Source organism: Thunnus albacares, chromosome 4 (genome assembly GCF_914725855.1).
Source record: "Thunnus albacares chromosome 4, fThuAlb1.1, whole genome shotgun sequence".
Classification (NCBI taxonomy): Eukaryota; Metazoa; Chordata; class Actinopteri; order Scombriformes; family Scombridae; genus Thunnus; species Thunnus albacares.
The window spans coordinates 19,902,443-20,027,420 of NC_058109.1; the positions used below are offsets into that span (position 1 = coordinate 19,902,443).

At 40.5% G+C, this 124,978-nt stretch overlaps 5 protein-coding genes across 7 annotated transcripts; 2 read left to right on the forward strand and 3 right to left on the reverse strand.

Moving 5' to 3' along the window:
• Window positions 1-10,852: 10,852 nt before the first annotated feature.
• Window positions 10,853-18,735, reverse strand: LOC122980213 (transmembrane protein 88). The gene is made up of 3 exons (XM_044347989.1): window positions 18,360-18,735; window positions 17,150-17,443; window positions 10,853-12,906 (listed from the first exon to the last, which is right to left on the reverse strand). Exons 2-3 carry the CDS (start codon window positions 17,441-17,443, stop codon window positions 12,679-12,681), a joined length of 522 nt encoding a protein of 173 aa, XP_044203924.1. The 5' UTR covers window positions 18,360-18,735; the 3' UTR covers window positions 10,853-12,678.
• A 4,008-nt stretch (window positions 18,736-22,743) lies between these two features.
• nbl1 (NBL1, DAN family BMP antagonist) lies at window positions 22,744-28,633 on the reverse strand. The gene is made up of 4 exons (XM_044347987.1): window positions 28,159-28,633; window positions 26,568-26,748; window positions 24,814-24,925; window positions 22,744-23,413 (listed from the first exon to the last, which is right to left on the reverse strand). The coding sequence occupies exons 2-4, from the start codon at window positions 26,738-26,740 to the stop codon at window positions 23,135-23,137; spliced, it is 564 nt and encodes a 187-aa protein (XP_044203922.1). The 5' UTR covers window positions 26,741-26,748; window positions 28,159-28,633; the 3' UTR covers window positions 22,744-23,134.
• A 2,385-nt stretch (window positions 28,634-31,018) lies between these two features.
• On the reverse strand, window positions 31,019-36,940 carry LOC122980220 (MICOS complex subunit Mic10-like). Its single transcript, XM_044347998.1, has 4 exons — window positions 36,833-36,940; window positions 31,497-31,544; window positions 31,296-31,405; window positions 31,019-31,199 (listed from the first exon to the last, which is right to left on the reverse strand). The coding sequence occupies exons 1-4, from the start codon at window positions 36,891-36,893 to the stop codon at window positions 31,191-31,193; spliced, it is 228 nt and encodes a 75-aa protein (XP_044203933.1). The 5' UTR covers window positions 36,894-36,940; the 3' UTR covers window positions 31,019-31,190.
• A 3,648-nt stretch (window positions 36,941-40,588) lies between these two features.
• capzb (capping actin protein of muscle Z-line subunit beta) lies at window positions 40,589-56,264 on the forward strand. 2 transcript variants are annotated; one of them, XM_044347974.1, is made up of 10 exons: window positions 40,589-40,864; window positions 46,593-46,682; window positions 48,936-49,057; window positions 50,485-50,598; window positions 50,687-50,828; window positions 51,693-51,809; window positions 51,893-51,958; window positions 52,121-52,197; window positions 52,609-52,703; window positions 55,115-56,264. In XM_044347974.1, the coding sequence occupies exons 1-9, from the start codon at window positions 40,862-40,864 to the stop codon at window positions 52,700-52,702; spliced, it is 825 nt and encodes a 274-aa protein (XP_044203909.1). In that variant the 5' UTR covers window positions 40,589-40,861; the 3' UTR covers window position 52,703; window positions 55,115-56,264. The 2 variants fall into 2 exon arrangements, with proteins under 2 accessions (XP_044203909.1, XP_044203910.1); XM_044347975.1 differs by lacking the exon at window positions 52,609-52,703.
• Window positions 56,265-59,257: 2,993 nt separating this feature from the next.
• Window positions 59,258-120,833, forward strand: celsr2 (cadherin, EGF LAG seven-pass G-type receptor 2). 2 transcript variants are annotated; one of them, XM_044347893.1, is made up of 34 exons: window positions 59,258-63,181; window positions 81,336-82,049; window positions 91,785-92,007; window positions 98,515-98,630; window positions 98,754-98,842; window positions 103,342-103,499; window positions 103,914-104,077; window positions 104,386-104,511; window positions 106,115-106,290; window positions 107,019-107,198; window positions 107,294-107,407; window positions 108,206-108,362; window positions 108,620-108,761; window positions 108,873-108,993; window positions 110,162-110,345; window positions 110,484-110,585; window positions 110,723-110,817; window positions 111,311-111,520; window positions 111,677-111,860; window positions 112,851-113,169; window positions 113,743-113,910; window positions 114,012-114,135; window positions 114,221-114,421; window positions 114,519-114,693; window positions 115,364-115,476; window positions 115,783-115,865; window positions 116,480-116,606; window positions 116,701-116,811; window positions 117,044-117,174; window positions 117,268-117,353; window positions 117,443-117,607; window positions 118,385-118,585; window positions 118,836-119,058; window positions 120,693-120,833. In XM_044347893.1, exons 1-34 carry the CDS (start codon window positions 59,626-59,628, stop codon window positions 120,715-120,717), a joined length of 9,063 nt encoding a protein of 3,020 aa, XP_044203828.1. In that variant the 5' UTR covers window positions 59,258-59,625; the 3' UTR covers window positions 120,718-120,833. The 2 variants fall into 2 exon arrangements, with proteins under 2 accessions (XP_044203828.1, XP_044203829.1); XM_044347894.1 differs by having other exon boundaries at window positions 59,259-63,181; window positions 120,696-120,833.
• The last annotated feature ends 4,145 nt before the right edge of the window (window positions 120,834-124,978 follow it).

Here is a 124,978-nt window from a genome sequence, read left to right on the forward strand (position 1 = left end):
GTACAAAAGTAGATATATACCATAGACTGTATATGAAGATAGACAAGGTGTGACGTCACCTGTTGGTTTGCATTGGAGCCGACTTGAAGCCCAGAGTATGGTCGGTGCCATCTTTTCTGTTTGGAGCCAGGACCATCTAAAGTGCAAAGTGTTGCCTTTCACGCTCTGGAAACACGCCCCGCTACCTAAAACCAAAGTGAACACTAGCTTACTGGGAACATCGAGCGGTGCACACTTGGGCTAACGTTAGCTACTTTAGCTAATTGTGCTAACAGAGCAATTATTGTAATCAAATAACATTTAACTCAGTGAAATATTGTGACAATAGTCCAACTCAGTTCAAGTCCCGGAGCTGGGGAGAGCAGCAGGGGAACCAACTGTCAATCACAGCTGTCAATCATCATCTACATGGCAGACATCAAAGCTACTATATGTCTTCGAAGCTTATTAACAGAGCAATAATTTCCAAAATCACCACCAGCACACTTATTAGAGGGCCTGAATTTAGTGATTGAGACCATAATAACTTGTGGAAAAGAAGTGACTAGTTTAAATCAGACACAGACGTTAATACGCCCCTCCAGCCAGCTGGGCAGAAAAGGAGCATTTCTGATATTTCCCAAAAGACTTTTTTTCCTCTTTCTTTTAATAATACCAAACTATTAACAATACATTTAAAAAACACACTGACATTATTTTTGTCTGCAAAAAGGGATGACTGAATGTGACTGCAGTTGGACTTAAAAGCAAGAGTCTACAGCCCTGTGAGGTGGTGCTATGAGCTACAGAGTACAGTCTAGACCTGCTCTATGTGAAAAGTGCCCTGAGATAACTTCTGATGCTCTCAGTATACTAATATTCACAGTGACAATGCAAACATGCAGATGTTTAGCAGATATAATATTTACCATGTTGAGATGAAAAGTCAGGGAATCACCTGTATCAAATATGGTAATCCATCCAATAGTTGTTGAGATATTTAACTAAAAAACAAAAATGTGAATCTTGTGGTGGTGCAGGACAAAGGGTCAGGGGATCACCAGAGTCATTAGGCTTCATGGGGACCATGATGAGATATTCTTGAGATATTTCAGCTTGGACCAAAGTGGTGGACCAACCAACAGATCGACATTTGCCATCCCTAGAAGATCGCTAACATGGCTAAAAAACCTGCAGATGTTTAAAAAGGAAAGGACAGACAGGAATTTGGAAAGAGCGAGATTAGTGAATGAAATAAACAAATCTGCACAGGTGACAACAATCAACATTTCTTCTACTTATGCCCCTTTTCCACAAGTTAACAAGTTTCCTGGGGTCTGAATAAAATGTATCTGACATGCTTTGGTCAAAAGCAACGGCTGTGTCCCCCGGTCCAGCCCTGAGATACGGGCAAATTTTTCACCCTTACTTTAGCTTACTATAGCTTAGCCTAGCTTTGCCCCATGTGACGTAAGAAGGGGCATCAAATCTGAATGGCTTGTTGAATCACATGAGTACAGAGCAAGCCAGCCCACACCAAACTGACTGGGTGGTCTTATTTCACAGTTTGTGTGTTAGTAGGCAAATCAGAGACCCAAATACATACACACAAGCACTGAAAAAGTGGGTTTTTCATAATATGGCCCCTTTAAAGGTACGAGGGGAGATTATGAGGCAGGAAAACACCATATGTGCAGGGCAGGGAGGTATAGGAAGAGATTATAGAAATGGTAGATGGGATGGTAAATACCTGGAGAGCTGTAATTTTCTGTTGCAGGAAAGTGCGAGGAAAGGCTGAGTGTGTGCACTCGTGGATGTGTGTGTGTGTGTGTGTGTGAGAGAGAGAGAGACAGAGATGGGAGGAGTACAAGAGTGGAAAATGGATTGAGAGAGTCTGATGTAAATGGCTCATAGGACAGATTCATTTTTACAAGAGTGCTTCAGAAAGCAGAAAGCAGAGACAAAGAGTGAGAGAGGATAGATGAGAGAAAAATAATCATGTTGGCAGAAAATCACATTTAATTGTGTTTTTTCTGTTATCTTTGATTGTGTTATTCTATGATAGCAGTGATTGAACAGGTTAAAGCCTCTGCTGTTTGTAAAAAAAAAAAGTTGTCTTTTTGCAGCCAGTTTGTGCTTTACACTGCAGACAGAGCTCCAGAAGGAAACGACGAGGAATATTACACCAACCGGCGCTGTGAATACTCACTCATGATTGCCTGTGATTGTGAGCACAATTTGTGACAGAGAATACACTGATTTCAAGCACTGAGCATGATTATCTCTGTAACCTAAAAATGGCTCCGTCATTATAACCAGCACGAGAAAAACAACTTGTATTCTACTTCTCTCCTCTGAAATCACACAGGATCAGTATCAGACAACCAGTCGTCAACAGAAAGTCTGAGATGTAATTGTCTTTGACTTATTCTATCAGGTTCTGCTGTCATCTGTGGATTTTACTTATCAACCTGCATCACGAATGCAGATCCCAAAAAACAGTAGAAAAAACAACAATAAATGTAAAAGGGGGATATTCCAGAGGGCTATAATTAATAGATCTGTTTTGTATACTGGTATAGATCATAGAACAAGACTGCAGCCATACTAGCAGCTCTGTGAGGCCGTACTCAGCACAGTGTGGATATTTAGCATGTGCGCCATCTTAGTTTAGTGTGTTAACATGCTATCATTTGTAGATAGCATTAAAGACAATGTACAGCTGAGTCTGATAGTATATGTCAATAATTTTGGTTATTTAAAGGATAGATTCACAAAGTTTGTCTTAAAATAACCGTCACTTTTACAAATAAACAGTGAAATAGTTTGTTCTTGCTGTAATCTTTCCTTCTGTTCATCCTGATCATTAGAAAATCTCTTCATAATGCACTTACAATGTAAGTGATGGGGGACAAAATCCACAGTCCTTGTTTTGAGCAAAAAAAGAGTGTTTATGTGGAGATAATATGAGGCTTCAGCGATCTGAGTTAGTCAAATGAAGTGGATATCTTCCATAGTTACAGTATTTTTGTTAAAAATGTCCCTGTTTGTGTCTCCTCTGACAGTGTTTCCCTGTTGAGTTGCAGTGGACAGATCATAACAGAAAGAGGAAATTTGGAACTAAAGAGACAGTAACTATGAAAAATATTGACTGGATTTGACTCATTTGGACGGCTGAAGCTTCATATTAGCTTCAAATAAACTTTTATTTTGCATGAAAGGAGGCTTGTGGATTTTGTCCTCCATCTCTTACACTGAACTTGCATTATGAAGGGATCCTCCAGTGGTCAGTATGAACAGGAGGAATGATTACAGCAAGAAAAACCTATTTCAATGTTCATTTGAGCATCTAACTCTTGTTTTAGGACATGCAGTCATGAACCAAAGAGCTGGACAAATTGAAATTTAGACGAGATGAGCACAATAACTACCATTCATTCTGAGGGGAGCATGAATGTCTGCACCAAATGTCAAGGTAATCTGTCCAATAATTATTGCAATATTTCACTCAAAACCACAAATGTCACTGGAGGAAAAGTCAGGAGATCTCCAAAGTCATTGGATTTCTCCGCTGGACACCAAGGATATCAGTTTTAAAACCACAATATAATTTAATGTAATGTAATATAATTCTGTAGTATGATTTATGTGTAGTGAGGTCTGTTTTGTTGTTTCGCTCCATCTTGGTGTGAGTGTTGTTTGGAACGCGAGTCATGGTTGACAAGAAATATTTTTATTAAAGCATGTTAGAGGATCTAGAAGTTAGTTTACATGTTAGCTAACATAGTACATACCTTGGTAATCAAAAATTAATTTCTCAAAAAAGAATTTGTACCCCTTGTCCAATTTTGACCTTTTTACATCCCTTTGAAATTTGTCTACAGAACGGACAATATCTGAAATTGTTACTTTTGGCGAGGAAAGTGGTTCACATCCATAGTTGCAGCTACAGAAGAGCGTAGTGCCGCGACCGGTCCAGAAGTGCTGTTTCCCTACTTCCGGTTCCAGTCACCATATCGTGAAATAGGCCTATTGTTCTGCTTCATTATGTTACATAGCTCACATAGCTGTAACACTGTTGGAAGGACAGCTGCCTGAAACGTCCACACAATGCATGAATAAAGAATTTGAGGGGAGTACTTTCCTACATTTTTACCTTTGAAGATTCAGCATCTATCTATACAAACTGGGTTTGAGCGTGTTGTGTCTCTGATCTAAACTAACATCATGGAGTTAGTTTAGATCAACATGATAAAACAAAGTCTGCCTCCTGGCACATTTAAAGCCCACAAGTTAACAGTCTCATATTTGTTTAATCCAAACGAAAAACTTTAGAGATGCTGGTAGGCAGATTTATTTTTCAAGCTTTGGAGAGTCAGGCTAGCTGTTTCCCTCTGTTTCCAGTCTTTATGCTAAGCTAAGATAACCATCTCCTGACTCCAACTTCATATAAGTGGTATCAATCTTTTCATCTCACTCTTGGCTAGAAAGTGAATAAGGGTATTTTCCAAAATGTCAAACTATTCCTTTAAACTCCTACATCATCTACACACTGAAATACTGCAAAAACTCCAAAGCTGTGAAAACTAGAACTTGTATTATGTAAATTTCTTTTTACAATTTTTTTTTAAAATTGTCTTAATCTTATTATTTGTGTACTAGCAGGAACATACACACCTTGACCCTCTAGGTCCTATTTCTCCTAGAAACCTGGTTATCTACTTGGTGATGCGGCTGGCTGGTCAGTTCAGGTTCGTTGCTGCCGCCTCCAGCTCTTGACACCACCTCCTACTTCTTCTCCAGAGCCTGAGAGGATTTCTATTCCTCCTTCATGGCAACAGCTAATTGGATGAGTTTGTATAAATGACGCCTATACAGCAAAAGGTTCATTACAATTAAAAGCCTTCACCTCTTCACGCCCCTGCCCCGCCCTGGAAGTGTTGTCTCATCTGACAGCCTGCTGTAAGTGCCACACCTCGCTGCCTGCCGGTAATTATCCTTCTGTATTCCAGAGCTTTATCACCAGCAGTTGGCCGCCACAGGATGTGCAGAGAAAATGAGGAATCTGAATTTGTTTGCTCGTTTGTGCCGGCGAACATCTGTGTACGAACACAGTGGTTATTGGCTTGGCCACTCGTGCCCATAACAGAGGCACACAGGGTGGGTACAGTTCCAACACATGTAATTGTATTATAGTGCATACACAGCACAAGCACAAAAACTTCACACACACACGCACATGCAGCACACTGACACACTCAGCCCGCTATAAACAAGGACACCACTTATTAATTCACATTAAACACAGATACCACAAACACTTGCTGCCATAGAGACAGATTTAATGAAGTGTACAGCTCCAATCTGCACCAACTTGCAATATATTTTAATCTTTAGCCATTTAATCCAGAAAAAAATTGTTTTTTTATTTTTATTTTAGCCCACTTTAAATAGAGGAGATGATATTTTATTAAGTCGTGTTTATGCAGAAGGATAATTAAGAAGAAAATTGCGGGACGAGGGGCTGCAAAGAGAAGACGGTCACAAAGACTTATTCACCTGCTGCTGCATTTACCTAAATATATATAATATAATGCCGCTGCCCACACCACCACAGGCAGCCAACCTCATCTTCAGCTAATCCTGTTGCGTGCTGAGCGTTTTTAGGATGAAGCTATAATGTTTAGTCTGTGTGGTTGTTGATGATAAAACAAAATCAGTGTTTAAACTTCCGTAATCCTGCAGATTAATTTGTTGACAGTGTATAATTGCCAGTTTCCCTTTGTTTGTGTTGGACTGAATTCAGAAACCCACTTTTCTTGTTGACATGTTTAGTAATTAAGTAGTCTTGATAAAATGTTCCAAAGGTTTTTCATCTGGTTACGTTAATCTGTGTACTGATACAAAGTGGAGAGTGCAGACAGGATGTATTTGGACAGTGATGTGTTTTTCATTGTTTTCAGTCTGTAATCCAGCACATTGAAATGTAGAAATGATATGTCGCAATCTCTATTAGGGCATAGTCCTGACCCGTAGCATTAAAGAGGAAATATCATACACATTTCCAAGCCTATATTTTTATTTTGGGGCTCTACAGGAATATTTTTGCAAGATTTACACTTCAAAAAACTCCTTATTTATCTTTTACTGGTCCTTTATGTAGCCCCTCAGTTCAGCCTCTGTCTGAAACAGGCCGTTTTTGCTCCTGTCTCTTTAAGGCCTCCCTCTCAATGAGCCCGCTCTGTTCTGATTGGTTAGCTTCCAGAAGCTGCGTCTCAACAGACTTCAGATGGCTCGGGAGGCTACATAAACAGTAGCAGTAAGATTTCACTTCTTTTTCTTGTTCTTTAAACCAAATGGAAACTTCTCAAATACATCCGTACATGTTTGAGCCCAAATCCGATCCGAAATATGAGAGTAGACAACATGAACAACCTAAGCAACAAAGGCTATGGAATGCACAGCCATTTGTGGGTATACGCAAACAACTTGACGTCATCAAGTGGAGGAAGTAGAAGTAACATTAAAAATGAAGCGTTCAGAGTAGGTTGAAGCCCTGTTGACTTGCAATGGACAGATCATAACAAAAAGAGGAAATTTGGCACTAAAGAGACAGTAACTCTGAAAAATATTGACATGATTGATGACTAGTTTGGACGGCTAAAGCTTCATAGGAGCATTTTTAAATACAATCTTTCCTTAAAGTTTTTGACCATGTTTAACATAAACATCTGACATTATCATAAGTATAAAAATAATAGAAAATAACAAACTGCATGACATGTCTCTTTTAAAGGAATAGTTCAACATTTTGGGAAATACACTTATTTGCTTTCTTGCCAATAGTTAGATGAGAAGATTGATCACATTTATTTTCACTGTGCAACAAAAAAAGAAAATAATAATAATTAAATCAAACTTCATTTAAGAAACGAAGAAAAACTCAAAAACTAAAGGCATGATCTCATGCTATCCAAATGAACTGTTCATAGAAAGGGGCTAGATTACTGAACTTAAACAATATTTGTTTGTCTTGATTCAACCAGAAAGATGTTGATGTAACTTTAACAAAATATGATGCTGAACACAAACAAACCAGGGATAATATGCGCTGGCAATGCCACAGATAAAGATATCGTACTGGCAAAACAGACAAATGAGCAGCACGGTAGGAAGTGCATGAGGAGCACATGGGACAAATGCTGTGATACTGTCCAACTGTAATACTTAATGACATGGGGAACAAAAAGTAACGAATATTAACATTTATATTGTCACATTGTGTTTCAACACATTTATTATGGGCTGAAATTGTTTATACAAGGTGTTACAGTCTTTCAGCAGGCACTTCACTGCAGCATCTTTATACTAAAAGCCTGCTTCGTCTTGTTAAATAGTTTGACACAAAGAGCACAAACGAGCGCCACACACTCCCAGAGATATAAGTTATAATCAGTATTACCTCTTATATAAATTGGTTGCCATGGAAAAAACCTGAAAAGTCCAAGTCGTCATGGAGACAAATTGTTGTGGATCTGTGCGAAAGTTGCATCAAAATACACATTAAAGTAATAATCATAACCCAGAGGGTGTTAGTCACCGTGACTGAGATGACAGCAATAAAATATATTGTGAAAAATGTCCTTAAGAGACTTAAAGGTGCTGATGCATGTAGGCTGACTTTCTTCACAGTATAATATTCACTGTGCATTATGGGAGTTATCAGTTTGTAGTCTCTGAGCTCAAATATTCGAGTTACTGTAATATTGATTCCTGATTTTCCAACTAACTGAAAATCATTCCAGTCAGTACTTTACATTCACTCTCCTCACTGACTCGACTGCTTTGAATTATCGTCTGATAGACTCTCCCCGTACTGTAAAAGTGGCACTCAGGCAGACAGAAACATCCATTACAGAGTCCACTTTAAAACAAAACAGTTAAAAACGCACATATTCAGTGCTCCTGTGAAAATGTGTGGGACTGTTGAGAGCAGTTGGAAGAACCCTCACACTAATGGATTCAACTTTAAAGAGTTGGTGAGTTACTAAAAGAAAACCTTTATATTTGGAATTTAGACAAGATCAGCTGCTTTTGTTACTCACTTAAAAGTCTCTACACCTCTGGGATGTGATTATATTTAACTATGCTAGTAGTGTGGCTCTAGAGAGGGCAATGTGGGTCGGTTGGTCCACCATTTTGGTCCAGACTGTCACTGAAACTATTGGATGGAAGTTTGTACAGACATTAATTTGCTTATCCAGATATTCCACATATATATATATATTATTAGATGAATGGCCTTGAAAATTTGGTTTCCCAGAGGATAAACTATGATAAGCTTGGTGATTTCTGACTTTTCATTTAAACCCATCATCTGGTCATGATTCTGTTTGTCCAATACGACCAAATATCTGAACTTGTAGTTCAAGTTGTACTTTGTGTTTAGTGCTAATTAGCAAATGTTGGCATGCTAATATACTAAAATGGTACACATGGTAAACATTATACCTGCTTAACATCAGCATCTTAGCATTTAGCTCAAACCACGCAACAAGCATGGATGTAAAATATTGTTTATTTGCAAAAATGTTATTTTAGCAGTTCATTTAGTATTACTGGTGGCCGTTATTTTCCTAAATGATAGCAAATCTAGCAATGGCTTGACACACATGGCTTCAATAAGATGCAATATATTTTAAAATTTTGTAGAATCAAATATAATTCTATGATCTTTTTCTTGTTTCAGGCTTTATTTGCTCTTCTCTTTAGACTGAGCTAAGAAAAAACTGCAATGATAACAAATAGAAATATTCCAAGGTTCAAATGCTGAAAATGAGACTTAATGACTAAATGACTTTTTTAGTTTTGTTTTTGTGATGATGATGAACTGGCGACATTAATTAAAAGTGATTTTGGATTTTCAAGTGGTGAAACAGGGATTTTGTGATCTGTAATTATAGTTTAAAGGGGCTTTGTTATAATACAGTTCCAAAGGGCATCCTTATCAATGACCCAGTGCTAACTCTGCCATTGTCTGGTCCACCTATTATAATTTCCTCCCTCATACTCAATATCTACTCTAATTGTCAACCACTTAACAACAGAGAACAATGCAACAAGTGACTGACCCACATTATAAGACAATTTCCCTTTTTAACTAAAAAATAAAACAGTTTGGTTTTCCTCTCTCTGACTCAGGGGAGCACACCGAGCCAAGACAGTCGCTCAGTTCACAGTATACATGCAGAGGATGACTTTAATACATACTTGTATGAGTTACCCAATGAGGAGGTACGATAAAGTGAGGTTTTGCTGAGCAGTAGCACTTCATGCCTGGATGGTAAAGACTGAGTCGGGTTGGCAGAATTTCTGCTCCAGCTGCTCAGTTTCACTGAGCTGACCTTGTTTGACCTCGGCAGATGTAGTGCTGCTGTGTGTGACGACAAGAGGCTTCAAACCTTGCAGAACTGATGTACATTGTTTCACCTGCAACGTGCCAAAACATCACAAATCATGTTTTCAGGGGAGCTCATGTTTATTAAGAGACGCCAAGCTCCCCTTGCCTCCCCTGTAGATTGCATCTTGTTTATAATAACTTTGATGATTGCTTAACTTCTCATCTTGGGCCATTATCAAGTCAAAATTTCAAATTTGATTTTTCCAAACTTTGATTTTAAGACTAACCTGATAAACTAATGGCATTCCCATTAACCTCAACTGTACTTTGTGTTTAGTGCTAATTATCAAATGTTAGCATGCTAACAAGCTGATATAAGATGAAGAACATGTTAAACATTAGCATTGTCATTGGAAGCATGTTAGCATGCTGAAATTAGCATTTAGCTCAAAGCACTGCTGTGCCTAATGCCGCATTCATGTCATATGGGATTGATAGTGAAGGAAAGATTCCCTTGTTTACAACTTGCAAGTGACGGTTGTATGATCACAGAGTTGGTCGAGTAATGGTTAAAAATACTGTGTGCTGGCAGCATTACACTATATCCCTATTTGCTACACTTTCAACCACTTGTGTATTATGAAACACCAAGTCGGCTACATCAGCGACTACAGAAAAGTCTGAATTTCCCAGTTGTAATTATGAGCTGGAAATTGGCGTGAACACTAGGCTATTTACAAGTCAGACAACTCTTACAACTTTTGGTCTTATTTTAACAAACAAAGACAGGCTTCTCACATGTTAAATGTCTAAATACAAGAACTTTGCTTCAATAAAAGTCAAATTTTCAGCACTACAGATCCATTTTTTGTGTGCTCCAAAAGGGCTTAGATTTGATTAAGTTCTAACCTGACGTTTCTGTATATTTGTCAGAGAGACAGATCCACATCCAGTAAGCAGAGCTAACACAGACAACTAAGTAAACACAACCATCCTACTGTGGGTTGATCTGAGGGCTCAGATTTGAAATCGTAATGCACAACACGTGCAGTCACATGTCAACACTGCAGGCTCTCTAAACAGGAGAATGATGATGCAGCTGTCCATTGAACAGTGCTGAATAATTCAAAGGACTACATACATCATCAGGACACACTACATGACCATGTAATCAGTGACAACAATTTCCTTTAATTAGCTAAATTAGTCAATTGTACTGCACATGTGTGGATGTATTACTAGTATTGATTATTGTCCAGACTGTAACAGAAGGTAAATGGAGGGTGAGAAGGGTGAAGGATTAGGGTTGTGACAGAGACTTTCTCATATTGTTTTGTTCAGACATTGGGGTCATAATGCCCCTTTTAGTGCCCTTTTTCTGTGTGTATTGTGCGTGTGCAAGAGTCAGAATCAATCATTACTCAAAAAACCTTTATAAACAGATCACATCACAAAAGAGACACTCTGGGGGGAAAAGGTTCTCTTTTTATTTATCTGAACATGACAAATGTGTGTCTGTTTTGGAAATGAAAAACAAAAATCAGACCTGATTATCCACCGTAATCTTTCCAATAAATTATTCCAGCTGTGATATTTACCAGCACACAACATGGCCAAATAAAAAGATATAGATTTCACCCCTTTTCCTGTACAGTTTGCTACAATACTGGAACCAACAGGGCTTCATTATTGTAAACAAACAATTTACATACAATGGATCAATAACAGCACAGACATGAACAGACACAGACAAGCCACACAAATGAATACGTTTAAATGAAAATCAATATATTTTAATATGATAAGAACCACAAAGGACAAGTAATAACTGCTCCTCATAAAATATGATTCAAGGCTTTCCTCTGAGAAATGAAAGCTCAAATCTGAACACTTAATTAGCGAGCAGGGACACACAGATAAAAAGGATGTGCGGCACATGTGTCACCGATGAATTTAAATGACCAGAAAGCAAAGAGGCAGCAGAACGAGCTCCTATTCTGATGATTCAAACCCCACTTTAACATCTGGATCCCACTAAACAGCCATTTCTTTGTCGTTCTGTCAACTTCTGTTGTTTTTATAATGGTGTTTTGTTTTTGGTTTTTTTAATAGCACGATGTCATCTAGAAGACCCACTAAAATGAAATATGTTTCCAATACACCCTCGTACAAGACATGACTGCTAATGATGCTACATTTGTCCAAGAAGTACAAACATCATTGTCCTTTTACAGTAATTCCCATCACAGATGATATTAAAGTACTTATATGCTGCTTTTTTTTTTTTTTTTTTTACATTTTTCACCCTGTTTTTGAGGGTGTTTGAAGGGAATTGAGCCCCAACATACTGGACCAAATTTACTTCTTGCTCAAGTTCTGATGAAACTACAAATAACCTCACAGCAATACATTTCTGAGAAAGTCTCATATGTAACCATGTCAACATAGTTAGCAAACAGGCAATACAAAACCACAAAAATATTCATTTTATACACAAATTAAAACTGAATACTGTCATCATACACCAGTTTGTGATCAAACTACTACCTTGTCAAGATAAAATGAAAGTTCTTTGAGTCGTCGTGAGTTGAAAGTTGTCTGAAAATCCTACATTTCTCCTTTACTCTTCAAAAAGATTAAAATAGTTATGTTCCTCCTGTACGTTCCTCTATGCTGTCCCAAAATGTTTGTTCACTTAAATAAAATGAGTGCAGAATATGTTCTATGTGATCTTTGTATGTGAGGTTAAAGTATAAAGATGCCACTCATTGTATCTCAGAATATCATTAACTTTCTAAAGTGAAGCCGAATAAGACTGAGGTGGAGATTGCTACAATGAACTTAAGCACAATCTTATTTTTTGGACTCAGCAAATCACAAAATGACCTGAAATGTACAAGGGGGGTAGACAAAATAACAGAGACAGCTTCCAATATGCAATCCAATACAAACACATCATAAAACTTGGCCTTGAGTGAAAAGTTTGACATTTTGGGAAATATTTCAATGAGAAGATCAATTGATTGTGGTATCAATCCTCTCAGCTGACTCTCAGCTAGAAAGCAAAGCGTATTTCTCTGTTAAAACCAACCATCTAGTTGAGTCTTGACAAAAACTGATCATAAGCTTCAGAAATAAAGGATTTATTGTTGGACTTATTGTATTGAATTGCATATATTACAATGTCCTCCTGATAATGTGTCTACCTCCTGTCTCTCTCTAGTTTAAACTGATTTAACTTTCTGATCCATCCTGACTGTTAACATGTCCGACCCTCAGAGCCTCCCATTTGGTCCTGATCAGACCCAGGCGTGGATGCTGCCCGCCCAGTCCAGCAGCCGCCCTCGGTACCAGGCACGTGTGATGGGCTGAATGAGAAGCAGGAGTCGAAACCTTCGGAGCAGCCCACAGAAGATTGCGGCCGCCACGACCACAAGCGGCGACATCATCACAAAGCCCAGGATGATGAGGGCGGAGCAGCTGTTGTCGTCAAGGTAACGGCAGATGGCAGAACGGGCGTCAAGGACCTATGAGGACAAACACAGGGGGGATCATAACAGTAGACAGAAGGACTCCGGATGACATGATGGACATTTACGAGCAGGAGCTGTTCCTCCTCTGTCACAAAGCACAGAGGTAGGATTTGTCATTCACTAGGTGTGATTAGTGTGTGCACGTGTGTGTTTGCATATGCTCAGGGTGCAGAAGTGAGACCGTGTGGGTAGCGGGGTGTGACAGAGTCTCTCCCAGCCTCCCTCTACAGTTCAGATAAGAACTGGCTCAGAGCTGTCGGTAACCCTCTGAGCTGTCAATCACCTGCGACAGCCAGCGGGAGGGAGAAGATGAAAAAGATGAAAAAGGGCAGAAAGAGGGCAAAAACAATGAACAGATGAGGAGAGAAAAAGCGAGAGGTGAGATCAGGGTGCACATGAGGTCAGCAGCTGAAAGTCACAGCTGCAGAAATGCACACTGGCATCCCTACAAGAGCAAACACCAGGGTTATACACACACACACACACACACACACACACACACACACACACACATACATACATACATACATACATAGAGTACAAGCACATTATCTCCTTTTTTCTGTAAAACTCACAAACACACTCAGACACATACTCAAAATGATTTGATTATGTCTGAAGCCTTTTCGGGTTAAACAATTTCCTATTGTAAGCTTTTTTCAAAAGGAAGTTCACCTCTTACAGTGTACCCTAGCAACAGTAGTGTTTACCACTCACACACACACACACACACACACGCACACACACACACACACATACAAACACACACACACATGTCTGTCAAGTGCACACTGTTTTCACTGAGTGCATTTTCCAAGTGTTGTCAGTGAGTCTGTGCACAGCTGGTGCTGGCATCAAACCAGACAGCCTTGTCTTCTCAGTGGGCCCCTCTCTCCATGTTCAGTCTGTCGTCACAATGAGGAGAATTCTTTGATTGACATTGTCTGTAATTGTTTGCTCTGAACTGACATTTGCTCTGCCCTAATCATGATTATTGTCTCATTGCACGCACACACTTTGCATGTTCTTAATTTGTCTGCTCTGTCATATGCTTCTCTGCCTCCGGAAACCAAATCATTCATAACCGAGACAACCAAGGCCACCAGCAGAAGGACCAATTGTATCAGAGATGGCCTGTCAGAAGGTGGGGTGAGGTGAGCCAAGGAAAGAGCTGTAGATCTTCACAGGATGATTTGGCATGATGCCTCTACTGGTGATCTGTCAGCTCACCGTGTAACACAAAAAATGAGCCGCACCCGTCTCCTCACCTCTTAACCAAAAACACTGTCAGACAGGCTCCAACATCTAAGTTTGGACTTAATGTCCTTTGGATGGACATCTTGTTCACAATAAACAGCAATAAGAACATCATAAAGAATAAGCCTAAATACCTTTGTTGAGAGGATTTTAGGTGTAGGCGTATAACTTATGTTGCCAAGACTTTCCCTTAAGGCTCTGCTTATCTGTTTATTTCCAACAGAGGCTCCAGGCATCCGTGCCACTTTTATTAAGAGATTAACCTGCCATTCTCCACAAATTACATTGCCTAAACTTCCAGTAAAGTTAAAGGAGACGGAGTGGGCAGGAGTAGTGCAATTCCTCCTTGTCAAAGATTGGTAATATACATCATGTTGGAGCAGAGCACTGTCCTCTTAAACCTACATTAGGTCATTTTTTGGCCATTTGGAGGCAACAGAAACAAGTTGTAAACACAACATTGACACAATCATTTTTAAAGCTGATACAGTAAAAATGTTAGCAGATGGTTGCTTATTTCTGGCCACCTTTTGAACGTAAGTCCAATATTCACTCTCCTTTAGCACTGTTTTGTTCTTCCGAAATTCCTGTGGGAAATATGTGGTTCTTTAGCTGCTAAATGCTAGACAATTTTCACCAGCTAATCACTAACTTTGTCTGTCTGCTGTCATGCTGAAAACAGCTTCCTGCTGTGAAGGAAAATGGCGCTGATGAGAGCGGTGAGAGTGAACCATAACAACAAAGTTGAGGGCTGTAAAAGCAAAACAAAGAGCTGAAAAACGAAGCAACACTCCATAGAGCTCAGGGTAACTGCAGAGTTTGGTGATATTCTCTTTGGGTTTGTCACTAAAAGCAACACCTTTCACTTCAAGTAGTTATTTGATCTACTGTTATTATGAAATATTGATAAAGCTGCTATTGGTATAATTGCTTTAATGGCCCTCAACACAGGCACAAAAGTTTTTCTCGTTTCTTCATATTCTCATTCCTTAAGACTGACTGTTTTAACTTTGACTTATTTGTTGCAAATGATGACAACATCTCCAAAACCTTTATATTAACCTGTGGGGTTCCTCAAGGATCAATTTTAGGACCACTTCTTTTTAATCTGTTACCCTTGGGTGAGATGTCATCAGGAGACACAGCATCTCTGTCCATAGTTGTGGTGATGACACACAGTTTTATGTCTCCTGATGACACAGGACTAATTGATTCTCTTTATAGACCTTATTTAGATATGAATGTCTGGATGTCACAAAACTTTTTACAGCTCAACCAGGATAAAACTGAAATTTTAGTCATAGGTTCTAAGGCTCAGAGAGAGAAATTGGTCATAAAATTAAATTCCCTTTGACTTACCCTGAGCAAACAAGCAAGTAACCTTGGTGTGGTCTTTGACTCAGAACTGAATTTTAAGGCTCATGTGGGGTTTGTCACCAAATCTTCTTTTTATCACCTCAAAAATATTGCTAAAGTGCAACCATTTCTCTCTCTGAGTGACACAGAAAGACCAATGGACACTTTTAAATCGAGCAGGCTGGACTATTGTAATGCTCTCCTATCTGGTCTACAGAAAAAAGTTATAAATCAACTACAGCTGATTCGGAACTTTACAGCACGAGTGCTGACTGGGACCAGTAGAAGACAAAACATTACACCTGTTTCAGAGTCTTGACATTGGTTCCCTGTCAGTTTCCATATTGATTTTAATTTTTTTTTACTTGTTTTTAAAACACATCATGGTCTTGCACCAGCCTACATGTCTCAGATGCCTACAGTGTATGAACCAGTACGGCCCCTCAGGTCCTCGGACACAAATCTTTTAGTTGTTCCAAAGTGAAGGACTGAAACCTTTGATGACGCAGCTTTTAGCTCTTATACTCTGAGCTGCATGGGGGACTTTACATGGGGGAAGAAAAGTAGGAAAGTTTCCTGCCAGAGACCACTTAGACCACTTTTGATTGGGACGCAGCAGGGACATTGCGTAGCATATGTCTCAGACGACTAGGTCGGGGGGGTGCCCCAATTACATGGTTTTAAGGACACATCCAGCATAGTGATTAGTAGTGCAGGGTTGCCATGGGTGACCAAATCAAAATTTGATACTTATAAGGTTATTGGTGGATAAACAGTAGCATTGATGGAAAGTATTGTGATATTTTGGAGAACAAAATTGTACCGTGATGAGGAAGCCAAGTATCAATATTTTATTATATTTATTTTATTAGCATATTAACATTTTAAAATGCATTGAATCTTGTTCTAAATACATATAGTAGTGTAGTTACCCAAACACTATACTCTGTATGTTTGTTTCCAGTAAATCTGTAATGTTAATAAATGTTTTGTAGTTTGACAAGGTTATTCAATCTTGTCTACTTTTGTTTTTCACATTTGTTACCTTTATTAGACAGTGACAGTAAAGATACAGAGAGGAAACATGGGGAGAGAGAGAGGGTTTGACATGCAAGTACTTCCTGATCAGAATAAAAGTTTGTGTTTAAATGACATGCCTCTTAACCTCTAGGCCACTGGATGTGCCCACTCCTTTCCATATGACAAACCCATTTGTTGAGAGGCAAGTGAGTGAAAAATCTTTGAGGGCATAATTTGCAGCAAAAAATCTGATAAATTGTAAAACATCACATATCTTTTTGGACAACTCAACTATCAGAAATCATTAAAAAAAATCACAATATTTCACTGGTGCTTAATTGAAAGACGCTGTACCATGATTCTTCCCACCAGTAAACAGTATCCTGTAATAGCATAGTCTTGATTCTTTGCTAGTGTCTACATCAGCTCAGTATCTTGCAGCTAAGCATGCAGAGGCAGGATTATCTGAGATGCAGCTATAACTTTACAACCTGCATTTCGGAGACCTATATCCCGTCAACTCTCCTGTCAAGTCTCCTGCTACAAAGACAATAAACAACAGAATAATATCCACAGTATAACCACAGTGCTGCTGACAACTCACCCTGGAGTGGCAGAGGAAACCAACATAGAGCAGCAGCATCGCAGGCAGCAGCACCACGCAGAAGACCACAGCCAGGAGCAGAGCACTGGCTAAGATGACGCATAGGTTCCAGAGAATGAGACCTGCCCCACAGGCCACGCAGCCGCACCTGCCCCTGCGGCTGCCCCATGCGCTGCCTCCACTGTGGGCCACGGGAGGGGGCAGCATCTTCACTCCTTCCCCGATCCAGAGCTGCTCCTCTTTTTCCTCCTCACCTGAACCCCCGTCATCCAGGTCTACGTCCATACCACACATCTGAGAGACAAAGAGATGTTTTCAGGAAAGGTTTGAAGCTTGAGGGTGACGTCTGGTTACTTAACTGGCACATTCTTGATCTGTAAGCCTCATTACTTTATTGAATGCAAAAGAGATGTGACAACCACAAAATGATAAGATGCTGTGTTGTTTCCTGTGGACTGTGAGCCCATGTTGTCCCCATTTAAGTGGTGTGAGTAGTGAAAAGAACTGATGAAAAACAAGTCTTTAAAATATCTGCATTTGATTTTTCTTAGTTTGTCATCACTCTCATGTTTAATCACACCCCCAAAACACCTTAAGTGTGCCCTTATTCTCCAGACTGGCTGCCGATTGCTTCAGCTGAATCTGATTTTTGCATGCATGTTGAATTTTAAAACCTTAAATAAGAATAGTAACCCCTGTCCGCTCTCTGCCCTCTGATTTTTTCCGATAACTCATTAGACAATGTAAATGAGGAACCTATAGCTTGACTTTACACACACACACACAGACCCACTTAACTGTCTTCCCATCGCTCCTCTGATCAATCTCATCGATCAGGGCTTTGTCACTAAAGCCCGGACTGTCTGTCAATACGATTGAATCAGTCCAAAACCTGAACAACCTGCTGCTAAGCTGCAGAGACAAACCAGGACAGATGAGCATCATACTGGATTCAAAACATGCTCTGGTCCTCAGTGCAGCCTCAGCAAAGCTTTTTTTTAATCCTTTGCTTTTCGTCAGATACCCAGCTGTTCTTTTATCTTTGATAGTTAGAATAATGTGTATTTTGGGTTCATATTTTATTTTAGACTTTGCTACTCTGCTTTTTCTCTCAAGAAACAGTTAAACCACGAACATTAACTACATGCATATGATGGAGTTGCCCAATGTAAGGATATAACAGAGCGTTAAATCAATAATTATTGCCTACCTTGAAGTGTAAATCCCGTTAATCCCTCGAGCGTTCTTGTTGAAATCGTCTCTCAGAGATCGTCCCGGAGCTCCTAGATTCCGTGCAAAATCAAATAAATACTTATAGTGCCAGGTTTTGTTTTTTGTTTTTGTTTTTTTGCAGCAGCAGCAGCAGCGGAGAGAAGCACCTGTGAGTTGAACCCTGCGCTGCCGGAGTGATGCTGATGCGAGGACCGAGCGACCCCGGGCCGCGCGCACCACTGCCCCGTGCGCGCTCACGCGGCCGCAGAGCAGTTAAACACACAAAAAAACAACTATTGTATAAGAAATTAAAATGTATTTTTGTTTTCAGTTTTGTAACAGGACACACGCGGACACATCTCCACACCGCCTCACTGTTGTTGCTCCAATATACCTGCAAAAATTTTAATGACAAAATGATGAGAAAAGATTGAGGAGCACAAAGGGGTGGGGTATCAGACACCCACGTCATTGTTCTACATTTTCTGGCATATATATCTGTTATAGACATGTAGGCCTACATAAATATATAGGCCTACAACTTTGGGTCCCCAGAACCACACTTTTTTGTCCTTTTGATAGATCTTTCATTCATAAATGGGCAGGTGCACCTCTTACCTTCAGGTGATTGGCTGCAGAGAATCAGTTCCAAAATCAGTTTATTAACAACTGTACACTTCATGGAGTGTTGTTAAAAGCATGGTTTATCACAAAATGAGTAACTAAATACCATTTATTAATGGAATACAATACAATAGTATAATAACATTATCATCAAATAGAAATGATAAACAACCAACCAAATGGATTTTCACAGCCTGGCAACCAAAGACTTGTTCTTGTTAATGGCTTTTAGCTGATACATAAACCATTAGCAAATGCCATTAAGTAAGCCATTAGTTACAACTCAAAGGATAGGTTCACAGTTTTTCAAGTCTGTCTTTAAACAACCATCAAGTGCTCATATGAACATTGAAAGTTTAGGCATGAGGCTGCTGCAATCATCCTCATGCTTAAACCATCAAGCGCTTTCAATGTAAGTGGTGGGCAACAAAATCCACAAGTCCTCATTTTGAGAAAAAAAAAAATATTTAAAAGTTTATCTGAGGCTAATGTGAGGCTTAAGCCATCCAAATTTACCTCTTTTTTTGTTACTATCCTTCCACTGCAGCTGAACAGCCCCAAAGAGAGAGCTTGTGCCAAACCTGGAAGATATCCAATTGATTTGACTAATTTGGATGGGCCGCACTTTTACATTAGCTTCATATAAACTTTTAAATACATTTGCATAAAAAGAGAACTGTGGATTTTGTCCCCCATCACTACTACTTTCTCTCTTAATTTGGACACCTGCCGACTTTTAAGACAGATTTGAAAAATTGTGACCATATCCTTTAAAAACCCTCTATAAAGTGTTCCTTATTAGAAAATGGTGCTATTTCTGTAAGCTTAAATATGTACTAAATGGTTGTGAAATTTCATAAAGGGCAAAGTTCTGGATCCAGTGCATACTTTCTAGATAAGCTGGTTGGCAATGGACAGCATATTAGTTCTTCTAACCTTTAACAGTTCATTCTATAGAGCCAATACAGAACATTTCTTACAACTAAATTAAAATTAAAAGCTGCTCGTAGACTAGACCTGTTCATCTTCTTATCTGTCTGGTCAAGTGATCTCTGGTTTACACAAGTAAATGTACGTCAGTGTTGTCAGATAATCAGATAACAGCCCAAGAAAATGGGATTAAGATGTGCTCATTGCTAGAGGTCACACATACAGTAAAGAGTAAGCACCGGGTCTCACTCTTTGCACTCTGCTGCATGGAGAGAAATTATGAGTTTATTTTAAACTTGTTGAAAGATGATAATATCCATCGAGGCCGGTCTGTGTGTCTGTAAGTGTTAAAAGGGAAAAAACTACATCAAAGGTTGATAAACAAGTTGATAAATGACAATAAGCCGTGACATGTTCAGAAATGTTCCTCTGAGTTCTCCCCTCTGCAGTCTGCCTCTCACTAACCTCGGAGCATCGTCAGCTGTGTGGCAGTGAGATAAGGAGATGATCGATTTGTTTTGCAGCGCAGACAGACAGTCAACCTTTCGCTGTTCTAATTTAATTACTCAGAACTCAGAAGAGAGAAAAGATGGGAGGATATGTGACACGCAGTTGACGAGAAATGGAAGGAAAGATCTCGTCTGGACGTAGCGAGATGGAGAAGAGTGAATGATTGATGAGGCAGAGGAGGAGGAGAGTCTGGGGGCGGGGTGGTGGTGGTGTTTCCGCTCGATTTACTGTCTGGTTTTTGAGAAGTTGAAAAGTTGGATTGTGTTCAGTAAATATAACCTCTGTGGATTCTACCTGCAACCTCTGCTGACATCTGCTGGACTGTCTGTGAACTTTTTGAACAAAGTGTAGCACACACACACACACACACACACACACAAACACACACACACACACGCACACAAACACACACACACAAACACACACACACATTTTTTGGCAGGCACTTGAAACAATGTTCTTCAGTAATGTCCTCCTGCTTTCCATTATTGACTGGTTTTGTTGTGTAAAAGGTTCAGTTGACTTTAACACGACCGCGACCACAAACTGAACATCGTCTTTGTTTCCCTTCAGGACCATCAAGCTCTTTGTGTGAATCTCTGGTTTATCCATTTACTGAACAGCATTCTGCGGGTTGCTATGGTAATTTATTTTACTGCAGTGACTTTTCAGGTCAACAAGTAGCACATAAAAACCAACAGTTTTAGGTGATTATCCATCTATCTATCTATCTATCAGCCTTATCTTTGGTACTAACTACTTTCCTCGGTTACAACACTAAGCAATTATGTGATTATATTAATGTTATTTTGTTCATATTATTTCTGATGTATTGTTACTGTAGTGACTTACATCATGTCAGCATCCACAATAACATTATTAGAGCCAATTTTGCAATAATAATGTAATACTAAGACCACAGCGGTTAGCGGTGTGTTAAAAGCAAGATAAACTGGGAATACATGGTAATGCTTCATTTGACGTGTCTGAATCTTTCCAAAAAGGTTTCTAGGACATTCAGAATGTTTCTGGAAATGTAATTAGGTACTAATTATAGGGGAAATAGGGGTTTAATTAGGCTATTCACTTATTATTGGAAACATTATTATTCATATTGTTCAATTGTGCTTGTCTGTGGACAAATTTTCATATTTTTGCATATTCAGCTGACCTGCTGTGTTCTGACTAAAAGACTCAAGGTTTGATTAGCTATTAGAAATTAACTTATTATGTACCAATTGAACAGTGTCTCTATGTTCCCTAATATTAGTGGGTCATAGTAAGAAGGTCAAGAAAACCTTTTAAGTTATTAAGAAATAATTGGACATGAGAGACCAATAAAATAGAGTAAATGTACTGAAATAAGATCATTATTTCATTGTGGGAATTATATTATCGTTGTTTAATAATTTATGTTTAATTCATAACACAAAACTAAAGGAATCTTGCTACTTTTAATGAGTTTTGAAATGACTTCAACTGAAAATTAATATTTTTATATTATCTTGCTTTAAAAATAACTATACATTGCCCACATTCAACTGAATGTCCATTATTATAAAACAAGGCCCATTTTTGAACCCCAACTAACAGAACTGAATCCCTTAAATTCCTTTGTAGTGTACTTTTTCCTCTCTGACTCTGGGGTTTGACTTCAATTGACAGGTTTACTCTTCTAGCTTAATACTTTTTATGTGTCTATTCTAATACAATGCTCACATGCATCTACTTGTACTTATAAATAATTATTGATTGCTGTAATCACTCTCCCTCTCCATGTTGGCCATGAAGAGAAATCTTCCAAACGTGACTCTAATTTTAGAGTTGGGTGTCAAAATCTAGAGTCCTTGTTGTGTGCAAAAATGCATTCTAGGGACGTGAACCTATCCTTTAAATTCTGTGTTATCTTTAAGTCGACAAATCACAAATAACATTGGTAAACAAGTGAAAGTATTTGGTATAAATTCTCTCTGTGGCATCTCATTACACTTTCTGGCACACCGAGATCAGATTCAGGCCAATAAAGCCCTGAACAGCAGAGTCTCTTCACATCATGTAACTCTTCTGTATTCCAGTACGTGACACCAGCATGTATTAAATGTCTGTCCATGACTGGAGTTTTGTTGATCAAAGAAAACACAGACCATTTGACATGACCCAAACTCAAACGGCAGCCACACGATAATACAGCCTCTGCTTCCCTTTTAGAAACACTGAAAGGAAACTGTGGGTACTACGTTGGTTCAACACAAAGAGGCTTTCTCCAACTGTAGTGACAGAAATAGAGAGAGGATGTGTATGAATACAACAAAGGGCAGTTATCACAACAATAGAATTTATTGCATTCAAAGCAGATTAAAAGTAACGAGACTACAGCTTATTAACAGACTATAGTCATGTCTGGATACACAAATGCACACATATGCACGTGTTAATCAGCAAACAAAAAGAGTGCATTATAGGCTGGTGTGTTTGTTTACTCTACATACAATAGAGTTTATTTTGATAGCATGACTTTGTGAGTGTGTGTGTGTGTGTGTGTGCCTTTAGAGAAACGTTTAACACAAAGTGAAGTCATATCCTCAAAGTGCCTTTGCAATACTACAGATTGGTACAAAGGATGCAATGTGGAGGAGAGTAAAAGAGGGCGGAAGAGATGAGCAAAGTGACAAAAAAAAAAAAAAAATAACAAGCAGACAAATGACAGACCTACCCTCCGTCTGATGTGTGTGGTAGTGTGTGATGGTCTGTGTGTGGGTGACCATGCTTAGAGTGTGTATCTGAATGGGGCAGAGGGTGAGACTGGGCCCCGCTGAGGGTGTCAGATAAAGACGGAGCGTCCAGGCCGTTGTCTGCTGGATACAGCTGCATCACCGCCCCCTCCTGGGCACCTTCCTTACTGCAGGACTGGCAGCTGCAGTGGAAGATCCTCTCCACCAGCTTATCCACACGAGGAGACTCTTCATTGCCCGGGCACTCCAGAGTCACCTGTGGGCACACACAGATACATATAAATACATGCGTATATACGCATGAACACATGGGTGAGTGTCTTGGTTTCATATCTAGAAGTTAAACCAGATTGCTGCTGGTTTGTAAAACCACGTGTCCTGTAAGTGGCCTAGCGATGAATGAAATGAAAATATTCTGAACAAAAACATATAAAATGAATGAGTGGCTCCGTAACTATGGGGGACAAGGAAACATCTTGTTTTTGACGGTATCATTTTTACTGTAAATTGTGTGAGAATACAAAATGAGCGCAACTGATACTAAACTATGGTTAACTATATAAGGGGTATGATTTCTTCCATTATTACTTCTTTTAGCTATTTCTATTTGGTGATTTATATTTTCTTCTTTACTTACCTTCGGTCAATATCTTATCTTATCTTATCTTATCTTATCTTAACTGATGTATTGATGTATTTAGTAATTCATTCAATTTTTTATCTCCCTCCAAAGTTTATGTTTTTGGCTGAATGTGTGTTTTTTTGTCCCACCTGCCTCTAGATTCTTACTCCTTAGTAGTGTGTTTTTGTTTTGTCTGATCACATTATTGTTGTTTGTGCCGTGAATGTATCTGATTGTGTTGACAATTGAATAAAGAAATACTGAGAAAACATAAATATGAAACAAACTGAAAATATACCCAAAAAAAAAACCCTGTAAACCACAGCGTTGCACAACCTCAACCGGCTCTCTGGACCTCACACAACTTCCCCTCACTGTTTGCATTATCCACTGAAAATGATCATTCAGCAATTTTATCGAGATCTACCACAAGGGCAGAACCAGCACAGAGAAGTATCCTCTTTCATGGGAGCCAATTTTGGTATTTTTCTAACTATATTTTGTTTAAAGTCCTGCAACAATAACCGTAACCACAGACATAAACATCCATTTCCAGATAATTAAAAGTGAGGTGAGACTGTACATGGACTTTCTTTGGCCTTTCTCACACAACAAAATAGTAAGAAATTTAATTAATCTATCAGGTAACAGCTGTGTTCTCAAAGTGATACAATATTTTCCACCGAAACATGAGGTGACCTCACCTGTGGTCCCACCCGCCTAGCCTACCTGGCAGCTTTCCAAACTACATACACACCACAAAGCCTTTGTTGTCGCAAGACTGAATTCCTTCTGGCTAAAAGGGACAATGTACTTTAGAGGAATATAAAACACAGTCTAAAGGTTCACAGGGAACCACAGAAATCTATTGAAAATCCTCCATTTAATTTTTTTCCTCTGCTTTTTGTTCGAGAGTGAACTGAACGGTACATGCTTGCCATCTTTCATGTTGGAAACTTGTGGTTTGTGTGTGAGTTTGACAAGTCCGTGTTGGTGTGTGCTTGCTATGTGAGCTAATGTGCAATAACTCTTACCACTTCCCACTGCGTCTGGGCAGGCATGCAGGAGTCGCAGTGCACCAGAGACTCGGTTGACTGCGGGAATGTGTTGGGGACGCTGTAACTGAAACACTGGCCCAGACAAGCTCTGCGAGGAGGACAGAGTGCGTTATTTCCACGTGCCTACACACACAACGTGCTTCATGGTCAGAGCATTCAGGCCTGTGTAAGCAAGAGCTGCAGGGTAAAAGAAAACAGTCTGAAATCTGAACTGATTCACCAGGTCTGAGGATGCCCCATGCCGATGCCTCTGGCCAAACATATGATTATACATGGAGACTTGTTATTCATAAATGTGAAGTGAATCACCGGTCAGCTTGTGATAATAAATGAAAATAATGATAAGAATTTTGGTCCTTCTAGAAATTGTGTTAGAAATTGGAAGCAATGTGCAGAAGTTGGGCTTCTTGCCACTGTGGGGATTGCAGCTTTCTTTCAACCACATGGTTTATTAATGTTGTAAAACTAAAAAACTGAAGGGAAGAACATACCAATGTTTCCTGAGTGAACTTTACTAGAAAAACAAATGAACTTTAACCCAACTGTACCCTCGCAATTAACTAACTTGAAGGCAGTAAAGAAACTGTTTGCAAGTGCCGCAGTAGTTTATTTGCATGTTTGGTCCATTTACTACAGAGCAGGCAAACTTAAATAAGTCTGGTTCTGTTTTATATTTTTCATATTGTCAACAAATCCCATGAAAATACCAAAACAAACAATGAACTGATCCTAATAACAAGTATTGTCTGTGTAGCCAAAGCCTGATATGTCCTACTCCTCTGGTGCCACAGGGCTCCATTGTTGTCCAAAAAAACACATCACTGAGCCACAGCGTTGCACTGAGTGACATGTTTCTTTATTAACATGGACACTGGCACTGTAGTTTGTTTTGATTCAATCCAACAAACACCATCCTGCTGCTGTAAATACTCACTACAGCACCAAATGTGTATTAATCCGTGGTTGAAAATAGTCCCCAACAAACTATTTACTCCTGTTTGAGTAATGTTTGCAAAAAAAAAAACCTACAGTGCCTGGAATTTCTAGGAAATTATTTTGCCTTTTTTTTTAGAAAAAAAAAAAAATTCAAGTATATATTTATGGCCTGTGTTAAAGATTTACATCTTGAGTTGGAAGCAATGGGCTGAGGGGCTGAGAACAACAGGCAGAGTAGGGAAGTCAGAAGAGATTAACACACTGTTGGTTTTGGTCTTCTTGTGGGATTTGTTGACATTTAGAAAAATATGAACCTCGCTGGCCAAAGAATATCTTTCATTTTGGGATTTTTGAATGTGGTTTTCCAACCATTAATTTCAGGACAGTATGGAAATCAAAACGCAGGGTTGAAATCTGCTCCGCATGTAGGTAATAAGTTATTTATTTATACTTTTTTAAATTTAAGTACACACACATATAGATGTTATAGATGGATTACCTATCTAACACAAGTGTCAAGTCTCAGCAGGTCAATTTTCATATTACATACAACATCCAAAATCACAATACTGTAGTACTTTCTGTCAAGGTTCCTTGATATTTATGCTGCACCAAACACAGCAGTTAGACAGTGCCAACTCCAGTGTGCCCTACAAGTTGAAAAAGACATGACTCTGAGGATGCAACTTATTGACATCCAGCCTTTTCCGCATTATACACTTTTTTTTTCCTACTGTACTGAGAAACTGTCAGACAGAGGGAGAAAGAGAGACAGAGAGGGCCTCCATCCTGACCTGTTTTGAATAGAGCGAGGCTGACATCCCGTGTGCCCGACTATCTGCGTGATGTTCTTGGCTTCGCACCAGGCGCTCTTGTCAGGGAACAGCGCCAGGCGGTTGATGTGTGCAGGCGGTGCCGCTGAATACAGTGCAAACAGTGCGCAGCAAATCTGAATCCTCTGCCACATGACTGCACCTAAAGGGGCAGAAAACCACAGCATGTTACCGCTCTGTTAACCTTGTTCGGGACAAAAAAAAAAAAAAACCTCAATCAAAAGAGTAGTCACACACTCTCTTGATGTCTTTTGATGTCTACTGGTCAGATAGTTTAACAATTAATATATGAAATGTGAACTTTGCATATCCCTGCTGATGTGGATTGACAACTTCCTGGTGATTAGCAGCTTGGAACCCAGATGTCTCTCTGCTTCGTATCTTGTCCAGTTTGTCCGGGTTTGGATCTTTTTGGATGATTGAAAGAGACAGTCTCCTTAATTGTCAAAATCACCAGCTGCAGAGAGAACATTATACTGGGTTCAAAAGGGGACAAAAAGATGAGAGGGAGAGACAACCGCCTGCCCTATAGGCCCCACCACCTGACTTCAATACCGAGGCTCTCTGCTCTGTTTCACGTTCTTCTTTAAAAATGCCTCAACCAGTCACGTCATTTACAACCTCCAAAATCGTTTTCTCCTGCTGCTTATAAAAAGTGGCTAGTGGTCACCCACGTTGACTACTTTACACACTTTTCTGCACTTTCATGCGCCTCTGACACATGAATGTTTGCTTTATCTACAAGGGGCTGCTGCTGGTGAAGGAGGGGGCTCGGTTTAATAAATATCTATCAGTATTGGAGGTTGTTTTTTTTTTTTTTTTTGGTCTGTTTTAAGTTTTTTGATAGACTTCAAGAGTCCAGGCTTGGATTTTGTCGGTGAACAATTTCACCAGTTAACATTTTTGCTTTAACCTCAGATAACAGACTGAGCACCTCATGGACGTTACTGCTAAAGTGGTAAGTTAACGCGTTACTGTAACGACTAAGTTACTGTTTCAAATACAGTAACGACTACTAAAAGTCGTTATTTCCCCCCAAGGGATAAGAAATATTTAACCAGACTATTAAATCTGAATGCTAGTCGCATTCAACCGCAATCTCTCCATAAACGGATCCAATAACGTAACGTACGTTAACGTCAGTTAGCGCTCAAGTTCCTTTTAACGGCTGATACAAGCTACAGAGTTGTAGCCTAAAAAATATGTTCTTGCTGCCTTTTATTAACCACACTATCCACTCCCATTTATCTAGGGTTATATAATTTAAGCAAAAGTAGTTTCCGTGATTTTTCACCGGCAGGGTCACTCGGTTTTATTCGAGTAACTAAGTTACTTCGGGAAGGTGGAAGAAGCTCCAGTTTTTTAACAATTTGTAGTGTTAGCAAGCTAACAAACGGAGGAAAAGTAACCTCGAGGTTAGTAGGAAAAGTACCAAACATGATGCATAGCAGCTCCTGCTAAAAAAGTTTACTAATGACATTACTTTTCAAACGAGTAATGAAGTACTTTATGAGTAACGAGCTCCAACAGTGGTCGTAGTTGAGACACTTACCACCTCTCGCCGACCTCGGGGGAACACTGCGCAACGTCCCGCTGAGCTCAGCCCCCTCACCGAAACCTACACACGGGCTCCTAAAACCAGGGGATGCGGCTTGCCGTCGGATATTAACCGTGCGCTGATTATTAAAGGAAAATGTGAGCACTTCTTGAGCGGCGAGGATACATCCGAGCTTGGTCTGTCATAAAACAGTTACATCATCCGGAAAGAAAAAGAGCCGTCCGTCCGTCCGCCGGGGAAGGATGGGGAGATGGGGCAGAGCGCTATCTCATCTGAGGATCCATCAGCCCGGACCGTCCCTCCCCTTTGTTCTCTTCCCGTTCAGTCTTAAATTCCCATGTAACTCCGCTGAAAAACACTTTCCAAGTTGTTTGTCTTTTGTTGTAAAACTCTCGAGCAGGGGTGAGGCGCGGTGGAGCCCTCAGACAGGGGTCCTGCTGTGCCGTTTCTGGACGAAAGTAAAACGGGGAGGGAGGGAAAAAACTGCTGGGAAGGTTTTTTAAGTGTTTCCCTAAGTAGGAGCGAGGCGAGACCACAGATCAGATTTACAGGACAAAATATAACAAGATTACACAAATAGGGCTTATTTACAGTCATGAGGCAAATTAGCAGTTACATCTGGGGTTACTTTAGTTTACTGATTACTAACATACGTTTTTAGATTTAAACACTGTAGCCTATTAATACCACTATAGCCTAATAATGCAATACAACTGGAAAACAGATGGACAGACTGTATAGAAATTACATTTAGGAAATTGAAATGATATGAATAGCAGATCACTTCAACTCATGACAACTTGATCTAATTAAGGTCCCTCAGTATGTTTGGATTGAGACCACTGACAGACTCATGAGCACATGTTGCTGAAAGGCATTATGCTCCCTGGGTTTGCTGGCCTGTCAGTCCGCTCCTTTGAAATCCTTTTTTTTTTTTTTTTTTTTTTAAATGGGAATAGGGGGAATAGGCCTGCCAATTGGGATTTGGAATATTATGCCCAAGTCAGTGTGTTTTCTGGTTCAAAACTACTGACATTAATATTCAGCGCAAACAGAGGACACAACACAGTGCAAAAACTTACTGAAGCCTTCACTTATTGCAAGTAAAAGTCCATAAGTACTAAAGTACATTCAAATAAATGGATTTGAGTATTAAAAGTTGCCATTATAACGATTTAAATTATGTGTAAATTGCATTGTTGCAATGTTGTGACTGGTCATTTGAACTACTTTAATGCATGAATTGTTTTTCATATGTTATTGCATGTTTTTCTGCAAAAAAAAAAGTAATGACTACACCTGTAAATGTGCTGTAGTGGAGCAAAGAGTCCTATATTTCCATCTAAAATGTAGTGGATTAGAAGTATGAATTTGCATATAAGGAAAGGGGCACTTCTCGTATCTCAAGTACAGTAGCACAGTATATCAGCTTATCAAACAGCAGCATCAGCAATCACAGCTCCAAGCCAAAGCTATGCACTGGTACACATTGCATGTCTGGTCTAATATTTTAAAGCAGACATTCATTAATACTGACTGAAAATGTTTGAGTCATCAGAAGAATAAATGTGATTAGGTCACGTTATTAGACTGGTGATTATGATTCATCATGGAGAATGTTTCAGACAGGCACAGACAGATATAGCCTATGGGTACAGGCTACCCTGTTACACCTCAGCTGTGTCACTAGTCCCCCCCCTCCTCACCCTCACCCTCCCACACATGTTCCTGCACTTCATCCTACCAGTGCACCTTTACTCACAGGTGTCCAGCCTGGCTCGTGTTCATAAGCACCCCTATCTGTTTCACGCTTCACTTGCAAACAAATATTTTAATGGACAGGGGACGAGTGACGCGGCTTAATGTCTGACAGGGTTGCTCTGCGTACACCAGCGTTGGAAGAAACAAGGCCTTTGAACACACTGGAATGAGTTTAATTCTTGTGTGCAGGAATGTATGTGCTTACATTGCTGAGAAAATGTTACTGTGATGGAGAGGGAAAGTCTGTGTGTGTGTGTGTGTAATGGAGAGCGTGCATGCGTCAGTGTTTTCTTTGATGTGAAAGTGTACAACACGTGTTATGTTCAGACGTGCAAAGTGCAGAACTCACCTGTTAGTAATAAGACCGAGCTCCAACTCCAGATATGGCATTCCTCTGCATTCCACGGATTCTGCTTCACCAGGGGGCTGGATAAACGTGTGCGCACACTCACACAAATAATCCCTCTTCTCTCCTCGCACGCCCATGCAACCACACACAAGTGATCAATCACACTCAAGACAATCTTGCCCAACAGACACAAAGCCATTGAGTACACGAGACGTTAAGAGATTCCTCCTGATATGGAGACGTGTGCTTTTTCAGCTCCGTATGATGAAAACTATCGCAGGAAACACTCTTGTCGAACTCATGCAACATGCAACAGGACTACAGGCCGTGGCCATTGCTTGGTTTAGTAAGAGTGAACACCAGAATGAGTCACTTTCCCCACTTTGATATCAGAAAGGTTCATGGTATTCAAAGAAACCTAATTCTATAAAAAGGAAAACTGGTTGTTGATAACTTTTATGTGGCAAAGTTCGTCAAAAATGTATGCAAACATAACTTTTTTCAGTCTATTTAAACACAAGCTTCATTCTTCCTCCAACTGCATTCTCTTTATTCCATCATTCTGTGCAACTTTTCATCCTCCCACTCTCTAACAGGGCTGCAGATGCTGAACCTGGCCCTCATTCCAAAACAGCAGGAGTTCGAGTCTCCCAGCTCATTAACACACAGAATTACCTCCCACCCCCAAAACCACATTTCAGTCTTCTCAAAAATGCATGCAGAGAAAAAAGAAGGAGAGGCAGAGAGTTTTCCATAATCTGTTTTATTAAATATACATTGACTGCCCTTCGATAAACACAGCGCGGGCATCGTTGGACATTAGTGCCAGGACAGATATGAGCAGCAAAATAACAAGGATAACACAGAAAACAGATGAGAAACTTCTTTGCAAATCCTCATCATCTTTACTCCTTCACTACTGGTCCTAAAAATAAAACACAGACAAAAAAAAAACTCATGTAGCATAATGTTTAAGTGTGTAATAAACCTCTACATAACACATTTCACCCTCTGTACTCACCTTAACCATGCGGCCATGAATCAGGTATGGTGACCTGAAGTCATGCTGGCAGTTGGCATATCCCATGCCCAGTCCCAAACCTGAACCAAATGAGACGGGCCATGTGCGTCCTGGAGGGGGGAAAAAAAAAAAAAAAAAAAACACCCGTTCATGGCATGATTCCAAAAAAAAACAACTTTTCTCTTTATAATGAGAACTTACGTTTGAAGAAAAGGACGGAGAACACAATGCCAACACCAAGGCCAGTTACTGCAAAGAAGAAGAAAACAAAAAAATATGAGTGACTTCATTCAATTGCACACCCAAATGATTCGACTTGGTAATCGACTTGATCCAGTATAAAAAAAACTGTCTGGCATAGATGTAAATCTGCTGTAATGAGGTCAGCGGGGGGGGGGGGTCGCTATTAAAGTTTGATGCAAGAGTTGGTAAATAGCACCATTTAGCAAGACATTGCTCATTATGAAAAAAGAGGCAGAGAAAAAGCAGCCAGAGCATAAACTTCCAAGAAAGAAACAAAACACTAAAAGGGGTGCAAGAGAGGGGGAGCTGAGTTAAGAGGAGCGATGACTGTCTGTGAGGACCAAGGCAGGACAGGTTAGAGGTCACGGAGTGCACATGCAGATATTTCTTTGTAATAGATGCGGTAGTGTAAGTGTGTGATCAAGAAGAAGGTCGGTCAGTGGCACAGAAGTTGCCGAAGTTGTTAGAAGTATTCCGACCAGAGCGGGGTCTTGAGGAGGAATGTGTTTGTGCGCTTAACTTCACCTCGCTGCAGGCCACACCACACCCAACAGCAGGCCAGCCAGCCAGCACAGAAAACACATAAAAAAACAGCCATTTGGGCCCCTCCGACTCTTAATTGGATTCAGAGAGCTATGCAGCATGACCGATTTGCCTGAACCAGAACCCTCAGACTGTTTTCTATTACACAACTTACAAATGTCAAACAAGACCACAGAAGATCCAGCACATCCTCATTATCAGTGCAAATCAACAATAAATCATTGTCTTCTCTGCATCCATTTCAAGCAAATATTTTGTTCAATTTAAGATTCTCCGTCTGTTACGGCCTCGGTCTTTCTTTGCTCTTCAGCCAGAGCATTTTTTGAAGCCTCTGATTTTCCACTGACAGTAATACAGTAAAAGCATTGGTAAAATATGAGGGCAGAACAACATCTCATTTTGGCTGCCTCTCTCTTTGTCTGGACATCTCAGATGGGGATGGATTATAACGAAAACATTTGTGCTGGAGTGAAATATATAACCCACAGGCCTGAAAAACCTCAGCAGGTTTGTAATGCCAGAAAATCAAGTCCAGAGCTGTTTAATTGTATTGTTATTCATTTGTTTATTATCTCAAGTATTTTCTGCAAATGGCATCAATCAGGGGATTTAGTGAATTTACTTAAAATTACAACTGGAGTCGTATAACTCTGGCAAATGTGTTTTGCTCAATATTGCATTTTTAAATAACTGTGACAAGACTCTCTTTTGTAGAATTAATGATGTTTTCAGTGTGTTTGGATGGAGCTCTATTTAAGATTTACACAGCTTGAATGAAATAAATTATCTTCTGACAGTCATTACTGTGAAGTAATATAATTTGCTTTTTCTACTTACAACTAACTGACTATTCAGGTATACATGGGGATGCAGGACAAGTCAAATCTGTGCAGATCAGATGTGTGTGTGTGTGTGTGTGTGTGTAGTGTGTGTGTGTGTGTGTGTGTGTGTGTAGTGTGTGTGTGTGTGTGTGTGTGTGTGTGTGTGTGTGTGTAGTGTGTGTCCAACCCTGGACCCTTTAGATGTGATTAATGGTGATGCAATCATGGAAACAGGGTTGCGTAAGGTTAGTGTTTGGTCGGAAAAAAATACCAAGATAGAATTTTTTTCATGATCTTATTTCATAAGAAGGGCTGTAAAAGCAAATAAATGTAAATATGAATGAATATTATTTATAATCAGCCAAATTCTTAAACTAATTTGCCCTTTTCCAGTTCTTAAAAAGACATGTACACTCTTTCACATGCAGCTATTATAACATCACAAATCCATGACACCGGTATTAACTGAGATGACTGGCCTGTCTCACCCAGGCATTGTTTACTAGTTCCTCCAATTAAAATACCATGTTTCCAATAAACAGTGTTGTTTCCTATTATGAAGAGGATGTTGCCGACTGTCTCCCTCCCTGGCATCAGTCCACGAGCATTTGGTTTCTCTTTTCTTCTTAGAGAAAAAAAAAAACCTGTTGGATTTGACTTCTCTCATGATCTTTTATCACTGGCCAGTTGACTAAAAATCTGAGAGCTTTAACTCTTTTCGCAGTATCAGTATAGCCGCCCCCTGCTTGGGTAGTGCAGTGAAGTTCAGTGCATATCCTTTGGCACTACATATAAAAATCGCATACATTGATAATAACTAAAGTAAAAAGTAGTGTAGATATTTCTCAAAATAAATGATTTAAGTTTAAATATTTAAAGTCATTAAACACACTCACACAATGCGACAAAAAATAGGCTAAACAATATCATCCTGAATGAGCATAATGAGTTCGGACTAACAGAAAAAAGATTTGAAACACCCCCCTCAGCAGAACATATGCTGCAGAGTTTCTCTGGCTACCAGAGACACCTTGGCACAGCTGGCAGTTTGCTACGCTGAGCTCAAAGAGCTGCCACAAATGCAGATGTTTTTCCTCTCAGCAAGAAACACATTTTATTGTGCCAAAGCTGACATCATGTAGTATCTTTTGGGACAGACCAGTCTAAGTATCTAAGTGCTGGACCAACACTGCTCCAAATACCAATGATAAACCCAATCTGAAACAATGCCCTGCAGTAAGACCCCCTGTTGATCTATTCAGCCCTGTAACACAGTTTTTCATCTGGTCTGACTGGTTGAGTCGTGGCCAGAACCACTGGAGGAGACCCAATTTGCATTTCTATTAATTTAAAAACGATGGCCTTAAAGAAAAATCCCTTTATGTTTTTACTTAAAAGATGGTTTTGGCAGTAAATTCAGATTTCTTTTTTATGAAATGTTCTTTTGCCATCATTCAATATTAAATTGAATTGAAAGTAAATGTTTTTGTCATGTTGCTGTTTTCAGTGTCAGGCAACTGTACAATAAGAAGTGATGTTAAGTAAACAGACTGAAGAGAAACTTGTGAATGGGCCAAATTATATCTATGCAAATTATCTCATATATAATTTTAAATAGACCTAATTTGTTGAACAGGGTTGAAGGGTGATTGTCCACTTCATGCCATTCTAATGTGTCAGCTTACCAGTGACTTAGATTTTTGATTATTTGAGAGTACTGAGAATACATCCACACTAAACTGATGATATAGAATTGATTTATCCCTGGATTAAAGCCCATTAAGGCACTTAAAGTTGCAATACACAACATTCAGCCACTAGATGTCACACTATAGCACCAACATCTCAGACCAAAACAAACGTGAGTGCCATTTACTCAATAAAGTTGGAAAAAAAAAAAAAGCCAACCATTCATGAAACTCAGATCAAACTGTCAAACTAGGCAGTGCTGATCAAATATGGATCAAGATTCTGATAGTTCATTGCCTATTTCTCACCTCTAATGCTTTCAGAAACATATTTTAGTGTGCTTTTCAGCTGTAATTTCAGAAAGTTTGTGACATGACCGCCATCTTGGAAACGGACGTGGAGGACACTGAGGGACTCACATGCACTAACATGCACGCGCGGCCGGAGCGGCTACCAAAACAAAGAACAGAGAAGCTCAGATAACAACACACACACAGACAGTGTGACTTCGGTCTCTGCCCAGGTCGCCATTAATCCACTATACCTTTACATAGCAAATAGTTGTTTGCTGACATCCAGGGAGGCTTGATGTCATTTATTGCACCGTTAAGGTTTTATAGGTTGATGTTTTGTTTCCACTTTATAGTTGGTGCCTGAACTGCTGGAGCATCAGTTGCAATGACTGATTTAAAAACTGACAATTCTATGCTACACACAAGATTGCTTTAACCACGGGGAATACTGGTCACAAGTAGACCATCACCAACACTAGCTTAAAGACAATTAACAGTTGCAGGTACAGGTATAGATACAGGTGCTTTACAACACTACAAACTGTGTCAAAAATGACTGAGATTACATCCATATTAAGATGGTGCACAATGCATTTTTCTCCATCCACACTAAGCTGACATTTTTCACACTCAAAAACGGGGCTTTTCAAACACACATACAGTAAAAAATTATATATTAGACTCATTCAGTTAAGAAATACAAAAATATGTAAATGAATGAAATCGTGATGCAAACTGGCTGTGATGCAAATAACAGTTTTGTTGTTTGCCAACCAAAACAGGACAAAGAGATTTAGCCATTTTAGTAGCTATTAAGTCATTTGAGTGTGGATGTTGGTCTTTGTGACCTGGATGTAGTTTTCACACGTGTTTCCAGATTTAGCCAGTTTGGTGTGTGGATGTAGTCCAAGTTTAACCTGCATCTCTGACAGTGGCAACAAAAATGTAATTTACACACTCCCTTTAGATACATATGCTTACATTTGAAAAGCCCTTTGAGACGGGCTTTATTTTTAAAGATCCCCTCCAGACATCTCTTAAGATGTACATAATTTAAAAAATTTAATTTTAATTTAAAATTACATCTACTCCTTCTCCCTCATTAAAGATTCCAGGGTCTGTAAATATGCAAATATTGTTCATTTAACAAGTTTAACTGTCAGGACACAAGTTGTCTCCTACTTTATCAGTGTATGTGGCCTGCAGGTTTCAAGTTTCCACATCACATATGTGTAAGTTGAATACTGGACCAGGACTGGCTTCAAAACTATTTGTCAAGTCACAAATCATGCTCGTAGGCCCACCACTTAAAATCAGATTTTCAATGAGCACAGAGAAAGTTTCCACTTTCAGCAGATGAATGTGAAAAGATCCATCTAGTGTCAAACTCTGCACACACATCATTCAGCACAGTGAAGCTCAAATATCCAACTAGAGGAATAAGAAGAGAAACATTTTGAGTGGAAGGGGACCTTAAGGACTAGATAAATTATGAAGCTCCCTGTAGTTAATTAAACTGTACACTTATTGATAGAGAGAGAGAGAGGTTGGGTGGTAAAAAGAGATAAGACTAAGAAACTAAATGATGACTCAGGTTGAAATAAAACAGAATGATCCTTTACTGCTGTGGCACAAACGCTACTCCGCTAATGTCTGTTTATGGTCTGTAAATGAAAACACACACTAACTAACTTGTATCCCAGAGCTATATGGTCTTTGAATTAGACTTTTCCTATCCATTAAACAAAATATATCGTGATATCCACTCCAGTTTCTGTTCATTTGACCTCAGTAAACACTCCCAGCATGGTCACACAAATGTCCCGCAGATAAGGAGCTCGGCTTTAGCCTTGACCTGTGATGCAGCCTCTTTACTTGTTGTACTACACAGCAGAATAAACATATGCAGCGTCTATGTATGAAATGACGAGTATAATATGACAATAACCTGTTTTCACGGCGGTGTCAGCAAGGCAACGATCCCATTTCCGTCCGTGTTCGTCTGCCATGTTTCCAGCTGTCAGGAGGAAGACCCGCCAAATCTCGCGAGAGGACTATAAAGTCACGTGAAAACCTCCCAACCAACACTATTCACTATTTCCAGAATTAACCTGGTTAATAATTTTGCCCTTAAATTTGTATTTTTGTTTTTTATCAGTCCTGAACATAGTATCTACCTCTAGGAGTGACTGAACATCAGTTTTTAATATCTCATTCACTCAATCAACCAACACAATATGCAACTTAATGTGTTACCAATGGTCTGTACTGCACCTTTCAGCTTTAATCTTGATAGTGATTATTCTTATTGGCACTCCAGTTTATGTTACATCACTTTATTCACTGTGACATATTATATTTAAATTTTGATCCTTTACATATTTAATAACTTTCCTTGCTGACAGTTTAGTAGGCGATTCAATTTATCTGACTGAAGTTCTTTGTATTACAACTTCTCCATAGTTTTCAGTGCTGGTAGATGTGTCCCCTGTCCCACCCACATATATATATATTTATATGCACAGGAAATGATGCATGCATGCACAAAGTGTTGCACAACAGATACAGAATAGGAAAACTGGAGGTTTCCATGTAATGATACAGACAGTACTAGTAACATCATCTGAGAATATTTTACATTAGAGTAACTCCCTTGCTTAGAATATGTTTTTATCTGGAAGATAATCTAGATTTGCCATAATTTGAGTGAGAAAATGACCCTCCCATTCCTTTAATTGAAAATATGTCTAGCTTTTCAAAAACAGTCCATGTATTCCTGGTAACATTGATAGTTTTTGGACTATACACATGGATTTCTCCTTCTGTTATACTTCTCTCTCTTATTATCCTTCCAGCAGACTAAATGCTGAAAGCCAACATGCTGCTGCCCACGCACAGTCAAAAATGTACAGATGTTTGTGAGTTTATACAAGCAGGTTTCATATTTACAAACATTAGCTACAGAATGCACACTCAGCTTTGGGGCAGAATGCACATTTTTACGATGTCACGATAGCTTCGATATAGAGATTTTCAGCATTGGAAAATGAATGAGAAAAACAATAAATACATCCATTTTTATATGACACATGCTCCTCCCAATAGATAACCCTTGAGAAATGCCAGCTAGTGGCACTAAAAACATTAACCTAGAATACTGGAAGTGGTGAGAAGTTACCATACCCATGCAATATATACACAACAAGAACTTTATTAGGAACACCTGTGCAATCTAATGCAATTCAATACAACAGCTCTGCAATAAATCCAACTTTTATGAAGCTTATACATTTTCAGTTTTTGTTGACATTGTCAGAAAGGTTATACTTCTTTATGTTTATTATTGAGGTTGTGCTGGGTAGTGGTGGTGTGTTGGACTACATTATATTGAAAAGTGTTCTTAATATTTTGTCCACCATAATAACATACATAAGGGGGCAAAATATTAGGAACACTTTTCAATTAACAACTATGACAATTCCACTGAATAAAATTGTCTGCAGGGGAACATTAAAATGTACTCAACAGTTAAATGTTAAAAACCTTACATCTGGTTGTCATTTTATTCTCTACCAATCAAAAAAGTGATTTTTTTTTTTTTATCCATTTTTGCAGCTCTAACTTGAATTGTGATTGACACTCAAGTGGAAGATCATCCTAAAGAAGCCTCAGTTGTCAAAACAGGAAATCAAAACAGGAAATCAAAACAGTCAACCGAAGGACAAATTAAAGTTTCAAAACCATTGAGTTGGGTGTTGATTATCACTGTGATCAGCAGTACTAGCACCATTTCACATTACAAGAAGTGTTAACATAAAGCAGTGTTAATTACAAAAAATAGCATTAATGAACCTCCAGTCACCGCAGGAATCACCAAATCCACCAAAACACTTTTTACCATGAATGACCATCAATGAACATCAGACTGAAATATCTCAACAGCTATGATATGGATTGCCATGAAATTTGGTACAGGTCTCCATTATGCCTAAACACTTTTGGTGGTCCCCACATTTCATGTAGTGCCACCATGAGGTTGACATATATGTATGGTTTTGAGTGTATAATATCTCAACAACTATGATATGGATTGCTATGAAATTTGGTACACATTCATTTCCTCCTCAGGATGAATCATCTCTTTGGTAATCCTCTGACTTTTCCATTACTTTAGTTTATGACTAATTAACACTCAGCGATGGAAGCAGTGATGATAGAAACATTTAATATGACCTGGCATCAGTGGCCTATTTGTGTTTGGGGTGGGGTTTGCAGGGATAGCATGAACCTCAATAGCTATGCGATGGATTGCCATGAGATGTAGTGCAGACATTCATGGTTGTCAGATGATGTATCTTATCAACTTTGGTGATCCCTTGACTTTTCCTCTAGCGCCACCATAAGGTTGACATTTGTGGTTTTGAGTGAAATGTATCAAAAACTATTGGATGGAGGTTATGATGTTCCCCACAGGAAGAAGTGTAATAACTTTGGCGATCTTTTCGACCTTTCATCAAGTGCCATCATCAGGTCAAAGTTTTAACTAGCCTAATACTTTGGTTTAATACCTGCAAAACTAATAACATCAGCCTCATGTGTACTTTGTGTTTTGTGCTAATTGGAAACTTTTTGCTAACACACTAAGCATGGTAACTATTACACCTGCTTACCATTAGCAAATTAGCATTTTCATTTTGAGCATGTTGGCATGATGACATTAGCATTTAGCTCAAAGCACTACATCAGGCACTACAATAGGCTGCTACATGATTAAACCCACTTGTATTCTTGCATCACTATAATGCAAATATTATAGTATATAATATAGTATATTAAACATTCATATCCCATTCCACTGGACAGACACCAACAAAACTAAATATAACTGATAATAAAGATAAAGCACATGAATTATGGCCATTGCCAGTATTTAAATTAACCATAATAGTGACCTACTGACATTTATTAGAATATACAGTAGCCTATATTACAGCATGACTGACTGAGATTTTCATTTAAACCAAATTAAACCAAAATCATAAACTGTATTAAAGAGTAATAATTGCACTTAAGAAGATATCTATGTATTCAATGTTGTGAACAAAAATAAAGATGGAAAAATAGTAAATACTTAAGAGTCAGACAAAAATACAATAAATTATTTAGATTGGCACAATGCCTGATGTGAAAACAGGGGTTATGAAAGCAATAGAAGTCACATTGTGGTCTTGAGGGTGTGTTTCCAGTCATCATTAGAAAAGGAAGAATTTTTTCTAACCCCAGTGGTATAGTTTTTTTGTTTCCTGCCAGGCTTTATTTAACAAGTCACATATTACAAAACAACATACAACTTAAAACAGATCAATAAAAGACAAAAAGAGAAAAGGAGCAAATCAAGAAAACAACATTTCAACACAGATCTTTGAGAAACGTTGTAAATAAAGCATAATTTTCATAGCTTTAACATTTTTTGCAAAACGTAATAGAGTCAGATCAATTTTAAAAACAGGCAGGAGGGACCTAGACTTACTGAAAATACATTTATGTGTGTAAAAGTGATCGAAAAAGAAAATAAGCACCCATTGGCGTATCTGTCTATCTGCTGCCCTCTGTGACTGCATGCTTACTGCACCACTCCTCTCTTTCCATACTTGGCAATGCCTTTCTTGCTCCTCGGCGATTGGCTGCAGCAGAGAAAAGCCCGGAGTGACCCGGACATGCAAAACGGGGCCCTGTTTTCTGACGGCAGCCTCCTTCCTGTAGCCCGGTTTGAGGAAGTACATTTCGCTGACAGGGCTGGGTTCACCGAGGGAGAGGCGAACAAAACATCTTCTGCGGGGGCGACTGAAAAGAACAATAACAAGACAACTAGAGACAAGAGGAGCGCTTAGATAAGCCATACTGAAGCTAAGGTGTACAGTCATCGGTGAAATCGTGCTCCCCTGCCCCGCTGAGACCGCCGCAGACCGCCGCAGACATGGTGAGTGAGGGCCGCGGTGGAGCTGCTGGGAGAGACGGGGACGGAGGAGAGGGTGGTGGGGCTGCTGCTAACTGTGTGCTGCTAAAGCTAGGCTAACGCTAGCTTGGAGGTGTTGGGTGGTAACCCGAGAGGAGCAGCAGGAGCAGGAGCAGCAGCAGCAGCAGGAGGGGATCCAAGTGCCGGCTATAAATCAACGATGCATGTCTAACTTGCGCTGCTAACAGAAACTTCTGCGTACCGGATGAGTTAGCTTCATGGCTAAGCTAGCTGCTGTTTCTTCCCAGCTAGTTGGCTAGCTATTAGCCGAGCTTGATGCCCAGCAGGCATAAAGTTAGCACAGGATGTTTTGGATTTGACACAAGTTTGTGAATAGTGTGAGAGAGGAGTCCTAACACACATACACACACATACACACACACACGCGCACATACACACAGGCTAAAATAGTCCAGCGCCGGGTTGCCTGTAGCTAAAATAAGACTGCTTGCTCCTCCTATTCCTAACCATGACAAGCTGTCAACCTCCTTTTTGATACGTTTTTCCTGCTTTCCGAGTTTGGTCTTGTCTTTGCGAGTTTAATATCAGTTTTTATCTATATTTTTCTGTTGCATATGTGAAGCTTTGACAATCTCTACAAAGTATACTAGCAATTATGTTTTACTATTTGCTTGTTTGTGAACTTCTCCTGTGTCATAAGTATATCTGGCAGTGATATCACTGTGACTAGTCATTTATTTATGTTTGACGAAAGCTAATATTTGAGTTGAACTATTCCAGCATAATAGAGCACCACCTTTTGTATTGTTTATATAAAAAAAATGTTCTGCAGCACTTCCAACATGGCCTAAAATGTCTTATGCCTGAAATGGGAAGAGCAGCTGGCTTTTCTCCGTAGTCGCCCACTCTCCTTGCCCTCACCTCATCCATCCTGCTGGCTCAGCTCTCCCCTGACCCCAGGGTTGTTGGTCTGAGCTAGTGTTTACACCGAGACAGGAGCGCTGGTAAACACTGTGTCAAGGAGCGCAGGTGTCTGATGAAGCAGACTGATTCATCAGCTAAGAGAGATTATAAAAGGGGTGAAAAAAGCAACTTGGAGGAGAGGAAATGGCATTGCCTAGAAACATCTGTTAAGTTCAGGGTCACCGTTAAGAAAAATGTTTATGGAAATAGGGCTCTCCTTCTTTATAACATGTCATTGTCCTTTGGCCAGCTAGCAGCTGCATGAGTATACTTTGTTAGGTTTACACACTTAAGAGGAGTTACTTTCTAGATAAGCCTTGGTGCAGGGTTTTGTAGACATCTAAAAGATGAGAGAATAAAATAAGTGTAATAAACAAATTATGTGTTAATGCAGAAAACTAAAGCTATTGTGCTGTTGCTGATTTTGATATTGATGCAATTCAAAATGATTTCCAATGCAAATAAGTTCTCTTTTGCCTTGGGATTGGATGAGCAATGCTAAACTGCACTTAAGAGGAGTTACTTTCATGGCTGGGCAATATAAAGATATTATATCGATATCGTGATATGAGACTAGATATTGTTTTAGATTTTGGGTATTATAATATCATGATATGGCATAAGTATTGTCTTTTCCTGGTTTTAAAGGCCACATTACAGTGAAGTGATGTCATTTTCTGAACTTACCAGTCATTATATCCATATTATTGATGATTATTTATCAAAAATCTCATTGTGTAAAGATTTTGTGAAAGCATCAGTAGTCATCCCTACAATATTGTTGCAATATTGATATCGAGGTATTTGGTAAAAAATATCATGATATTTGATTTTGTCCAGTTACTTCATAGATAAGCCTTGGTGCAGGGGTTTGTAAACATCTAAAAGACAAGAGAATAAAACAGGTGTAATAAACAAATAACATGTTAATGCAGAAAACTATTGCTATTGTTCTGTTGCTGATTTCGATATTGACACAATTCAGAATGATTTCCAATGCAAATAAGTCCTCTTTTCCCTTGAGATTTGTTTGAGCAATTCTAAACTGTACGTCAGCTGCCATTCTTCATGAGCACTTTTCAGTATGTTTGTAATGGTAGAAATGAGTGCACTTACCATGACAGGGTCATACTAATAGAGTATGTTGTAAGTTATATGTTGAAAGTGGTCAGCAAGTTGGTTTAGGTTGGTAACAGCAGTTGTATAACGCTGATACCAAGTAAATTCAGGCACTGTAACATTGTGTAATTAAGGCAGTCATGGTGAAATATGTATGACTGGTGTCTAGTAGGACTAGACCAAGTGAATTTGATGGCACTGGCTGATAATGCTTCGATGAAAATGATTGTAGCATAGCCAGTTCCCTGGTAGGGTTAGCTGAAAAACGTGTTTTGTCCCTCTGTTAGTCCTGTTTCACTCTTGCCTTCCTCTCCCCACACATTCCCCAGGGTTTCGTGTCGTGGCTGGTCTGTCCTCCCTTGCTCACTAATATCCTGCTCCTCACTGCATATTTAAGGAAGAGAAACCCCCGGGGGGAAGGCTATGCTATGAGTCCTGTCTGCTCTGTGTCCTCCAAGTTCCTGATGTAGTTTATATTTGACTTGCCTTTTTATTATACATTTTATTATTTTACATTTACATTTTCCTAAAACTGCTGCACAACCAAGAGTCCATCGCAGTGAAAGAGAAAACTTTAACTGTGACTTTTAACTTTTAAGGAATGCTACATGCTAAATACAACAAACAGGAATGTTTATCTACAAGAGTTCAAATACTGCGCCTGCTGCTTCACAAATAGTAGTTTATTGAAAAAGCACGTTATCAGATATGTGTTGAGTGTCCAAGTACATAACAATACAAACTTCAGCAAACAACTCAAACATGTTCCCAAAAAAGGAATTGACTTCACTTAGTCTTAAGTTATATTCAAGTCTTTTAGGGTCATTGGTGTTTTAGACTGATGATGGTGACGTTTTGAATGTTTGTTTTTTGACTATCACAAAAAAAACACATATTTAACAGTATTTCTGACTTTTCTACAAAACCTAAACTCAGTGCCTTCATGGTTTTCATACCTTCCAGGAAGCTATTTGTTTAGTTCACTTTATTATGCTATGAAAATAAACTTGTGGGTGCCCATAGGTGGTGCAGAGGGCAAACAGCTTGTTCTTGCACTTTAAACACAGTTGACAGTAATTATTGGGTGGGAAGTCAGTGAGGGATTGTGTGCTTGTCACCGCAATACTGACACCTGCTGGTTGGTGAGGGTGTGTGTGTGTGTGTGTGTGTGTGTATGGAAAGGAGGTCGGATCAGAGATTGTAGGGACATCCTCACTGCAGGCGTTATAATGTGTTTTACACGTGAAAGTTTCAAACTTGCCACAGTCGTGACCACACCCCTATCAGTGATGTCACAGCAGGTGTCTGGCCCTTAGGTTTGGGTTTTGGAGCGATGGGTTTCCACACCAATCAAACTGCACACTTTTGCTGACTTGTATTGACAGTTTTGTGCAGCAAGAAAACAAAACAGCACGTGTTCTGAGATTATGGTGAAAAATGATGTCTTGTAAATGTATATCTTTTACAAAGCTTGCCATGGTTTACTCTTACGGAGCTCAGGATGGGCCACAGAGGGAAAACAAGCTAATTAATGCTCTTAATTTATCCATTTTGCCTGTCCTCCTCTTGTAGAGGGCACTGAATGCATTCAGGCAGCTAGAAGTTTGAATAAAGCAACAAAAAAGACATTTTCCCTGTAATGTCAGTTACTTCTTGATGTGCTGACGTGTGGTGAATGAAGGGCGGGTTAAACTTGTTTGATTTACTTCAGGTTTGCTGAAGCTGGGTGTTCATGAACCGGATGATATCCGCAGGGATTAAGGGATCTCATAGATACACAGTGTTGCGCTTACAAGCCAAAACCTGAATTATATCCACATATCTTAGTCCAAGATCGAAATAAAACCTCATTAAATCCAAGCGATCCATAGTGAGATGACAGAATAGCAAGAGGGTGATTCTGTTAAATAACTAAATCGAGAGCACAAATTAGTTTTTTTTCTCCATCTTGAAAACTTACTGAAGCAATTAAATGTATTAATTGACTAATAGTTTCAGCTCTAACCTACTGCTGTTTGATCATTAGCTGGTATCGATTCAGCATATCTGCTGCCTAACATGCTGTTTGTGCTCATGTCCCCAGATGACACGCGTCTCACAGCCATATAGAGTCCATACTTTAACAGCTGACACACAGTTCTGCACTGACGTCACCTACTTAAGTGTTTTAAAGTTTTCACACACAGAGAATAATTCTCTGCACTTTTGTGATTCAAACTTTTGAGTATTCGGGGTCCAAATTACAATTTCATCTCTCTAACAGTTGTTTTACTCTGCAAAGTGCTCACATGACAAATCATGAGTGCTGTTCAGTCTACTGAGCTGGAAACGTTGCGTCTGTATTCTCACAGTTGCAAGCACAGTTTGCCTGCAAGGTGTGAATATTTCTGCACAGCAACTGGGCTCGCTCCCCTCGTACCCTCATACAGAATGTAGCAGGTCTTTATCATTGCAGAGCTTGATGTAGTCATTTAATACTGAGCATCTGCTAATACTGAGTCCTTATCAAATATCTTAGTATATATTTTCCTACAGCTACACAGTTCACACTTAAAATGGACCTTCTTTAAAACTAGTGGAGTCAATCCACTTTAGTTAACCTGCTGCTCCTAAAACATGTTGAATCCCTATTTTCACTTTTTAAAAATGGATAGTAGAGTCCTGTGACGTGTGTTGTTGCAGGAAGGTTCAGAGAGGATTTGAACAAACTCTCTTAACCCTCAGCATGAATATAGTAATGAAATACATGTGAACTCTTTCCACCAAAAGTAGAGATGTGGCACATGTAAAAACATGCTAACCTAAAGATAAAATCAACCAATATTTGTTTTTTTCATCTCAAAGTGGCTCTGCTGGGTTCAGTGAGGATAGCTTCATTTAAACTGTTGGCGAGTTTATCACCAAAAAACAAGACAGAGTTTGATCAGACCAAAAAAATACCAATATACCATTAAATTAAAACACGCTCTGATGACAGTCTTACTGCTTGATTTAGGATATTCCTGATTAAATGTTTAATATCGTTGCTACTGAACAGTTTCAATCAAACCCTTAGCCTTGCGTTTCCTCAGGAGTTTCATTCAGTGCAGAAACTTTGTCAGAGCAGTTTGTGTTCTAGTTGTCTGCAAGATGCTGAGTCTGTCCTCACAGAGTTCACTTTTCTTTTTTGTTTTATTTATTTGTAAATCTAAAAATGTGTGGATTATCTTCGGTGCTAAAATAACTTTTTTTTGTTGTTAGAAAAGCATTCTTCAACAATGTTGGCTTTTTTGTTTTTGTCTTTTTTGTTTGTTCTGTTTTGGAGACAAAACTGAACATAGCAAATTGAAACATCACACACATTCAGCAGCATAACAGTAAACCTTTCAGATGGTTGCAGCATCAGGTTTCAGAAACAGTTGTGAGTCCTACAGGACCTTTGCATGCTCATGCGTGTGTCTCAGACAGTTATGGTTTGTTTTGATGAGTGAAACGTGTCAGAATGAGGGAGAAATTGAATCTGAAATTGATCTGATGTTGAAAATTTGGTGAAACTGATTCCAGTTCCAAAGTCCCCCAGTTTTGGGAAAGCTGCTGAGTTGTAAAACATTGTAGTGATGTGATAGACAAGTGTGTTAAGTCTTGTCTCCGCTGGTTGTGTGTGTTTCAGAATGACCAGCAGCTGGACTGTGCCCTGGACCTGATGAGGCGTCTGCCTCCTCAGCAGATCGAGAAGAACCTCAGTGACCTCATTGACCTGGTGAGTTACTGTCTCTGGTTATCTTGTCAAACATCCTCATGTGCAACACACACACACACACACACACACACACACACACACACACACACACAGACAGACTTTGTTCACCTTTAAATACAATGCATATGTGTTGTAGAGACTAGATAAGTTAGCAGGCCAGTAGCAACTGGTGAACATTTGATTTACAACTCAGAGTGAAACTGTTCTGCTCCAAAGTTTTCCTTTTATTGCTTGAGTCTCAAAATTTACCTAAAAAAACCAAACAACAACACGGTAAAAACAGCAATAACAGTAATGATATTGATGATAATGATGATAATGATTTCACTGTTGAACATTTTTTGGCAACAGACAAATAGTTTGAGTCATTTGTGTGATCAAATTCGGGGTTCATTTTTGCTGCATGCTGGAAAAGATCATCATAAAATCTACATTCAATTCAGAGCTGCAACGTTTGATCCATTAGTCGATCAACAAGAAATTAATCGGCAACTATTTTGATAATTAATCATTTTTTATAGAAAAAATACTAAAATTCTCTTGTCCCAGCTTCTTAAATGTGAGTATTTTCACATTGTGATAGTGAACTGAATATCTCGGGGTTATGGACTGCTGTGGGTTTTGGGAAACATTGATCGACATTTTTCACCATTTTCTGACATTTTAAAGACCAAACAACTATTTGATTAATCGAAAATAATCGTCAGATTAATTGATAATGCAAATTATTGTTAGTTGCAGCACTACTTTAATTGCATATGTGGTAATATATTGTGAAAGCATTTAGTTTGTGTTATATCACCCTGTAAATAGTTGTGTAAGAGCAGATCTAAAGTATACTAGGTAGCATCAGCAGTAGCTAAAGGATTCTTTTAATTGTTGATTAATCTACAGATTATTTTCTCTGAAAATTGTTTTGCCTATAAAACGTCAGAAAACTTAAAAAAAATACATGTGACAATTTCCTAAAGCCAATGGTGATGTCTTCAAATGTCTTTGAAGTGATGTTAAACAGAGAAAAGCAGCTTTTTTTCAGCATTTAATATTGACTTCTTGGTATTTTTTGTTACTTTTTTTATGATTATTATTTTTGGACATAGTGAGGAAGTCGCATTTTATTCTAAATTCTCTGTTCTCACCTGGTAACAATTTAAATTCCTGCCTGTAAGATTAATAATTTGGTTGTTTTTCTCCTTTTTCTTAACAAAAGATTTCATTTGGAAATCATCAGAGCTCAGCAGTGCCGGCTGAGTCCGACAAATGAAGCTCAATCAGACACAAATCAAATCACACTTTTACCAGTGTTTGCATGGCACCTTGTTTTATGGGTATATCCGTTAGTTTCCAGCCAGACCCCCACCTGCTCACCTTCCTCTTCCCTCACCTTTAACCTCTCTCCCCCCAGGCATCGGCTCTCTCCTCAACCCGTTTCACTGTGTCCGGTTGTTAGTGATTATTATCGCAGCTGTCAGTCACTTCCACTGCAAGCCATTTTTTGGCTCAGTCATCTCTGCTCAAACTCTTCACAGCAATTCAGAATCGCCTGAAATCACCTCCTTCTTTCCTGTTTGTATCTTCTCTGTTCTCCATTTTCTCCTCTACCACCCCCCCCCCCTTTCCTCATCTCACCCGGTCTGCTGCCAGGTGTGTGTGTGTGTGTGTGAGTGAGTGAGTGTGTGTTGGGGGATGTGGGGGCTTTTTAAGGAAAACAGGGCCTCCTTTGTGTTTATGCTCTGATGCAGAGGACATAAAGGAGGGGTCCGTGTCAGTCTGTGAAAAGTAATTTGTACCCCCTTATCCTCTAGATATTATGTTTCTCACTGATATTTTATTCCGGCTCCACTCAGTAACCTCTGTTTATTGAGTCAAGCTGGAATGTGAAAGAAAGACGGGAACATAAAGTCTCTTTTTTTTTGTTGTTTTTACCTGAAATGAGGATATCAAATGCCAGGATTCTCTTGTTTTTCTGTCTAGTCTGTCCAGTTCCTCTACAGTCCTGGAAAAAAAATTTTTTTTTTTAAAGTTGGCTTCTGTTACAGGAAGTCTGAATTGACAAAAACAGCTTGTTTGTGCATCTCTTGCTTACTCTGAAGACATACAGAATACTTTTAATAAAGTGTCTGAAAAGTTCAGATGTGCTTCAAACTCTTGCAGAAGTTTCTTTGGATGAGCACCAGCTGTTCTGAAGAATGTGTGCAGTAGAACAACATTGCGGTGCTGTGTTAAGCTTTTTCTCCCCATGTTTGCGTCCAGGTGCCCAGTCTGTGTGAGGACCTCCTCTCCTCTGTGGACCAGCCCCTGAAGATTGCTCGGGACAAGGTGGTGGGGAAAGACTATCTGCTCTGTGATTACAACCGAGACGGCGACTCCTACAGGTCGAGTTTATGTTTGCACTTCTAGTCACAGACAAGGAACGATAACTGCATCATCAATCTGTCGTGGGAAAATGGGCTGCAGACAATGACTCAGACTAAAGTTATAGCTGACTTGCTAATGGATGGTAATTAAATAGGGTAAAATATCCACCTTTTATTGAAATGTAGGAATGCCCAGTTTTATTGTTGTCTTATATATTTAAGTGCTTAACCTTTATTTAACCAGGGATAACCTAAATGAGATTATAAATCTCCTTTTGTAAGAGTGTCCTGGCCAAAATGAAGAGACAAATAGTGTAAAACAAATACAAAATAGGTCTCAAAATCCATCACAATTTCAGAGTGAAACACTGCACTTATAAAGCATGAATAAAATCTCCAATACAATCATATAAAATATTATATTCTAAAGACAACTTAAGACTCTCCAAAACAACCAAATAGCTGGTTAAATCCCCGAATAAGTGAAATACAACAAATCTAAAACATTCAATCAATGAGACACGCGTGTAGACTTTAAAATACAGCACATAGGTTGTGCAGCAATGATTTAAATTCACAAAGAGAAACCAGAAGGTTCCAGACTGAAGCTGCAGCGTGCATGAAAGCTCTGAAAACATAATCTTCAAAGCGAAGAGTTATTTCTGTACCTGGATGAATTTTGTCATTTGTGCACACAGATTTCTTTAAAGATTCCCTCCTGACATGTTTTAAGCCATAAAAATTTGAATTATAATTTCTGTTTGATATGGTTTTTCCACACAAAAGTTAAATTTCCTAGTTAATCATTCTTAAAATTACATCTACTCCTTCTCCCTCATTAAAAATCCAGAATTTATGAATATGTAAATATTATTCATTTTAAATTGAACCATGTTTGGCTTCCAAACTAGTCGTGATTTCACAAATCATGCTCCAAGGTGCACGCCTTTTAACTGGGACGTAAGTTGAGCAGAGAGAAACTTTCTCCTTCAGCAGGTTAATGTGAAAACAGACTTCACGTACATCATTCTGCACAGTGAAGCTCAAACATCCGATTGAAGTATGAAGAAGAAAAACAGATTTCAAAATAAGGATTTTGGAGCAAACAAACACACTCCAACACACAGTTTGATATAAATTCTTCAATAATGTTTGACTAGTTGGCCCTTCAGACGGCAGAGGAACGAGTGGGAGGGTATGTGTCATGACAGGATGGTTATTCATAAGGACAAAGTCCTGAAACAGACGACAGTATAAAACTGGGGAATTCAAATTTTATTGTTACTTATTCACTATATTTAAATAATTTAGCTGCCAAAAAAGTTTAGACTTATTTCATGCTTGGTCAGGGTTGATGTCGGACTGTCAAACATATATTTATCATATTATTATTTACAGCTGATCATTGAATTTGATGCACATTAACACTGAATTCTGTACATCAGATCCCCGTGGAGTAATAAATATGAGCCTCCCATCGAAGACGGTGCCATGCCCTCAGCTCGCCTGAGAAAACTTGAGGTTGAAGCCAATAACGCCTTCGATCAGTACAGAGACCTGTGAGTACCAGCGAAGCAATCACAAGGGGGGGTTCTAATAAACTGGCAGTGTCATGATCTTGTGAATTGTAATATCTTTGTTTTATAGGTACTTTGAGGGTGGCGTGTCCTCTGTGTACCTCTGGGACTTGGATCATGGCTTCGCTGGAGTTATTCTCATCAAGAAGGCTGGCGATGGATCCAAGAAGATCAAAGGGTGCTGGGACTCCATCCACGTGGTGGAGGTGCAGGTGAGAATCAGCCGATATGAAATAGGTTGACATCTGAACTTGCTCCTGCCCAATCTTATTGTTCCCTTTATTATCTAAACTTTATAAAGTCTCCCATGCAGTTCCAAAACCTATACATATATATATTCTACAGTTATAAAACAATACATTTTAAACAGTATTTTACTTAATTACGTATTTAACCCGGAGCTCATTTAGATTCATTATCTTTTTTACAAGAGAGACCAAAATGGAAGTGTAGTGAAGTTAACACAGACTACAGAGGACATGACAGGCGTAAAAGAGAGAACGTGACTGTTAAGAACTGTTACGTTCTTCATAAAACCTGTTTTGAATGTGGCGTTTGAATGTATGGTAGGAAAGCAGTGTTTCCAAATGATGTTTGTGCTGTAAATTACTCCAAACTCCTGGTGTGTAAAACGAAAATGCAGTTTTGCCTGAAGATTATCTGTCTCGATGATCTGGTCTGAAACACGACAGGACACTTATCAAGAATGGCATCAAAGAGATAAAGTGTTACAACCTCTCCTAAAAACAAAAACCCAAAGAAAGAAAAGATTGATATTTTAAATAAAGTGTTGGAACTATTTATTTAAATCTAATTTGTTTTGCACTATAAGGTGAGAGAGGATTTCTCTAATCCAGCAGTTATGGAGTGAAAAACATCAGGAGTAAATAAACAAATAATTGTTATCAAGACGGACAAAAACACAACTTTTACATGATGTTTGCAGGCGATAACATCGTTGACTTGTTAGAGATGCATCATAAGTCTGAGACAGTGATGCAGTGTCAAACTTTAGACTTTAGTTTAAACAGTTTGGAGTATCGCCTCATTGCTTGTTGTGTCTGGTGTGCGAACAGGAGAAGTCCAGCGGACGCACTGCTCACTACAAACTCACCTCCACCGTCATGCTGTGGCTCCAGACAACCAAGACCGGCTCCGGTACCATGAACCTGGGCGGCAGCCTTACAAGACAGGTACGCTACACAAAACCGCAGCAAGCTGATTTGTCGAGCTGCGCTGTTGTCATCCATTAACCCGATTTCTTTCCTCTTCACAGATGGAAAAAGATGAGACAGTTGGAGAGTCCTCACCCCACATTGCCAACATTGGCCGCCTTGTTGAAGTCAGTTTAACTGCTAATATCCTGCTTTTTTAAAAAAATTTTTTTTTTTTTTACTTTTCTGACCTACCTAAAGCTGTGATTCTACTAACTGCAGTCAAAAAATGGAAAGTTGAGGTATGAATGGTGCTAAAAGTTAAAAAAAAATATCTCCTCTTGTTCCAGGATATGGAGAACAAGATTCGCTCCACACTGAATGAAATCTACTTTGGGAAAACCAAGGACATTGTCAACGGACTAAGGTACTGCTACATGAGCTGTTTGGATGACTTGAACCACCTTCTCTCCTTTTACAGGCGTGTTCATCAGCAGCAGCGTCTGCAGCAGCTCTGTTTTCCTAATTGTACCAGTCTTACTGTGTGCTGAGTCAGTTTACTTTTGTGTCTGTTGACTTGTTCAACAGATATTTTCTTACCTCTTTTGTGTCATTTCTCTTATCTTTTATTTAAACCTACCTTTGCTGCTCATCTTTTCAGTTTCCTTTATTTTTCCTCCTCCTTCTGTCCTTCTCTTCAACCTCTCCCACCAACCTTATTTTTTATTGCCTTCTTGCCCACATTTCTGCTGCCATTCTTATCAATGTCTGCCCCCACCCCTCCCTGTCAATCCCTCTGTCACCTCTCCTCCCCTGCTGCCTCTCCTCTGTGCTCCAGATCTATTGAGTCTTTGCCTGATAACCAAAAGTACCGGCAGCTCCAGAAGGAGCTGTCGCAGGTCCTCACCCAGCGTCAGATCTTCATTGACTAGGGTCAGTGGTACAGCCCGGCATGGAAAGTGTGTGTGTGTGTGTTTATGTGTGTCAATGTCGGTAAGTAGAAAATGAAAATGGGGAAAATGTTGCCCGTCCTTTGCTGTACTGTACCAGGTGTTCCTCTCTGCTGTCTCTCAGACGTCTCACTCTACTTTTCAGAAGAAAACGGCTTAAAGGCAAAATTCAAATAATGAGCTGTAAACATAAAGATGTCTCGAAAAAAATTGTTACCTTGAACTCGAAGTTAAGTTAGTTAATTCTAATTTTATGCAACAGCATAAAAACACACTGGCAAGTAGTTTCTACATCAACTCTTTTTAATCTGAGAAATTGGAAAAGAGACACTTAAAACACTTTCCTTAATTAATGTTTAGTTTAATAAACTATAAACAAACAACACTAATTAATGTTTAACAAATAATATTATAGTCCTGAAACAATTAGTTAATTATTCGATAAATGAAACGACAGAACATTAATTGGCTTCAATTTTTAATAATCGACTAATCATTTATCAAGCAGACGTACTAAATATTTGCTGTTTCCTGCTTCTCAAGCTGTAAGGATTTGCTGCTTTTCTTGTGTTCTGGGGAATTGTGATGGGCTTTTTTCACTATTTTCCTACAATTTAGAGATTAAACAGTTAACTGTAAACATAATGGACAGGTTAGGTGATGATGAAAAAAAATGATTAGTAGTCGCCCTACAATATACTTCATTTCCAATCTTTATTGTCCCACGAAAGAGTTATCTTTGCTGCAAGGTTACAAACAATAACAACACAATAAAGCAATTGAAGACGTTAAAAGCGCTGCTAATATACACACACACACAACGCAGAACACAATAAAAGGTTTGTGTGATAAAAGTGAAGAAAACCAGACGCAGAGGAACAGGGATGAGATCATGTGCCACGCAGTGTGGGGAACCAAGAAGTTTATGGTGTATTAAAAATGAAGAGTGTTAATTGCACATGAGATGAATAAAAACTTGAATCTGTTGCTATTGCCAATTCCCCCTCTGAGGATCAATAAAGTCTTATCTTAAATCCATATGTTACAGATGAAGTTAGCCCACTAAAAATGTGTCAAATAAGGCAGCTGCTCACCAATGATTTTACTCACTTTAACAATGTTGCTCGGGACTGATTCTGTGACACCAATTTTCTGTCACATTAAAAAAAAAATGTACCTTTTTTTTTTTTTTTTTTTTTTTTTGCCCTTTCCTGCATATACATCAGGGTTCATGTCAAAGTTCAAAACACAGCTAGTACTTGTGCTCTCCACAGTTTCCACTTCTTCATAAAGTCTTGTTCACTGCATATAACAACCTACTGTAAAACACTCCCAACCCTTCACACCACAGCTGGTAAACAGGAGTTTGTGAAGCTAATGATCCACTTTTAATCATAGTTAGATTGATTAAAGCACAAAGAAAGTCAGATAGAAAGTGATACAAGTCAAACATTTAATGGTTTTTAATTTCTTGTCAGAGTTCAATCTCACAGGTTACTCTGTGTGTGTGCGTGTGAGAGTGAGAGAGACTGACTATGCTGTATGAATGTATTTGCATGCTCCTCAGAGTGCTGCAGACTGAGCAGTTGTGTAGGCATGTTGTGCAGGTTTTATTTATCTCTTAGTCTCACAGACGATCTCTGTGAGGGAGCGACACACTAACCATGTCAGAGTATTCAAAGCAGCCACCAGCTCTGATGTTTTGCAGTTTGTTGCCCTAATAAGGTTTTCTAAAACGGTGTGTTTATTCTGCACACGGCTCTATGTCCTATCAAAGGAAAACACATTGCAGAAATGTGTGCAACAGAAAACAGGAACAGAAAAATCTGATTACCAGAAGTATTTACCACCTTATGTTAAATTGTTCCTTATCTCTGTGACCTAAATATGAAATTAAAGCAAAAGCGATGGCGTTTTTTGTTACTTTGATTTTATATTTGCACATAAAACGCTATACATTTGTTCTCAGTTCATTATATATCTTCAAATAACAACAAAGTGCAAAATATAACAGATGGTGAACGTTGCTTCAACACATTTGAGCTGCATGACAACTTAACTAAATACTGGTTGAATTTGCCCGACATTAATGTTTCCTGTGTGCAGCGTGTTTACATTTAATGTGTGATAATGCATATTTTTCACAGACTGTCTCCCTAACTGTCTTCTCCCCACAGAGAAGTAGAATTGGACTGTGATGTCTGCATAACTAACTTTTTCTTTTCTTTTTTTTTTTTTAAAGAGATTCACGTTTTCTTTTGAACTTACAGACTTTGCGTGTTTTCGTCTCTCTGGAGAAACTTTTCCAGTCTCTCTTTCTCGCTGTTTTTCATATTTGATCTTGCACACTTACTGACTTGCGTCTCCTCTCTCTGTGTTTTCTTCCCCACACAGGAGTGTTCAGACTCTGGCTGACAAGTCAAAGCAGGAGGCTCTGAAGGTCGACCTGATGGAGGCGCTCAAACGCAAACACCAAAGCTAGAGATGCTACTGTCGTTTTCTTCCGTCTGTTTCTCTCTCTTTTTCTCTCTTTCTCTCTCTCTCTCCGCCTCATCTCTGCCATCTTTTCTCTGTTTCTCTACGTCTCTCTTCCTCCATGCCTCTTCAGTGCTACACTCTCGTTTATTTGTGGAAAAAGCAAAAAAAGGAGAAAATGCTTAGCTTTTATTTGTTTTATTTTATTTTTTTTTTCTTCCTGTCAAGGTTTTTTGTTTTCATGCATCTCATATGCCATGAAGCCATTCATTCACGCTCTCTCTCTCTCTCTCTCTCTTCACCCCTCTCTTCTCTTCCACTTTACGAATATAATGATAGTATTACGACGGTTAATGATAATCTTACAGTGTGAGGGTCATTGTAGTAATAATCCCTGATGTTCTCACAGCTGATGTGTCCTCTTATCAGTTTGAAACGAGCAATTTTTTTAGCCCTGCTCTTCCTCCATGATGAGGAGATGGACACAGACTGCGCTGTAGGTGGTGTAGACTCGGCGGGGCTGTCATTATTCTGTACATCAAATTTTTTTTCTTGCATCTATTTTTGTCAACAGCCCCCCCCCCCCCCCCCCCCCCTCCTTCTCCCCCTCCACCCCTCCCAGATATATTTGTATAAAATTATAACTGTCAATGTAACTGTCATTCTTCTGGGCGATGTAACGGTGCGAACACGAGGGTGGCCTTTGAAAGACGATGGAGTATCGACTTATCAAACACGGGGACGGACTGTTATATCCACTGGGTACACCCACGACGTCAACCCAACCCCCCCCCTCCCCAAACCCCTCTACACTGTGTATAACATGACAGTTTGCCTCCCACCCCCACCCCCCCACCCCCCTGTTCAGCTTCTTCAACTCTTCTCTCTCCTCACCTTCTATGTCTTTGTTGGGGGTCACAGTTTGTCTTTGTGTCTCAGTGGAAACCTTTAACCGTTTCCATTTTGGAGGGGAATCTTTTGTTGTATTTTGTTTTTTGTTTTTATTTTGTAAAGCTTATGATTCATATTGTATTAGAGCCTCCAGCAACAATAAAAACAGTAAAAAGCTTCTCTTGTTCTTATTTTATTCCTCATTTCTTATCTGCAAGTCACCACTGTTACAAAGGTGGGTCGTATTAGACCCATTAGACTACTTCTATCTAGCAATCAATATTCATATATCAGCCGACAGTAAAAGGCATTTTTGCTAAATATTCCTTAAATAAGGGATTTTTAAAAGAATTTTACAGTTGAAAAACAAACATTCACATCCACAATAAACTGTGATAGAGATATCAGCGGCCGATTTATTGATCTAGCTCTAGTATGTGATATCCCTGTAATACGGTTTCAACTTGTGACCACTGTTCCTCTTTGTAGTTTCAGTTTGTTGATTGTTGATTGTTCCTCTTTAAATATTAAATCATTTTGCATCAGTGACAGATGTTTTGGCCTCTGAAGCTCTGTTAGTTGTCTCATGTTGACAGAAAACTGCACATCAAGATGCTGATTGGCCGACCACCTTTAGTTGATAAATGCTGCTTGATATTCAATCTAAAATGACCCGTACTTAAGAGAAGTTGAGATGTTTTTTCCCCCCCTGTATTTTCTTTAAAGGTATAGTCATCTAAAATAATAGATTATTACTCAAATCTGCATTTTTCTGACCTTGTACCAAGAACATCTTTAAATTCTGATTGTCTGAAGTAAACTGTACTCAGAAAACCGTCTGGTAAATTATCTCATTCACATTCGTTAAATGTGATGATGCACTATAGTAGGACAGAGGGGAGATATCGAAACAAATCAAAGCAGGAAAAGAAAGCAAAATACTTTATTTGCTTTAAACCTCTAAAAAAACATGCCTTTTAGTCCCACTTTATCGATATGAAATACAGAAATTAGAAGATGGAACTGGTCACATCTCCTGATACTTGATTCAAGTCACAGTATTATGATTTTGGTGCTATATTTTCCTTTTTTGACGCCTGGGTTTTTATTTTTATTTTTACAGTCAGGCTGCTGCTTTTTCTACGTCTTTTAGAGATTCTGTCTCCAAGGTCAAGAATGAACTTTGAACCTCAGCTTTTAAAGTCCTTCTCAGTCACTTTGGTACATTTTTCAAATCATACTTAACGTTTGCAAAACAGTAACTGAATTTCTCGAAACAATTCGTACAAACAGCACCACACAATGAATTACCTGCAAAAGCCCGTAACTTGTTCAAAATCCATACATATATGTATACATATATATACACTGTATATAAGTATACATATGTATGTGTTACAGTACATGTACAGTATGTATCTGTATAAAGTATATTTACTGTATACTGCAAAAATCAAAATACTGTAATATAAAGCATTACAGTAAGTATACAGTATTACAGTACAGTGCACATTGTTGGATTACAAACCTGTTCTGTCTACGAAACGTTTGACTGATTGAGGAAACGGTTGTTCTCCCAACATTCAGCTGCACCTTTCGACACGCCTCAGCCATTGTAAGGCCCTGATTTAGAATATGGTCCACAATTGTGGCCCTTACTTCATCAGGAACGTGCCTCTGTCTTTGGCCTCTTCTACCTCTTCACTGTGTTGTGCTCTGTCTATATAGGTTTGCTAATTGAAGGTTCATGAGATGCACCGCTGAGCTATTTCAGAGAACTGGTTGAACACTTCACACATTCTCCTTCAATAGTAAAAGTCAAGATTCACCTGAGAGATATTCACCAATTCAGGACACATTTACAAAAGAAAGTCTAATAGAAATGTAGATAAAATATGCTTTACAGATTATTACAACTGGTTCGACCATTTTGCATGTAATGACTTATGCAATGAACTAATACTAATACTAGATGTTTTGGATGTTTTAAGACTGTTCAACAATCAGTATAATACATTTTGATCAACATGATATAAGCAATTGATAATGTAGCCACAAGCATCAAGCATCACAGCAAGAATTTGCATTTTCATGTAGAAATGCAAATGTTTTAACGGAAACAATGTAGTGAAGCACTAGTATGAATAACAACTGAGCTTCCAGCTGTGTGACTGTAGTTTGTCCACTAGGTGTCAGAGACACTCAGCATTTCAGCTGAACTCCAAGTTTCACAACTGTTTTATAGTTTTTATCAAAGACTGCACAGCTTTGTATCCAGTCCATAAGCATTTATCTGTTTTTTCCATATTTATCCCTCTAACTGAGTAATGCTACTAGTAGTTGTAATGTGTTTGGGCTAAAATGCCTCTTATGATCCACTAGTGTACATTTCTAATTAAATTATACTTTAAGTTTTTACTGCTCCAGTTTTGAAACAGGGTCTGGTTGAAATGGACAAAACCATGAATTGATAAAACCAACAGGAAACAGAAGACATCAATTGTTGGATTACCTGAAAACAACAGGTGAACACAAATCCATTTAAACAGGTTTGATTTTATTCTAAAATTGTCCTCCTTTGGCAGAGTTTGGACCACCAATGAAAGAACACCTTCAAGTCTCTCTTTGGGTTAAAACAAGGTCACTAAAAACCTCAAATTTGAGGAATGTCTGCCAGTTAATGAGTAAACCCTCTTTTTTGGAGGTGAGTGGTGGATATATGTAAACATGTAGGCCATAGATTAAATACTGGTGGTTTGGGATAATGGGTCATACCACACAATCCTCAAGCTCTTTTGTCATCTGAAGTATTACACCCCACAGACATCTATATCTTTTATAAAACGGAAACACATCAGACTTTTAAAGCATATACAGTAAAATGTGACAGTCAGCAATACAACAACAACCAAGAAGTGTTTTGAAAGTTAAAAAAAAATCTAATTAAATGACCTAACCTGGCTGTTTTGTCTAAATGTTTTTGTTTGCTGTTAATGAATGAAGCTTTTTAGGAAGTGACCATTTATCTCCAGTGTCAGGGTTTCTCTGTCAAATCCTCAGACCCCTAACAGAGCTGTTTTCCTCTCTCTCTCTCTCTCTCTCTCTCTCTCCCTCTCTCTCTCTCTCTCTCTCTCTCTCTCTCTCTCTCTCTCTCTCTCCCTCACACACACACACACACACACACACACACACACACACACACACGCATATAGGTTTATGATAATGAGGAGCCTCAAGGCGCAGGGGGAGCAGGAGCCATTTTCACCATTCAAGCGGAGTTGCGCGGACGCAGCGGAGGTGTTACTGTTGTTGTTGCCGGCGTGTGTGAGTGTGTGTGTGTGAGAGAGAGAGGAGAGAGAGAGCAGCTCCGGACAAGGTTACTGCGGGTTTACCTTTTAAAACCAACCGGAGAGAAGTGCGCCCGCCGAGAGCATGGCTCCTCTGCAACAAAGAGAAACTCACAGACGGAAAGTTTAAAGGAATAAAGGAGCTGCAGAAATTCCCACTCCGACACCCAGCTGAACACAAACTGAGGAGCGATGCACTTCTTTAAATGGGATTTGTTGTTGATTTTCTGGTGGTGTAAACTGGTTTCGCTGGCGCAGTGTTACACCGTTCACATCAGTGAGGATGCGGGTCCAAGGACGGTGGTGGTCGGCGTGGAGCAGGATGCACGGTGTACTTTGGATCAGGTACTCGCTCCGAAATTCACTGAGCGGTTCCTGGAGACCGACGCGGCGGAGGGCATTGTGTTTGTTTCGGACTCGATAAAGTGCTCCGCGCTGCGCTCAAACCCCTTCACTGTGTACACCGTGGCGGACTGCACGGACTCTGCAGGTGCTGGCTCCGGCTACAGGCACCTCATCACCAGCCAGTACGACGTGCATGTTCACGGTAGGAACTGTTCAAACAAGCGTAAAAGAAAACCTGAGTGGGACATGGAGGTCCTCAGTTTGTTTGGCACCCACAGCCACCACCGCTCAGAGTGCCACCAGGCGGGCTCTGCTTTATTCCCAGTGGGGGGTCTGCTACCTGGAGCCCCGACCCGCTGCAGAGTCACCAACAGCCGTGACTTTTACTTCTATAAGGGGGAGTTGTTTGTGTCTGAGACGCTGTGCTGGAGGCAGGACACACTCCTGGAGCTGGACCTGCTGTGTGATGTACTCACAGGAAATGGGTTGAAATCTAAAGTAAACCCCATCTCCATCCACTGGCGTGTGGGGCAGGGCCCCTTTAGGCAGGGCCACATAGAGAAGCTGTTAGAGAAGGCGTCTGAGTCAGATTCAGGGATTGTGAGCAGGAGGAGGAGAAGCATCAACAGCAGCCCCCAGTTTCAGCCCCCAATGTACCAAGTGTCTGTGGCAGAGAATAAGCCAGCTGGGACTCCTGTTGTTGTTTTGAAAGCAGTGGATGTGGACGAGGGGGAGGCAGGAAGGCTGGAGTATTTCATAGAAGCTCTTTTTGATAGCCGCTCCAACAGTCTTTTTGCTGTGGACCCGGCCAATGGTGCCGTGTCCACTGTGGAGGTGCTGGACCGGGAGACTAAAGACACACATGTGTTCCGTGTGACCGCAGTCGACCATGGCACGCCCCGACGTACAGCCATGGCCACCCTCACTATCACAGTCCGTGACACTAATGATCATGACCCTGTTTTTGAGCAGCAGGACTATAAGGAAAGCATCAGGGAGAATCTAGAAATAGGCTATGAGGTGTTAACTGTGAGGGCCACTGATGGGGACGCTCCAGTTAATGGTAACATCCTTTACCACATCCTCAACAGCAACGGGTCCAATGATGTATTTGAGATTGATTCGAGGTCTGGTGTAATCCGCACCAAAGGTCTGGTAGACAGAGAGGAAGTGGAAGCATATATGTTGTTAGTTGAGGCAAATGACCAAGGTCGTGACCCCGGGCCCCGCAGCGCCACGGCTACTGTTCACATAGTGGTAGAGGACGATAATGATAACGCCCCCCAGTTCAGTGAGAAGCGCTATGTGGTCCAGGTGCCAGAGGACATGGCGCCTAACACAGAGATCCTGCAGGTGACTGCCACAGATCAGGACAGAGGCAGCAACGCTATGGTTCACTTCAGCATCATGAGTGGAAACACCAGGGGACAGTTTTATATCGACGCTCAGACAGGTAAAATGGACCTGGTGAGTCACCTGGATTACGAGGCGAACAAAGAATACACTCTGAGAATCCGAGCTCAAGACGGAGGACGCCCTCCGCTGTCCAACATCAGCGGCCTGGTTACTGTGCAGGTGTTGGATGTTAATGACAACGCCCCCATTTTCGTCAGCACCCCATTCCAGGCCACAGTGCTGGAGAATGTGCCACTGGGCTACTCCATCATCCACATCCAAGCGGTGGATGCAGACTCTGGAGACAACTCCAGGCTGGAGTATCGACTCACTGAAACCACGCCACACTTCCCCTTCACCATCAACAACAGCACGGGGTGGATTGTAGTAGCAGCCGAGCTGGACAGGGAGAGTGTAGATTTTTACAACTTTGGAGTTGAGGCCCGAGATCACGGCTACCCTGTCATGTCCTCTTCAGCCAGCATTAGTATGACTATTCTAGACGTCAACGACAACAACCCAGAGTTCACTCAGAAGGTGTATTACATGCGACTGAATGAGGATGCAGCCGTGGGGACCAGCGTGGTGACAGTGTCAGCTGTGGACCAGGACAGCAACAGTGTGGTGACGTATCAGATATCCAGTGGAAACACCCGCAACAGATTCTCCATCACTAGTCAGAGCGGAGGGGGGCTCATTACCTTGGCGCTGCCTTTAGACTACAAACTCGAGCGCCAGTATGTCCTCACTGTCACTGCAAGTGACGGCACACGCTTTGACACTGCCAAGGTGTTTGTTAACGTCACAGATGCCAACACACACCGGCCCGTGTTTCAGAGCTCACATTACACCGTCAACATTAATGAGGACAGGCCGGTGGGCACCACTGTTGTGGTAATAAGCGCCACAGATGAGGATACAGGTGAGAACGCCCGCATCACCTACTTCATGGATGACAGCATCCCTCAGTTTGACATCGACACTGATACGGGCGCCGTCACCACACAGATGGAGCTGGACTACGAGGACCAGGTTTCCTATACGCTCGCCATCACTGCTCGGGATAACGGCATCCCGCAGAAGTCTGACACCACCTATCTGGAGATTCTGGTGAACGACGTGAACGACAACTCCCCCCGCTTCCTCAGAGACCACTATGTGGGGTCTGTGATGGAGGATGTGCCGGTGTTCACTAGCGTGGTCCAGGTTTCCGCCACTGATCGAGACGCTGGGCTCAACGGTCGTGTCTTCTACACCTTCCAGGGCGGGGAGGACGGCGATGGAGACTTCATCATTGAATCCACCTCTGGTATTGTTCGCACGCTGCGCAGACTAGACAGAGAAAATGTGCCTGTTTACAGCCTGCAGGCCTTCGCTGTAGACAAAGGTGTTCCTGCTCTGAAAACACCAATAAACATTCAAGTAACAATCCTGGATGTGAACGACAACCCACCTGTGTTTGAGAAAGATGAGTTTGACATCATGGTGGAAGAAAACAGCCCCATAGGTGTTGTGGTTGCACATATATCAGCCACAGATCCAGATGAAGGCAGTAATGCACAGATTATGTACCAGATAGTGGAGGGAAACATCCCAGAGGTGTTCCAGCTGGACATCTTCTCTGGAGAGCTGACAGCATTAATAGACCTGGACTATGAGATGAGGTCTGAGTATGTTATTGTGGTCCAGGCCACCTCTGCCCCTCTGGTCAGCCGTGCCACAGTCCATCTCAAACTTGTCGACAAGAACGACAACATGCCCGTGCTCAAAAACTTCCAGATCATCTTTAACAACTACGTGACCGACAAATCGAGCAGCTTCCCCACCGGAGTGATCGGCCGCATCCCCGCTCACGACCCCGATGTCTCGGATCAGCTCCACTACAGCTTCGAGATGGGCAACGAGCTGAACTTAGTCCTCCTGAACCAAACAACGGGAGAGATCCAGCTGAGCCAGGCCCTGGATAACAACCGGCCCCTGGAGGCCTCCATGAGGATCTCAGTGTCAGGTGAGACTGTTAGATAACTCTCTGTAATTGAAGACTGAACCCAGTGAGTGAAAAACTGCAGTGAGGGGAGTCCAGATTCACTGAGGTGTACTCCTGCTCCATTTCCATTAACATGTCCTGTCTCTTCATTTACATTTTCACTTCACTTCACCGGATAATGGAAGTGATGATGACTTAAGTATGTCTTTCCTGGCTTCAGTATTCCAGAGTGATTTCCTTGTAATAGAAATATTCATGAAGGAGGATTAACATTCACTGCAGGTTATTTTGTAAGCCACTTCCTTTAAAAAAAAAAAAGAAGATGCATTTAGGCATTCACATTCTGCATTGGATTTACATCAGTGAGGTAAATTGTTTCATTTGTTTACTGAAGAAGAGATTCTGTAATTTTTGGACCCTCATTAAGGCGCTCGTTTGTTTGTACCAGGCTGATTTAGATCCGTCTATTGTCGAGATTTAAATAGCTGTTTGTCTGAGCACGTCTGTATCCTGTGGGATCCACACTCCAGTGGGCAGACTGATCCTGCCCCATAATTGCCCATCATACCCCCCCCCTCTGATATACAATGAAAGACCTAATTCAATTATGGACTGTTTCTAGAGCTTGAAAAGTTGATATCGTTTAAGTGTTGTATTGTTTGACTGGCTTGTTTTTCTGGCTCTAATTTGTCAGAGAGGTTGAAATTTAATAGTTGTCAGTGTTCCCAGCTCAAGAGTGTTGCTGGTTTGTTGGTGTTTTTAAAGGTAACAGTTGAGTTGTGGGTCACTGTGGGTAAGAAGGCTGATGTACTGTAGGCCTAAAACAAGCCCGATACCTGTTTATTGCTCATAATTACTGCTGGTGTTGTCTTCCCTAACCTGCATGTCTTAAACTGCCTCTGTTCCCCACACCTCCAATTTTGCATGCCTGCACAAATTACAGTTTTATTTGCTCCAGAAATGTGGCTGAACTTGATTTGCACCCACAGAGAGTGGGAATGTGTTGTTACCCTCTGTAGGAGCTTATTTGACGCAGTGTGATCTGCTGTAAATCTGCCTTTTCTTTGACCTTGGCACAACCTAAGAGAGAGAGAAACAGTACTGGGGACGTCATTAAGAGATTGGGCATCAAGGTTAAAGATGAAAGCTGATACTTAACAAGAACAGTGAGAAATTAGGGCTGGTGGGAATCTTGGGATTCTTTGATTTGACTGAATGAGATGATGAAAGTGTAGATTCGGCGATTAAATGGCATTAAGTGCTTTCCTATTTGTTCATGACTTGGTAGTGAATAGCAAATACTGTATGGTTAGCGTGGGTAGTCGTTATAATGGATTGGAGCTGTGCTTTGCCTCTCTGGAGAACAATAGTGAGCTGTCGATTGAGGGGCAGGCGCTAGAGCTCATACCAGGCTGTGGTTGGGGGCAACAGCTGTGACTCCACCAAGGACCAATTAGAGACCGTGTCTCCCCGCGCGTCCCGCACCTGCTGGGGTATATGTGTCAGCACCCCTGCAGGAGACAGGGAGAGATAGAGGGAGGCAGAAGGGGCAGAGGAGGGGGGAAGGGTGGAGGGTTAAGTTGTGGTTGTGTAAACTGGGAACATGTTGGATAGTACAGTAGTACTGTAAGAGAGAGGGAAAGTCATTAGACAGCGACTGTTGGAGGAGGAGATGGGGCAGGAAGATGAGCTCCTCCTATAGATGCTGCTGACCCCAATTTTCAAAGGCTTCTCCCTCCAGGGACCTCCCAAGTCTTCCCATTATCTCTCTCTTTATTCTGCCGTTTAAGAGGCCCCTTATGATGGACGATTTTTGATGGGCTCTTTTGTATGTTGTTGGACTGTGATTAACATCATTTTTGAGCACTGCTCTTCACAGTGAAATGGATGTAATGGTTCAAATGTAGCTTCATTTTCCTTTAAATTTTTGAGTGTTTCCTAGACACAATAGCTTTGGGAAGGTAACCTTTAAATAGTAATCCACAGATTATGATGATCTTCTTAAAGTTGAATTCAGTAATATAATCCACTGCATCGTCTCGACTCCCTGATGTACAGTATTTACTTTTCAGTTAAAATTTGATTTCACTTTGGCGTTAAAATTTTTCTATTATCATCCCATATTTGCACAAGTTAAGTAACTAATTTTAGTGTATTTAAATTGACCATTTTTGTAATCACTTTTCAACAAAACAAAATATGAAATCTGTAATAATCCCCTCAGTAATCCCCATTCACTATAATACTGTATCATCATATTTAACATGTGTTATTGTGCCTGATAGTTTATTAAGGGGACCATGGAGGTGTCTGAAGGGGACATAAAACAAAATATATACAAATACTTAAAACAGATAATCAAAATTATGAACATGTACATTTTAAATGCTTAATTATATCTATTTTTAAAGAGATGGCTGTCGGAATATTGACAGTCTGTCAGTTATTATGTGCTTCACATGTAATTCACATCAGTTAAGATCAACACATCCTCATAATTAAATGACAGTATAGGTCTAAAATAAACATAGAGTATCCATATTACTGTCCTGTGGGACATGGTGTGACAACACTGTGGTTTAGGTCTGGTTAGGTTTACGTTGAAATAATCACTTGCAAAGTGGTTCATACTTGCTTAAAGTTACACAACCTTTGTCATCATGACAACAGACACCACAATGTTATGGTTTTCAAAAAATGTCCTGACCTGTGGTTGGAAACAGGAAGTGAACAGTGGTCTCCTGTAGCAAAGTTCGCTTTTTGCCATCTAACTATCTAAACATCCACCCAATCCACCACCTCCTAATAATCATCTCATCAAGTCACTTTATATTGACGTCGCCTGAGCCGCATCACTTCCCCAGGTCATAATTACTACGGCCGTAGATTACGTAAATGTAGGTCGTTTTTACCTATATCATCGTTTTCTTGTGAGGATGAGCTGGGTTAAGATTGTAATCTTTTCCTTCAGAATACTTAATAATACTGAACAAAATCCTCCTTGTCTTTAGATTTTTTTGCTTGATCTGTTTCTACAACATATACTGTATAATCAGAATCTACAAGATTTAGTATTTCATCGAATACACCATAAAGATAATGGCTAAACATCATGACCCCACCCCATCCCCCACAGAAAACATACAAAGTAATGTAACCACACAAAAGCATAATAAATTACCTATGAAGAATTCAGAAGATGGAATAAAGGACTTGGAATAACAGTTACTTTTACAATCAGGATTGAAAATCTACTTACTAAAATGTGGTCAAGTGGGTTTAACAAGCTCTTCGTTTCTTCCTGATTTGGTCACAAAAACCCCCAGAACCTTTGGAAAATCTTTGCAACGTGGCATGTTGACAAATATTAACGTTGTTAGAAGAAGATAATTAGATATAAATACATTTTTGCTTCAAATAAGCTCAATAATTGGACTAATCTTCTCAACACAGAATATTGCTCATTGCGATTCACGCTGGCACTGTAATCATTCAAAACTCTAAGCAGGTACTTAAAAGCACATCTAACAATCACACAACCCAGCGATCCAGCTGCCTTGCTGTGTATTAGCTGTGTGCATTGGCATAAATTAGTAATTATAACTATTAAATTATGTCAGTCAGTTATGGAGTCAGATTTACAGCAGTGATGTGTGGGTGTTGGGCCTACCTTCATGCTAAATGTGAAGAAGGAGACAAATAAACTCACTTTAGGGTGATGTCTGAATTAATTGGATTCAGAATTGGTAGGATTTGTTGAGTTCCTCCTTATATTTCTGCCATGTTGAATACAAAACCGATATGTGACGATTGTTCTTGTCATGTGTCACTTCTGTATGATGACAAGAATTCTGCTCACACCGCGAGGTGAGAGGCTGGATGTCGTTTGTGGGATTAGATTTGCTGCATCTGTATCCTGGGATCTGTCAGACCTGTGTTGACACACTGAGGGGCTGATCTACTCTTCCCAGGCAAGCGTGAGCCTGCATAAATAGGTGTTTGCGTTCGATGGCAGATTTTTTCCCCCCCCTGCTTTTCTTTCATCCTTAAGCATGGTTAATTTTCTTATAGAAAGCATAGCCAATCCTTCATTATCCCCTCATTTCTAAACGTGCTATTTCACTGGGTGCTTTGAACGTGAGGTCGATTTGTTGTGTCATTTTTGTAGCTGTGTCAGTCCCATGTACGTTAATTACACTATGAAGTGACTCTGTAGAAGTGACAAAGTTAGTTTAAACCCCCCAGTGTTGCAAATACATGAAGCATACATTATCCTCACTGTGCAATCGGGACACTTTGCCCTTTGTTTTAATCAAATTCTGAGCCTGAGCCAATTTCGTGCCCCCCATGCTCACTTTGAAACTGCCAATGCAGAGATTTAACAGACAAACACGCCTCCGCAACTAATGATGTCAGTTTGATTCAGCTCACATCACACTGCAGGTTGCACAGATGCTTAAATTACATGGTGGACAGCAGATATGCTCTCTCTCTCTGGTCACTGACGGCAGAGAGACCCTTTTAAGTTTCAAGTGTAAGACTGAAGTGGATGTGAATGCTCCAAGGTTAAAGTGCTTTACTGTCGAACTTGTCTGAGCCAAACCTGTTGGCATTCAGCCCAACTAGCTGCAGCGGACAAGTTTTTTTTGTTTCTTATATATCTTATCTATATTTCTTATGTTTTTTAAGGCTCCCTTGCCCTGCTCTTCGCTATCCTTGCATAAGATAAAGCCGCAGGACTGGAATTTTAATGGAGGAGACTCTCTGTGCTGCCACATACTGTTTAAGTAAAAGCCAATGTAATTTCATTATAATCTATTAAAATTGTAAGCTGTCTGTGGAGAGACTTTCTCAGGGGTTTGTCTCATCAAGACTGTAACACTAGCCCATCAAGCTGCTCAAATCTGCTACATTACGTGTGCGTGTGTGTGTGTGTGCATGTGGCCTCCAACAGCTGGACCGCTCTGATTACTTTTCTCCTCTCCATCATATAATTATTTCACTCATGTGGAGCGCACCTTGGATTTTCTTCTGTGTTCTTTATGGTTGATGAATTTCTGTTTGCCGTATGGTTGATTCACAGGATTGAAAGCCCGTGTTTTTGCGTGACCGGAGTCATCCGTAATGCGCTCCTTTTCATTCTTCGAGGCCCGCTTGCCTCCCTGGACGGCGTTAGTCACACTCGCAGGCTTGCATGGAATGTTTGTAGCACTGTTTCTCTTCTTTTTTCTTTTCCCTTTAACATCACCTATCACCTTGATCCTGTTTCTCTTTCCCTCTTTTTGTTTGCCTGTCACCATTCCCCATTTTTCTCCTATCTGCCCGGGTCTATGGCTCTCACCCTTGCAACCTCCACTGTTCCCTCCCATCATTTCAAGCTCCTCCACCCTCCCTCTTTACCCCCCCCTCCCCTTTCTCTCCGTCTCTCCCTCCTTTGACTGTTGTCCCCCCCCCCCCTCTCTCTCCCCTGTGAAAGGAAGAATGCCTAAGAGAAATGCTTTGTTAAGCACCCAGTTGTCATGGTGAGCCCAGCAATGCCTGAGAAATTCCTTGTGGGTGGGGACAAGGGGTAAGGTCCCTTTTGTGGAGCGAAGATGGGGGGGAGGGGAGGCACATAAAGTTCTAAAGAGCAACTGTCCCCCCTCTCCCTCTTTCCAGTGAAGCATGTAAGGCTTTCTTTGGACCTGTAGTGCTCCGGGACACGGTGACCTGTCCTGGCGGCTGCAAGCATTTTTATAGGACACGCAGCCGACACCTGACAGCAGATATAAACTTTCCATCTGCTGTGTTTTTGTAATGTCTATTCTTGCATGTGACAGACTTCAGGGGCCTCTCTCTCTTCTAAAAGCACCTGAGAGTTTAAAACTCTCGGTGATATGATAGTGTCGTCCTTAAGCTCTTTGATTTGTGACACAGATGCGCTCAGACGGTATCCGGTTTCTTGCTGCCGGCTTGTTTCTCAACAGCAGACCATCCTCTGTGGGCCTCACTTCTCTATGCTTGGGTTGCATTGAAGGTCCGGAGGAGTTGAGGTGGGGTGAGGGTGTGGGTGTGGGTGAAGAAGAGAGAGGTGGGGTGGGGGGGGATGACATCATCTGTGTGTTAGGAGGGGAAATCATGTTTGGGATTAAGGCTGGTGCATCGCTGGGGTCGTGAGGCATATATCTCAGCGTTGTCCTGCATTGTCCTCGCTATCCCAGCAGACAATGGGAGTGGGCTCCGTCTGGAGGCTGCACCCCTCTGTCTTTGTGTCCACTTGTTTGGCCCAGTGCTGCTGTCTTCGGGAAAGCCTCACCGGGCCTGTTATTCATCCATGAATTACCCTGTTTACTGTACGGTCTGATGCTGACACTTTTTGAAAAATGTTCCCTTCAGCGAGTCACTGATTGAGCACTTATAACGAAAGCTGTACAATAAACAAAGTGTGTTTCTCTTCTTATGTGTAGAAATAATACTTCCAAACCTCCACTGGAGAGAAGAAATCATTACAAGTAAATGCTTCTCACATGCTTAACATGACAGATTATGTTTATTTAACAGGCCGTTACCTTTACACTACGTTGCGCTTGTTTGATGTCGAACCAGACTGAGATTTCACAGTGACCTGGTTTTACTCAGATTCAAGATTAACTTTATCGTCACAAAGAGTGGAAATTTGTCTTGGGTTCTTCACCCATGCTGCAGAAAAGACAACATTTCATTTATCATATCTCATACACAAGGGTAAGAGGTGTGACCGGTAGAGGTAGCGAACCTTGATGTGCAGGAGTTTGAAATGTTTAATAGCTGTCTAATGTATATTAATAGTGACAGGAGGGCGTCAGGCTAACTAAACAGATGGTTTCCACTCCTACAGCAGTGTGATTGTGCTTTCGCAGTTTGAGGGCACTGTGTGATTAAGAGTGATGTAAATTGATTCTTTTTCAGTTTTTTAAAAAAAACAGTTTGTTTTCCAGTTTGTAAATTACTTGTTCAAAAACTGAATTAGCAGGAAAAGTTAGACGTAATAGCCCTTTCAGTTGTTGCCTGCTCCGTTTTAAAGCTTCTCAATAAACTTTGTCATTGTGCTGCTGGATGCTCAGGATCCAATATCTATCAAATGACCATTTGTACGTGTGAATAACGGCCTCATGCTTGGTCACGTCCCTGCATGCTAATGTCTCTTTACCATTGCGCTGGCAGCAGTTTTCCTCTGATATGCAAATGTTCTGATTGGAAGAGTTCAGATCCTTTTCTGTGGCTCTAAAGCTGCTTCACCATAGAGGAAGAATCTGTGGAATGCCCTCCTCTTCTTCTTCTTCTGGTTTTCAGATGCAGCAGAAAAGTGTCATCAGGGGATGCTGTGGCAGGGTCCACAAATGAGTACGAATGGCCTTTCTCCGAGATAGCCAGCTTTGTGGGTCAGCTTTCCTCTTGAATGGAGAAATAAGGAGAGGAGGGATTTTGTGGTTTTGCTCTGACTCCTTTTGGATTGAAATCCTTGGGTTGACATTGAGCTGCACAAGCAGTTTTCGGTATTGACTTCACAGGCACCGTAGGAATTAGGTGTTGTGTTACGGTTATCATTACAGCTGATCTCTGTTCTTTTTTTTTTTTTTTCTAACTACTTAAGTTTGATTGCTCTGCAGAGGAAAACAGCAGTTACAGTGCTGCATTATTTCAAAAACAAGGTCAGAGACATATGAATATTGATTTGAACATGTATTTTGTTTTCTGTTCTAAAATTAAAGACCAGAACAGACGTACACGTGTACACAGTAGAAGGTGTTAATGGCACATAATGATGCTGAGTGTAATTTGCGTTGCCTGATTTAACAGCTTTAACATTGCTCAGATACAGATATAGATAACAGCAAATCTGCTGCGTGGGAGTCTGAACATGCTGTCCACTCCCTCCTCTGAGAGTGAGATTTGCAAGTGGGTTTTCTGTTATACATGAGCTGTTGGTGTTCAGATGAACTACTGTAGTTCAGCCTACAATTGAACCAGCAAAACAGAGACCTTTTCTCCTTCTAGTCATCCTGATGGAGGTGAGAAGCTTATTGTATATCCCAAATAAATGACTTCATCTGCTGTTGTCTCCGCACTCTGAAAGATTCCTCCCCAAGCTGCGGTTGTTCAAGAATGTTTTTGGTGATTAGAGAAGCTTTAACGTTGTCCCAGCCCTCACAGCATGTTTAAACCTCCAAGCTACTAATTTCTACCTTGACTTCTAAGCTTGGCAATATAGTGCTCAACCAAACATGTTCAGTTTTTGCTAGCAGAAAAGGTAGATTTTAAACACTCAGTGACATAAAAAAAATACATATATGAAGTTTAAATCCTGTGTTGCTGTGTTGATTGTTCCTTTATCTCTTGTTTTTGCTAAATATTTGTCCAAAACATCAGTTTTGAGTGTTTTATGCAAAATGCCTCTTTTCTTTTAAACCTTTATAATATTTTGATGACTCATCTTGAGGGGCAAATACTTGCATTTATACAATCAACTATGATTTTTGGATAACTTTTTGGATAACTAAACCCACACTTGACTGTTAGCGTGTGGGAACGATATCATAGCAGGTGTGTGTTTGGATTTAAGAGGGTAAAAATGTAGTTTACATCTATTTATGACCAATCCAGTCATATCTGAAGGATTTGATTTAAATCCCTCACTTTTATACCATTATACCATTTTATATATACAACATGTTTCTGTTTCCCTCTGAAATGTGTGACATTACATAAGATAAAGATGCTCAAACTGCAGTTTCACTGTGTCTTTAAGAAGTCAGAGGGCAAACATTGCTGTGGCGATTGATCCCTGCTCCTCATTGTAGAGCTTTTTTATTACTGACGGCTGCTGTGAGCTGCTGTGAGCTGCTGTAGGCTGACGGAGGCCTGGCAGGAGTCATTGGAGTATTTTATTCAGAGCGTGATGGTGGTGGTGGTGGGGTGTCAGCTTCGGCCGTTGCGTGTCTAGTGGGGGGTCAGGAAGAGGGGACAAGGGGGGCTGAGGGTGGGGGGGGGGGTTAGGGGTAATGAGATGAAAAACCTGTCCCTCCCTTTGCACCGCATAGCCTCCACCCCCCAACCAGTCATCAGTCTTCATTCAGGCAGCAGTTGAGTGTCGAGTGTGTTTCACCTCTCAGTCCTGCTTAATTCAAGCAGGCCGCTCCTCAGCCACATTTTACTTGATGCTAAAGAGTGAGCCGCGTCCCTCTTGATCGCCAGGACTTGAGATTCCAGCTTTTGAATTAAATTGACACCAAGCAGAGTGCACTTAATGAAGGAGACACCTGATAAGCTTGATCTAACAGATATTATACTACTTAAAACACTGCCAGAGCACCAAGCCACAGAACTGTAGCGTCATGATAAACTTCTGCTCCCTCGGTCATTTAACCCACATCAGCCCTCATTAGTGTCTGCTCAGGACAGCATTTTTCTCTCCTTTACTCGAGTGTTAATTGAACCTCAGCGTGCTGACTGGTATGAAGGTCAGGATTAGGCCTGTCGTCCTGCTGTGTGCTTTGTGTTCTTGTTCGTCCACATGCTGGAAAAAAAACACTCTCAAGTCCATTCCCATGAAGATCTCAAGGCACCAGAAGCCAGAACGGAAAAAAAAAGACTCTTAAAAGAATAACTTTGTTCTTTCAGTTTGGCATCTGAGTACATTTGTAATCATATTTTGGCATTTTCTCAGTGATGCTCCATAGCTACACCGCTAGCTAAAAATACACAAGCAGCACCTCTTTTGTTTTTAAGATTTAGTGAGTTGTGGCTCCAGTTGTCTTCTGTACTTTTAAACTAAATAGACAGAAAAGCCTCGTCTGATTTCACTCCTGACCAGGTTGACAGTTCAGTGTTGACAGGTCCCAGCAGCTGTGAGATTTAGTCTCAAACTGGCCATAAACAGGTTGAGGTGGTGACACAACTGAGCTGCTGATCTCTGACTCTGGAGGGCCAAAGCTTCAAAAAGGACAAGTAAAACATAATAGATTAGTCAGGGTCACACACACATGCAGCAGTAATTAATTTATGTGATTACAGGCTGTTCAAGGACAGAGTATTTAATTCTAATTAAACTGTGTCCTGTTATTGGCCCCACAGGGTCTGTGCTCTCAGGTCAAGGCTCTGTGGTTTGTTTGATGGGTGTGAGGCTGACACGTGTGTCTCTTTGTGACCTTGTGTGGACTCGCCGGTGTCTTTTTTTTATCAGCAATATGCAAACATGACACTTTTGACAGTAATTTCACACTGAAGTAGCTTGTAAACATTGTTTTTAATGTTAATACTGACCACAAAGGCCTGGCTGTTCTTCCAGTTTCATAGCCGGCGTCTTATTTATTTATGCTGCTAAAAAAAAAGTGACATTTTGGAGCAAACATATCTTTGCTCCTACTCAGAAACATGAAAATAAAAGCTATTTGTCTCCTAAATTGGTTAAGAGTAAATTAGATGGCTGCAGTACAGAGTCAGAGGTGAGACATGTGATCACTTGCGAGCTGCTTTTAAACACTTTTACATTAATTCTCTTGATGAATGTGTCTTATTCTTCAGACTCAACAAAGATTTTTTGTTGGCTCTTACTGGTCCTCTTGAGTGTAATTTTTAGAAGTTCAATAAATACAGGCCCTGATCTCGCTGTTCCGTTCCAAGTAAACAACCAAACAGAAATAAACATTCAGTGTACTTATTTTCGAACCATAAACTCATTAAAAGCTTGTAAGTTTGTGGAGCGGCTCGCTGGTCGGAGCTGTAAAGGCTGTGAACTGTAAAGACATCCAAAGGCCTTATCCCTCCAAAGAGATTTTTAATTTATGATCCCCCTATTGATCTTGGAAATGGGACCCCAGCTTTGCGCTCTTTGATGTACTGAGTACTCGGTGCGTGCTGCACATACTGTAGAGTACTGATGCTGAACAACTAAGACAGGCTCTGCTCAACCTCATTACCTTCTTACCCGGAGGTTCCCCTCAACATGACACACTTCCAGCTGCCTCTGAGGGAGGATCTGCCTCTCTGGATCACAGAATCAACGCGTTTTTTCTTTGAGTGCGGCTTCTTCTTTGCGTAGCACCGTTAGACGTGTGATGAATGGCTGCTTGAGAGAGTAGTTTGAGTGTGATTATTTATCAGCTCTCCACTGTCATGATGATAAATGGTATTTTTATAATGTCTCTAATGTGTTTCCCCCTCTCTACAATAACTAGAAGCTGCTTTCATTTGCTCAGTGTTTAACCTGTGCATTAGAAAGAGAAGCAGCCAGGTTTATGGCCTGTGAGCAGCCACCCTGCTGAAGTACCTCTGAGCAAGAGTCGCTAGCAGCTCTGATAATGAAATGATGTGAATATCATCTGAATTTTAACACTTGTGTGACACCAAATTAGTTTTGTTTACATTTGGTAAAGCTGTTAAAAGTTTGGAGTCTGTAGTTTTAGATTGTGGCTTTTCATAAGTTGTTTTTCAGAAGTTTAAAAGTACAGCTTGGAGTTTCTGACCTCTAGTAGCGATATGGAAAGTTTTTTTTGCAATTGGGTCCCCGTTTTTTTTGTGTCTCATGCACAGCGCCACGTGTGACATGACACACAGTCTTGTCAATACTTTCCATCGTTCCACTGATCTACATTTGGCTGTAGTGCACCAAGAAACGCAGCAATGCACAAACAAAAAAAGGGATGAAGAAGACTGTACACTAGTAAACATAGATGTAAACAAAGCAGGATTGAAAATACTTAAAAAACAGCTTTGCAACTGTATTTTATTAGGAAGGAATGCATTCAACACTTTTGATAGATGTCAAGCACTTTGGTGAGTAACAAACAGTCATGTAAACATAACTTTTGTTTGTTTACAAGAAAACCCCACAGGGGCCTATTTAAGCAAAGCTAAAACTCCAATCACAGACTTCATTGTGTTATTATTGTCTGCAGGGTTAAATAAAACTGTGGAGGTCAGAGTGTTTCTCTGCGCGTCTGTAGGCTCAGATACTTAACAGCTGTGTTTCAAGTCACAAGCTGCGTCCTAAACAATCTGAATTTCTAGAGCGAATATGACATAATGGGTCAACGATGCCTGCCCCCCTCCTGAATGGGATTATTTATCAGCTTTTTCACAGCACATATAAATAATTTCTATTCAGCCGTTACAATCTCACAGTGGTCACTGGTGAATACATCAAGCCGAGCACCATTCGTTCTTCTTGAATGGATGTTTTATTCAAAACATTTGCCGTTACAATCCTTAACACCCGTTATGATTAAGAGAAGTTATATGGATGGATCTATTTATCCAATTGTCCATCGTGTGAATTGTCACAACTTATTGAGAATCTACTTTTTTTAAAATGTGTTTTTCTTTTTGTACAGCTTATAAAACATTTCGAGTGCAGTGTCCTTGTTTTATTTAATGAGGACTGCTTAAATGCTCCATTAGTAATGGTCTTTATGAGGCCGGCAGCAGGAACTTGCACTGATGCTGCAGTGAAACGTCTGTAGACCATCTCATGTTTTGAGGATTTGCAGCTTCAGCTCACTAACCGTCAGTCCTCTGAAGGTGACGCTTTTATACACTTTATCCTTTTCTTTAGAGGAAGTGACACAGTTGACACAGCTCTGTTTCTCTTTCTCAACTTTAAATAGATAAAACCTCAAATATAATATTTAAACGGTGGCTGACGAGTTTAAATAACTGATAATCTGTCATGTCACCAGCGAGGGGGAAGCTCTGAAGAGTGAGTGTCGGGGTTACTGTCGTGCTGCTGTGGGTGATGTCTCTGTCCTCAGTAATTTGGTCACAGAGGCCTTCTGATCTTTATCCACCATGACTTTGTTGACATTTTCTGGGAATCAACTGGGAGATTTGATGGTAACTTTGTGGTCTAATTAGGCCAGTCTCACCGATTTGTCCTCTCTCTCTCTTTGTCTGTCTGTCTCTCAGCAGTCTGAGATCTCTAGTAGGTTTAAACAGAAATCCATACATCCTGGGGCCGGCTGTATGTTTCTTTATAGCAAACACTCCATCCTTTGTGTTCAGATAACGTTCACTTAGTAGAGTTTTTGTCGTTCATAATTCCCCTGACAGTTGAAACTGGGCTTCATTAATATTTCAGAGATAAAAAGCTGTATTTCTCTCCTCCCGGACCTCCTGGCTGATAATTTATGTTCTCTGTCGTCATGCGGAGGCCTCAACCTACAGTCAAACATGCTCTTTGTGTGCTGCTCTGTAAAACATAAAGAGTCAGCTTGTTTACATGCCTCAGTTTATTATCACAAGACTTCTTTGTGCTGATTTTCTGCCTGATTTTCTAGAAGGAAAAAGAGAGATAACATTCAGAATACCTTAAACAATTACACGCTAGATGATTTTCATGTGAAAATCATTGATTTGTACAAATTTGACTTCAGGATAGCCTTGAAAACGTAAAAACAGCTTGTTTTTGTTGACTTGATGATGCATTTAGGACATTTATTCAGTGTTGGAGAATTTAATTAACCTACAAAACAGCATATCATGTCTTAAGTGAATTAAAAGTGCAAAACTCAATATCAGTGATTCACAGACTCTATTTTAATTATAATGTTTTGAAGCTTTTCTTTCTTCCTCAACCGCTGTGATGACTAAACCTGCACTGCTTCAACATACACTCTGCTCTGCTTGTATTGACGTATGGATCCCTACCACCTACACAAACACACACACACACCCACACACACACAATGCTGTACACAGCCTTGACAGTGTTCCCTGTAACCACAGTGTGTGTTTAATCTTTTCCCTGGCGCCACTTCCTAGCTGAGAGCATTCCTGGCACCCAGAGGCCCAGAGGGGTTCGAACTCTGGGTTGAAAGCAGTGTCACACTTCAGAGCTGGCACCTTGTCTCAACTAAACATCCCTCTTTTCCTCCTTTTTGGCCCGAAGCGCCTCGCTTACCCTCCGTTCCTGAGCGGAGGATCCTTCCATGGAGAATGACCTCTTTGAAGGATGGTCTGGTTCCTTTCAGGGGAGATTCTCCTCGCGTTGAGTTTCCCAGCGCTGCGTCTCCGTCTGGAGCTCTGCCCGAGCTCCCAACCAAGAATGTGAATTGGCAGAGGGCATAATTAAGGCGATGTCTGTCCTTATACATGGACTAACCTTTAAGAGCCCCCGTTCACTGGGAGCTGTTTTTTCTGGCTACTGTTGCTGTAGAGTATCGGTTATAATGGGCTTGAATGGATGAAGAGAAAACTGGTCATGGTAGAAAATAGATTGTTTTTTGGTTTGTTTCTGTCAGGTTAGAAAGGATCTCAGTGTCTACAGTAAGTAATTTGTCACTCACAACACTGTGACTCTGTAATAACAGCACTGCTTCACTGTACAGCAGCTTAAACACGTCTCTGTCTAAAGCCTGGAATAAATAAAACTGTCAGATTTTTCAGGGACAGATCGTAGCAGCCTGCAGAACTCGTCTTGATTTCAATAAACCTTTTGTTTGTGTATGTGTGTGTGTTTATAGCTGCAGTGTTTTTCTTAAGTGACTGATGATGACTCTGCTAGGATTTTTCTTAATTTAACTATAAACATCTTAAAGGTCACTAAGGTCACCATTTAAGTCTGTGTGGCCATCCACAAATATGAAGCCAAAGAACTAAAGTGTTTTCCACAAATTGTATGTTGCAGCAATAAAAATTGAAGCCCAAAGTAGTAACACTAATACTACTGATAAATCAATTAGCTCATCAGTCAAACATTTTTTGTCTTTTATGATGTTAAAAAGAATATCTTTGAGTTTTGGACTGTTGAATGGACAAAAGTCACTATTAAAATATGTCAACTTGGGGTGTGAAAAAATGTTATAGGCGTTTTTCACTATGAATAGAAAATTTATAGACCAAATGAATAGGAAATAATGAGCAAATCCATAATTCATGATGAAGATAATCATTGGTTGCAGCTCTAAATAAAATAATTTAAATATTATGAATTTAGGGTTTGCAAAATCATGTTGTTGGGTTTTTTTTTTACTATTTTATGACATTTCATACCTTAGACCAGTGGTTTGCAACCGTTCTGCCCTATGATCTCTGAAAATGAAGTAAAGTCTTCTTGCACCCCCTCTTCACATGTTCTATATGTCAACAAAATGTCTCATAAAAAGAGTGATTTTTCATTCTCCGGTTGATTAATTTGGATACTTTTTAGAGGCTTAAAGAGGTCAACAAAACAGTTTTTCTTCTTTCTGAATCTGTTAATCTTCTCGTGACCCCTCAGATTCATCTTGTGGCCCCTTGGAGGGTTCCAGACTCCAACCACTACCGAAAACAATTCATCATTAAAACAATCAGAATATTATTATTGATAATGAAAATAATAATTAGTTGCAGCCCTAGTTGTAAATTTGTACCCTCTTGGAAGTTACAGATCCTTAACTATTCTGCCACTTTCATGGCTCCCTGTTAAGTTCTCTCCTCTTGTATGCAAGTGTTTTCTTGTGTACACAGGTGTGTGTGTGTGTGTGTGTGTGTGTGTGTGTGTGTGTGTGTGTGTGTGTGTGTGTGTGTGTTTACAGTAAACTGTGAATTAGAGGAGCGACCCAACTTGTTTCTGTCCTTTGATTTCTCTCCACTTCCTCTGCTAAGGCCCTGTATTATTACATTGCTGGAAGCTCTTGACTGAGAGCAGAAGGATTAAAGCCGTGTCAAACATGCTTCTGTCTCACTTCCTCTATAACACCCCTCCTCCTCCTCCTCCTCTTCCTCCTCCTCCTTTTCCTCCCCCCTCCCTTGGCACTCTGTGTTTAAACTCGCCCAGTGCCAAACAGGGATCTGGTAACTTTGGGCAGTGCTGTTTGTTTGTGTGAGTTCTGCGCACAGGTTCTGCTCTCTGGCCAGCGTCCAGACACCCCAAACAAAGCGTCCCATTGATTATTTTGGAGGGAGAGGCGGAGGCTTGTTTTCATGACACATTTGATTTGATTGAGCCGGTTTTGTGTTTGCTCTCGAGGCGACAGAAACCTGCAGTCCAGCGGCGAGGCAAAATGATGGAGGTCTTTATCTGTGACCCCAAAGTGACTTTGTAACTCCTGAAAGACAAAATGACAAAATCCTCCTCTTAGAAATAAACAGTTGATTCACAGGAAATTAAACACACCATTTCTCAGTTCAGTTCATTGAGTTCAGTTCACTGCTACAACCTTACTTGGTGAGTTTGGGTTTTGAAGCATTAATTACATCACATGCAGTCCAGGGTTTGGTGAGGTGAGTGAGTTCAGGCACACCGAAATTTTGCCGTTCGACGTTTAAAACTGAAAAATGACCATAAACCTTAGATTGTTCTGGTTGAGAAACATGATTTTAGTTTGTTGTGCAACTTTCGTTTTACAGGGTCGACATCATGTCACTGGGCAGAGAGGTAAATGATCCAGGTTAAGTTGTACATTTGTTGCAGCCTCTGTCAGCTGTAACAGACACAGATCCATAGGCTTTGTGCTTGTTATCTATATACAGAACGTCCCTTTGTGTTCTTTGTGATCAAGGCTGTTTTCATTATAATTTTCCTCCTCAGTGAGCCGTGCTCTGGCTGCTCCTGTCTGTGACTCTCAGCTGAAATGCAGCTCTCCTTTTACTGCAAATATGGTCAGAGTAGCAAAACAAGCAAGAAAATGAGCTTAATAAAGTCATAAGTCACTGGATTGTTTAACCGCTGGCTGAGATATGTTTGTCATGCAAGGCAACATGATGATTTTATTCAACAGTTATGTCTACATACAATGTCATGCATTAGTTAATGAAGGCCTAACATAGGAATTAATGTATCATACAGTCAAGACTAACTGTACAATAACAGACTTGAAAACACTACATATCTACATTCAAAGCAAAGTCTTTAATGTATAGAAGCTGAAGCTAAAAGACAAGAGATTTGCTGAGCAGAGAAATGCTTTGAACTGTTTGAGACTTCGGGCTCTCAGTATGGCATGTATAATGAAGGAGCATCTCTGCTTCCGGACAAAGAAAGGAAAAAAGTGAGCTGTGAATACAGGCGCGAAATTGCTGATTAGAAACTTGGAATGTATTGAAAGGAAACAATACACTTGTTCTCTGCTCGTCTTGGCATACGTCTGTCGTCTGATTTGGCACATGAGGAAAAACGAGAAAAACACTCGTCCAAGCCAAGAGTATGAGTACCATTTGTCGCTTTTTTTGCTTTTAATTCCATCCCTCTGGTTTTACATTTACAGTAACAAACATATTGTTGTCTGTTTACACATGCGGGTCGGCTGATGACGACCTGGTGATCTGATAGCTGCTGTTGCGTAAATCTTCCACTTTGCATCTGCCTGCATCTGTCCTGCATGTAGTGTTGTAGCAGCTGCTGAACACATTGATGCTGCAGTTGCCAGTAATTTTTACTTTTCTTTGGACTTCTCATGAGTTTATAGACTCATCTTTTAAGACAATATTAAATGTTTTGTTAAATGTTATTTACCAGATACTTTTGGTCTGCTGCAATTCTATATTTTTTTTCTTACTGTCAATAAATCCCACTAAATAAACTGGCAGAAGTGGCCAATGAACATGGGCGCTGTAGTTTATTTTGAGACAATCCCACATTCACCATCCTGGTGGTGTAAACACTCACTAGTGCACCAAATGTACAGTTGAAAGTAGTCCCCAATAAATACACTATTCATGTCCGTTTGGGGAACATTTGCTATAAACTACAGTGCCCAGCTGTTGTAGGAAATTATTTAACCTTTTTTAAAAGTGAATGAATATTTGTGACACGTTTTTAAAGATTTACGTCCCCAGTAGGATGTAATGGGCTTGTTGCTAAGTGCTACAGTAAGTTAGGGAAGTCAAAGTGTTGTGAGATGAGCGAACATGTTGTTGGTTTTAGTCATTTCATGGGATTTGTTGACAGTAACATTTATTTGACAAAGCAAACCCGATTCAACGTCAACTTATTAGCTTTTTCAAGAGCTTTCAGCTATATCACTCAGTCGTCACCAGTGGGTAGAGTTTGCTGAGTCGTCATGGAGATAGATCTGTTGACAGGTGGACAGTGTTGTGGTCGGATGTGAACAGATCTGTTTCAACTAGAGCTGCAACGGTTGGTTGATTGACAGAAAGTTAATCGCCTATTTTGATAATCAATTAATCGTTTTTTGTCATTTTTTTTCAACCACTCGTCCTTTTCCTCCTGTCTTTTCAGATGGCCTCCACTCAGTGTCCGCTCAGTGTCTTCTTCAAGTCACCATCATCACCGATGAAATGCTGTCCAACAGTATCACGCTGCGGCTGGCCAACACCTCCCAGGAGCACTTCCTCTCCCTGCTGCTCGCCCAGTTCCTGGACGGCGTGGCCCGTGTCCTCTCCGCCGCCCCCGAAGATGTCGTCATCTTTAACATCCAAGACGACACGGACGTCAGCGCTCGCATCCTCAACGTCAGCCTGTCTGTGGCCGTGCCTGCGATGGGTGAGGGTCACCAGCGGCCCCCAGGACTCGGCCAGGGAGGGGACAGGGCCGGGGGAGAGATCGAAGGTGGCGGCGGAGGTGCGGAGTTTTTTGGCTCGGAGGAACTCCAAGAGAGGCTGTACTTGAACCGTAGCCTTCTTGCTCAGATCTCCTCCCAGGAAGTGCTTCCTTTTGATGACAACATCTGCCTGCGCGAGCCATGTGAGAACTACATGAAGTGTGTGTCCGTGCTTAAGTTTGACAGCCTGGCGCCGTTTGTTGCCTCCGATACCATCCTGTTCAGACCCATCCACCCCATCGCCGGGCTGCGTTGCCGCTGCCCTGCCGGCTTCACGGGAGACTACTGCGAGACTGAGATTGACCTCTGCTACTCGAAACCCTGCGGAGCGCACGGCGTGTGCCGCAGCAGAGAGGGAGGCTACACCTGCGAGTGCTTTGAGGACTACACAGGTGAGAAACCTCATTTCACATCAGACTTAAGTGTTTTACAGTCAGTCTCACCTCATGGCTTCATTAACCAATTAATAAGATTTGTGTCTTCTAAGATGAAATGGCAGCAGAGGGTGCCGAGCTGTCCACAATGTTAATTTCTTCCTCCTTCACAAAAATCCCCCGGGAGCTTTAATGTCTACATCTGTCCCGTTCACTCCCGTCTTCAGCTCTTTATTGAACCTGCCTCTTTATAGACACAGACTGTCCTGTACACTGGTAGCCCTGCAGACAAAGGCTGAGTGATGAGTTATTGATTAGATTATCCCCTCAGCAGTCAACCGTAGCGGAAGTAAACTCATCTGTTAAGAGCTGCTACACATTTCTAGGATTTTAGTAGATAATTTGAGCTAATCAGATTATTGGTTTTGTTAGTTCTTCTTCCTCTGTATCTCTTTTTTCCTGATCAGGAGAAGTTAAAGTTGCTCATGGCTTTAATCATAGTGATCTGCAAGAAAAGAAAACACATAAATCTTGTGTGTTGAATGGCAAAAAGGTTTGTTTACACCTGCATTAGTAGCAAATATCGGTGGTGTCATTTTGCTACAGTTTTGTGCAGCGTTTGTGTGTCCCGTTGCCTTTTAAATAACCTGTATTCCTACATATTTATTGCCACCTACGCTCCAAAGTTCATCCTGAGCTGTAGGAGTGGATTGTGTTTCAAAGCGAACGTCCAAAGAGCCGGAGGAATGATGATATAACAAAGCTGCTTCCTGTCCTGTGATTCCTATTTTGGAGGCTGCATGGGGACTTCTCAGAGAGAGATTTACTCTGAGTTGAGTGTTTTGCAGCAGAGAAAAACAACAGCAGTTTCTCTGTTCAGAGTAATATTGCTGAGTGGAGTAAAGGAAGGAAATTATTAATTATAGATGGCTACAGATGGAGAGTGTCCCCTGGCTGTAAAGTAGCCTGTGGTAAAAATACCAAAAAAATACTGTATATACAGTATATCACAAAGCACACAATATGTTGAGACAAAAGCGATAATGAAGAATAAATTTATTACTGTTGGCAGCAGAATTGCAAACCAGCTGCAGGAATTGTTATTCAGTCTCTAAAATGTATTCACATCCTCAAAGGGTTAAAGATTGTCTGCTCTCTCCTTTTATGGTTAAAGGAAAGAGGGAGAAGTTGAAAAAGAGTTGAAAGAGGAAGGGAATTAAAATATGCTAATTAATACGGTATGAATATTAGGGTAGTTACCCCCAGTTTTCGTTGAGAGGTTAAGTGGGTCAAATCCTGACTTTTTAATGTGATTTAGTTTCATCTTGTCTTTGAAGCATCATGTTGGTTTATTACATATGATTGTGTGTTATATTTATTACATGTTTGTGCCCTGTTTGTTTATTTTTGTTTGAGGTGATGTTACCGATTAATTTTTTGGCGATCAACTAAATATTGCAGCAATGAAGTGTAAATGTAAGGTTCCTACCCCAAAGTGACTGGTTGTTGCTGCAGTATCATCTCAAATGCATACTTATATTATATATTGGCATTTGTGCCTCTGTTTGATAGTTGATAGTGTAAAAACAGACAGGAGATGTGGGGAGAAAGAGGCATGCAACAAAGGTCTCCAGCTGGAAGCAAATGGGCCAATAATAATTCAATATTAAAGTCATTTTTTAAGCAAAAAAGTCACTGGTCACTGATTTTAGCTTCGCAAATGTGAATATTTTCTCTTTTTCTTACTCTTTTGATATTAAAATGAAGACATTTGAAAACATCAAACATGCCAATGGGAATTTTCCACAATTTGCTGCCATTTTACAGACGAATGAAAGGGTTAATCTTTAATCAATTTAGAGGACTATGAGACTAACTGATAAAGAAAACAATCATTAGTTGCAGCTCTGCTTTAGGTACAGCTTTCTCCCTCTGGAAAATCTGATTTTCAAAACTACTAAAAAGTTGTTACTTCAACTAAAACCACAGATAAACAAATTTCTTCTTCAAAAAAAAAAGCTAAACTGAGGAGCAGAAACTGCAGAAATTCACATTGTCTTTGTGCTTCCAGTTAATGGCCTCAGCTCCATTAATCCTCGTCAAATATTAAAAGGTTTTTCACCTATTTATGCCGCTGTTTATGAAGCCTGAAATAGTGTCGGCATCTGAGTGTGTGGGCTCAGTCGCAGGTTGAGTGGCACTTACATATTCTTATGCACAGCTGTGGGTGTCGGAGCTGAACTGTAGGTGCTTTTAACGTGAGAGGGCAGAGAGGGAGAGTGAGTGTGTGAGTGGGTGCAGTGGGCGTATTTTCATTTTGGTTACACTGAAAGCGGCAGAGACCACAGTTAGCCACATTAATCTCCACCAGGTGGGAGTTTGTCCCCAGACGCTGTTATATCCAGTATGCAGGACTCGCAGAGTTACCTGAGAGTGAATATGTGGCTAAAGTTGATGGTTTAAGATGTTTGAATCACGTTGTCAGACCGTCTGATCACACAGGCCGGTTTTATTTGATGTATTTTCTGCTGTGATCTACTGCTCCCACTGTTCTGCTTCAGGGAGTGTTGGGTTCATCAGTCTTTACAATGTGGTGTGTGCGTGTGTGCGTGTGCGTGTGTGTGTGTGTGAGAGAGCACGCTACATTGCTTGCTCCATGTGCTTCGGGTGGGTAGCTAAGTGCTGAATAGCTGCAATTATGTGTGTAAGAAAGTTGGACGGACAATCTGGGGAATGTTTGTGTTAATGGTACATGGATGTGTGTGTGTGTGTGTGTGTGTGTGTGTGTGTGTGTGTGTGTGTGGTATGGAACTGTTGGACCGTGGGTGTTGCCAGATGGTAGAAGGGAAGAAAATGAAAAAATATAACAGCCATCATCTTTGCTACTCTTCAAAAGGACAGAGTGAATGATTCGGCTCGGCTGAGTCATTCTGCAGACGCTGAACAACAAGATGTTATCCAGCTTCAGTTCTCTTAAAACACACAGTGTGAGCAACATTTCGTATGAAAATGTCTGAAAAGCAGCATCCTGCATGTGTTTGTGGTGATAATTCACCAGCTGACCTGTCTCCCTGTGATGAGAAAGTCTTTTTTATCTTTTCTCTGGTAACTCTTTCAGAAATCAAGAATGCATTTGTCGGGTTTTAATGTGCAGACGTGTTTTTTTTTTTTTTTGGAACAGTAACTGATGGATGTTTACGCTCCCATTTTCATATCATCTCACACCAGTGTTTGAAATTAACACCTGCCAAGCACTGAAAGCCACTAAAATGTGTCTGAGAGATGGCAGGAATAAACAAAGTGATGCCAGACACACAGACTGTTTTAAATTAGAGCATTTGCATGTTGCTGTTATGTTCAGTCTCTCGTCTTTGCATATTTATATTCATCCATAATATAAAGGAACCTGATTATAACACCAAAGAACATAGAAAGGAAAAGAGAGACATATATTTGTTAAAATGCTGAGACTAAAAGTTCTCTTTGACAAACAGAACAAGATCCATTAGTAGCTGATCTGGAGCTTTCGATCTCCCTCAACAGATGCTGTCATATGCAGACATTCAAATGTCCATTTTTAAGAACTGCAACATGTACAGCTCCTTAACAACTGGCCAACTGCATCTGCTGAAGAAGATCATGTGATTGAGTTGAAAGCTCCAATCGAAAGAACCCTCCTTATCAGTGTATCTCTATAAAGTGTTTCAGCGTGAGATGTAATGAGAAGGTTTGATTGCAGATACAGCTCGAGATCATGTTATTGCGTTATTGATCATCAGCGTCATTATAAAATTTCATAATCCTGAGCTACTTCTTGCATCAGCCAAGACTATTTGCATCTCCTTGTCATTGCAGGAAGATTCTGTGTTTGAACAAACTGAGTCTCTGCTGTAGTGAAAGCGGAGCTCAGTGCTTTTAGAGTATCCGGAGGGATCTGCCCACTCAGGCGGAGCGGTGATGCTCCCCTGTAACCTAGCAGCCCAGAAACACCCATTCAGGTACAAACTTCCTCTGCAGGAACAGTTTGATCATATGGGTGTGTTTTATAGTTGCACTACATCCTTTGTAAAATCTCTTTTATCCAGTTATGAAGAACTGAACACTGCTGATTGTTTAGTGGTCTGATAAATAAGAGCTGCTGTGGATTTTCGGTATTTATGTCTGCAGCAATGTGAGGCTTGAATTTCAGAGAGTAACATAATTATTAAGGCTATTGATTTTCACGAGTCTGCTTTGTTTATTCTCTCTCCTCTGGGATCAATTTGCGTTATGAACGTGGCTAAATGATTAATAAAATGCTACTAATCCATTTTGCAGATAAATAATCTACTTTTTTTACTTAATTTGACAAAAACAAGAATAATTTTGCTAATGTGAAGGCAGAGGTGTTAACATCTTTTGATGAGATTTGCTTTAATGCTCGCAGTCGATTTTTATAATTTGTGGCAAGTGGTGTTTGCCTTTCTTTTAGTGTATAAATTAATCTAGTCACACATTATATTTATGAGAAGAAATCAGCTCATCTGCAGTTATATACAGTTTATGTTCAGTATAATGTTTGCATATGATTAGGTTTATTAACTAAAAGACAAAAATTAATTAAAGCTGTAAGCAGCGATGAACAGGCCCGCGAACCTCGCATATGTCAGAGGGAGTGGCACCCGGGGTATCGCTACTGGGGGTCTGTTGTAACGGCTCTGAATTTTCAGTATTATTGGACACTTCCTGTTGCCCGTAGACAATACTACATAAGTGAAATATTAACACAGCAATACATTTACTAGAGGGCAACTGACATGGATATACATTTTCATGAATATTGAACATTGCATGTAGGAGATAACTATCACTTCCTGTGTCCACTACGTGGCGTTAGCGAACACCCACTAATTATCATGTGTAGACTACACCATGTAAATTTAACGTAAATAGGATGATGTGCATCACATAAGGCTGACTTCCTGTTGTCAGTAGGTGGCGCTATGACCATGACTCAATATTGACATATAGATCTGTTCAGGCTGGACTTTTATCAAACATGAGAAATTTGGAGCAGATTGGACGATGTGAAGTGGAGTTACAACAACTTCCTGTTTCATATTTTCGGAAAAACTTTCCGTGGAACTGACGCCAAGGACGTTCCACGAAAACTCAAAAGCTTCGCAATTTAGCATCAAAGAAGGTCTTTAGATGTCACCTACCAAATTTGAAGTTGAATTCAAATAAAAAAATTGTTTAAATCGAATTTGTAAAGTTTGGTGAGTTTTCTAGCACCGCTAGCACCTCAAAAATGCTAAAAGTAATTAGGGGGCACTGTAGAGCCAACATGCCACACCCAGACCCAATTGTGATATCAAATCGAAATACTATATACGAGTTCGAACATGGGTGCAAAGTTTTGTGAGTATTTGCTCATCTTAAAGGCCTCAAACAAGTTTGTAAAATTAAATCCATGCCATACAAAATCCAAAATGGCTGAATTCCTGTATGGCAAAAAAAAAATCAAAAAATTATTCCCAAAATGATGAGAGCAATTTCATGAACATCCAAGAAAGTTTATCCCAACATGGCGCTGCGGGACCACTGGGCTCTGGCACTGTAGAGCCCTAAAAAGCACAGCGCATCTCCTCCCGTCTAAATAAAAGCAGGATCTCTGAGGTGTTTGTGCAATTTGATGCCTTAATGATTCATGCTGGCAGCAAACAGAGAGTGTGGGCACTGAGAGGGACTTATAGAGGGCCACAAATAGAGCAGAGGAGACGGGTTTGAATTATTGATCAGGATATTCTGTGGATTTGTGACTGTGACCCCCCTCCCTCCCCACCCTGCTGCTCCACTCACATGGGCAGATCTCAAAGGGTAAAGGAAGGCAACACCATGTCAGAGCTGCGTTTTACCTCTATTGGTACAACACAGGGCAGTGTGCTGTCACCTTTGCTATATATTTTACACACAGATGTTGTCGCAGCAGATATCCTGGACATCATATAATTAAGTTTGCAGATGATACCTCCTTGTTTAGCCTATTGGAACAAGATGAAGTCAAACATGGTCCAGTTCTTAATGACTGTTGACTGGTGAGAGGCCAGATTTTAATCTGAACACATCCAAGACCAAAGAACTGATTTTAGATTTTAGACGTGATGCTCCACCACCCGCTCTATCGAGGATCAGAGGAGAGGAGAATGAGATGGTGATGGAGTAAAAGTATCTTGGTCTTATTATAGATCACAAACTCTCCTGAGACCGATGTGCCGATGCTATTTTTAAGAAGGGCCAACAGCACATTTACTTTCTTAGAAAGCTGAACTTTTTTAACATTGATAACAAAATAACTCTATTTTACAAATCTTTTATCGAAAATATCCTTTGTTATTGTTTATTGTCCAAAACCACTCACAAGAGCAAATTAGGAAAAACTGTGAAGACCTGCAGGAAAATCGTGAGGGAGCAGCAGGCTGACCTGAACCGCTGGTACCTGACCAGGCTGACTGAGAAGTCAGACAAGGTCTGCATGGATCCACTTTCAGTATAGTTCCAGCCACTCCCTTCTGGTCTGAGATATAGATACCCCAAGATCAGAACCAACCGAGCAAAAAACTCATTTAGTCCCATGACAATAACTCAATTAAACAAGATGCCGTAGCCATGGAGAGTCTGGGGAAATACACAGACTAGAGGATGTGGAATACATGGATACATAGAGGATGTGCAATTTACTCACTGTTTACTTTTATTATAACTGTTGGTATACAGTTATTGACATGTCTGCCTGGACTTTGATGATATTTATGATAGCTGCAGTGAATGATCTTGGACTATTGTTTCTGTGATGATTTTCTGATGTGCTTTTAATGTGTTTATATGTTCTGTGCTGTACCACAAATTGCCTCTCGGGGGACATTTAAGTTTTCTAAGTCTAAGTCACCTGGCAACGCAAAGCTGCTGTTCAGGAGCACCTGTGGTGGAGACGCCCCACAGGGAATAACTGAACACTGAGAAGCATTTTATCAGGTATCAACAGTGAGGTAAATCTATCTAAATTTGCATCAAACTGTACTGTTATATGTGTTTTCTAAGTCCTGTCATCCCAGTATCTCTGTTCATTACATCTGTTTGCTGTTGCAATATTTGACCACTGCGACAGCTTAAAGAAACACAGGTACTTTATTGCCTACAGCGAGTTACTGAATTAATAACGAGGCAGACAGCGCTGTAACAGAAAGGCTTTATTTTCCTCTTCCAGCTGGCTGGCCAGCACTCCCAGTTTGTCATCAGGAGGCATCAGTAAGAACATGACAGCAAATTGTCACAGGCTGTCAGAGCAGAGCAGCTATTCTGCTCCATTTTGTTGCTTTTGACGCAGAGTTGCAACGAGACACAACACGCTGACTTATTACAACTTTTATACCAATTTTGATTTAGGATACTAATGCCTTCATCAACGGCCAAAATACAATTTATTTATGCCTTACAGATCGTTATAATCCATATAAAGCATAGATGAAAAGACCTTTTGTGATGCCTGGGTGTGTCTTCTTCCCTCATAAATAAAACCTACAATAATGACATGTTGAGGGTTTTTCTACTTAACAATAAACCTTCAAGCCCACAGTTGTAAATGTCTGTAAATCTTTAACAAAACTTTCTGCCCTGATGCTCTGCAGCTTTTCTGCAGGAATTGTGGGGTCAAAAGTTCATGGGAGGAGTGAAACAGACAAAACAAACTATGTTGACAGAGGAAAGGTTTTAATTTAGGCAGTAGTACAGGATTAATTAATGATTTTTTTAACATTTTATGTATGCTTTCTTGAAAACTGTAGCTGAAAGTTTAATCTCTGTCCTCTGAGTGAAGTTTCTTCTTCTGTGGTCTAAAATAACCACTTTAGATTTTAAAAAAGCGTCATAATCAGTTACTTTATCGTCTCAACCGGCATCTTTTGAATGTACTTTGAGTCGACGCACCCCTACAGCAGAACTAAAACTAACTTTCAGCAGAGCGTGAAGGGAGTGATTAATAGTCAGAGTAAATAAAAGGCCTGTGTGTCAGTGGTGCTGGATAAAGATGTGTGTGTGTGTGCCAGTGTTACAGTAGTGCTGCACACAGCGGAAGTCTTCCACGCTGCTGACTGAGTGGCTTTGACACAAATTCCAGCTTACGCATGGGAGCACGCAGTTTCGCCTGAGCAACTGCTGCAGCCTCTCATCCGGACGATCCAGACAAATGGCACATGTGAGCTTGGACCACGGTAGCTGAAGAGGATGATGAAGGCTCAATAGGGACAAACTCTCACTTTCTGCGGACGTCTCGCTTGCTTTCCCTTCATATTGATCACTGTTTGATTGTTGCATTCTTGGCCTGAGGTGACCTGGAACCTGTCTCGCTCTGTCACTCACAGTTTAGCATAATGAGATCGATGCTGCAGGTGTGATGTGTGTTGGTTTAAAGTAAATCTCTCCGTCATAGATTAACTTAATATAAATTTACAGAACTTGTTTGTGATTCAATAATACACAGATGTCTTTGAGTCATAAATGATGAAATTTTACTTGTTTTATTTGACAGGATAAAACTTGATTTGAACGCATTTTGAAATTGTGATTTGAAGGAATCAGATTTTGGACTGTGTGGTGTTTTATTTTAGCTCTGGTAATAAAAACAGTCGTGAGTGTTGGCATAGTGATATCAACAGAAGTACAAACAGACAAATCACTTGTACAGTTTGAACTTGAGACACATCATGTACCTTTAGCTGATGTTTCTTTGGAGTGGTTCCCTACATGAAGGAGTCGCTTGATAAATCTTAGATGATTTATTTTCTCCTTCCAAAAAATATAAAACTTGAACAATCTTAGAGAGAGAGCTCAGTCTTGGGTTCTACTGCTCAGAGCTCACAGACATATGCAACCTTTTATGGCTGTGAATGAGGGACAAAAACTCAAAATAGATTCACTCTGGAAGAGACTTTCTGTAAATCAGTTTTTGATTAATCGCAGCGTCTGATAGGTTGGAGACAACTATTTATTTTTTGTCTCTGGTCAACCGTGTAATGTCCTGGTGGCTTAGACATATACGGTTTGATTCTGCACCTCATACCCCTCTCTCTTGCTTTCTTGGTCTCAACTGTCCCTATCCAATAAAGGCAAATTGCAAACAAAATAATAATAATGATAATATCTTTAAAAAATGAGTCCTTGTAAACGTGAACTTATGAAGTGTCTGTTAAGTGTGATCAAGCTGACAGTAATCAACATGAGTCACCACAGTCGGCAGAAACTGCAGTGATTTTGTTTGACACTGTCTGAATGCATAAACACCTCCAACTGTTTCGAGCCATCATGTTGTCCCTCTGAATATGAATACAGCACAAACTGCAGCCTTATTCCCAGAGGGAGTCATGCTGTGTGTGACACAGAGGAGAAAGAAAGATTGAAACTGCAGTCGAAAAGAGAAACTAGTGCTCGTCATTTTGCCTGTTTGCCAGATTTCCTCTGATACACTTTGTCAACGTTGTCACAATTTATTTTTCTTCTAGTCCTGTATGTTTAAAACAATACAGTTGTGTCTTTCGCAGTCACTGATATGAGGTGGATAATGTTACACTTACAGTATAATGACACATATATGACAGCTGCAGTCACAGAGAGAAAAAATATATCAGTATGAGTCCCTGATGACTGTGGTGATGCTGCCTGTCACAAACAATATTAATCCTCATTTCTCTCCTCCTCCACCCATCTCTCTGTTTCTAGGAGAACGCTGCGAACTGTCATCCCGCTCCGGCCGCTGCGCCCCGGGAGTCTGCAAGAACGGCGGCTCATGCGTGAACCTGCTTGTCGGCGGGTTCAAGTGCGAGTGCCCACCGGGCGGCTACGAGAAGCCCTACTGTGAGATGACCACACGCAACTTCCCTCCGCACTCCTTCCTGACCTTCAAGGGCCTCCGCCAGCGCTTCCACTTCACCCTCTCTCTCACGTAAGCACCTTCGCCTCCCCGCAACAAGCTGCATCACCTGCGCCTTTCAGTAATCTGTGAGTCACTCCTCATCCACCCCCACAACCCACTTCTGCATTTGCGCTGTCCAGCTCTCACCTCTACTGAAGTATTCTCCCCCTACCTCACATTTATGTAACCGTAATGGTGTTCAATAGCAATAATGGGATCACTGAGCAGATGAACAGCCATCTCCTGTAGAGCCACTTTGGTGTCAGATTATAGAACCTGCGCTATAAATACAGAACCGCTGCTAAAACATATTTTACATTAGAGGTGTGCATGTTGTACTGAGGTGCAGCCTGTGAGGTGTGTGTTGGTGAATGCTAAAAAGAAGGAGACTTGCATAACATGAGGATGAGTGAGCCTGATCTTCTTACAGTCAGTGTCACTGGTCACTTTGAGCTGTGAGTCAGCGCCCTTCACTACAGTCTCCCTCGCCAAGCTAAAGCCTGAGAGACATGATTGGCTCTCTGTGTCAGTCATTATGTACGTGTATGTAACGTTGTTATTGTAGTTTGGGAGTCCTAGTCATTTTTTAATAGTTAACTTCCCTTTTATTGTCAGCGTCAGGTTAGTTTAAGTAGTTTTTTTCGGGTAGAATGTCAAGTATTTGTTTAGTTTATTAGCCACTGTAGCAGCGTGGCTCTTGAGATGGTAACATCAGTCTGTCAGTCAGTTCACCACTTTGGTCCAGACTGAAAAATCTCAACATCTAGTGGTTACTGACAACATTTCCTCCAGCGCCACCAGCAGTTTGACATTTTTGATTTTTAGTGAAATATCTCACTAAAAATTGTTTGATTGGCATGAAACTTGCTATAAACATGTCATGTTTACCCTCAGGTGAACTGTATATATCTTTTCATCTAGCATCCACAAATTTATTTGTACAATACTTTGGTTTATTTACGTAAATCTCTGCAAAACTAATGACATTCCTGCTGTGTTTAGCGCTAATTAGCAAATGTTAGCGTTGTCAACACACTAAACTAAGATAGTGAACATTATACCTGCTAAACATCAACACGTTAGCATTATCATTGCTAGCAATGCTGTTTAGACTCTTAGGCCTATTTGTTTTCAGTTCTGGTTTTCTTATTTTCTGTGTCCCTGTAGCAAATATAGTCCCTGTATTCTGAGAAGGGATGTTACATTTTAATCTAGCTGTAGAGAAAAGTCAAATCAATTTCATTAAATAGCCCAAAACAACAAATAGGCTTTACAACTTATATCCTTAGACCCTCAAGGAAAAAGTCCCCTAAAAAACAAAACAGCCGCACATGTATTGCGTAAGACAATACATCACAAACTCTTCTTAAATGTATTTGCCTTGTTCTCCTCTTCAATTCATCTTTAACTATTATAAAGGTAGGGGCTTGATTGCATGTTACACTAAAGGAAAACACTTGCAGACTCAAAAGAAATCTCAGTTCAGTCAATTTTCAGACAAGACTTTTCTCTGAAGAATTTATGACATAAGAAGTGCAAACAGCGATGTCAGTGAAAGCGCTGGCAATTTCCCTGAAAGCTGGAGGTGCTATTTCATGCCATAATTAGCATTTAGTAAAAATAGCAAAGATTTGAGCCCAAGGTTCCTTCTCTTTCATACACAGCACAAAAAGAAAAAGCCAACCTGCCACCATCTCATGTAAATTTCATTACTTTGGTTTTGAAACTAGACAAGATAGTTTTAGTCGAGTCTTTTTCAAGGTTTCATTTCTGTTTTTATTTCACTTTATGCATGTGCCTCTAGTTAGTTTTTCTTGCACCAAATGGTTCCACGGAGTGTCAGAATTTATTATTATTTATACATTTATTATTACTAATTGTGATGCAGGTGAAGCAGGTTGAGGCTGAAACTGAAGCTGAAGGTGGTTGATCATTTGGAGTTGGATTTTGAAATGAGCAGATGAGCTGTGAATGCTGAACACATGCAAAGACAGCAGGAATCCTCCACGTGATGAAATGTAATCAACGATAAAAGCCGTCCGTTCTGTTTGATATCTGTCACAACAAGTGACAACAAGTATCACCTCTCGCATGGTATCACAGGGAATGTGTCCTGCCATTTTGCTGTACTTATTGTGATGTTTGTCGCCTTAGACGCGCTTGGCAGGGGTTGACACTCACAATGGCTGCCGGTGGAATATAATATCTCCCTTGTGAGCCTTATGGGCTCGGCCCTTCCTTGAGCGAGGTTCAGATGACAGCCTTTTTTGATGGAGAACTGCTCAGACCAGTTTTGAAAGCGGTCTACATTTCATTGGCAGGTCAAAGAAGCTGTGAAGTAGCTGCTGTGTAAAAGGTGCCGATACTCAGAGCTCGAGGCAGGTGAGGTCAACAAGTAGCTCTGTTACCTGAGCCTGCACTGATCAGGTTTCTCTCAGAAAGAGCTTCTGTTATGATGAGCGGCTCAGGATGTCTATCTTGTTTACTCAAGAGTGACGGCTAATTTTAGGTATCATTCTGGCAGATATTTGGCTGTGGAGCTCTGCAATTAAGGATTAGATTTCACAAAAAAGTACATAGTGCTATGGGATTAGCACTGCATCAATTTAAACAGATTATGGTGATGGATCTTGAAGTTTCTAATATTCTGTGTGACTGAACTGATGTGTGGGTTAGGTGTGGGTCACGGTTCAACCTATACAAAAGTCTACAGCCATGCTTGCAGCTCAGTATGCTAGCATACTCGCAATGACAATGCTAACATGAAGATTAACAGGTATAATGTTCACCATGTTCACTGTCTGAATTTAGGGTTAAATGTTTGTTAATTAACACTAAACACAAAGTACAGATGAGGCTGATGGGAATGGAAATTATATTACATACATTACCTTTCATATATATATATATATATATATATAGGTCCTGAGATTAAACAATTAGTCGATTTAATTGATCAGTCAATTTACAGAAAAATAATCTACAGTGATTTTACAGTGATAATTGATTAATCATTTAAGTCATTTTTCAAGCAGAAATGTCAGACTCTCTCTGGTTCCAGCTTCTCACATGTGAGAATGATTTCTCTTTAATATCATTGTAAACTGAATATCTTGAATTTCTTCAGCAGTTGAATAAACTAAAACCAATGTGTCCTTGTAGGGCTTTAGGAAATTGTGATTCTCACAAATGTTTATTTTTCCACAATTTTCTGACATTTTACTAACCAAACAATTGATCAATTAGTTGAAAAAGTAATCGTAAGATTAATCAATAATGAAAATGATTATTAGTTGCAGCCCTAATTTGGTCATAAACCAAAGTATTGCTAGTGGCGCTAGATTGTTAAAGAGTAAGAAGTTAAAGAAGAAGTTAAAGAGTAAATCTGGCAATTTTCTATATTTCTCTTATTGTCAACAAATCTCATGTGCAGAGCCAAACCAACAATGAACTCATCGTACTTACAAGTATTGTGTGTGTATCCAAAGCCTGATATATTGTATTCATCTGTGCCATCAAGCTCTGTTGTCCAAAAACTATTAAAAACACAAAAATGAGTCACACTGCTGCTCTGGGTGACATGTTCCATGAAGAGTTTGGGTACGTTAGTTTGTTTAGTCCAAAGACTAATAACAACAATCATGTTTTCAGTCTCCTACATATCACGACCTCTTGGCTCTGTACTAAAGTTATTTACAATGTACAATGTAGCAATGCAGCACCTATGTGTAAGTAGGATGAGTTCGTTGTTGGTTTGGTTCTACACATGAGATTTGTTGACAATAAGAAAAATACAGAAAATCGCCAGTTTTACCCTTTAAGGGATCACCAAAGTCATTATAATTCATCCTTAGGGGAATGTGTACTAAATTTAACAGTAATCCATCCAAGTAGCTGTTGAGATATTTCCCACAAAACCACAAATGTAAACCTAATAGTGACACTAGAAGAAAAGTCAATGGATCACCAAATTCATTAGGATTCATCTTCGTGGAAACATGAACGTCTGCACAAAATTTCACAGCAATCCATCCAGTAAGTTGGTGAGATATAACAGTCTGAACCAAAGTGATGGACGCCAATAAGTGTTTCCTTGAACACATCCTCTTTCTGTAGCCTTACTTCACACTTACATGTTGTAAAATCAATAGAGGTCTAATTTTTTTTCCTCCCTGCTGGACACATCTCATGCTTTTCAGCGTGTTATCATAGCGTGACACGGTTCCCTACATAAGGACAGACTGGTTGTTATTTTTACTGATGGGTGCCTAATGTGACACGCAATGATGCCAGTTGAATCAGTGTTTAGTTCCAGCTGATTACTCTCATAGCTCAGAGGACTCAGGGGGGCAATGTGGAGAATCCTTTTAAATCGATACGTCAAAGACGAGAGGGCTGCTGCGGAGTAATAGACTCTGGATTGTAATACTAGTTGACGTTCTGTATTTTGCACTGAATATATAGAAGCCGTCGGACTGCTCTGTCTGTGTTCTGTCTCTACTTTTATCATCAGTTGGAGCATCGGCATCCTCTTTCCTCCGAGGTCATGATTATCCTTTTTCTCAGTAAGCAGGTCAGCGGTGCCGCGCCCCCTGGCTCCTCTTCAGCTCAAGAATATTGCACAAACAGCATCACATACAGTAAAACCTCAGACCCTGAGGACTAAATGAAGGGTTGGGGTGGGGGGGCGGCTGCTCATGTTGTCTGAGAGCATCCATAGAAATCTGGAGTTGTGAATGACATCTCTTCTTTTAAAAAAAAAAAAAAAAAAACAGCTTACATGGAGGCTGGAGCTGAATTCAGGCTGAGAAAAACAGTTAATGCACCAGAAAGTCACACTAATTGATTGTTTCAGAACCAGATTGAGATTGATCTTTTTGAAATAATGATTAATTAGTCCTTTTGAGGAAAATTTAAGCTGCATGTTAATGGAGTAAACAACCAGAAAACACAGACACTAGTAAGTCTCACATGCTTTTCAGTTGGCAGATGTGCACAGGAGACTCATTGTTTAGTCCCCGGTGGGACTGATAATGAATAAATCCAGTGGTTAGTGCTTGTTTTTTTTCATTATAACACACTTTCACACATGCCAGTGACCTATTTCCACAAGATCAGATTTACGACCACAGACCACAGCTGACAGGTAAAATGTGATATTTTTAAACATGTGCTCCACCGCATAGTTTGATGCCAGGTAGAGAGCGAGGCACCGTCGGCGGTCTGGTCCCAGAGTTGAAATATGTGCGTTCGGATATATTAAAATGTGCATTAATATGCGAGGATCATTAAACAAGGCACTAGACACTTTGGTTTCACCATCAAGAAACAAAAAGAAATGTGAAACTGAGGTTGTGGTTACAGCAGTGGCAGCTGTCTGTGTTCTTCCTCTATGAGAAAATATATGTTGAAGCTGTCATTGTCATTACTCTGAACTGTCTTTTCCTACGTGCTTCTTCTTTACTTGCGGTCATGCGTTCCTCCGCGCTGCTGCTTTGACATTGCCCTAGTTTTCTAGTCTCTGTTTTGCAGTGTGTCGTTTAATGTGGCTCAGTGATGTCTATTCACAGCGTGCCGTTTCCGTATGTCTTGGCTGTGTCATTGGTCGTATCTGTGCTGCAAATATGACTCTTTTTTTTTTTCTTTTTCTTTTCTCCGTCTTGGCCTTGCGCTCATGATTAACCTCATTATTTGTTCAGTGATCTTTGCAAAAGCTCAGCATTGTTAAATCTTGATCTCATCCTCACGACTGTAAGTTACATGGCGTTACTGTGTGTGTGTGTGTATAAGAGCAGTCCAGTGTGAAAGGAAAGCATGTTGAATGTGAGGGTATAGTTGTTCTTGGGTGTCTTTACAGTATGGATATTTTTAAATAGGTCAAACCCACTGCCCTCTTTCTTTTCTCTGTTAACATGAATTACGGCGAGCGGCATCTGCTTTTGCACAGCACTCATGTCATCTGGTATCCTTATGTTGTATGTCCTTATGGCTGATGTTATTCTATATTTTTGTTACTTTCAACAAATTCCATGAAAATACTTTCTCTCAACACTTTCTGATTTTTCTACCCTGTTTCTGGCACTTTCTGTTCACTCTTACTGAAGATGCTTTTTAAATATGTAGTTTAATGTTTAGAAAAAGCTCAGTCATTCCCTAAAACAGCGGGGCACTGTCGTTTTTAGGAAATGTTACTTAAACTGGAGTGAACGGGGCATTTTTTTTGGTGACTATTTTCTGGGGCGGATGAATACACATTTGGAACTTTTGTGAGTATTTACAACAACAGGACGGTGTATGTGGTGTATCCCAAAATAGAAAGCAGTGCACATGTTCATAGCAATGAAGGAAACTGTCATCTACACTGACGATACTTGTTAGAAGGACAAACCAGTGGTTGTTTTGGCCTTTTTGTGGGATTTGTTGACAGTTTAAAAAAAAGAAATGTCATCAGCCTTCCCTCAAATAAATATGTTATCAGTGATGAGCTTATGCAGTGAATAAAAATTAAATAGAATAGTTTTTTGTTTTTTTTTTCAGATTTGCCACCAAAGAGCCCAACGGTTTGTTACTCTACAACGGCCGCTTCAATGAGAAACACGACTTCATCGCCATGGAAATCATCAATGAACAGATACAGCTCACCTTCTCTGCAGGTAGGACAGTTATTTGTTTATTTAACCGTAATCACTATGACCTTCTGTGAAATGTTTTTTCCCCTTCATATCATTTTTGGACAAAGTGCCGTGGAGTAATTCACACCTTTGATTGCTTTCCAGGTGAGACCAAGACTACAGTTTCACCGTTCGTCCTCGGAGGTGTGAGTGACGGCCAGTGGCACATGGTGGAGGTCCACTACTACAACAAGGTACGACTCAGAATATATCATGAGAACATATATATATCTAGAGACTGGTTTATGATCAGCAGCCACTTACTGGTACACGAGTGAAGTTTACCTGTTAATTTCCTTCTTTTAATTATACAATAGCTGACATGCCTTTAAGGTTAGATCTGTCTGCACTCATCAGGTGTGGCAGTGTGATACCAGACATACTGAAGACATGCAGAGTTAAATCAGGTCACAGGTTTCACCCACTATAGACAACAGACAGTGTAGACAACTGACATACTTCCCCATTAAAAAAGCTGTTGTTTAAGACTTCCATAGAGGAATAACTGTAGTGGGTGTAAACCAGAGCGTAGACTGGAAACCCTGAGCTGTGTAAGTTTGCTGTTGTGCCTCTTCAGTGCTGCTGCTCTGTCAGACTAAAGAATCAGTGCTGACAGGCTGATGATCTGGAAGAGAGCCAACGTGCCAACTAGACACTGATGAAGGGAGAGACTCAGACGAGAGAGGGAGGGGAGAGGAGGGGTGGTGATTGACTGAAAGCCACAGAGCGTGTTATTACAGACATGCTCAGATCGGACTAAATATGTTTCGACTAATACATTTCTCTTTACGAGCATCACAACAACTCAATCAGTGAGGAATGTATGGAGCTGTTTGTCTCTGTACTTTCCCACTCCCACCCGGGACACACAACACACAGGATGTCACATTTTAGTCTATTGAGGAAGTCACTTTGCATCATAAAGATGTTGCCAGGCAACATCCCCGCCGGGAACATTTTCTATTCAGTGTCTATGATAACACGGCCCTGTCAGATTTTAGCCAGCAGAAGTGATGAACGGGGAGAATCTTGTCGACTTTTGGGTGTAAACTTGTTGGTTCTTTGCCAGTGAGACATTATAGTCTCATTAATCAAGTCGGGCACAAAATCCGATGAGTCTCTGATTCTCTTATTGTTGCTCTGACCTGGCAGTTTTCTATCTGTAGGTGTTTGAGGATGACTCTGTCCTTTCAATGTGAGGATTGCGTGTACAGTACCAGCACTAGAGCAGATTTTCTGACAGTTACATGTGTCGTCATTATATTGACTACATAACATAGTTTTTGTACTAAACATCTCCAGTGTGTCAGGCTCCTTCTCCAGTCGTAGCTGAACTAATCCTCGCCACATCCTGTGAGTCACTGAGGTAGAAACGTGGCTCCTCCCTCTGGAGGTATCCCACGGTGGCCCGCTCTGACCCGTCCCTGTCCGCAGGGGGTGGGGCAGGGTGAGGCGGGGATGGGGAGGGGGACATTTTAGATTGAAATGTGGCTTTCAGGGAAGTGGGGGACTGTGGAGAATGGCAATGACCGCTGCCTTTGTGTTAGGCCCGGCTTCCTTTGGGACCATGGGCAGTGAATGATGCGGCCCCGGGGAAGGTGCCCCTCTCTCTCTGTTCTCCGACGAGGACAGAAAAGCGGAGCAGGAGAGGAGCGAAAGGAGGGTAAAGAAAAGCAGAGAGAAGTATTGACTCGGGCTTTGAACGGGGACGCCGCGCTTCAGGGCCGACCCCTCTTGTTGCTATGGTTTTTCCAGTCAATCTTAGATCCCATATTTGTGTTGCTCACTGCCATGCTCCTCCCCGCTCAACTCCTGTCAACCTCTGTGACAGGGAACTCATATTCCCATAATCCCCTGTAGCGTCGGGTGAGAGTGGGTGTTTAATGTGGTCCTGAGCAAATATGTACGTTCCAATCAGCGCTGACAGGACGGGGTTTTGTGCGGCAGAGAGACGTCCTGACAGACAGTCATTAATGGAGAGTCAACAGCCGTGACTGATGACAGCAGAGGTCAGTGAAAGGAGCGTCCAATATGGAGCGTTGCCTGTTTCAGGCCTTTCACAGCGAAGGGAAAACCGTGGAAAAGAGCATGTCGGATGATTTCACCTTTGGCAAATTCACACGGCATGTTTGCTTGTTTCATCATCAACAAATTTGCAACAAATTGGCCTCAAAGAGCATCAACTAGAAAAATAAAAGCCACCTCCTGTGTCTGTTTCCATCTGCTAAACATTTCAGTGTTGGATATTGAGGACAGGACCTGTTGTACTTGACTGACAACTTGTCAAAAATAATTTAACACTTCAAATATCTTGGTACAGTTGTGAACTGCCAGTTGAGCTCTGAAAATACTAACCGTATCTCTGAGAAAAGCACGTCTTCATCTTCTTATGTGACTCATCAGCTTTCCAGTGAGTCAGTCAACATCCACTTGACATCATGGTTATGTCACATGATCCACAAATTGAGGAGTAATCTGGCTAGAATGTTTGGAATGGACAACAAAATATTAAAATATATTAAGATGTTAAAATAAAATATTTTTGATGGAATAATTGGACATTTTGGGAAATACACTTATATGGTTTCTTGCCTGTAGTTAGATGAGAAGCTCAATATCACTTTAAGGGCTGTACAGTAAATGTACAGCTACAGCTAGCAGCTAATTAGCTTAGCTTAGCACAAAGACTGGATACTATGAGAGTATAGTATCAATCCTCTCTGCAAGAAAGCTAAACAATAAAGTTTTATTCTATCGCTCTTTTCTATGTCGCACATATTTCAGTAATACAACAACAGCACAGCGAGATGTTTCTGTTCCTAACCCTAACCCTTCTGAGGTCCCTAAAACATCCAAAAACATTTTTTCGGTGACAAGATATATACACACATAGACATATAAAATGGATTACTTCTCCCTTAGGTGTTTTATAATCCCCCTATAATTACTTCTTTCTTATTTTACCCTTCTTATATTAATTTCTTTTTCAAAGTCCATAACCAACACTCTCAAGCTAGCTTGAGGAGGAACTTGTTGCTCGTGCATATTTGAGTACTCACACAGTGCCAATGGCCCCTAACCGAACCCAAACCCTAACCTCCTGTCTCGAGTTGTGACACAGTTCATGTGAGGTGTTGAGAGAAGGCAGACAGATGAAGGGTTATAATCGGCCTCATCCTATTCATATCACTGACACGCTGATCCCAAGACACAAAGTGAGTGCAGGAATTTAACGAACTGCAGCCTCTCAGTTACAGAGTCACATTATTAAAGGCTCGCAGAGATTTAATCTAATCTGCTCAATGAAAAAATCATCTGAGAGAAATTAAATGGTGGCTGTGCCTTGGACTGAAATTATATTTGTCATGACTGTATTGCTTGACGAAGTGCGGTTTGTATTAATAAAAGTCCTGTGACAGAGCCGCTAAAGACTGTGTGTCTATAGCTGGGCGTCGCTTCTCCGAGCTTTTAAATTAAGGGATCAGACAGCCAGCAGAGACATGAGGAAATTATCATTCCTGAGGTTCAATCTATTTTAGTTTAACCTCACAGAGAACTAAATAGCCAGACAATAAAAACAGACACCTTATGTGTGTATTCAAGCCATCAGTAATGAAGCCCATTCTTCATATCATCTCTGCACATGAGACGAGCTAATTCCTGCTAAATCCCGTCTGACCAGCTGACAGCTCAGCAGCCCGTCCACCCCGCAGGCGGCCGAGTCGGTCAGCTGTGTGAGGGCGGTCACTGCAACACCAGCTCGAACCCACACTTAGGGTTAATATGAGCTCTACATGACCTCAGAGAAGCTGCCCGGTTTGAAAAGAGGTCGTGACCTTTTATTGACAGGATCATTATTCTCTCCCCCGCAGACCCCTCCCCCTTTTGTTGCTCCCCCTCATTGATTTCTCAAACAATGAAGAAGATCCTTTGTCAACAGGCATGATGTCCTGCAGAGAGCAAGCCCTTCTCGTGTGTGTGTGTGTGTGTGTGTGTGTGTGTGTGTGTTTGCATGTGCGTGTCTGCCTTTAGCTCTAGCTGTTGTGATATGAATTATTAAAATGCTCAACAACAGTTGAAATGAGCAAGCTGGAGCTGAACGGGAAATGAACCAAGTGTGATGCCATAGGTTATTTGACTGTTGTTTCCCACTTTCAAAGCTCCAGTTTTTAATCTGGCTCATAAAACTACATACAGCTCAGCACTTGCTGAGATTCCCAGAAGTTTTTGTGCTGCTTTATGGATTAATCCTTTATTAGAAGCTGCAGAATAATGAGATATTTTCATAACAGCCTATTTCTGAGTCCTATTTATAAATACTGAGTGACCAAAAATACTTCAGTGTCTTAAAAATAGCAGCGTGGCACTACTGGTTTTTGTTTCTTCTGTGTTTCATGGTCTTTATGCTGACAAATCTTTTGGGAATTCTTTAAATGAATTTAATACTATAGGATGAAAAAAACTGTTATTTGTCCATCTAAATTAATCTATTTGTACTGTTTCTACTGCACTCATCCAGATCCTTGTGCATACTGATGAAACCTCTTAAAATAAAACTGTAATATTGGTCGAAGACAGAAGCAGTGTTCTCTCAAAGCACACATCAAAAACACAAAAATCATAGATCATTACATTCTTAATACTTGTTCCATAATTTATCTTGATATTCATGAGTTTGTCTCTCTCTCCACAGCCCATCTTAAACCAGGCCGGCCTGCCGCAGGGCCCCTCGGACCAGAAGGTCGTGGTAGTGACGGTGGACAACTGCGACTCTTCTGTGGCTCTGAGGTTTGGTCACATGATCGGAAACTACACCTGCTCGGCTCAGGGCAGCCAATCAGGATCCAAAAAGTGAGCAGTTCTTTCATTAGGAAATAAAGGATCCTCCCTTGTTAAAGTAAAAGAATTCTATAAATAATTTGCTCTTTGCTTTTCATATTCGCTCATTACTTCTGTATTGACTTCAATAATTTAATTGATTCCTTTGCAGCCGTCTCATTAAGTAAGAGAGTAAACTTGTTATGAAATGAAGTTGCACATCTCCAGGGTGTTAGCTAAGCTTAGCTTTTTTTCTTTATTGAGATGTTTATCCTTCTTTACTGTTTTCATCTCTAGGGGGAAAAATAACACTGCAAAACTATTTCTGTGATGAATTTTTTATGCGTTTTTTTCCCCCCTGTGTTAGTGTTGACGATGTTTTTTTGGGGAGGCAGGCAGAGCAAAAACTCCAGAATGAGTAAATGTTTGTGTGTTTTGTGTCATCAGATCGCTGGACCTGACTGGCCCTCTGCTCCTCGGGGGGATCCCCAAGCTCCCAGAAGACTTTCCTGTTCTCAACCACCAGTTCGTGGGCTGCATGAAGAACCTGCGTATCGACAACCAGCACATTGACATGGCCAGCTTCATTGCTAACAATGGCACTATGCCAGGTATGCGGCTTTTTGACCTGCTGTTTGGCGTCTAAATCAGTTTATCCTTTACTTTATCTCTTAAAACTGTGACTGTACTGCAGTCAAACAATGTTTACTGTTAGAGCAGCCGAGTGAGAGAGACGGGCACAGCAAAGAAAATAACACTGATTGTAATGAGCACAGCAGGGAAGTAGAGTCAGAGGGAAATGATCACTGTACCTGCTATGAATACTTTATTACCCTCTGACTCGTTACTAATTTGATGAAATAATGAGGTTGGATAGATCAAACGGATAGATAGTCCTCTCATTTTCTCCCTCTTCTAGGATGCTCTGCCAAAAGATATTTCTGCAACAACAACCCATGTCTGAACGGAGGAACCTGTGTGAACCTGTGGGGCTCCTTCAGCTGCGATTGCCCGCTCGGATTTGGAGGTCGAAACTGCGAAAGAGGTGAGTAGAAAAGTCTGGTTCATCAGGCTGGGAGCGCTCAGTCATGAGAGGAGAGCCGACATGGATTTGTCTTCAGTTTTGACCCAAGACTGTCCGTCTTTGTGAATTGAGTATGAAGCTGTCATCCATCAGGTCGATTATAAGCAGAGCAGAAACAGTAACAGAAGCTCCTGAATGCAGAAACTGGTGCGTTTTTATTTAAAAATAAAAACCCAAAAGCGTTTTAAAATAGCTTTGTTCAGTGGAGTCATTGCTGCTTTCTGGGAATCCTGAGACTTGATTTTAGACATGGATAGTCTACACTAGAGTAGTTTAAATGTCAAATGTCTGTCAGAATCAGCATCAAGTGTGAGTATCAAACTGGTTGAGGGGGAGTTTTTCTCTGGCTTAGATGATGTTGAACCCCTTTAACACTATTTCTTAAACGAACTCTGAGTTTTGTAGACATACAGTACGTAGCTTCAGTTTCTGTCCCTGTGTTCTCCGGTGTCTGTTTTTGTTCCACCTGATACGCTGCAGCTGTTTTCTGTGCTGATTTATGGTTTACAGCAATTTGAGAAGAGACAGAGGAAGAGAAACGAGCCATGTAAGAGGGTAACCAACAAAAAGAAACATATTTGTTTTTAGTAGTAGAACAAGTGAAGAGGAAGATTTATTTGAGTGAGCTTTACATTTCTTTTCATGCAGATCAGAAATTAAAGGAGGTGTGAGAAGTCGCTTTGCAGTGAAGTAGAGATGGATGTTTGAATAAGGACTGGTTTGTTGCATAGAGCGCCCAAATCTGAAGAAAAAATATGAGGATGGGAGTGTAGAAGTGGGACATAATGCAGTGTGATTACATGTTATCACATTATTTGCATTTTCTCCCCTTTTGCATCTCACTCCTCTCCACAGCCAACGATGACATCCTCAAGTTTATTAGCCGCCACTAATCGATCATTTGGATCCGGGCGACTCAGGTGCTTTTTTTCACTTCCCACAGGGACGGCTTAATGAGAGCGAAACTGATGCACATCAGGGGCAACGTGTCCTTTCATGTCACCTCCTTGATGTGTGAAAGGGCCAGAAAGCTTCTCTTTCAGAGAACATGTGGACCCTGGAGTCAGAACACGGGCGCAGTGACGCTGAAGTGGAAATGAGGCAACTTAACAATCACACCAAAAGATGTGAAAATCAGTGGGAGTTTTAATCATACGCTGTGTTAACTTTTATACCTCGATGTACCAGCATTTGAAACGTGTTTTTTTTAAAAAGCCGCTGCTCAGTGCAGGTGCAGGTTTGTGAAGCCAGAGATAAGAGCTTTCTGGGAACACCTGATTTGATTTCAGACAGCCACAAAAAGCCCACAGAGTGCACTAAAGCAAGGACTCTTTTTATCTCTGATGTCTGTACCCTCATGAGGAGAGAGTTGCTTAGATGTGGTAACTTGGATGTGATCTGAGAACACCTTGGACCTGCTGGTTGACAGTAATGACTCACCGTCTCGTGTCACCCACAGTGAGACTCTCTGTCCTCATTTAGCTGCGTCACTCCTGCCTTCTTCCAACCTCTTACTCTCTCTTTATATTTGTCATTTTTTTCCTTTCTCCTCTTTTTACCGTAGTTATGGCCAGTCCGCAGCGTTTCCTGGGTAACAGCCTGTTGCAGTGGAACAACCTGGCGGCGGTGGCGGCGGCGGCCTCTGTCCCCTGGCATGTGGAACTCATGTTCCGCACACGTCAAGCCAGCGCCACCCTGCTGCACATCTCCTCCGGCCTACAGCACAACCTGACACTGCAGGTGAGAAACACACACACACAAAAACTCAAGACACTTAAATGCTTGAGGCAAAGTTGCATCATACATTATGTTAGTGTCACAGAAATGCTGCAAGGCACGACAATGCCAATTTGTCCTTAAAGGTAAAAAGAATTATTTATTAGTATCAGGATACTTTAATTAGGAAGAAAAAATGTGATTATTATATTTGTTTTTGGTGGTCATTGAGTCTGATTAGCAGTATTAGCATGTACACTCTGCAACAGAAAGGTTGCATTTCTTTATGATTGCATGGCAGCAATCCTCACCTGAAGTTTCAAAAAGACTAAACATTGTGGAAACATGGCTCCACCTGTTGGCCGTCTGAGCTGCAGAACGTCACTGACTATTAGAGGATACAAAGACAAAACATGATGAACTCAACATCTGAGGAGTTGACATTTTCAGGCCTTTGCTCAGCTACTTTTTGAGCACGTCTAGACTGACGCCTCTTTAATGTTGCATAACTGTCCGATATCTATTTGCAGCTCAGCACACCTGTGATGTGCCACAATGGGAGGTTTGAACTTTGACTATAGAAAAAAAAAAAGGCTGTCGAAGCTGGATGTTTCTGTTCGTCATGTGCTGCAGTGCTGATTCTTGGTGGTCTCTATTTTTCCTCCTCTGCCCTCCTCTGTTATTGAACACTGGTTCATTCTCCCTCCTGCTGTTTCCTCCCTTTTCTGCGGCTCTCTTCCTTGCCTTCTTAGCTGCGTGGGGGGAGCGTGCTGATGGGGCTGCACAGGGGGGAAGATTCGACTCTCTCCCGTGTGGAGGAGGTGCTGGTGAACGATGGAGACTGGCATCATTTGCAGCTGGATATCAGCAGTATGGGAGGGGCAGCAAGCCACCACAAAGCCGTGTTATCTTTAGACCACGGACTCTACCTGGTGAGTTGTTGTAGCCTGCTGATGCCGCTATAAATCACATGAGAGAATTTTTTGTAGTTTTACAGCTGTAAAACAAATGTCTTGTACCTTCTCAGGCCAGTATGGAGGTGGACGGGAAGCTGCGGGACTCCAAGCTGAAGACTGTGAGCGTTGGTGGTTTAGCAAGGCCCGATGGGAAAATTCAGCATGGCTTCCGTGGCTGCATACAGGTCCGCCCCTTCTGTAAACCCCATTCATATCAGCATTTTTGATAATGTCTAAAAGCAGCATATCTAAATTGTTTTAGTGAGCAACCCACCTAATATTGGTTTGATGTTTTGAAAGTTTAAAAGCATCTAGATTTGGCACAATTTGATTAAGAAAGGGGTTTTTAGATGTTTAGGTTACATATACAGCACCAGTCAAAAGTTTGGACACACTTTTCCATTCATTTGAATGAGCAAGTGTGTCCAAACTTTCGACTGGTGCTGTAAATGTATTTAAAAAAATCCTCACTCCTATCACTTTTCAACCTAATTTAACCAAGTTTAACCCAGAAATATAAACTTCTTTTGACTTGCAAATCACTGAAATCATGCTCACTGACCAGTGTTTGAAAAATGTTTTAACATTGTGAGCTTATGATGGAGAGCAGGTTGACTGATCTACTGCATAACGCATAACATTTATACAGAAGACATCACAATGTTTTTAGACACACAGAAAAAAGTAACCGCTGTGTTTGCAGCATATTCCAGCAGCCCGTTTCAGCAAATCAAACCAAAGTTGCATTTTTCCAACATGACATAATTTCCTCTTTCAATCTGACCATTTCACAACATGCACTTAAGTAAGTGGATTACACTCTGCTATCTCCACAAAGCAGATATCTTAAATGTCATGTAATGAGAGAGACATATATCAAACGTCCCATGTGAACACATCCTTCATCACATCATCATCATCACATTTACACCCATATCTGTGTTGTACATCCATGAAGGTATATTGTGTTTGTTTCTCTGCAGGGTCTGCGTGTTGGCGGGGCTCTCAGCATGTCTCAGGCCAGAAAGGTCAACGTGGAGCAGGGCTGCAACGTGCCCGACCCCTGCAGCTCCAGCCCCTGCCCTCTTAACGGCTACTGCAGCGACAACTGGGACAGCTTCTCCTGCACCTGCCTCACTGGTCAGTCTGCAGCAACCATGATCAGAACATTTTCAAAGCTCACACATTGCCATTGCATCCCATCACAAGAATCATTTTTCTACTCATACTTTGATTTTTTTTTAAAATCCATTGTCATTGCCTTAAAAATATTATTTCAACCTTTGCAATTTGTTTTTCTGCCTTCACTTGCTCGGTTAAGATGTTTAGTTTACCATTAAACATAATAATAAAGTAACACCAAGTCATCTATTGTCCTGTGCTTCACCTTTTGACAGGCTACTTTGGCACCAACTGCACTGACGCGTGTGCATTGAACCCCTGTGAGCACGAGTCAACGTGCACCAGGAAGCTGAGCTCCTCTCGCGGTTACACCTGTGACTGTCCTAACAACTATTTTGGCCACTACTGCGAGAAAAAGTACGTTTTTCTCACATTTCTGTTAAACTGCGTGTGTGTAATAGGAACGGTTCCTCCTGTGTTGTATGTTTTATCAATCTGCACTTAAACCGATCACGTGTTTCCCTGCAGGACTGATTTGCCGTGTCCCAGGGGTTGGTGGGGTCACAAGACCTGCGGCCCCTGTAGCTGTCAGACAGATAAGGGCTTCGACTCTGACTGCAACAAGACGAGCGGAGAGTGTCGCTGTAAGGTGAGTGTGCATTCATCACACTGCAACAAATAGACAAGTGTGCGGGTACCAGGCAACATATTAATAACATACAGTAAGAACTATGTACTATAATTGTCACAGCGTACTGTTTTGACTTCTTAAGAGAGCATGAACATAAAAGACAAAATCAACACCATATGAGTATGACGACCTTTCAAACATGAGGGAAAAGAGACAAAAAAGAGGGAGGGGGAGTATAAATAGATATAGAATATTGAATATTGAAATAGAATAAAATGAAATAAATGCAGAGAGGGAGGCTAAAAATGACACTGGAGGGTAACGTTTGTTTGTTACAGCAGCGTTTCTTCCCGGTGTCCACATAAGAATTACGTTCACAATGACATAATTAGATGATAACCATTACGATGTCACACGAAACAAGAAAAACACGACATAGAGTATATAACATGCACACAGTATAACCTCATATACAACATAAACTACGTCTTTTGCAGTAGAAGCACATAGATGATCTCTGAGATGATAAAAAAACTGTGTTTATCATTTATCAAGCACTAAAGCCCAAATCTGTCAATGTTATTATAATAACAAAGACTCTACTGCCAACATTTAATTAATTAATTAATCCAAAGTCTCTGCTCAGTTGATGCTGTTTCAAAAATGGTTTCAAACCAGATGCATGATTATCATTAGTGGTCTGTCTCGGGAGTGAATTCCATTCATTTATTGCTTAATATATGACTGTACGTTGGATTGAGTTTGTGTTTGAGCAGTTGGATCTCGAGGATGAATTGTAAATAAACCAGATCAATACATTCATCCAGTATTTCTGTCTTAGTGAGGAATTTCTTCTTGTCAGCTTTTTTTCCTTCTTCTTCCATTCACAGTTTATTTATTTTCACATTTGTCAGCAGATTCAGTGTATGTGTATTGACTTTATGGAGTACACCATATTTAGTCACTCGTCAACACCCCAGTCCTGTGAAGGATTAGTTTGTAGTGTGGAATTAAAATAAAAAAATGTAAGGAGGGAAACTGTGACTGAGAAACTCCAGGTGTTCTTGAACAAGCAGCTGGAGCTTGTCGTAGCACTCAGGCAGGAATGTGTGTGTGGAGGTAAATGAAAATGAAGGAGGCTGAAAAATACTTAATCAGCACTTCTGCTCTCCTGCCACGTTTCCAGGACAACCACTACCGCCCCGAAGACAGCGACACCTGCCTGCTGTGTGACTGCTACCCGGTCGGCTCTTTCTCCAGAGCGTGCGACCGAGAGAGCGGCCAGTGTCAGTGTAAACCCGGCGTCATCGGACGCCAGTGTGACCACTGTGACAACCCCTTCGCTGAGGTCTCTGCTAACGGCTGTGAAGGTCAGAATACGTGTGATAACTGTCAAGTTATTGTCATTTAAAATTTAACACCCCTGATTCATTATAGCGACAAACATATTAACAGTTTTTTCCATTTCCATCCTCATCATCTCCTTCCGTTTCTCTCCTTCCTCTCAGTAATCTATGACAGCTGCCCTCAGGCCATCGAGGCTGGAATCTGGTGGCCCAGGACTAAGTTTGGTCTCCCTGCAGCAGTTCCCTGTCCCAAGGGAACTCTGGGTATGATGGCTTTTCAGCAGCTCTTCAAATTACCATATAATAATGGATAATATGAAAGATGCCTCAAGCCCTTTCTCAGCTGCAGTCTATTCCTCGCCCCTCATGTGATTCCTCTCTCTCTCTCTCCTCCTTCTCAGGCACGGCGGTCCGCCACTGTGATGAACACAAGGGCTGGCTGCCTCCCAATCTCTTCAACTGCACCTCTGTCACCTTCAGCAAGCTGAAAGCTCTGGTGTGTAGCGTCTCTCTGTGTCAGTTTTAGAAATTACTTTGCAATTCCCACAAGAACATTTTTCACTTACAAGGCTGATTTGAAATTGTTTTTACTTAAAGATCTCCTCTAGACATGTTTTAAAATACTTTAAATAATAATGTTTGTTATGTTTTCTCCTCATAAAACATAAATTACCTTGTTAAAAGTTCCTATAATTACATCTACTGCTTTTCCCTCGCAGTAAAATCAAGAATCTATGAATATGCAAATATTTTTAATTTCAAAAGTGGACACAAGATGTCTCCTACTTCTCAGAAAAGCCCATTCTCAGTGTTTGTGCGCTGGAGGTTCCAGGTTTAGGTGCATACTGGACCAGGATTGACTTCCAAACTAGTTGTGGCACAAAGTCATGCTCATATGTACAAGTCTTAAACTCAGATTTAAGGTGAGAAAGACAAACAGCTTGCAGGTGTCAAACTTCATTTAAGCATCACGTCTTTCCTTCTTCCAGTCTGAAAGGTTTTCCCGTAATGCGTCGCTCCTTGACTTCGGACACGTTCAGCAGACAGCAGCCATGTTGGCCAACGCGACCTTGCACACAGAGAAGTACTACGGCAGCGATGTGAAAGTGGCCTACCGGCTCACACAGAGTCTGCTGCAGCATGAAAGCAACCAGCAGGGCTTCAACCTCACGGCTACACAAGACGTCCACTTCACTGAGGTGACCAATCACAAGACTAGAAACACTCAGATACACAAACAGGAAGTCAATGTTTTGTCAGCCTCTCTCGCTGTATCTGCAGGGAATTCGTCACACTTTCATTTCACTCTCCGACGTGGCTGCCTGTCACAACGATCTCTCGCTGTTTTCTGACAGAATCTGGTCCGTGTGGGCAGCGCCATCCTGTCTCCAGACACGCAGAAGCACTGGGAGCTGATCCAGCACACGGAGGGCGGCACGGCGGTGCTGCTGCGCCACTACGAGGAATACGCAAACACACTGGCACAGAACATGAGGAAGACTTACCTCAGCCCCTTCACCATCATCACCCCACACATAGGTGAGCGTTTGACAGCCACTAATTGTAACATAACCTTTTCTGAATCACACGTCAGTAGGTTAATTAGTTTGAGTTATATTATTGAAGTGCAATTTGCAGTTTACAGCTCAGATATTTATAGATGCTCTTCTATAATTCGTTTTTTTATTAACTTTCCAAAACATAAACACCAAAATGCAGCACAAGACAACACCATAGACTAACTGAACAAATAAATGAAGAAAAAAACAATTAACACAAAAAAGAACAAATAAAATACAACATGTATGGGGCAGCACATTTTTCACAGTAAAAATAGACTTTTACTTTTTTATATGAATCGGAAAATTTCAACTTTCAGAGATTCAAAAGAGGAAATTGCCTTGATTAGGTTTAAACATTCAGAAAAATCTGACTTTGTTTGACTGAGAACAATCCTCGAAGTATAGATATTAACAGATGCTCTTCTCCACAACATCAGGTGTTACAACATTAATCAAGAAACAATAAGAGTGTTTTCTCATTTTTAAGGGAGATTCAGATTTTTCAGACTTAATATGTTTAAAAGTTGTCTGTTTCTGGTAAAATAAATAAACAAATCAAAAATAAAACTAAAGAGATTTTGGATTTTAGCCCTGGCAGTGTTGAGAAGCCTTTGAAACAGCTTTTTAGACCACTTGTAAGGAGATAAAATTTACAGAAAGTACTGTGTTCTGGAAATTCAAAACTGAGAAATGAATTGAAAAAAATAAAATAATCTGAAAAGACTCTTTTTAGGTGGCTTTTTAAACATTGTGGGTTTAATTTGTGGAATTTGGATTCATAACCAGTGTTTCTTGGCTACAGCCTTGGTTAGAGGTCTTGGTGAGCCGCATTATGGCACCTGTGGAGCCGGTAGAGCTTCAACAGGGCCAGCGCAGGCCGTCACACAGGCTCCAAGTCTTCGGTCAAGTGATGGCTTCCATTTTCAACAGCAGAGCTCTCTGACGCCGTCTGTGTTTGTGTTCTCAGTCATTTCTGTAGATCGTCTGAAAAAGATGAATTTTGCTGGAGCCAAACTGCCTCGGTATCAGTCCCTGAGGGGCCCTCGTCCCGTAGACCTGGAGACAGCCGTCACTCTGCCTGATTCGGTTTTCCAGCCACCTGTGGACACTAAGGGCCACAGGCACCTGGATGTCTTCCCAGAATCCTCTCTGAGGAACCGCTCAGCCAACAGGAAGAGACGCCATCCTGATGACAGCCAGCAGGACGCCGTCGCCAGCGTGATCATTTTCCACAGCCTGGCCTCGCTGTTACCAGAGAGCTACGATCCTGACAAGAGAAGTCTGCGGTAAGAAGGACAAATAAAGCTGCAATGTGATGTACTGACACTATAAAAAAAGATGTTCAAACTCCTAGATTTTTTTTTTTTTTGTGGGTGTTTTTGCCTTTATTTGACAGTTGGTAATATAGAGACAGATGGGAAAACTGGGGGAGAGAGAGAGAGAGAGAGGTATGTCATGTAACAACAAGTGAAAATTAAACCTAAAATCACACCAATGACTTTGCAGTTATATGGTTTTCATACCACTTATCATAAAATACCTGCAAGGTCCAAGTGGAGAGACTTTTATTTATTGTCTAAAAAAAAATCACTGAATATTCACTTTGATCACGTGAAGTTCAGAATTTTCTGAACCCATTCAGTTTGGCCGGTGGAGCTTTTGTTTCAACTAATATTTGAGATTGATCAGAAAATCTGCATCTAATGTATTTGCTGACATTGCATCACTGTTCTTAACTGCAGAGTGATTTCGTACTTTTTACAAGTGGTACACATGATCTCTCTGGCTTTGTGTCTTGAATTACAGAATGAGTTTCAAAAGAATTTGATGACTTAATCGTCTTTTTTTTTTTGCCTCAGAGTTCCAAAGCGTCCGGTCATCAACACACCGGTGGTGAGTATCACAGTGCACGACAATGACGAGCTGCTGCAGCACACGCTGGACAAACCCATCACTGTGCAGTTCCGCCTGGTCACCACTGAGGAGCGCTCCAAACCCATCTGTGTCTTCTGGAACCACAGCATACTGTGAGTACGCACACACACATACACGCTGAGTTGATGATGAAACTTTGAAAACTAGATGAAGTCTTGTCCTCACATCATCTGCTCTTTGTGTTTTATGTCAGTGCCGGTAATGGCGGCTGGTCAGCGAAGGGCTGCGAGGTGGTTTTCAGAAACAGCACCCACATCAGCTGTCAGTGTTATCACATGACCAGCTTTGCAGTGCTCATGGACATCTCCAGGAGAGAGGTGAGAGACGTCAAACCTTTTAACTTCAGTTTTGAACCCCTTTGTACTCCAACTCTGACTTTTCTAATCATGTCGGTTGTGTCAGAACGGAGAGATCCTGCCAATCAAAATCCTGACGTGGAGTACAGTGGGAGTGACGCTGGGCTTCCTCCTCCTCACCACGATCTTCCTCCTCTGTCTGAGAGCCATGCAGTGCAACAAGACGAGTATAATCAACAACGGAGCCACCGCTCTCTTCTTCTCTGAGCTCATCTTCATCCTGGGCATCAACCATGCCGACAACCCAGTAATGAATCTGCTTCTCTTTTCTTTCTGTTTCTTTTCTTCTCTTCCATCTCTTAATGTTTTAATCATCTCTGTTTCTCCTCCTCGCCACTCTGCAGTTTTTGTGCACAGTCATCGCCATCCTGCTGCACTTCTTCTACCTCTGCACTTTCTCCTGGCTCTTCCTGGAGGGGCTGCATGTCTACCGCATGATCAGCGAAGTGCGAGACATCAACTATGGACCCATGAGATTCTACTACCTGATTGGCTGGGGAGTGCCCGCCTTCATCACCGGTGCGAACCCTCATAGTATCACATAAAAACACATCAGTGTACCTACTGTACAGCAGAAAAAATCCTTCATTCAGTTAATGTTTTGTAGTATTTTAAATCTCTAAAAGCAGCAGTCTTGATTCAATCAACTTGTAGGAACTGAAAATTTAATTGTGATATATTATTGTTGCCTGTCAATGCACTCGCAAACCTGGAATCTTTTGTTGTTTTGTTCAGAGACACTCCGACATCCCATTTTCAATTCAAGTAATGACCAAATTCACATTACTCTTTTCATAACATCTTGTTTGTTTATGGTTGGTCTTATGGGCTTAATTTTCTGACATAATAGTTTGTGTCCTCATCTGGTTGGATCTTGCTGATCAGTTGGTATCAAACATGCTGCGGTCCTCTAGTTTGATGTCTTTGTGTTTGAGTCTTGTCACTGTGAGCAATTTTCTGACATTAAGACTGAAATTACACTCAGAAAATACATTTAAAAGAAGCAAATTCAGTAAAACACAATCTTCTCAGCCTCAGGAGCAAAATGTTAAAAGCAGGTCTTAATATTTTATTTTACACCATCTGACTTTGGATAAAAAAAATGGTTTCAACAGAGAAAACAACACAAATATACTGTAAATGTGAACTGAGAACAGTTGTCTGATGGAGAATCTGATGCCGCCTCCAGGTCTGGCAGTGGGACTGGACCCTGAAGGCTACGGGAACCCAGACTTCTGTTGGCTGTCGATGTACGACACTCTCATCTGGAGCTTTGCCGGACCCATCGCCATGGTGGTGTCGGTGAGTCCCTGCAGATCCCTGCGTCTGACTGTCATAAATAACACACATCCCATGATGTAAACACAAAAACATTTAATAAAATAAATCCTCGGCACTGCGCGCACTCATGTGTTATATAGTGTTTCCAACATGCTGACTCATGATGATCTCATCCGAGCAGCACTAGAGACGTTATCACAGTGAACACACCCGTCACTGTTCGGCTGCCGGCACGTGTTTAAGTTCACGTGTTTAAGTTGTTGTTTACTTTCACAAACTCCTGCCATGTTACATGAGTAGTGATGCAGCTTGATATCGTGTCCACAGATGAACATCTTCCTGTACATCCTGTCGTCCAGAGCCTCCTGCTCGCTGAGACACCACAGCATCGAGAAGAAAGAGACTCGAGTGTGAGTGTCAACGTTTACCCAAATATGAAGACAGACAGTGGGAGTCGTTTTGCTGAAATGCTGTTATTTAGGTTTTTCCTGGTGTTGAGAATAATATTTGTTTGATTGTAGCCCATATTATCAATTTTATCACCATATTTATCTTCAGATTTGTGTAGAAATTGTAAAAGTTCCCTGCTTGAACTTTATCAAACAAGTGAATCTTGAACAACACCCATCTAAAAATATGTCAGCGGCGGAATTTCCACCCGCATTTAATGACAAGCACATAACGTTAGATCAAACATTTCCTCAATTATTTCAATAATAATAAAACTTCTCGAAATCTGAGTCATAATAAATGTGCAGATCAGGATTTGAGACCAGAGCAAAGACAGACTTCTCTAAAAAAAAAGATGTTTTGAGCACATCAGACATCAGTGTCTCTAGAATCTTTTCTTCATTATATTCTTAGTTTAGCATTTTCAGTTTTGTATTTTTGGGGTTTTTTTCTATGATTTCTGGTCGCTTATCGTCAACCTCCATCTTCAGGTCAGTGAATGCATAGAAATCGTCCTGACAGCTCCTCACTAACTTCTCTGTGTTTTCGCTCTCATGTGATTCGTATTCTGCAGCTCGGGCCTGAAGACCGCAGGTGGGGTTCTCCTCCTGGTGTCAGTCACGTGCTTTCTGGCGCTCCTCTCCGTCAACAGTGACATGATCATCTTCCACTACCTGTTTGCCGGGTTCAACTGTGTGCAGGTGAGCCCTCCGATTCCCTCTGAAACAGCTTTGATAGGTGGATTTTTGTCCCTTTTGTTCCTGACCTTCTTCTTTCTTCTGTCGTCCAATCCAGGGTCCCTTTGTTTTCTTCTTCCGCATCGTCTTCAATAAGGAAGCGAGGAATGCCATGAAATACTGCTGCAGCCGCAAGCGCCCGGATCATATGATCAAATCCAAAGCCTCTGTGAGTCCCACGCCGCCAACTCTGAGAAAATACTCCATTCAGTCTGACACCTCCGGGATGTACAGTAGAGCTCAAATTAGTCACATGTCAGGAGCTTCCTTAAAAAAACACTAAATCGGCTGTTAAATTGAAGACTGTATATTTGAAGATTGAGACTCAGAAGGTTCGTTTGAACTTTTCACCTTATTTTGACATGATTTTAAAACCACTTGTCTTATCTCTGTATTTTCAGGGCTACAAATGTAACACCAACTATATGGACGGCAGATTGTATCACCTCCCCTTCGGAGACTCCAGTGTGTCTCTGAATGGCACCATGCAGAGTGGCAAGAGCCTGCAGAGCTACGTGCCGTTCGTCCTTCGGTAAGAAAATAATATGAAATTAAAGGTTAATACGCAGCATTAGCTGACAGATTTACCGGAGCAGCTGTAAACTGATTTCTTCTGTGTTTTCAGGGACGATGGCTTAAGTAACAGTCAGGCGCACATTGCTCTGAACGACCACGCGTCGCTCTTCAATGAAAATAAAGAGCGCTTGGATGGTATTTTCTTCACTCAGTATCTCTATATTTAGTTCACCTGCACTGACGGTTTCACTGCATCAAGTCATGCTCTCTGTTTCTGTGTGTAGATCACGACAGCGACTCCGACAGCGACTTGTCTCTAGAGGATGACCAGAGCGGCTCCTATGCCTCCACGCACTCCTCTGACAGCGAAGACGAGGAGGGCCCCCTCCCCCCGGAAGAATGCTGGGAAAACCTGGCGTCCAATGTGGGCAAGAGACCACAACCACATGGTAGGAAAAACTCATCTGAACCTCGGCCTCAAGTTTCATGTTTTATCGTTGCATTCAAGTCACAAAGATAAGCATTTTCTGAAGAATAATTACCAGGAAATCTTTGAGAAAACCCAGATGGTTGTTAAATAAAACACACGGCTGTTCTGAAAGTGTTTCCTTCCTTCCTCAAAGTCTTTTCTAACCATCTGGAGGAGAAATATTGTTTGGTGCACGATAAAAGGGATTTTTAATCAATCACTGAAGCTGCGCCTCCGATTCTCAATCAAAACAAAGATGGTAGCCAGAAATGACATTTGTCTTTGCTCAATTTGTACAATGTGAAATAGAATTATAATCTTATGTCTAGATATTAATGTTACTTTCCAATATTTTATATTTTCATACAAAATACAAAATAATGTGTTCATATTTTGCCTGTGTTTTATGTGAAGAGCAAGGACGTGTGTCATTTCAGCCACATGGATAAAACACACAGTCACAATTTAAGAAACAAATTACAAATCTTCATTTTTTCAGAATATTTTGGCTGTAAGTGTTGTTAAACCCCTCTGAGTTTTTCAAAGATCACTAGTTATTTTTGAGATAACTTGAATATAATAATAATAAAGAGGCACATGTGTAAGTGGGACATATGAAATGTCATTTCACCACAAATACACATTCAGGAACTAATGAGAATGAACAATGGCGCATTTGAGAAAAACCTGCCAGCGTTACTGTTAGATGTTTTTAACACATGTTCATTAACAGTTTCCTTTTGTTTCTGTTTCCCAGACAATAGTTTGAGTAAGATGTACTGGCCTGGAGATTATCCAGCAGCAGTGAGTGACGGCGAGCTCACAGCTGCGGAGACTCTGGCCAATCCTGAGCTGAGCCTCGGCCGCGACTCCCGGACGTTATCGGACGACCGGACGCAGGACTCCATGATGGTGCTGCTGCCCAGTCTGCCGAACTTCAATGCCCACCCTCACAAAGGTGAAGTTCAGCTTAGTGCAAACACCTGCTGGAGTTAGAGATTACTTAAATTGCTCAATTTATCCTTTAAATGGGTTTGAAAATGTGTCTTATTGTCATGTAAGAAGTCGTCTTAGATAGTTTCACCTGTTCTTAGTGCAGTTCAACCTGTAAAACTAAGTTATTCAACCATATTATTTGATTTCATTGATATTTATAATATTTTAAGAATAAATATGAGTAAATAACATCCTGTTTTTATGCCATGCAGGGATCCTAAAGAAGAAGCAGCTTTCTCCAATCGTAGAGAGGAACGGTTTCAACCGAATCCACAATGAACTGTGTGAAAACGCTCCAGGCACGGCGTCCCCACAGGGGTCGTCCTGTAGCGACAGACGAGTCGGCCCGGCTAAACCCAGCCTCCCCGATCAGCTGAACGGTGTCGCCATGAGCATCAAGGCTGGGACGGTGGACGGTGACTCATCAGGATCAGAGTGAGTATCAACACAAGTTAAGATCCACCGAGCCTCATAAAGATAAAAAAAAAACAAAACAAAAACAACATTTCAGACACTTATAGGAAAAGCATCCATAAACCAATCAACTGTCAGTGTAAACATGTCCAGTGTTGCATTCCTGTATGTCATTGTTGCGTTTAACTGTCTGCGTCAAACTACGCTGCTGTCCTCAGTGATCTTTGTTGTCATAGTCTGTCTCATTTCCACCTAATTATCTTAAATGTTAATGTTCAACCAAATGAAGACAGCACCCATCCTGCCATTAAGCTCAGAGTCAATAAACAGTTCTAACGACTCAATGATTTAAATTGACCCAGAATCTAAAGTAAAGCAACAGAAATGACTAATGACTAATCTTTATTAAAGGAACAGTTCAGAATTTTTGAAAGGTCTCCATTTTATACTTACTGCTCATGTAGTGCATAGAGAAGTATTAGACATGCAACTGCAGCTTTTATGTCCCTTTTAATACAGTTAAACAAATCCACAATCCCAGTTCAGTGCAAAGACGCAGCCAAAGCAGTTTATTAGAGCAAATATGTGTAGTCATTGTTAGAAAAAAGTTGTCTCATTGGAAGCGAAATATACAGATGAGTATTGTTTGACATTTTTTGATACTATTGCCAATACAGCACCTTGTATTTACCAGTAGATAAACAACACTTTTTTCTGCCTTACTTTCAGAAGTATAAACATTTTTTACTACAAAAAAAACATTTTTTTTATGTAACAGAAGAAGACAAAGTTCTCAAACATCAAATGTTGTCTCAGAACAAGAAGCTGTTCAAGAATAAATGAGGAAGATTACAAATCTGATCAGATATTTGATGCCAGTTCTCAGTACTGGACAGTTTTCAATACTAGTAAGTTTCAATACGTAGCCCTAACGATACCGAGGGTTTGGAGAGAGAATACCTGTTTTGTAAATTTAAAAAAATGTTTAAAATATCCACCGTGTCATCCTGCTATCATCTGTTGCATGAATCATAAAGAGTTAATTAGCGCTGGACGAGAATGGTGGAGTTTGACCTGCTTTAACTGCACTGATCTGTGGATAAAAAGCTGCAGTTGCGTGTCCAATATAAAGAACCTACTTTGAAATTGTTTAGCTGCTTTAAATGAGCAGAACTTCCCAAACACACAGTTGACAGGAGGCACCTCACGTCTGGTTAAGGCATGAACATATACGTGTGTATTTATGTCTCTCAAAGCCACTCAGCTCTTGAAATACATTAGGATTTATTTACAGTAAAAAATATAAACTGTAGTTTACTAATCAACCTTCTCTGCTCCTTCTCTTTCCAAAAAAATATATCATAGATTTTTATTCTTTAATTTTATCCCATGAAGCACTGATCCTCATTCAAACAAATCAGGATCACTGTCTTCAGATTGGTGCATCATTTTAGCATCTGCCATCCCTCACTGCCTGTATGTGTGTGTATGTGTGTGTGTGTGTGGAAGTCTGTCATTGCCTCACGTGTTTTTTTTTTTCTTTTTTTTGTGTCCTTTCTTGTGTTGTGCTGCATCTGTTTCCCTCCCCTCCCCACCATCCCATCCTAAACTCACCCTCCTCTTCCTCTTTTCACACACCCACCCTGTTTTCCCAGCAGCCACTGCAACACCTCCATGTGACCGCGCTGACGGAGGGGTGTGTCTTTGCAGGTCATAGAGCCTCATTCCTCAACACCGACTGCGAGCAGGGAGCACCGGACTTCCCCTTGAAAAAAAACGAAACAAAACAAAACAAACAAAAAAAAAACAAGTGGAAAAAGAAGGAATCCCCCCCTCCTCCCCCTCGTCATCATGATCCTCTGAAGGTGTGTGTATGTGTGTGTGTGTTAGTGAGTATGTGAGAGAGTTCATACACGTGTGCCAAACCTCAGGAGTCGCTGCACTAGCCCCGGCTCAAGCACACTGATGGAACGAGTGTCACTCTCCCTTTAAAGAAATCATTTTGTTTACATACTTGAAGCAATGCACTTTTTTTTTAATTTACCACCCAGATTTTCTGGTGTTTTTTTTTTTTGTTTTTTTTTTTTGGTAGTGTTTTTTTTGTTCCAGGATATATATTTTGTTTGATTGTGGAACAATAAAGAGGTCATGCTTTTCGGGTGGGTCATTTAGTCGTAGACTTGCAAAACATTCAGGGAAATTCCTTGTTTTTCATACATAGCTACTTTTTGTGCTTATGTCACTGTTGGAGCTGTTGGTGTTTGTGCCAGTCTGAGGTTTGCTCTGCGTCGAGAGGTCAGACTCAGGTTTTTCAGCTACTTCACACGCCTGAAAATGTCCGAGAGGCACAAAAAACGACGGTTGAGCGAAGGACCGTTTTCCACCCTTGAAGCGAGCCAACCGCAGAAGCGGAGGCTCTTCACGGATACATGAACTGAACTTGAAAACAGGGAGGAAAGAATCGCCGTACCTGCCCGTCACTGGATGCTCTGTTATAAGCTATTTCTCATTAATGAAGGATGTTTCCCCCGAGGCGACAGCTGTGCACAGCTGGAGAGACTTGACGGCCTTCTGCACTGCTCAGCCTTCATTCCCTCACATCAATGAGGGCGCAAACCTGCATGTGCAGATCATGGAGAAAAAAAAGGACTTAAAGAACTTTTCTTTTCTTTTGTAAATCACTGAGAGCATTTTTTTTTTTTTCAAAGACGTTTAAAACGCTCTCATTTTTCATTGTTTCATCTGAGGGATGAACACATTCATTTCAGTTCAGTGACTTAACAGCTGTATTTTATAGATTAGCTACGGAGCTTTTGTCTTTTGTAAAGTAATGAAACACATGAAACGTTGTGCTGTAATACTATTTGAACTGTAACCCATTTTTACTGTACAGAGGAGCCTGTAAATGAAACATATCTCTAAATGAATCATATAAGTAAATATGTACACTTCCTTCACACACTCTTAATACCCTGGAGGAAATTATCTTTTATCTGCTTTCAGTCAGATTGATGTGATGTGTGAATGCCATTTTTACCAGCTGTATGAATTTAATGTATAAATGTCATTGCGATGCCATAAGAATCACTAGCAGGTCAATCATGATGTTTATATCGACTCTGGTATCCCAACAGAGGATTGTCTCTTTTACTCTGCCGCTCCTGTTTTTACTGATTAAACTGTTTTCTACCATTTTCATCTTACCTCAAATTTCTATCAGTGCCAAGTCAAATAACATCACTTTTTAAATATGTGTTGTTTTTTTCCCCCCTGTATAATGTATTTTACATAAACACACAGCTGTTTGCGGATGTCAAGGTTCTGTTTGTACATACAAGTGGAATAATCAGATATTTGCTATAAAAAGGGACCAGGCTACAAACTCTCACTCATAGAAATGGTAACCTGTTTATTTCCATATAAATAAGTTTAGTGTGAATGACTGTCTTGTCTTAAATGAGTCCAAACAACTGAACCAGGGTTAATCTGTTTCATAAAGACAACTCAGAGCTGCTGAGATCAGACGAGTCTGTTATATTTCATGACTTTGAAACATAGAAGAAGAATAAGTTTCCATTGTGATGTATTTAAACCACCTTTTATGAAACAGATTTTCCTGAAAACAAGACTGACTTACTGAAGTAAGCCTGACTTGAATGGAAATCCTGCTTTATGAAACAGTTTCTGTTTCCTGTTTTAATGTTCTCATCTGGTGTGTAAAAACTGCTCATTATGGTGCAACAACAATCACCTGCTTCAGACTAAACCGCTGTTGTACATGTCAAAGTTGTGGTGATACAGGGTAGTCACTGGAGGACGGCTGGTATTTTTCTATGTGGAATAACTTTGTAAAGGATTTCACCAGAATTCAACGAGTAAAAGAGACGGTTACAGTTTTTAAATGTTGGTATCATTGTGTTTCTGCTCTCACAGATGAATCTGCCAGAGGCACATTTAATGAAGCCAAATAAGACAAAATTAAACTTTAATGATGCCTGCTGGAACCTGAGTTGTTGCAGCAAAAATAAATGAATAAGTCACAGCTGCTAGAAGCAAAAAGTGACCGAGCTCCTGTCTATAGATAAAGAAAAAGAGAGATAAGAGATGAGAAGAAAGGCTAATGTAAACGTTTTAGGATTTGATTACTGTTAGATAGATTAGTCTGTAATTGGTAAAGTTTTAATATTCAGGTGGTTATGAGATACCATCAGGAAAATTATTCCCACTATTTGGTCAGTATCACTTTGGATTAGATTGAACTACAGTTTTTTTTAGATACTCGTTCACAGGCTCAAATTTCTGATGAATTTCCAAAGCAAATGAAAGACTTGAGTATTAAGGCCTGAAGATGTTGTGCAAATTTTTAAGTTTCAATTAATTGGACGTTTTTTTAATAAAATAAGAATGATAGACTTTTCAGTTTTACAACATTTTACAGTTTATGAAAGATTCTCCTCAGTTTGGTCTACAGTTGGGAGGAACTGCTTATTTTTAACTCATTTCTGAAATTTAAAGGAATAGTTCAACATTTGGAGAGTTGGATTTAAAGATTGATACCAATCTCATATCAGGACAAACAGCTAACCTGGCTCTGCCTGAATGTAAATCCTTTTTCCTGGAGTCCTGCCATCACTGTGAGGTTGACAGACATGATGAAGACTTGGAAACATCACTGCTCCCAGCCAAGAAATAGTCCAGCATGTGACCCCCCCTATAAAACTACAGTGTTTCATTTTTATAAATATGGATTAGACAAACAAGATATAACATTTGTAATCTTTAGAGGAGCTGTAAAGCAGATTTTGTAACCTTTGGACAGAATCAGGCTACCTGTTTCCCCTGGTTTCCAGTCATTATGCTAAGCTAAGCTAACGGCTTATTTTTACTGTACATGAGAGTCATAGGTCCTATCGGTCTTCTGATCTAACTCATCTGACTCAACGCATATTTCCCAAAATGTCAAATTCTTCCTTCAAGCAGCTGTAATTGTGCTATAACTTGGGCTGGATGGAACTACTACGTCTCCAAACGCTACAGGGTCTATTAAACCTTGGTGCTCCACCTGGCTGCTCCTGGATCTGCACACTTTATCTTGAGCAGTGGTTCTCAAAGTAGGGCCCCGGGTCTAATTTGTGTCAGTTTAGGGGTACCTGACATGAAAAAGTTTGAGAATCACTGCTTTAGATAGTAGGTTTACCTGGCTGGGACTAAAAGAGAACTTCTACACAGAGTCATGTAAAACTTTCTGCTCAGGCCTAAAATCAGATTTTAATCACAAGTATTCTTGTAAATAACATGAAACAATCAGAGCCTAAAGAAAAGGATGAAATTCCACCACAGCAAGCTGAGACATGAAACGTGTGTGACCGATTCATTAAGTTCATTTCCAGGCAGCGTGCCAGCAACGTAACGGTTTGATATAAGCAGAATAATTGCAGAATATCTGACCAATGAACTGTCCTGCACATCCTGGAGGTGGAGACACACTTGATATCCGATTCTTTGTAGTTTCAGACGCCGTCTTCAAGTTGTAACATGACTTTGATCAAAGCATTTTTTATCATCATAAATCTGTCATAAGAAACTGATTTGGTACTGTAACAACTGACAGTTATAATCTTATTAAACTAAATATGTGATTTGGTGGACCTCTTCATGAAGTTTTTAAAAAAGTAGTTCTAACAAAAAGGGCAAACTAGTTTTACTAAGTTTTACTAACCAACCAAACTTTCATTCACATCATCATGGATGAGGAGGTTTGTGGGAAAAAAATGTGACTCCTGCATCGTGGGGATTGCTCTGATGATCTGGATATGGAAGTTTACGGTAGATATGAATGTTTTTAGCACTTAAAACACAAACATTTTAAAGTCTCCAAGTTGTATTTGTGAAACAGCAAACACTCCTTTAGGTGGCAGTGTTTTATATTGACCCACAGTAC

What these genes read in the sequence shown, in the direction of transcription:
- nbl1 (XM_044347987.1), bottom strand. Translation starts at nt 26,740, where the DNA reads ATGTGGCAGAGGATTCAGATTTGCTGCGCACTGTTTGCACTGTATTCA. An exon ending in CCTCGCTCTATTCAAAACAG is followed by an intron (nt 24,926 to 26,567) that starts GTCAGGATGGAG and finishes TCCTCCTCGCAG; the next exon opens with AGCTTGTCTGGGCCAGTGTT. An exon ending in CCCAGACGCAGTGGGAAGTG is followed by an intron (nt 23,414 to 24,813) that starts GTAAGAGTTATT and finishes GTGTGCCCACAG; the next exon opens with GTGACTCTGGAGTGCCCGGG.
- LOC122980220 (XM_044347998.1), bottom strand. Translation starts at nt 36,893, where the DNA reads ATGGCAGACGAACACGGACGGAAATGGGATCGTTGCCTTGCTGACACC. An exon ending in TGACACCGCCGTGAAAACAG is followed by an intron (nt 31,545 to 36,832) that starts GTTATTGTCATA and finishes TCTTCTTTGCAG; the next exon opens with TAACTGGCCTTGGTGTTGGC. An exon ending in CTCCGTCCTTTTCTTCAAAC is followed by an intron (nt 31,406 to 31,496) that starts GTAAGTTCTCAT and finishes TCCCCCCTCCAG; the next exon opens with GACGCACATGGCCCGTCTCA.
- LOC122980213 (XM_044347989.1), bottom strand. Translation starts at nt 17,443, where the DNA reads ATGTGTGGTATGGACGTAGACCTGGATGACGGGGGTTCAGGTGAGGAG. An exon ending in GTTTCCTCTGCCACTCCAGG is followed by an intron (nt 12,907 to 17,149) that starts GTGAGTTGTCAG and finishes TTGTCCTCATAG; the next exon opens with GTCCTTGACGCCCGTTCTGC.
- capzb (XM_044347974.1), top strand. An exon ending in TCCACGTGGTGGAGGTGCAG is followed by an intron (nt 50,829 to 51,692) that starts GTGAGAATCAGC and finishes GTGTGCGAACAG; the next exon opens with GAGAAGTCCAGCGGACGCAC. An exon ending in GCGGCAGCCTTACAAGACAG is followed by an intron (nt 51,810 to 51,892) that starts GTACGCTACACA and finishes TCCTCTTCACAG; the next exon opens with ATGGAAAAAGATGAGACAGT.
- celsr2 (XM_044347893.1), top strand. Translation starts at nt 59,626, where the DNA reads ATGCACTTCTTTAAATGGGATTTGTTGTTGATTTTCTGGTGGTGTAAA. An exon ending in GGCCACTACTGCGAGAAAAA is followed by an intron (nt 108,762 to 108,872) that starts GTACGTTTTTCT and finishes GTTTCCCTGCAG; the next exon opens with GACTGATTTGCCGTGTCCCA. An exon ending in CTCTGCTAACGGCTGTGAAG is followed by an intron (nt 110,346 to 110,483) that starts GTCAGAATACGT and finishes CCTTCCTCTCAG; the next exon opens with TAATCTATGACAGCTGCCCT.